Source organism: Peromyscus maniculatus, chromosome 23 (assembly GCF_049852395.1).
Source record: "Peromyscus maniculatus bairdii isolate BWxNUB_F1_BW_parent chromosome 23, HU_Pman_BW_mat_3.1, whole genome shotgun sequence".
Taxonomy (NCBI): domain Eukaryota; kingdom Metazoa; phylum Chordata; class Mammalia; order Rodentia; family Cricetidae; genus Peromyscus; species Peromyscus maniculatus.
This window is the reverse complement of record NC_134874.1, coordinates 41,265,550-41,387,445: the sequence shown is the minus strand read 5'-3', so window position 1 is coordinate 41,387,445 and position 121,896 is coordinate 41,265,550. Positions and strand designations below refer to the sequence as shown.

The window sequence follows — 121,896 nt, the reverse complement described above, 5'->3', positions numbered from 1 at the left end:
TTATTCTTGGCTGTGACCTAATGGATGTGCTTACATTTCTCTTCAATGTGAAGGGTACCTTTCATAATCTCATATAAATTATAGCTTAGTATGAATTCATATTTATGGAATGTTTTCTTTCTTTCTCTGTTATGACTAACAGAATGGCCAAAAGACATTTAAGGAATTGTTCAACATCATGAGTCATCAAGGAAATGCAAATCAAAACAACACTGAGACACCATCTTATGTCTGTCAGAATTGCTACCAGCCAAAACATGGATACCAGCTTTTGTTGGAGAGGATGTAGAGCAAGGGGAACACTCCTCCACTGTTGGTGGGAGTGCAAACTTATATAGCCACTTTGGAAATCAGTATGGCGGTTTCTCAGAAAACTGGGAGTCAGTTCACCTCAGCACCCAGCAATACCACTCTTAGGCATATGCCCTAGGAATGCTCAATCATATCACAAGGACACATGCCCAACTATATTCACAGCAGCATTGATTGTAATAGCCAGAACCTGGAAACCACCTAGATGAACGTCAGCCAAAGAATGGATAAAGAAAATATGGCCCATATACACAATGGGATAATACTCAGCAGGAAAAATAAACAATGACATCATGAGATTGCAGGAAAATGGATGGAACTAGAGGTAACCCAGACTCAGCAGGACAAACATGGTATGTACTCAATATCATAAGTAGATAATAGATGAAAGGCAAAAGAACCAGACTATAACCCAAGGCTCCAGCGAGGCTACCTAACAAGGAGAACCCCAAGAGTGACACATGGATCTCCCTTGGAAAAGATAATAGATGAGTAGACTGGAAGTGAGGGGGGCAATTGAGAGTAGGGGATGGGGGATGAGAACCTAAGGGAATGGGATGGTCAAGCTGAAATAAGAACGGAGTGAAAGAGTAATGAAAATGATACCATGATAGAGGGAGATATAATTGGTATAGGGAGAAACTGGGTGCTAGGGAAATTCCCAGGAATCCACAAGAATGACTCAAACTTAGACCACTAGCACTAATGGAGAGGGTGCCTGAACTAGCCTACCCTGGTAATCAGAGTAGTGAATAACCTAACTGTTATCATAGAGCCTTCATCTAGTAACTGATGGAAGCAAATCCAGAGATCCACAGCCAAGCACCAGGCTGAGCTCCAAGAGTCTAGTTGAAGAGAGAGAAGAGGGTTTCTATGAGCAAGGGGGCATCAAGATCATGATTTGGTTGTACAGCGACAACCAAATCAAATTACTGGGAACTCATGAACTGTGGACCAATAACTGTGGAGCCTCCATGGGACTGAACTAGGCCCCCTGCATAGGTAAGACAGTTGTGTAGCTTGATCTGCTTAAGGAGCCTGCTGGCAGTGTATTCAGGATCCATCCCAAGGGCATGAGCAGGCTTTTTGTAGCCCACTGCCTATGGTGGGACACCATACACAACCTTGGAACAGGAGGATGGGCTTGGACTTGCCTCAACTGAGTGTATCGGGCTCTGCTGACTCTCCATGGGAGGCCTTGCCATGGAGGAGGTGGGTATGGGAGGTGAGATTGAAAGATGGATGGGGGATGGAAAGAGGGAGGGGTGGGGATCTGCAATTGGTATGTAAAATAAATAGAAAATCTCTTAATAATAAAAATATAATAAATGGGACTGCAGGATCACTTTTCTCATCCATGTTGTGATGTTGCCATGTTTGAACTTATGTCACACTCCCCAAGAGCTCATCTGTGTAACTACACTATCATGTCTGTTTCTCTGCAGATGACTGCTCTCTCTGGCATTACAGTCTTTCTATCCCCTCTTCCTTGATGATCTTTGAGCCTTAGGGGTTTGTGGTAATATAAAAATGTAGAGAGTCCTAATGTACTACCCAAGCTCCAATATATGGTCTTGCACCCATGGGCACACAGTCAGGCCTATATGGAATCAGTGGATATTAAACAACAACAACAACAACAAAACACATGAAATGAGGAAGGAAGAGTTATGGAGGGTATAGAAGAAAAACTGGAGGTGAGGGAATGGGGTGGGGGTTTGATCAAAACACTTTATATAGTATTATGAACATACAAAAAAGAAGAAACAAAACACTTTATATAGTATGTATGAACATACAAAAAAGAAGAAAGTACAGGGGCTAGTCAGATGCTCATTGGTTAAGAGAGAGTTCTGCTCTTGTAAATGGTACAGTATTTGGTTCCGAATATACACATTAGGTGGCTTGGAACTACTTGTAACTCTAGTTTAAGGGAGATTCTTCACCTCTGGTTTCTGTGGGCACCTGCAAACATGTACATGCACATACACATGGACACATGAGCACAATTTTTAAAATAATAAAAACATCTTTTTATAAATTGAAAAGTGAAAAGAAAGACTTTCATAATTCACATCCATGGGATAAGTAGTGCTGGCATTATTTTTCATTATTACTTTAAAGATGTGAAAACAGACACATTGGAAGAAGCTTTTGCTAATGATGAAGCCATAAAACAAAGAAATGGGGAGAGTGCTTATAAATCTGAATTCTACTAGGGGAAAACTTGCTTAGTGTCAGGAGTCAGATGAGTAACTCTGAGGCATCAGAGTTTTCCAGGACATGTTTACTTGCACTCTGCCCAAGTAATCCCAAGGTCATTAAAAGTGACAGAATGTGTCCATAGCTCCAACAATTTCACCATGTAGCCTTTACAAGAATGTGGGTTAACTGAGCTCATGAACTCATGTAGCGAAAGTATTACAAATACCTCTGATGTGTTACAACAGAGCCATTTCATCACCAGGAAATCAGAAAAAAAACCCACAAGATAACAGGAGAAGCAAATATTACAAAAATTCCTCCCAAAATTATCATTCCCCAAAATGACCTCCAATCAGAATAGATTAGATGAAATACCAAAGTCCTCAAATGAATGATTATATGTATTGCCAACAAAATTAAAGAAAAAAGTTAACTCCCCCCAAAAAACTCATGATGACACAAAGAAACAGTTAAATGAAAAGGAGAAAGTGAATTAAACAAACGTGAAATAGGAATTCAGTGAAGAGCATACTAAAATGTTTGAAGGGAACACATTCAGTGTAATAAAGGGCTTTGTGGAAAGCCTTGCCAATAAAATGTATCAGGGCAGACTTTGAGCTTGAAGACAAAATGGCAAAATTAAAACATTCCAATGAGTAGAGTGATGCCCTGGGCTGATGTGGGTGCTGGGAACCAATCCAGGGTCCTCTGAAAAAGCAGCAAGTGCTCTTATGTTTTGAGCCATCCTTCCAGTGCCCCTGCCTTTCTCGAGACAAATGTCATTATATACCCCTCACTTGCCTGGAACTCACTATGTAGATAAATGTAGTCTTAAACTTACAGTGCTTGCTTCTGACTTCCAAGAACTGGGAATAAAGGTATGCACTAACACTCTGGAGAAGAGCAAAATTCTCACGGGAAATTTTTAATCCAGAAAAGTTTGGGATTATATACTCCAACTTTTGAAAGACACTAGGAAACTAGATTATTATACCAAACAATGATTTTCTGTCATAATAGAGAAAGAAAAGAAATCATTCCACAAAAATGAATTCATACCCACTAAGCTATAAATTACATAAGATTCTGGAAGGTGCTCTTCACATTGGAGAGACATGTATTCACATCCATTAGGTCACAGGCAAGAATAAATTACACATGAATGAAAGTTAAGAAAGAGAGGAGTAGGAAAACACTAATCAAAATCCACAAAAAATTATACTTATTTCAACAACACCTATTATTATTATTCTAAATTGCCCAATCTAGGACAGACCAGGGAAAACAAAGATTGCTCAGTAGTTAAGAGCACTGGCTCCTTTTCCAGTGAACCCAGGTTCTATTTCCAGGATGCACATGGTAGCTCGTAACAATCTGTAACTCCATTTTCAGGGGTCCATCATTCTTCCTGCACTCCATGGACATCAGAAGTGCAAGTGGTATACAGATGTATATGCAGGCATACCACCCATTCACATAAAATGAAAGCAAATAAAAAATTAAGCAACCATACTTTTAAAATGGATGAAAAGGCAGTAACAAGCCTAGGAAGATTGATCCATAAAGTACTTTCCAGGTGTTCAGATGTTGACAATCTCATCAACAATTCAACCACTTAAAAAGTGGAGACTGGGCATCTTCAGAGCAAATTAGCTAGTTAGATTTCACTGTACAAGCAAGCTCTCAGTTTAACTAATAGACTCCACCTCAATGGATAAAGTGAAGAATGACACAAGGAAATTCCTGATACAAACCTTGGGCATCCAAATGCATGCCGACATATATGTACATGCACCTCTCCACAAACACATATGAACAACATACACACATACACACACATACATACCTTGCAAATAATGGGTTCAGGAACAATCTTGCATCAGAGAAAAGTGTGTTGTCATAAAAGACAGGCACTCCCTTAGAATGAAAAGAATGAAAAACATTTTTTTTCTCTCTGAGGAAATGGAGCTAAAAAGAAGCAGGCATCACTGTTAAAATTCATGATAGTTTAGGACCTTGACTCATATAGGGAATGGAGACATGGCTTGGGGATTAAGAGCAAGCATGTGGTGTTTACTTATAGGGGACCTGTGTTGAGTTTTTAGAACATTAATGTTGATAAATCCTTTAAAAATAACACATATGCACAGGGGTTAAGAATACTAGTTGCTCTTGCAGAGAACCTGGATTCAATTACCAGCACACCACATGGAGGCTCACACTCATCTGTAACTCTAAGTTCTGTTGTCAGTGCATATGTGTGGTGCACAGACATAAATGCATATAAAACATCCACATACATGAAATAAAAATAAACAAGTAAATGTAAAAACTGGGAAAACTTGTGGTATGCTGTGAAAGCAGTCTTAGAAGGATATTTATACATCTAAGTTCCTACATTTAGAAGTCACAGATGCCTTGAATAAATAGCTTAATTATATAATCTCAGGCACTGGAAAAACCATACCAAACACCAAATCAGTAGGAAAAAAAGAGAGAGAGAATTAAGAGGAAGGCAAAAATTAAGGAAATATAATTAGGTTAAAAAAAAAAACCACAAAGAATGAATGAAGCAGTAAGTTCGTTGAATGGATAAACATCATCAATAGACAAAGCCACCAAAGGAAAGTAAAAAGGTCAAATTGATAAACTAGAGATGCCAATGACATCATGGATATCCAGGAACATAAAATCCAGAGAATTAGGAAGAAAATATGAAAACCATTATTTCACTAAATTCAAAATCTGAGAAAAGAAGTATGAATTTCTAGACACAGTTATATTCCATAATGAAAGCAATAATTAGAGCAGCTCTGAAACAAGAAGATATAAGATTAAAAGAGTTAATTTTTAAAATCTCCTTATTTAAAATTGAGGGTATAAATGAACTGGTGATTTTTACAAGATCCTCAAAAAAATAGACCATCTTGCATATTTACATTGATTCACAACAGTGGCAAAATTATAGTTATGAAGTAGCAAGGAAAATAATTTTATGGTTGGTGGCCCTCACAACATAAAGAACTGTATTGAAGGATGGCATTGTTAGGAAAGTTGAGAACCTCTCTCTTGTTTCAAGTAGTACTTCTTGAGTCTTCCTCCAGAAACAGATGTATCAACTCATAAGAAATTGTTACACAGCACACCTGTAGCTGCAGAGGTTCGCCAAAGGGTCTGGGACTCGGTGTTTCTTGAAATCAGGGGGACATAGTGAGGCTAGTGATTAGCTCTTTCTCCCTGGAAGATAGATTATCCCAGGAGAGGAGAGGCAGCTAGAAGAGGATCCTGGCAGTGCATTTTTGATGAAGCAGGAATTGAATAACAGTAGGGCAACTCCTGGATGTTTTTGATTTTGAGACCAAAAAACCTATGTCCTTCATGGAAATGCTAACAAATTGGGGAGACTCTGGATATACTCTGCAAGAGAGCATGGTTTAAAGCAGAAGATGAAACTAGAGCTCTCCAAATGTTGTCAACTTGACCTTGCACAACATATGGACACACTAGATCTGGTTGTTCTCCAGGTAATGGACATTCTGTGGTCCCTTCTCTTCCTTTGTTGGTGACAGCTGCATATGAGGTAGGATATAGAGTCAGGGAAAATATGGGACACGGGAAGAGACAGGAGCCCTTCCTCCAGGAGTCTGCTAGAATCCTCTCTCTATTTGAGACTCAATAATTCCAGTACAATTAACATTTGCTTAGGGCCTTTCTCCTTTCCCAGTTATAAATTACAGTTTTCTAAGAATATCACTAAAACCCCACTTACAATAAAAGACATGTTGTAAATGCCTTCTTGCTCATCCTTCTGCTTTATCAATCCATCCTTATAATCCCATCCAAGGCACTTCCAGAGCCACCCTACAGTCAAACTTATAGGCAAGATAAAGGAGGCTGAGGAGATTGCTCAGTGGCTAAGGCACTTGCTATGCTTGAAGCACAAAGGTAAAGATAGACAAAAAACCTTGGGGCTTATTGGCCATTTAGTCCTGAGGAAATGATGAACTCCAGGTTCACTAAGAGAACCTGTCTTAAAAAAAAACATAAGAGAAATGGTGGGAGATACTGGACACTAACAGTCTGTCTTCTACAAATGCATGAACAAGTAGGTATACCAAAATGTGTACCTGCTCACACATGCCCCATTCTCCATATGAGGTAGAGAGAATACCTACATCTCAATGGTGTTAATGAAAATTTATTGACATGGAAACCAAGTCAAGAGAAACACATGTCTGCAAGCTGACTTAAAATGACATTGATGTTAACAAAGGACCCAGAATGTTAATGAAGTGCTAAAAAGAGGCAAAGTAGCTGGACATTTTGTCACAGGTCAGTTGTAATCCCAGCATGTGGGAAACAAGACAGAGTCTTCATTAAATTAAAAAGACTGGTTAAAGTGAAGCAAATTTTAATAGGATTTTGGAGAAAAGGACACCAGAATAAAGAAAAAGCAAAAATGGCTGCCATAATGATGTGGCACAAGATTTATTTGTTTTTGCTTTTTTTTTTTTTTTTGAGACAGAGCTTCTCTATGTCCTGCTCCAGCTGTCCTGAAACCTGGCCTTGAACTGAAAGAGATCTGTCTGCCTCTGGTTCCTATGTGCTGGGATTAAAGTCATGAGCCACCATCACCTGGCAAGATAATGGATTTTAAAGTCCCTAATCATGAGAAGTTCCTGTCCTCTTTTTCCTATGGGCTGACAGAGTCACAATCTTTGTGTTTTTCTTGCATCATCCCATTACCAAATTCCCTATTTTATTGGTTCAGGATACCAATTTTATTTGATATACATATTTGGGGACTTGAGAATGCCTCATTTTTGCTTCTGGGTCCAGTAATATAGCAGACTGCCTGAACCTTGTCAACACCCAGAATTCTGAAACCACCGTGTGTTAAACTCCCAGGTATGAAAGAAAGAGACAAACTCTCACTTTGATCTTTGAATCTTTGCATTAAATGCACCTCTAACTGAAAACTCACCATAATGTTTATTGGTCTGTTGATCAAGACATAACTAATATCTGATGTGCAGGATGTCTAATATGTGACTCATGTAGCCGAAGACACACAGGTTAAGAACTGCAGGTTTAGATGGACAGATCATAAATACCCTTAGATTTATGTTTATCAGTTCAGTCCAAATCATCAAAGCAGATGAAAAAATATTTAGTTTTCTCTGCAGAAACCCATTGATTTCATGTTAGTTAAATGGAGACAGAGCATTTAGTATTAGCCTAAGAAAAGATATGAAGGTAATAATTTCCTGAGACTAAACCAGAGAAGATTCTTGCTTGAAGGACTTCAATTTGGAATCTAAATCATATATATTTAAGACCTGGATTAAAAAGCAACACACAAACAAACAGAAAGGAGGCTGATGGGACGGCTCAGCAGATGAAGGCACTTGCTGCCAAGTCTGACAACTTGAGTTTGGTCCTGGGATTCACATGGTGGTGGTGTTCCCAGAGTCTGGACCCCCAAAGACCAAGAGAACAGATCTAATACAAAAGCAAAGAGTCTTTTATTGCAAGTTAATTCGGTCCTCTCCTTCCTACTTTCACAGCAATGGAGCAGGGGAGACCTTGAGTAGCAATGGAGCAGGGTATTTATAGGGAGTAAAAGAAGGGGGATTTGGGGCTCTATGGGTCGCATAGGAACAAACTCTGGTGTACCTCCCAGCCAGACTTGCTGTCATTGGCTTACTTGGTCAGTTGCAGCTGCAGGAAAGTTATTATCTCTTATAGTGGTTGCTGTGGTTACTACATTTTATCTTTATTGTGAGCCTGCTAGTTGTAACCTTCAATTAGTTTCTTTTACCATGTGTGTATTTTTGGTGTGGTTTTCTTAGTAATTAGAGCTAGGCCCAAGGTCAGTGGCTCAAGGGCACATCTTGCTGAGCCAGGTGCCTACATCTTGCTGGGTCTTTTCCACAATCTGTCATGGCTGCAGCATGGCCAAAGCAGGGTCTGGGCAAGGACCTGGGGTCCTCATTTCCCCCTCTAGGTGTTAACTTAAGAGGACTCAATCATGGGTTCTCTCTGAGGGTCCTGAAGGGAAGGTACTGAGGCCTCAGCACCATCACCTGTACTGTATTTATCCATTCCTTAACAAAGGAAACTAATTTGTTCAGAATATAGGGACCAAAGGTTAGTAAGAGTAGATCAGTATGGGACCCAGCAAGGTGGAAATCAGAGTAGTCAACTATGGGCACGAGTTGAACAGTGCCTCAAACCAGCTCTGTGTTTGTTCTTGTTCATTTTGCATTTGCCAACCCTCTCTGAACTTTGCCAGTGATTCTTTTATCATCCCTGAATAGTTAACATAGAAATAACATTCTTCTCCAAGAGTTGCACATAGCCCCTCTTGCTGTAAGAATATGAGGTCCAACCCACATTTGTTTTGTAATACCACTTTAGCAACAGAAGACAGGAAGGCTTGTAGGTGGGCAATAAAGTTTTCAAGCATTCCTATGTCTATATTGATGGCAGCTCGTAGGTCATTGTAATATTTGTCTTGTACCTTTAAAGATGATATCCCAGACCCTGCAGCTGCCAGTTGAAGGCTTAGGAGGACACCTAACATGAAGGTTGTCATGGGCTGTCTTTTTAGTCAAACTCGGTTCCCCTCTAACCTTTGGTATAAATCTTTTTCTTGATGATAGATTGTTTTGGAACCAAACATATCAATATGCAAAAGTCTTTGGTCTGACTCAATAACTGCCCATGGACACCGAGAGCAATTCCAATGGAGCATGCCCACCAGCATGTCCTCTGGGAGAAGGAGGTATCTGTGGGAAGCATCTGAATTGTCTAATTATATAGTGGCTAGTTAGAGGCAGGCACAGTTCCTAGGTAGAGTCCCATTTCTGCAAGACACAGTAGAATGAATCTGCCCCCTCCTTTCTGTTGTCAACAGCACTGAGAAGGTTGGACAGATTCAGTATAATTTCTCATGGCATCTATTCCCTCATAGTAGGGGGTCTTAGTGTCAAAGCATAATAAACAGGAATGGGTGAGATTTGGTTTAGAAGCATTTAGGACTTGGTAGGGGCCTCTAACAGTTTTAAGAGAGAGTCTGGCTCTGGTATGGTCTGAGCAGACAGCATAGTGGGGAGGTGAGGTGCAGTGAGGGGTGTAACAATCGATAGGAGAGCTGGGATGGCATGGGACCAGTCAGTGTGTTCTCTCTGGGACAGGGGCCAGTTCAGGTGGGGCCAGCACTCAGTTGGGTCCTATCTTTTGGGGATCCTGACCTCCTGGGGTGTGGTAGGGATTAAGGCTATCAACCAAAGAGTGACTAGAGCCCCTGCATCATTTACAGACTCACATAGTCTAATGCCCCATATTTTACAGATATCCCAATCTTTTGCTTTTTACCTTGTATTATGAAGGTTATTTTTACATTCATCTCCCCACATAATCCTCCTATTCTAATCTACCCTCTGTCTCTCTATAACAATGTTATATTTCCCCTTCCTTGAGAGATCCTTTCTTTCACACTGCATAGTAGGTACCTAACCTCTGACTCTATTCAGAATATAACACTCATTTCAAAGACTTAACAGTCTTTGAATGTCTTTAACATCCTCATATAAGACAAAATATTTGTCTTTTGTGGTCTGTGTTTCTTCATTCAGGGTGATTTTTTTGGTTCCATCTATTTACATGTAAATTTTATTTTTCTTAACTGTCTTATGATATTTCACTGTGTAAAAGTAGCATATTTTTGTTTTCCACTCATCAGTTGATGAAAATCTAGGCTATTTCTAATTTCTGCTATTTTGAAAGGGTTAGCAATGAACATTGATAAGCAATTTTCTCTATAGTATGATATGGACTCCTTTTGTTATAAGCTCACTGGTGGTATAGCTGGATCTTAGAGTGTATCCATTAGCAGCTTCCTCAGGGAGTGATTTCCATAGTCATACAAATATGCACTCCAATTAGCACTAAAAAGTGTTTCTTTTTCCTCACATCTTCAATAGCATGAGGTCCTATTTGTTTTATTGATGTTTGCCATTGTGACTGGTGTAACGTGAAATGTCAAAATAGTTAAATTTGCATTTTCTCATGTTGAAAGATGCCATATATTTCATCAGATGTTTCTGGGCTTTTTATGGTTCATCTTTTGAGAACTTTCTGCTTACCTCTATACCCAATTTTAAAATTGCATTGTTCATTTTCTCAATTTTCATTTCTTTTAAGTTGTACATATATCCTAGATACTAACCTACTACCAGATATATGATTGATAAAGATATTTTACCAATATGTATATTGTCTCTCTGTATGGATACTTGTGTCCTTTGCCATACAGAATATTTTGAGCTTCATGAGGTCCCATTTTTTTAATTATTGATCTTATTTCTTGTGCCATTAATGTATTAATTAGAAAATACTCTCAGTGCCAATGAGTTCAAGTGTATTCCACATTTTCTCTTTTATCAGATTCACTGTGTCTGGCCTTATGTTGAGATCTTTGGTCCATTTTAATTGGACTTTTTTTCAGGGTATTTAACATGAATCTATTTAAATTCTTCTACATGCAGTAAAGCAGTTTTATCAGCACCACTAATGAAAATGCTATCTCTCCTCCAGTGTGAATTCTTTGCTTTTCTGTCAGAAATCATAGAAGTGTGGACTTAAGTGTAAGTCTTCAGTTCAGTACCATTGGTCAATGTGTCTGTTTTTATGACAATCATAATATTTTTATTACAACAGTCTGTAGTACAACTTGAAGTCCAGGAGGGTGATACTGCCAGTAGTTTTTTATTATTCATAGTTTTAGTTTTTGTGTGCATGTGTGTTATTTTAAATGCAGTTGACTCCCATGAGCTCATAGGGAGTGGCATTATAGGAGGTGTGGTTTGGTTGGAGGAAGTATGACACTGTGGTTTTGTCTTTGAGGTCCTTTATGCTTAAGCTATGTCCAGTGTCTCAGACAACTTCCTGTCACTGGCAGGTCAAGAAGTAGGATTCTCAGCTCTTTCTCTAGCATGTGTCTGCCTATATGCCACCCACCTTGAAGATAGTGGACTAAACCTCTGAAACTATAAACCATCTCAGTTAAATGGTTTCCTTAAGAAGAGTTGCCATGGTCATGGTGTCTTTTCAGCAGATCCTAACTAAGACACAGTGTATCTGTATATGTGTCTGTGTTTCCATATGAAGCTGAATATTTTACTTCTTGTGAAGTCTGTGTTGGATGTGTTTTGGTGGGTATTGAATCTGTACATGGCTTTTTGCAGCAGGGCAGTTTTTACTAGAATCATCCTACTGATCAGAGAGGATGGGAGAATGTTACATCTTCTGGTATTATTGTCAATGTCTTTCTTCAATGACTTAAAGTTGTTTTAGTTTTCAAAAATACAAATCATTCACTTGTCTGGTTAGAATTATCACAAGAAACTGTTTAAAGAATAAAAGTCTTATCTTGTTATTAGTCCTTATCTTGCAGTCATTTCAGAAGGAAAATTAAAAAAATATTCAAATCCTATTTACAATGCAAAGGAATTCAAAAGCATTAAGAATGACATTTCTTGATTCAGACAAGCCTTTGAAAATATCATACAGTTTTTGGTAAACCCAAAGCCCTATCCTCTTGCATCATTTTAATGTTTTGATATCTGTTCACTCCATCTTTCCAGAAGTAATTCATTTTTAATAAAGGAAATCCCGTCAGATCTCTTATTTTGACTTCTATAAGTCAGACTATTTTAGTTATTTTACTCAGAAAAAAAGCATTAGAGCTGAAAAGATATTTCAGTGGATAAAGGAACTTGACACTCAGCCTGACTAGCTGAGTTTGACTGGTGTGACCCATATGATGGCAGCAGAGAAATGACTCATGAAAGTTGTTCTCTTACCTCTGTCCCAGTGCAGTGACATGAGATGGAGCCTACATAAGTACACAAATTAAAATTTCTATATACAATAAATTTTTAAAAAGAAAGAGATGAGTTATATATACCATAACAAACAAGAAAAAACTGAAGAATCACTGGAAATAATAAAATATTTTTCAAGTTCATGAGGTTTTATGAATGTAGTCAACTTCAAGGAGCAGAGGAAAAGGGAGGACCACTAGTTTCAATCTTATACATCACCTCAGTTCACAAGATGCCTTTTTAAATCATCATTAAGGTCTTCTTTGATGAGTGCAAGGAAATAGAGAATTCACTATCCATACAACAAACAAATATCCATAATTTTTCAGTCATTTTTGTGGTAATATATTGTTTATCAAATAAAACTTGCCTGAGGATCAGAGGATAGAGCCATCAACTAGATCAAATATAGAGGCCAGGCAGTGCTGGCACACACTTTTAATCTTAGCACTCAGGAGGCAGAAATTCATCTGGATATCTGTGAGTTCAAGACCACACTAGACTACATGAAATTGATGCATTGTAGTAGAGAAACAGAAACAGGTAGTAGTAGCACACACCTTTAGTCCTAGTACTGGGGAGTCACAAGCCTTTAATTCCAGCACTTGAGATCTCATGCCTTTGGTACCAGTATTTGGGAAGCACATAGACCATCAATCCCATCACTAGTAAGGAAGTGAAATGGCTGGGTGGAGAAAGGCATATAAGGCATGAGGAGATGAACAAGAATCCCCTTTCAGTGAGGACTCAGAGGCATTCATTTTGAGGCTTCATGGAGACAGAACCTTTCCTGTCTTTGGGCCTGAGGATTTGGTAATGGAAAGAAGTTTCTCTAGTGGCTTGTTCCTTTGTCTCTCTGATCTTTCAGGATTTACCCCAATATCTGTCTCTGTGTTTTTATTATAAAACCATTCAGGATTTGTTCAATACATTGGTAAGGGCTATCTGTGGAGAAATGTCAGATTTTCCTTGAGTTCTTACCAACTCACTTTATACAATATCGTTTCTTTTTTAAAGAGATTTTCTATTCATTTTACATACCAACCACAGATTCCCCTGTCCCCCTCCTCCTGCCTCCCAGCCTTTCCCACCAACTTACCCCTCATTCCAACCTCCTCCAAGGCAAGGTCTCCCATGTGGAGTCAGCAGAGCCTGGTACATTCAGCTGAGGCAGAAGCAAGCCCCCCTCCCTGCTCCAAGCCTGGGCAAAGTGTCTCATCATAGGCACTAGTCTCCAAAAAAACCCTGCTCATTCACTAGGGACAGGTCCTGATCCCACTGCCTGTGGGGGCCCTATATAGTTCAAGCTAAACAACTGTCTCAATTATCCAGAGGGTCTAGTCCAGTCCCATGAGGGCTCCTCAGCTATTACATTTCCACTCGTTTAGCTAGTTGTCTCTGTATTTTTCCAGTCATGGTTTCCATATCCCTTTCTCATGGAATCCCTCCTCTCTCTCATTGATTGGACTCCTGGTTCTCCACCTAGGATGTAGCCATGGATCTCTGCATCTGCTTACATCAGTCACTAGATGAGGGGTCTATTATGACAATTAGGGTATGCAGCCATCTGATCACCAGAGAAGGCCAGCTCAGGTTCCCTCTTGACTATTGTCAGTAGTCTATGGTGGAGTCATCTTTGTGGATTACTAGGAACTTCCCTAGCCCTCTGCTTCTTCCTATTCACATAGTGTCTTCATTTATCATGGTATCTCTTTCCTTGTTCTCCCAATCTCTTCCCATTCCAGCTCGAACCTCCTGGTTCTCTAAGCTCTCATTCCCTGTCCCTTGCCCTACATTACCCCCTTTCACACACAGTTTGCTCATGTAGATCTCATCCATTTCTCCATTGCTGGGCAATCCAGGCGCCTTTCCTAGGGTCCTCCTTATTAGCCAGCCTCCCTGGAGCTGTGGGTTGTGGTTTGGTTATCCTTTGCTTTATATCTAGTATCCACTTATGAGTGAGTGTATACCATGTTTGTCCCTCTGAGTCAGGATTACCACACTCAGGATGATATTTGTTAGTTCCATTCATTTGCCTGCAAACCTCGTGATATCATTGTTTTTCTCTGCTGAGTAGTACTCCATTGTATATATATACCACATTTTCTTTATTCATTCCTCTATTGAGGAGCATGTAGGTTGTTCTAGGTTCTGGCTATTACAAATAATGCTGCTATGAACATTGTTGATCATGTGTTTTTGTGGTAAGATTGAGCACTCCTTGGGTATATGCCCAAGAGTAATATAGCTGGGTCTTGAGTTAGATTGATTCCCAAATTTCTGAGAAACTGCCATACTGATTTCCAAAGTGACTGTATAGGTTTGCATTCCCACCAACAGCAGAGGTGTGTTCCCCTTTCTCCACATCCTCTCCAACATAAGCTATCTTCAGTGTTTTTGATCATAGCCATTCTGATGGTGTAAAATGGTATCTTATAGTCATTTTGATTTGCATTTCCCTGATGACTAAGGATGTTGAGCAATTCCTTAAATGTCTTTCAGCCATTTGAAATTCTTCTGTTGAGAATTCTGTTTATCTCTATAGCCCATTTTAAAATTGGACTGTTAGGTGTTTTGATATCTAATTTCTTGAGTTCTTTACATATTCTGGATACCAGCCCTCTGTCAGATGTGGAGTTGGTGAAGACCTTTTCCCATTCTCTAGACTGTCGTTTTGCCTTATTGGCTGTGTTCTTTGCCCTACAAAAGCTTCTCAGTTTCAAGAGGTCCCATTTATTAATTGTTTCTCTCAGTGTCTGTGCTGCTGGTGTTATATTTAGGAAGTGCTCTCTTGCTGTGGGATGTTTTGTATGTTAAATGTGTTGCTCTGATTGGTTAATAAATAAAACATTGATTGGCCTGTAGTCAGGCAGGAAGTATACGTGGGACAAGGAGAGAGAAGAATGCTGGGAAGTGGAAGGCTGAGGCAGAGAAACACTGCCAGCCGCTGCCATGTAAAGAAAGATGTAAGGTACCGGTAAGCCACGAGCCACATGGCAACTTATAGATTAATAGATATGGGTTAATTTAAGATATAAGAAATTGATAACAAGAAGGCTGCTGTGGCCATACAGTTTGTAAGCAATATAGGTCTCTGTGTGTTTACTGAGTTGGGTCTAAGCAGATGCAGTACTGGTGGGTGAGAGAGATTTGTCCTGACCATAGGCCAGGCAGGACCAGGAAACCTCTAGCTACAATCTCTGGTGCCAATGTGTTCAATACTACTTCCTACTTTCTCTTCTATCAGGTTCAGAGTAACTGGATTTATGTTGAGGTCTTTGATCCACTTGTATTTAAGTTTTGTGCATGGTGACAGATATTGATCTATTTGCAATCTTCTATATGTTGACATCCAGTTATGCATGTACCATTTGTTGAAGATGCTTTCTTTTTTCCATTGTACAGTTTTGGCATCTTTGTCATAATATAGGTGTTCATACATGTGCAGATTAGTGTCAGGTTCTTCAATTCTATTCCATTGGTCCACATGTAGGTTTTTATGCCAGTACCAAGGTATTTTTATTACTATAGCTCTATAGTAGAGCTTGATGTCAGGGATGGTGATGCCTCCAGAGGTTACTTTAATGTACAGAATTGTTTTAGCTATCCTGGGTTTTTTGTTTTTCCAAATGAAGGTTAATGTTGTTCTTTCCAGGTTTGTGAAAAATTGTGTTGGGATTTTGATGGGGATTGCATTGAATCTGTAGATTGCTTTTGGTAATATTGCCATTTTTTTTACAATAGTATTCATTCTTATCCATGAGCATGGAAGATCTTTTCATTTTCTGATATCTTCTTCAATTTCTTCCTTCAAAGACATAAAGTTCTTGTCATACAGGTCCTTCACTTGCTTAGTTAGAGTTACCCCAAGGTAGTTTTATATTTATTTATCGGCCCTTTTATCATTTGTATATAGGAGGGCTCTTGATTTTAATGAGCTAATCTTGTATCCTTCCACATTACTAAAGGAATTTACCAGCTGTAGGAGTTCCCTGGTAGAATTATTGAGGTCACTTATATACACTATTATATCATCTGCAAATAGTAAAAGTTTGATTTCTTCATTTCTAATTTGTATCCTTTTGATCTCCTTTTGTTTCTTATTGCTCTAGCTAAAAATTAAAATACTATATTGCATAAATATGGGGAGAGTGGAAAGCCTTGTTTTGTTCCTGATTTCAGTGGAATCACTTTGAGTTTCTCCCCTTTTAATTTGATGTTGGCTGTTGGCTTGCTGTAAATTCCCTTTATTATGTTTAGGTATGTTCCCTGTCTACTTGACCTCTCTAGGACCTTTATCATGAAGGAGTGTTGGATTTTGTAAAAGGCTTTTTCAGCATCTAATGAGATGATCATGTAGTTTTTTTCTTTCAGTTTGTTTATATAATGTATTACATGGATAGATTTTTGTATGTTGAATCATCTTTGCATCCCTGGGCTGAAGCCTATTTGATCATGGTGGATAATTTTTTGATGTGTTCTTGGATTCAGTTTGCCAATATTTTATTGAGTATTTTTACATTGGTGTTCATGAAGGAGATTGGTCTGTATTTTTTTTTCTTTGTTACATCTTTGTGTGCTTTGGGTATCAGGGTAACTGTAGCCTCATAACAAAAAGTTTGGTAATGTTCCTTCTGTATCTATTAGATGGAACAATTTGAAGAGTATTGGAAACCACTTCTTTGTAATTTTGGTAGAATTCTGTGCTTAAACTATCTGGTACTGGACATTTTTTGGTTGGAAGACTTTTAATGACTGTTTGTATTTCTCTTAGGGATTATTGGCCTATTTAAATAGTTTATCTGGTCTTGACTTAACTTTGGTATGTGGTACCTATCTAGAAAATTGTTCATTTCTTTTAGATGTTCCAATTTTGTGGAGTACAGGTTTTTGAAATATGACCAGATGATTCTCTGGATTTCTTCATTGTCTCTTGTTATGACTCCCATTTTATTTCTGATTTTGTTGATTTGGATGCTCTCTCTGCCTTTTGCTTAATTTGGATAAGGGCTTGTCTATATTGTTGATTTTCTCAAAGAACCAACTCTTTGTTTTATTGATTCTTTGTATTGTTCTCTTTGTTTCTATTTTATTGATTTCAGCCCTCAATTTGATTATTTCCTGGCATATATTCCTCCTGGGTGAGATTGCTTCTTTTTGTTCTAGAACTTTCAGGTGTGCTGTTAAGTCACTAGTGTGAGATTTCTCTATCTTCTTTATGTGGTTATTTAGAGCTATGAATTTTTCTCTTAGTGCTGCTCTCATAGTGTCCCATAGGTTTGTGTATGTTGTACTTTTATTTCTATTGAATTCCAGGAAATTTTTAATTTCTTTCTTTATTCCTTCCTTGATCCATTGGTGATTCATTTTGTCATTGTTCAGTTCCCATGAGATTGTAGGCTTTTTATAATTTTGTTGTGGTTGAAATATAAGTTTAAGCCATGATAAAATATAGGAGGTTATTCAATTTTTTAAAATTTAATTTACTTTTATTTTACAATAAAATTCAGTTCTATGTATCAGCCATGGATTCCCTTGTTCTCCCCACTCCTGCCCCCCATTCCCACCTCCTCCAGGGCAAAGCCTCCCCTGGGGACTGAGATCAATGTGGTTGACTCAGTCCAGGCAGGTCCAGTCCCCTCCTCTCAGGCCGAGCCAAGAGACCCTGCATAAGCCCCAGCTTTCAAACAGCCAACTCATGCACTGAGCACAGGACCAGTCCCACTGCCTGGATGCCTCCCAAACTGACCAAGCCAATCTATTGTCTGACCCATTCAGAGGGTATGATCCAGTTGGGGGCCCCTCAGTCTTTGGTTCATAGTTCTTGTGTTTCTATTCGTTTGGCTATTTGTCCCTGTGCTTTATCCAAACTTGGTCTCAACAATTCTTGCTCATATAAACCCTCCTCTTTCTTGCTAATTGGACTCTCAGAGCTCCACCCAGGGCCTAGCCATGGATCTCTGCATCCAGTTCCCTCAGTCATTGGATGTGGTTTTTAGCACTACAATTAGGGTGTTTGGTCATCCCATCACCAGACTAGTTCAGTTCAGTGCTGTCTCTTGACCATTGCCAGCAGTCTATTGTGGGGGTATCTTTGTGGATTTCTGTGGGCCTCTCTAGCACTTTGCTTCTTCCTATTCTCATGTGGTCTTCATTAACTATGGTCTCCTATTCTTTGTTTTCCCTCTCTGTTCTTGATCCAGCTGGGATCTCTCGCTCCCCCAAACTCTCTTTTCCTTGACCATTGCCCTTCATTACTCCCACTCACATCCAGGCTGTCCATGTAGACCTCATCCACTTCTCCTTCATTGGGCTATTCCCTTATCTTTCTTGGGGACACAGACAAACCCCGTCTCAAAACTCCAAAACAAAACAAAATGAAAACTCGAGAAATTAGACATCAAAATGCCCAACAATCCAAATAAGAAATGGACTATAGAACCACACAGAGAATTCTCAACAGAGGAAACTCAAATGGCTGAAAGACATTTAAGGAATTGCTCAACATCCCTAATTATCAGGGAAATGCAAATCAAAACAACTCTGTGATACCACCTTAAGCCTGTCAGAATGGCTAAGATCAAAAACACTGAAGGCACCTTATGCTGGAGAGGATGTGGAGCTAGGGGAACTCTTCTCCACTGGTGGTTGGAATGTAAGCTTTTACAACCTCTTTGGAAATCAATACGGTGCTTTCTTAGAAAATTGGGAATCAATCTCTCCCAAGATCCAGCTATAACACTCGTGGGCATATACCCAAGGAATGCTCAATCATACCACAAGGGCACTTGCTCAGCTATGTTCATATCGGCATTGTTTGTAATAGCCAGAACCTGGAAACAACCTAGATCCCCTTCAACTGAAGAATGGATAAATAAAATGTGGTACATATACACTATGGAATACTACTCAGCAGAGAAAAACAATGACATCATGAGGTTTGCAGGCAAATGGATGGATCTAGAAAAAATCATCCTGAGTGAGGTAACCCAGACTCAGAAAGATAAATATGGTATGTACTCACTCATAGGAGGATACTAGATGTGGAACAAGGATGACTAGACTGCTATTCCAATTTTTTGCATGTGTTGAGATTTGCTTTGTAACTGAGTATGTGGTTGATTTTAGAGAAGGTTCCATGGGATACTGAGAAGAAGGCATATTCTTTTATGTTAGGGTGGAATGTTCTGTAGATATCTATTAAGTCCATCTGAGTCATAACTTCTGTTTGGTCCCTTATTTCTCTGTTAAGTTTCTGTTTGGCAGATCTACCCAGTGGTGAGAGTGGGGTGTTGAAATCTCCCACGAGTAGTGTATGGTGTTTGATGTGTAATTTAAGCTTTAGTAATGTTTCTTTTACAACTGTGGGTGTCCTTGTATTTGAGGAATAAATGTTTAGAATTGAGACTTAATCTTGGGGGATTTTCCCTGTGAGAAGTGTGTAATGTCCCTCTTGATCTCTTTCAATTGATTTTATTTTGAAGTATATTTTATTATATGTTAGAATAGCTACATCAGCTTGCTACTTAGGTCCATTTGATTGGAAAATCTTTTCAGAGTCTTTTAAATTGAGATAATGTCTGTCTTTAAAGTTGAGGTGTGTATCTTGTATGCAGCAGAAGGACGGATCTGTTTTCATATCCATTCTGTCAGCCTTTGTCTTTTTATAGGTGAATTGAGACCATTAGTATTAATGGATATTAATGACCAGTGATTGTTAATTCCTTTTTTTTGTAGTGTTTCTCTTCTTTTATATTTGTTGGTGTGTTATTATCTATTGCCTGTATTTTCATGTGTGTATCTAACTTCCTTAGGTTGGATTTTTCCATATAGTGCTTTCTGTAGGTATAGATTTGTGGATAGGTGTTGTTTAAATCTGTTTTTTTCCATAGAATATTTTGTTTACTCATTCTATAGTGATTCAGAATTGTGCTGGATATAATATTCTGGGTTGGCATTCATGGTCTTTTGGTATCTGCATAACATCTGTCCCGGACCTTTTGGCTTTCAGAGTCTTCATTGAGAAATCAGGTGTTATTCTGATCAGTCTACTATTATATGTTATTTGGCATTTATTTCATCTCTTAATATTTTTTCTTTATCCCTTATGTTTAGTGGTTTGATTATTATGTGGCAAGAAATCTTTTTTGGAGGGATGAGGGTCTAGTCTGTTTGGTGTTCTGTAAGTTTCTTGGACCTTCATATACTTTTCCTTCTTTAAGTTGGGAAAATTCTCTTCTATGATTTTGTTGAATATATTTTCTGTGCTTTGAGTTGGTATTCTTCTCCTTCTACTATCCCTATTATTCTTAGGTTTGGTCTTTTTATGGTGCCCCAAATTTCTTGGACATTTTCTGTTATCACTCTTTTGGCTTTAGTGTTTTCTTTGACTGATGAATCTATTTCCTCTATTGTATCTTCAATGCCAGAGATTCTCTCTTCTATCTCTTGCATTCTGTTGGTTAAGCTTGCACCTGTAGTTCCTGTTTGTTTACTCAGATTTTCCATTTCCAGTATTCCCTCAGTTTGTATCATCTTTATTGTCTCTATTTCAGTTTTCAAATCTTGGTCTTTTTAATTCACTGGTTTAAATGCTTTTTCTTGACTTTCTTTAAGGAATTTATTGATTTCTTCCAATTTTTGTTTGTCTTTTCACTGTGCTTGGTGCTATGATAGATTGAGGGAGGCAGAGCACAAGACCATTCTAAGGGAAACAAGACCAGGCACCCAAAGAGATTTATGATGCAAAATGTCTCTAGAGGCAGAACAAACTCAGTGAAGGCAGATCTATGTAGATCTAGAGTTGCATGGATTATGATTTGAATGAAAATGACTCCCAAATCCTCAAATGTTTGAATATTTGTTCTTCGTTTGGTTGAACTCTTCAAGATGGATATGAGGTACAGCCCTGTTGAAAAACTTGTGTCACTGGGAGTAGGCTTTGAGGTTTCAAAAGGTTTAGTCATTTTCAGTGTCCTCTCAGTCTCCTGCTTCTGGATACAGATATGAGCTCACAGCTGTTTTGTCTCCATGCATTTGTTTCACCACAACAAACTTTACCTCTCTGATAGTTTAAGCCCAATTAAATGATGTCTTTTAGGTATTATCTTGGTCGTGGTGCTTTGAATCAGTAATAAAAAAATAACTTAGAAGGAAGGTGCTACCAGGGAATGGGCTATTGCTCTGACAGGCCTGCCCATGTTGTTTTTAGAGGAATGTGAATGACTATGAGGTTTTATACTATAAGATGGGTTGAATGCTATAACCAGGATTTAATGGCCTATCCTTGTAGCAGCTAGGAAGACATTTCAGAGTCATGTGGAGGTTGGTGGCTGAAACAATGATATTGCTCTACCATTATGACACCAGCTCTCTGAAATCATAATTCCAGTTGAACACATCTTTTATAAATTGTCTTAAGCATCCTGTCTCCTGACAGCAGTAGGAAAGTAACTGATACACTTGGGCTGGGTGCAACATTCTTGTACTACCATGGAAACAAAGTATTTCTATAAAAGTAGGTAAATGGAAATTTATGGCTTTGAAAATTATACCACTTGAATCTCATTTTTGTTTTGTTTTGTTTTATGTTGCTAATAGTGTACCTGATGCAGTATCTGTAGCTAGAGTTTTCCTGCCTGGCCCACAGTCAGGTCAATCCTCTCTCACCCACCAGTCCCACAGCCGCTCAGACCCAACCAAGTAAACACAGAGACTTATATTGCTTACAAACTGTATGGCCATGGCAGGCTTCTTGCTAACTGTTCTTATATCTTAAATTAACCCATTTCTATAAATCTATACCTTGCCACATGGCTCGTGGCTTACTGGCATCTTCACATGCGGCTTGTCATGGTGGCGGCTGGCAGTGTCTCTGACTCAGCCTTCCAAGTATCACTCATAAAAACTAAATTATTGGTTTTTTTCCTTCCTTCCTCTTTCCCTTTTTCCTCCAATTTTTTCTTTATTTTCTTCTTCTTCCCTTCTTCTTTTCTTCCTTTCTTCTCCTTCTCTTCCTTCATTGCCAGGGAGTTGCCACAGTCAAATGCAAACAAAACATACTATGAGCACCTACTAGGTGATACCTCAGATGCTGTCCTCATCCTATATAGTCACACTCACTCTCTGGAATAAAATTTAGATGTTTCAATGCGGGTGACTATCAGAGGTACTTCCCATTTTACTCTATCCATACAAATCCTGCTCACCACTTCTGCTCTATTTGTCCCCATAGCCTGGTGGCCAATTTGCTATGAGATAAAGGGAGACCCTAGAGCTAGCAAATGCTGAACAGGAAATTCTCAAATGCATAGAGTTTGTAAGTACACCCTTCCCACCACAAGCAGAGCGTAGCAGTCACTTGCTTGACTATCCTGGTTCAAGGATCAGTCATCTTTTCCCTCTCTTTGCTTTACTATTGGTTTGTACCTTTGCAAGGCACTTGATACAGTTTGTTGGCAATTGAAGCAAATGCAGATGTAAAGCTATATTTTGATAATTTTACATGTACATATGAAAATAAGGCCTACAAAGAGGATTATGGTCCTTTCAGAGGCCAAAGATATCTAAATATATAGCCCATTACCAGATGTAGGATATCTACACCTGATTGTTCATCAGAGTAGTCCTGAAAAAACTAAAAGTACAGGAGACTGCCATTGCTCTTGGTTACTAAGCAGAATATGAGGGTAAGATCTATTGCAGAAGAGATAGATGTTAGTATAGGCCATGTCAACATTGTACTGACCAGGAAACTTTCTCCTTGATGACAATATTTTATTGTACTGGAAGATGGTTGGTAGGATTCTTTAGGGAGTAAGAAATCAACAGGTTTTTTTTTACCCAGCAGTGAATCTCATGAACTCCTATAATGACCATCATGGCAAGATAGAAGTATACATATGGAATAGTAGGATGAATAGTATAGGTTAGACAACACTTTCTGCTTGTATTTAACTCCATTCCAGTGGAGGAAACACATGGTTAGCACTGTATCTCTGACCAAGAAGCCATGTCTGTGAAGTTCACATGTACAAGAAGGAACATATTATTCTGATAAATGGTCTTAATATCCAACTGCCTTCTAAATTTGCATTATTTACCAATAGATTAATGTAGCCCTCTGATCTAATCAAAGAAATTTCTTTGTAAAGTGGGTAGTTGTTAACATAGAATCTTACATACTCATCAAAGTGCAAAGAATGATTGTCAGTGGAATGCCTACCACAAATAGGAAAGTAAAGATTCTATGTTGGAAACAATATTGACAAAATTGACGACAAATCTTTTATTGGCATTGAAATGAAACATATTGTTCTATCTCTGGGACAATGGGCAAATTTTGATATGAGAGAACATAAAGATTGTTAAATAATCATTTTCCTTCCATACACAATAATTGAGACCCTATCAAGACAATGAAAAATAATTGATGACTCTGTCATGATTAAATACATATTAATGTAGATTTTCTTCAGGAGTAAATTAAAATCCATGTACTTAGAATGCATACTTTGAAGAACATAACAGTACTTGAGATAAAATCAAACTTCATTTATGGCTCAATTTCTTGATATAATCTTCAGGACAATAGGCTTTTCTGGAGTATGAGTCATTTTCTTACCTAATTTCAAGGGAACCTGAAATATTTGAATAAAGAGACTAGTAAGTTAAATGAATCATCAATTTCACAAGAGGCTGGTAGAACCAATATATTAAGAACAATAGTAGTTTTTCATTTGTTGTCATATGGCTGTGACCATAGCATTCAGAAGTTAGAGGAGGAACATAACAAACAAACCCCAACTAAGACAAACACCAAATGTCTTGAATTGCTTCTATGGAATATGAAAACATAGAATGTTCAATCTATTCATGCTTCAACAAATATATTGAGCACCAAATATGTAAAAGGCTGAGAAAAAATTGTGATGGTTATCTCCCTTACTGTTCTAAAGTTTAACTGAAAATTGGGAGTTTGAACTTTGTAAAGCACATTTGTGGACACATAGCAAGCACATTTAAAAAAGGTATATTAAGTTAATTTTCATTTAGTATAACTGGAAAGGAAACCACATGTAAGTTTTGTACATTATAAATACTATTGTCATACATTGACTTTGGAACAATGCATTTACTTTTCAATCTGATACATGGTGGTTCATGATAGATGGAGTGACTTTGGTACCACTATAGCATTAATCCTATGTATCTCCGCTGAAATTCCAAGATAGTGCAAAAAGGGTATTTACACTCATTTTGACTGATATTCTTAAATGATATTCTTGTCAGTTTATTGAAAAGTGCCATACAATAGAGTAATAATCCTGTATGAGCTGATGATTGAGCAAACAAGTAGCCTTGTAGTTTGAGAAAGGCTGTCTGGTAGGTAGCTAGAGTGTGCCAAAGATTGCCAGATACCTGAAGATTGCCTATCATCAAAACAGTCACTCAAATGTATTCATGTGTGGAGTAGGAAGACAGCTGATCTAAAGTCATTGAGTGGAAAATGACCACATAATATTCTTCTCTCTTGAGGAAAACATACTCATATTTGAGTAATATTTAGTACAAAAGTCATGAAATTAAACTTGTTGGGCATTGCATCATTTAAGTTAATGACAACATATTCTTAAGTTCTTCAGGTAAGACCTTTCTAACATGTTTCTAAAAGTAACACCTTATATTAAAAGTGTACACAGAAGGATTAGTAAGACTACACATGGTCATTGACTTCAAGGATACAGTATTTTCCAGAAAGAACAGGGCAGATGCATATATACTAACAAAGATGTGAAAGTATGAACAAGACATATGACATGTGCAAACTCAAGCTAAATGCTCTCTCTCTCTCTCTCTCTCTCTCTCTCTCTCTCTGTGTGTGTGTGTGTGTGTGTGTGTGTGTGTGTGTGTGTGTGTGTGTGTGTGTGTGAATGCAATCATAGTCCCACCTGTGGCTGAGAAGCTTTGATATTTGACAGTTGCTGTGAAAAGTAGTCAGTTTTCTTTATTAAGGCTGTTATATGCATTAAATCAACCAGATTCCAGGCCAGGTCACACACATAAGAGCAGTCATCTAACAGAAAGTGGACTAGTTTGACTTAAAAATTTGAGAGAAAAATGGAGAGAGATCACATTGAGTGTGAGGTAAGGTGCAGATGGATCTGGGATAAATTGTGGTGATGAGGTGAATGTGATCAAAATGTATGGTATGAATTCACCAAGAATTAATGACAATGTATAAAAGTATACATAAAGAAATGCATCTATTAAAATTATTGTCTGTTTCAATATTTAGAATAGTTTAAAATGTTTAATGTATTTATTGAAAGATTTAATATACAAAGGTCCTCCAAGGCACCATTTTAATTTTTGGAAAGAATAAAATTAGGGGATGCTTTAATGAATAAAGCAAGAAAATAACAGCAGGAAGTACATGTAGTTCATGGATTTGATGGTTGGGGGCAGTGGCAGTCTGAAGATACCATATCTAGAAGACAGGAGTAAAGTGCACTGAGAACATCTAGTGAAGGTTCTTGGATTGGAGGGGAATTGATTGATATGAACTTGAAGGGTAAAATATAATGATGAATAAAGAAGGGAAGAAACTCATTGATTTGTAAGAATATAAGTGGATTCCTGCTGGTCTAGAGCTGAGTTCCTAAAGTGTGAGGACATGTATGGAAAATGACCAAGCAAAGGAGTCCTTCATATCCATGAATAATGATTTAATGCAATGATTTTTTGTCTGTGGCTATAAATGGAAACCACTGTGGAATGTTTAAAGACCCTATGGTGGGTGAAGGATTTTTGACATTGTGAGATGACACAGGGATGCTAAGATGACCATGACACCTCTTGGAGACAAAGCATGTACATATGCATAGTTAAACTGAAACACACTTTAAAAATCTGTTCCATGATCTTAGGAGCCAGAGGGGTTGAAGCTACCAACAAGTTCCACAGAATCAACTACACAGAGCACATAGGGGCACTGAGACTGAAGCAGCAATCATGGAGTCTGCATGGGTCTGTGCAGGGCCTATTACATACATGCTGTGGTTATTTAGCTTGGAGTAGGACTCCTAACAGTGGGAGTAGGTGTGGTGATAATCTAATTGTACTGAATTATTATTTTGATTGTATGTTAATAAATAAAGTTGTCTGGGAGTCAGAGCTATTAGAGCCATAGCAAGAGTGTGGCGGTGGTGGCACACGCCTTTAATCCCATAGATATCTGTGTGTTCAGGGTCAGAGCTATTAGAGCCATAGCAAGAGTGTGGCGGTGGTGGCACACGCCTTTAATCCCATAAGATCTCTGTGTGTTCAGGGATACAGCCAGCATTGGAGACATATGCCTTTAAGACCTAGGGGGCTGTACATTCAGACAGTGACGAGGCAGTCATGTGTTTGGGTTTACAACCAATGAGAAGGCAGAACAACATACTTTAAAAAAACGAACCGACAGGAAGTAGGTCTCTTTTCGTGAAGCTGGGACAGCAGGAGGAAGGGTGAGATTTTAGCTCTGAGCTCTGACTTCTCGGCTCTCTCTTTTACATTGTTTCTGTGTTTCTTATTTAATAAGACGGTTGGTTACATCTACAAGTAGGAGTGTCTCTGACTCTTTTACCTGATCATAGGACCCTTTTTCTCCTACTGAGTTGTCTCACCCAGCCTAGATATGAGCTTTTGTGCCTAAGTCCTATGTCATCTTGTTATGCCGTGTTTGGTTGATATCCCTGGGAGGTTTGCTCTTTTCTACTGGGAAGTGGAAGAGCAGTTGACATGGGAGGTCGGGGAGGTGGAAATGGGGCACTGGGAGGATGGGAGGAAGGAGAGAGGAGGCTGTGGTCAGGATGTATTTTAGGAGAGAATAACAAATCAAAAGCATATAATATTTTCCATATATGTTATATACAAGTATAAAATGTTTATAATAACTGTTATTTTAAAAATGCATATATTCTTGAACAAGAGATACTCAAATTCAATGATACTATACATAATCATAGAAAGAATATCATCTTTGACTCTATATGATCTTAACATTTGAACTTAGACACAGGCTAACTGTTCCAGGACTCAAGGGCCCTAGGGCTCAAGAATGACTTTATATAGATCTTTTGACAGAGAAAACATTTATTAAAAATCAATCAATATATTCCATATATGTGATATATATATGTGCATATATATATCCACAAGTTTATGAAAATGCCTATGAATAAAAAACAAAAACCTGTCAAACAGTATAAGTCCTGCCTCACCTCTGTTTCTTCACAAGGACTCAGGAAAAAGTTCTGCAAAATTTTGACAATTGCAAGCTTCATGTTGATGAAAGCAAACCTCATGCCAATGCAGTTTCTAGGACCATGTCCAAAAGGCAAGTATGTATAAGGATTGATTCTATCTTTATTCTCCTTGCTGAACCTGGTGTCACAATTGAACAAGAATACAAATAATGAAACATGAAGTGCACAAGAGTGACATGTTTACAGTTTTTACCTACAGTCCTCATCCAGAATCACACAGGGCACATCAGTGTGTTCACTATTGCAATCATGGTAAGTTAACTCATTATGAGGTTTGGAAGTTAAAGTTCTTTCTACAACTTTACATCAAAGAAACTCCCAAAGTTAATAAGATGATGTGTGGTTAATGTTCATTCAAATTAATGTGTTTTTAAAGTTTAAAATATTAAGAAAGTCATGTGCTCCCACTGTGTAAACATTACAAAGTAAAAGTAAAGAACAAGGAAGAAATTGCCCTGACACTTGAGTTATGCATTTGCTCATTGGGGAAGGATGAAATGTTTCTATTCCATTCTCTCTTCACCATCCTCTCCTTCCTTCCTATCCTTTTTTTCATTCTAATCAACTTAATATTTTTTCAGATACTTCCTGATCTTCCTCTCCAGCCTCCCATTTCCCTCAATTAAAGCCCTTTTCACAAAATCTTTGACTGTCTCTCCCTCCTCCAAGAGTTATCAACTGAAGTGGTTTGCAAGGACACATGCTGCTTCTCTACTCTGTTGTCACTGAATTTTGTCTCCATCTCCTCCATTATGGGAAAAACTACTGAAAGTACAGACCTATGTCCATGTAGAATATGATTTCTGAAATAATTATTTAAATAAAAATGCTGATTCTGAAAAATGTTTTAGAAGTCTAATAACCATCTATTCTCTTAGAGTTATTAACTATTAGGGAAGATTGAGATATAATTTTATGCTATTTATAGAACAGCATTGGAGTCCAGTGTAAATTATACTCACATGTGTGTAAGATGAACTTGATAGAATCCTGTCGAGGAAGATTTTGCACATGCAAATACATACATACATACACACACACACACACACACACACACACACATACGCACACACAGATGAGAAACATTAGCATTCTTCTGTAGAGATCTTATATACTGCATTTGATTAAACCTCAGCTTTTTTAACCTTTGCATTCCTCTTGCCTGCTATAGTCACTGATGCCCACTGAGTCTGTATTATATGATTGAAAGCTGTACCAACAATAGAAATGCACATTGGATAATGTGCCCCTTTTTGGTCACTAAGCTAACGGAGGTGGAATTGGTGGCTATGTAGAAGGACATAGAATTCACCTAACTAAAAAACAGATTTTAGGTGACTCCATTCCACTCCTCTAATAAGCACTATCCATAGACCATTTGCCAACACCAGGGACACATGGCAAAGAATACAAGGCCTTCTTGTACCAAGAACTTCATAAAAAAAAAAAACAACTATTTGTCTAAAATCTTGGCCTCCTGATTCAACTGCATCTATAATAAAAAATCATTTTTACATGAGTATCATGACAGGGAATGGACAAGTTATTTATAGGAATATACACGTATATCCACAGAGGGGTATGTGAGCACCTAAATAACACCTAAATAACAATCGGTGAAAAAAGAGGCATGCACTTGCAGAAGTGTGGGGAGGGACCTATAGGAGAATTTTGAGGGAGAAAAGTGAATGAAGAAATGTTATTCCAAATAATAATCTTGAAATTAAAAAAATAAGATAAAATATGATCCTGTATTTTTTATTAGTAAGGCCATGATGGCAACCTAGCAATTATTTCCATGTTGCATACAATTCCCACAGTGTGCTTATTACTTCCCACTCACAAAATATCCTGATTCAGATTCAAGAAGGATGAAAATATCAACTTTCTGATCAGTAGATGACTTGACTTTGGAGAGTCACCCACTGGACAAGTGCGAGGGAATTTCCTTCACAAAAGAGATAGAAACAACACTAACGGGACTTATATTAGCATTCATCCTCAGTGATGCACCTTAAACCATCTAAGAGGAGGCTTTCTGCACCTTCTATGTGCACCAGTGTCTTATACAATGGATTATTATATTTGAGAAATGATTCCTATATTTGAGGATTTATCCAGAGATTTCTTGTGACAATCTTGGATAGCATCAAAGAAATAGAAACATAAAACCCTAAGAAAGATATGTGATATCCTAATCATGGTAATTGTTGCTGCTCTCTTTGTCCACACACACACACACACACACACACACACACACACACACAAGCATGTGTCATAAAATACCATTTAGAGGTTATAGAATGTAATCAGCAATTATAAAGACAGAAGAAAACTGTTATTTTTCTAATTTCTTAATCCCTACACACACTTCAAAATATGCCCAAAGATATCATAATATTAATGGAATTTTTATTAAGGTTTTGTGGTAGTTTGAATGAAAATGGCCCCATAGGCTCAGAAGAACTGACACTGTTGGGAGGTCTGGCCTTTTGTGGTAAGTGGTCATTGCTGGTGGGCTTTGAGGTCTCAGGACCTCAAGGCAAGCCAAGTGTCTCAATTTTTTCTCCCTGCTACCTGCTGATCTGGATGTAGAACTCTCAGCTACTTCTCCAGCCACATGTCTGTCTGCATGCTGCCATGCTTCCCTCCATGATGATAATGGACTAAACCTCTGAGCTGTAAGCCATCCCAAAAGAAATGTTTTCCTTTATAAGAGTTGCCGTGGTGAAAGTATCTCTTCACAACATTAAAAACCCTGACTAAGACAGGTCTAAGACTAAAAAAAATTCAAAATATAGAACTGAAATTTTTTGGTAAATTGAAATATCTGTAGTTTTTACAATAATTATCAAATAGTACTACATATATTTTAAAATCAAATATACATGCAATAATATAAATTCACATTTATGCGATTATAGTAAAGACATCTTAACATAAATAAAGAAGTCTGGTTATGTGTATGCTTTCTTTTTCAGGGTCCTTGTACCTTTCAGGATGGAACTCCTCAGGATCTGGCCAGTATTTTGGATCTCGGTGAAGAACAAAGATAGGTATGACCACCACTGTCCCTTTGGGAATGAGAACCCCATTGATTTCAACATCTTTCTTACTGAGTCTGTTAACCCTGGTAGCAACTGGATATAATCTCATACTTTCATTCACAACCATGTCCAGGTATTCCATCTTTACCAGGGCTTCATAAGTGGCAGGTGCCTGGGAAAATTTAAAAAAGACTTTGCTGGTTTGAGATTTAAAACTTTCATGTCAATCTACACAGTATTATTAAGTTTTTATAAACTCCACATTCAACCCAGATTAATGATTGGATTTATCATTGATAAGTCCTATTCACTGCACTCATGTGTGTTGACATACTAAAGGTCCACTGAAATGCATGGTGAAGTGAATATGGAAGAACACTCACATAAGCTTACACTTAGGTCCCAAATCTTCAGTTTTCCTTTGTACTGTTTTCCTTTTCAGTAATAATGAATGGCATATTATGTCAATCTCATTTAACATAAATCAGCTGTCAAGGGTGTCAAAACTTAATATAAGGAGGTGACAAGTCCAGACTGAAAAAATATAATGTGGGGAACATTAAATTCCTTTTTAAAATTCCATATCAATCCTTTCAGAGGACAACTCACAGTTTAAATCCTATGTCTAAATTTAATAATACTACAGATGTTCAATTTGAAGATCAATGTCATATTCAACAGGAATAGTATATGAAATTACAGTGACTAACTTCAATAGGATCTTTTCCCTTTGGAACTCATTATGGTAAAATAGCCTAAAAAATGAGCCTAATTGAGCAAACAATTTCTATTCTAGTGAGAGGTCCATTCAGCTCCATGCTCAGTTTCTAAAAAAATCTTTCCTTTGTTACTTCATATGTTGTTCTTATAAATCTTTAACTTTCATCATCCCACATGCTAGAGTCACCTGGGAAAGAGGTCTAAATTGAAAGATTAGGGATTGCTAGGTTAGATTATTTTGTGAATATATCTAGGAGAGTTTTTGTCCTGACTACTCATTGATGGAGTAGGTTCCAGCAATTTGCACGTAGTATTCTTTCCTGACTGGATAACCTTGAGCTGCATGAGAACATCTAGATAATAATAGGTCAGTGAGGGGCCAGAGAGCAGCCAGCATCCTCCATAGCCCCTACTGTGCTTCTTTGACTATAAGTACCTTGGTCAGAAGAAGTGCTGTATAGAGTGACAGGCAGTCCTGCCTACAAGTTCCTGTCTTTAGTTCCTGCATTGAATGTTCTCTGTGACTGTCTGTCATGTGAAAATGGAGGATGAAGTAAATGCTTTTCTCCCCACACTTGTTTTGGATCATGACATTTGTCACAGTGACAGAATGAAATAAGAAGAGGGGTGTGTGTGAGGTCTGAAGATGCTTTGTATGTATATCATTGACAACACAGCCAGTCCCAGATTTCTGGTACCTCACACTGCATTGCATCCAGCTTTGGGCATACATGAGAAGGTAGGGTATGTGATGTGTGGCTGTCACATTGTGTGACCACTAAAGCTAGCATAATGTAGAGGTGAACAGCTTATGTTGGAAGCTGCCATGATGTGCTTTGCTTGAGTCTAATTATGTGTTTTGAGAGAGGAGTAACAAAAAGGATAACTGAATCAGCCTGCCTACCCAAGATATGCAAGGCCCCATTAATAGCAGTCATGCCAAAGCATTTTCAGTAATAATACAACTGTCAGGTCCATTGTTTAAGTTATAGTGGGATGCCTCAGTGGTTACGAGCACTGTTTGCTCTTGCAGAGGACCCAGGGTCAGTTCCCAGTACCCACATGGTGAGCACATTTCATGGAAGTCTAATTACAGGGAATCTGAGGCCCTCTTCTGGCTTCCTCATGTGTCAGATATGAACATGGTACACAGATATACATGCAGGCACAATACCCATTTAAGTTTAAAGAAGACACTTGACTGACACTTGCTTATCCTTAAAAATCTAAAGAAATTTTATGCATGTTTTTAGACTGTATCATTGTAGATAGAGATAGTGTTTATTACAGGGTGAGTACCGAATTACAGAGATTAGTTTTTCTCTATGCATAAATTTTTCTTTGTGTTAGATTTTCAGTGACTATTGCTCAAAGAATTAATTCTTACTGTATTTACTATAATTCTAAATGCAAGTGTGGAAGTAGTGTTTCTTGTTAAGGTTTGAAATTTTTCCTGTGGCTCCCAGCATCATCCACTCACCTTATTGGGCAGGACTGCATCAATCTCATGCTGGAGTTTCTTCTGAACATTGGGGTAAATTGCCAGTAAATATGTAATAAAGGAAAGAGTAGTGCTTGTTGTCTCATAGCCAGCAAGAATAAAAGTGATTGATTGGGCCAGGATCTCCAAATCGGAAAGAGCTAAAATGAAATTAGACATTTTATGTCAATTATAAAAGCTGGTGCCTACACAGAGCCTTCACCTGCTTTGTTGTACCATATTTGACACAGGAAGGCACACTGCACTTTTTCTACAATGGTGTACTGCAGCAGATATGCAAGGGCAATGGTGGCACAATACGTGTGGGAGTAACCAACCAATAACTGATTTGACTTATGACCTACTCTATGAAAAGCAACCAAGACTTGGTGCTGCTTAGATGATCTATAACCTAAGACTAGATATCACAGGGGCCAAGGGGAAACCAAATAATACTGGTATAAAAAAAGAAATGTAGAGATCAAATGACTCCTAATGGTATTCTGCTATACTCGTAGACAAGTGCCTTGCTTAGCCATCATCAGAGAAGCTTCTTCCTGCAGCATAAGGGAACAAATGTTCAGAACCACTAACAGATATTAGGCAAAGAGTGAGAGTCTTTTGAACATTCAATCCTAAATGGGTTGTCTCTACCAAATCCCTCTCTTCAGAGTCCAGGGAATCCAACAGAAGAGATGTCAAGATGAATGTAAAAGCCAGCGAACCTGAGAATACCCACAATACCAAGAATATAGGTCCCAGGAAATCAACATGATGAAATATCATATGAACTCTCAGAGACTGAGGAACATGCATAAAGCCTGCAAAGTTTTCTAGCAGGTCCTCTGTGTATATTATAGCTTCTAGTTCAGTGTATTTATGGGATCTCTGAGTGTGCAAATGAGTGGAGTCTCTAATTCTTGTATCTTCCCTTGGACTTTTTTCTTCTGCTAATTTGTCTTCCCTAATTTTGATTCACTAGTTTTTTTTTATGTTAATGTAGTTTACTTTGTTCATTAAAAATGAACAAATAAATAAAATCTTATCTGCTGGGAAAAAGGTTAACAACTGAACTGTCCTTTATATGTGTTGGGAGAGGAGCATCAGTTTTTTTCCAAGTGGTGTGGCACAGGGAATTATCATCGACTCCAGGACAGGCCTCATGTTCAAGAGCAGTTGCCCATCATATTAATGAACTCTACAGTTATTTTGTGTGTGTGTGTGTATGTGTGTGTGTGTGTGTGTGTGTGTGTGTGTGTATTTTTATTTGGTTTCAGTTTGATGTTTGCTTTTTTTTGGTTTTGATATTGTTTTATTTTGTTTCCTTGGTTTTGGGTAATTTTTCCTTTTGTATTACACTTTTTTCTTTTATATTGGGCTTTTGTTTGCTTTTGGAACTTAATATTCACTGGGTGGAGTATTCAGGAGGCCTTTGGGGAAGGTAAGAATATGATCAAAATATATTTAAATTTAAAAATTGTTTAATAAAATAACAAAAATTGGGCATTGACTTCAAATGTAGGATTAACAATGGAATTCATTAATTAACATTTTCAAAGCATGCATTGTATTACCAATGTATGGAAAGAAGCTTTACTCTGAAATTTTAAACCCAGTCACAGTGAGCAAACGAATGTAGAAGAAATATATTGCAAACACTGTGATTTTTCTTCTTTAATGTACTATGTTAATGTGAAAGGAAAAATAAGTTTCCACAGTCCATTAAGCTTGTGAACACACTTCCAGTGAATAAACCACAGTGAAAGTTGCTATTTGGACACTGTATTTCTTTATTGGGTGCTCTGGACACAGATTTGAAAGTAGAGGTTCTGATTGAGTGGCCCTGACTGAGGCTGAGAATCAGTATTTGATTGATGTAGGTAACCCACATATCACTGAAGAGTCTTGGAGTGTGAAATCAATGCTCATAACAGAACTTCAGATTTTAAAAAATTTGAATCAATATATAATTATTTCATTTCCATCTTTCTCTCCTCCTTTCTACCCCTCCCATGCCACCTCTCTACTCACTCTCAAATTTAGGACCTCTTCTTTAACCATTTTTATTATATATACTGATAAATAAGCATATATACAACCTGCCGAGTCTATTCACTTTTCTCTACTTGTACTTGTTTCTGGGTTGAGCATTTAGAATTGGTCAGGGACTCATCACTTGGGAAGACTAATTATCTCTCCCTCAGTTATTCTGAACTACCTGGAGCCCTTCATCTAAGGATGGGTTCTCATGAGATTTTCTCCATCTATGTTGGAAGGCCAGCTGTTGTTGTTGCAATTCAAGTCTTAGTTAGGCAGCCATGTTTATGATATTTTGTGGGTGTAACTTCCCTATCTTAGATGGAAATTTCAATAACCTTGACATTTTCTATATGCTTATACTCGATGATTTTAGAAAGTTCCTTAGGCTGCTTCATATAACATAGCCTGTCTATGTCTTTTTGTAATTTAGCAGAAAGCTTTCTCTGCTTGAATTACACCTTTATATTTCAAAAAGAAGCCCTTCCCCCTGTTCATTCCCTTTAGACCCTAAATTATCCTTAGTTACGTTTATAGGATTCCATGTCTTTGGAATTCTGGGAGTCCATCATCAGCTGAAGAAAATCCACTCGGTGCTGAAAGGAGACAGCAATTTCAAAAGCAGAAAGTGGTTTGATTGGTCAAAAATAAGTATAAATCTAAGACGTTAAACTCTCTTGTCAGGAAATGGTTTACATAAGAAGTCAGCTAATGTTGCCAGAATCACTAGTAACACAAAACATTGACCCATAGATTTTGGGGAACAAAATGTTTATAATGAACCCGGTGGTGATCACACACACCTTTAATCCCAGCACTTGGGAAGCAGGTGGATCTTTGAGTTTGAGTGTAGCCTGGTCTATAAAATGAGTTCCAGGACAGTCAGGGCTACTCAGAGAAAACATGTCATGAAAAATTTTTTAAAAAGTCTAACAACATGTCTCATGTCTTTCCCTCATTCTAAGCATGTGTAGCTGCTGAGGACAGACTCGTGGCTGGATAGTTGTGAGTTTCTTCTTCTTTCTTAGGCACTTGTTTAGAAATAAGTCCTGTGCATCAACATCAAATTTCCTTGACATATTGTTCATCAATATATCATATTCATCAACTGCTGTTTCTGCAAAACATTGCTAGGTTTTATGTGATTGTCATTAGGTCTTAGGGTTTCTATTGCTGTGAAGAGACACCGTGACTATTGCAACTCTTATAAAGGAAAACATTTATCACTGGTGGATTGCTTAAAGTTCAGAGATTTAGTTCATTATTGTCATGGAAAAGACAAAGTAGCATATAGGCAACATGGTGCTAGAGTGGTAGTTGAGAGGTCTTATTATATATTGACAGGAAACCAGAAGAGGTCTGAGATACTGGGCATGGCTTGAGCATATATGGAACTTCAATGCCTGCCTCCACAGTGACACACTTCCTCCAACAAGGCAATCCCTATTCCAACATAGCCACAACTCCTAATAGTGACACTCCCTTTGTTAGCCATTGTCTCTCAAACAACCACACCAACAAATGCTCTGAACCTCTGAATACTAAGAAATAAGCAGTAGCACCTCCTCAGACATGATACTGACTCCCTGACAGCCTTCTGTCAGGGATTTGATACCAACATCCTTATCCTTAGTCCAGCATATAAACTCTTCTGGAAAAACTGGGTTATATAAGTAAAAATTTCAAGCTCACAGATACTTCTGAAGTTCTAGGCACGATACAACTCAAACTGAAAAGACCAAATAAGATATTCATTAAATATCTTATGAGGGCTTTCTATAAGAAATGTTTATCTTTTGATATCACCAATTTAGAATTATAATAAATTGTGTCATATTTTACCTCTTGGGTATTTTCAAGCCGATCTTTTTTGGTCTTTTCTATAAATTTTTTAAAAAATGATGTAGCATCACTTGGAAAGATGCAGATGTTTACTTTGTTATATATTCTGGAAAGGAATGGAAACAGTGCTATAGAGAAAAGAAAAAAATTATGAAAATGCAAATTGAAGCTTCTGACAGTTATTTTATTCACCAATGACAAAATCTCAATAATTTAATGAAATATCAAAACAACAGCAATAACTGTGGTAGAAATGAGTATAATTATAAAATATAGAAAGTAGATCACACCAAAAAATAATTGAATTCTAAATAAAAACATAAAGTAAAGAGTTCATCTCCAGAAAGATTCAGTGTGGAATTTTATTATGATATATTTAACAGATAATTCTTACCAGTTTTACACAGGCATTACAAAACTTAGAAAACTAGGGGAAAGTGTAGAATTGAGTCTGGAAGCTTCTACTGCCCCATTATTAAAATCAAAATAAATCTTGGGAAGGAAACCTGTGTAGAAATGTGACTCAAAGGTACCAAAGGGATTTTATCAGCAAAATTCTTACCAACTGAAAGCAGAAACATGAAAAGAATTCTGTTGTATGCTACCCACTGAGGTACTACACAGAATAAAACCAAATCATAGAAGCAAGCAAAGATGAAGTATTTTGAGAAAATTCAGGAAAAAGACAACATTTTTTCCTACTTAATGTTCTCAGAAAATTGTGAACAGCAGCGATTTCCCTAATTTTATGAGAATTGTCAATGGAAACTAAGGGCTAACATAGAAATTGAGGGAGTAAGTCTTTTCCATCATGCTTGGAAAAAGGCAATGATAGGTTGATCATGCTATCATTACTTCTACCCAGTGACTAGAACCAAAAATCAGGTGTGTATATTTCTTTCATGGAACAACATTAATACACAAAACATACATGAAAATAAATATAAACGTGTGCTCTGGAGGCTGAGTCAGAGAACCACAAGTTTGAAAGCTGACTTGTTTAGCAGGCAAAATCTGTTTAAAAATTAAGAAAAATAGCAGTGTTTGTGATGAAAGGCACAGCCTTATATATGCTAGCCAGGCACCATCCCTAGCCTCTGGCTTAAGGAAGCATCTTGATTGAATGCCAGGTAGGGCAAGAATTAAAACCTTCTACCCTCTATTGCTATGCAGCAGGGATTAAAGATATTCCTCAACACTATTGACAAAGTCATGTCCCTTTTCTTGGTGTTCTCATATCTAATGCAACAAACAAGGCCAATGATTAGCAAGAAAACATTACAAAATTCTCAAGATATAAATAATCATGGTCCAACCACTGCCCACTGGTCCATCTGCCCCTATCACAATCATGGGGAATGGTCCAGGAAGAACTTGATGCTGAAACTCAACATGAAGTTGGGGATAACAATACAGAGGTTCTCCCAGTAATGAGATAACCCAATATTCTGAATATTTAGTTGTATTATCCAATACCTAAACTCCATTGTCATTTTTCCTTATTCCATATTCCTTATTTATAAAATATCCAAGGATAATGTAGGAAGGCATCCCTGTTTCTAAATTTTCAAATCTTTTGGAATTTCATATTTTTGGAAACATTTTCATACATTCTTTCTTTCATCTTAGTAACTTAGACTTTCTTGGGTAAAAGGACCTCTGTGGCTCAAGTTTCTTGAAAATGGGACTGCACTACATCATATGACTGCACAATCTATCCTCTCTTTTTTCTAGTTTATCTTTAACCCAAACTCCAAAATCTTCCTGCATCCCACATTTTTTTTACTCTACTATGATATTTTTGCTGCTCCACTCTGTCCCTCTTAGCAAAATTCTGTTAATCACTAGTCCTACCATAACTTATTTTTCTTTTTCCTCTTTATTCATACTTTTACCCACAATAGCTAACATGTCAGAGTAGAGAGAATGGAGTCTGGTTTTTTCCCCTGTTGGTACTTAAAGAATGTCTAATGACTGTTTTTAAATCAACTGCTACTCTGTTTTCATAGATAATTTTCTGACTGTTAATAACTATTGTTGCAAACACTAATCAAATACCAGAGAATCACTTGGAGAAGAGCTTAGAGCCCTGAACATAAGCCTAACAGAAGAAAACATCACCTCAAACCTAGTACAGCCCAGGCTTTCCTGAAAACTGAAAAAAATCCAATTGTAGGGAGAAAGATGACAAAAATTTTAAAAAAATAACAAAACATAACCATTGATGTAACCACAGATGGGCATTTCAGAGTTGTAAAGCATAAGTAACATGAAAAACTACATCAATTATCCTTCAATCACAGAGTAACCACCCATAAAGGAGTACTCAACACAGGATAAGAAATCAAAGTGACTCTAGGACCTAGGCACTGGCACACAACCAGTCCCCTGTAATCCCTACACATTGCTGCTCCAGTGCTAGACAGCAGGGAAGACTACTATGGGCAGAATCTCCCACCAAACCCCCATCTGACCCTGCAATCTATAAGACACATGTCCTACCTCAAACATATCCATCCCCCTGTGACCCCCATTGGCTTCCTGAGACACAGAATCTGCCAGCTCTCATTGGACCAAGAAATGAGTGACTCTTCTCCCACCCAGAGTCCTGCCTCCAGAACCTAGGACCCAGGACACAACCAGTCCCTGGGAACCCCCACACATTGCTGCCCAGATGCTTGCCAGCAGGGAAGACTCCTGGGAACAGGCTCCCCACTAAACTTCCCATTGAGCCCTGCAATCTACAAGTCTCATGCCCTACTCTAAACCTACCCACACCCCTGCAACCACAGTGGCTTCCTGAGACACAGAATCCACCAGCTTTCATTTGACCAAGAGGTGAGTGACTCTTCTCCCACAAAGAGTCCTACCTCTAGGACCTAGGTGTTGGGACACAACCAGTCCCTTGGAATCCCCACCCACTGATGCCCCAGTTGCCAGCCAGCAGGGAAGACTCTTGTGGGCAAGCTCCCAGACCTGGGTAGGAGATTGGGGAGGAGAATGTAAGGGAATGTGATGATCAAGCTGGAACACAGATGGAGTAGGAGAGCAATGAAACAGATACTGTAAGAGAGGGAGACATCAAGGGGATAGAGAGAAACTGGGTGTTGGGAAGTTCCCAGGAATCCCCAAGGAAGACCCCAGTTTAGATTACTACAATAGTGTAGAGGGTGCCTGAACTGGCTTACCCCAATAATCAGATTGGTGAATACTCTAACTGTCATCATAGAGCCTTTCTCCAGTAAATGATGAAAACGGATGCAAACATCTATAGCCAAATAACATGATGAGCTCCAGGAGTCCAGTCAAAGACAGAGAAGAGGGATTCTATGAGCAAGGGGCATCAAGATCATGATGGAGAAACCTACAGAGACAACCAAAGCAAACTAGTAGGAACTCATGAAATTTAGATAAACAGCTGTACAGCCTACATGGGACTGGAGTAGGCCATCTGCATAAGGAGACAGTTGTGTAGCATGATTTGCTTAAGGGATCCCATGTGAGTAGCATCAGAATCCATCCCTGGTTCATGAGCTGGCATTTTGGAGCCTGCTTCTATGATGGGAAACCTCACACAGTCTTGAGGGGAAGGAAGGGGCTTGGACCTGCCTCCACTAAATGTACCTCCCCAATCTGAGGCCATAACAACTTGTAAAATAGAATGGGGGTAGGTTGGGAGGAGGAGGCTGGAAGGGGCTTGGACCTGCCTCCACTAAATGTACCTCTCCATGGGAGACCTTACCTTCTTGTAAGAGGGAAAGGGGTTAGGTTTGGAGGAGGAGCCTGGAGGAGGAGGGAAGAGGGGGATTCTTGGTATGTAAATTGAACTAAAAATTATCTTTTAAAAAGGATAAAATAACTAGTTAGCACTTTGCCTGAGCCATAGACCAAACAGCCAAACAGTTTGTAATTAATATTAAGCCTCTGAGTGATTATTTTATAAAAATCGCCACTGCCCAGGCACGAGTATGAAGGACTAGGAAGCTTCAGTCTGCAATTGGTATCCAACATGGGGAAAGAATTTCCACATAAAACCTGAGATCTAAAAAAAAAATTTTAAAATGGAGCCAAGAACAGCTTCCTAGTTCAGGTCTCATTACTGGCCCTGATAGCAAGAGGCTTCTTCTCCCAGCTACTTCATACAGCTTCTCAGAATTGGGGAAGTAAGGATGACTGGTTGGTATCTGTGCCACTTCAAAAAGCAGAGCAGGGCAGAAACAGCATCCAGGGCCACTGTTTCAGTCATAGCTTAGCAGTTTAAAAACTCTCCTGGTCATAAAAGGATTAAAGATATATAATAAAGCAAATTCAGACGGACAAAATCTCTAAACTGGTTACAGTGTGTTTAAAGATACACATAGGCTTGAGAGAAAAGAAGAAAATGTGTAGAGAAAGTCTTTAAATAAGAAATAAAGTAATAAAAATAATATAAGCCACATAAAGATGGAAAATACATAGAGAGTCTGGATGAATACTGTATATTATTGTCTTGTCTTTGGTATTTTTTTTAACTGCTATGAGACATTTGATTGCAAAGGCTGATAAATTAAATCAATGCATATATATTTTAGAAATATCTTGATTCCAAGTTTTAAGTCAGAACCTTGTTACCTTGGAAAAGAGGTTTTGCTTTTGTCTCCATAGAAGATGAGAAACTGTGGATTCCTTCTAGGTTAATATGGTTCCATCAAGGAAGACCCCATAAGAGGTTTCCAATGGAAGCTATGGCCCAGATGATTCAAATCCAGAACAGCTTCAAGGCACCTGGCTGATATGATATAGTCTCACAATCTATTACAGCCAAGATTTAACCATAATTCTAAAGTTTCTCAGGTTCCCCTTAAGATTGCCAGTGCTCCCATTCAGCAGGAAGTAGTATGAAAAGCTATGCCCAAATTCCCAAAATATTGTTTATTTTATTTTTATTTGTTTGTTTTTATTTTAATTGTGTGGATTATAAATGGTTTATGATAGTCAATCTCTTTCTAAAAAAGGGGAGATATAATATAGAAATGTTGGGAAGAGAGTAGATTTTCTACTTTAATCCAAAAAAAAACCTGTCAATCATACATATTTTTTACCAGTATGGATTTTAGTTTATTGATGCAAATTTAAAGTTAATGTTGTTGTACTGTATATATATTTCTATTCTTGTTTAGGCTATTATGTTTATGCAGCTCATTTAAAAATGTAATGTATAGTTAAGAAACACAAATTAATAGTCATGTATAATAGTCAAATTTATAGTCATGTTAGTTAAGCTTTTGAGGTATACAAAGCTATATTTCAATTAGATAGCTAATCTTCACACATTTCAAAGACCTATAGCATATGGGATTTAAAATGTTTTAACAATTTAGACTTTTCTGAACAGTGAGACACATCTGCTCCTTGCAGCAACAATTACTTCAAAGAGGATGATGGGCATAGAAGAAACTCATTATGAAGTTTGCTTACAATGTGGAAAAGGCTAGCCATTTGGGTAAGAAACTGCTCTTGCCTGGACTGCTTGACAGTATGTTGTATAAACTTGACATGCAGGTCTCATTAGAAGGTGCCCACCGAAATTTGCTTAAATGAGGTGAGATGGTCCTTCAGGTTCCTGCTTCACAGGAGAATCTACCAGACATTCTGCATGACACAGAGATAAGTGACTGGTGAACTTTACCAATAGGCTAAACAATCCTTCAAATTTCCTGCTTCTCTAAAATGTCTGCCAGATGACTAGGCCTACAGGCTGAAGATGGATGCCCCATTGTTACAGAAGAACTTTGAGTGACTGTCTAGGCAGCCAGATGTCTCTGTCATTTCTAGAATTTTGAAGTTGCTTGTAATGCCCTTCCTGTTTAATTAGGTAATATTATATTGTTTGGGGTCTTTGATGGAGTTGAAGAATAGATAGTTATAATTATAGTTTTCCTTGGTTATGATAAAAAGTAAATTAAATATGAAACTTTATATTCACAAATAGAGGATAGAGTATTTTCTTTAATATTGCCAAATATAAATAGACTAGATATTATAACTGTAATTCTTGCTTGATAGCTGTTGTGTTATATATAATTTTACTATATTATAACAAAAACCTTCTGTTTTGATTAGACAGAAGAGAAGAAGTGTTGTAGGATGGTCTTTCTATATGCTGTGATTATATGTTGTTACCATCAGTTAATAAAGAAGCTGCTTTAGACTATGGCAAGACAAGTTAGAGTAGGTGAGAAATCCAAATGAAGTTACAGGGAGAAGAAAGACAGAGTCAGCAAAGATACTGCAGGCCACTGGGGCAGCAAGATTGTAATGGAACACAGGTAAAGCCATGAGACATGTGGCAATACATAGATTAATAGAAATGGATTGATTTAGAAGAAAGGGACTAGTTAACAGTAAGTCTGAGCCATAGACCAGTTTGTAATTTAAAAAAAAGTGATCAAAGTGATTGTAAATTATGTTCAAAGAATTCAGTGAATACATGCCTATCTCCAAGGAAACACCAAATGTTGAAAGAAATAAGGAAATTAAATAACAGCATTCAGATGGTATTTGGTAAAGAGATATACAGAAGAAAAACAAAATAAAATGATGACGGAAATGAAAATATCATCAAGTGTGGGGGCCTACTCTCATATTTTCTAGGATACTCTTAAGGAGAAAGGAATAAGACATATTAGGTAGAAAGAGAGGCCTAGCCAACTAGACGAAAGACAGAAACAAAGGATAGCTTTGGAAGGGCCCAGGTTACTAACCAATGGTCCCTTTGCGCTCTTCAGAAAGTCTTTTCATAACAATTCCAAGGTGTGGGCCCAAAAGCTTCCCCCTTGCTAAATCAAAGCATACTTCACAGCCAAGTGCAGACACTTCCAAACACCTAGTAACCACACACATGATCAGTCCATTACCTTTTGCTGCCTTGCTGAAAATAGAAAGCTCAGGTCTCACTAGGAAACTTCTGTGGGCCCCCACAATTAGGTCAAATACAAATTTCATGGGAAAGCCTCAGAGATAGAGTGGATCATATTGACAACAGTAATTGTAGGCATGAAGACAAGGCAGAGTAATAAGATTATTCAGTCAGGATTAGTGATCAAATTGTTAAACAGTTGAATGGAACCTGTTAGTTTTGGGGAGATAAGAAAAAGTCTATGACTTTCTTCATAGAACAATTACAAGAATTCCATGTCAAAGGCATAGAAAATATTCTCAATAAAATCACAGAACAGAAGTTCCCAGACTGAAGGAAAGAAATGTTCATCATGATCCAAAATGAAAAGAGTATAACACAGATATGAAGACCAGAGAAGAAACTTTTCAATTCACATTGAAGATAATGCAGTGAATACACAGAATAAAGAAGTCTACTGAAAGGTGGGAAAGGAAGGATGATGTCACATAAGGACAGGTCAATGAGAATATCTCCTGTAATTTCAATGGAAAACAAAAATGCCAGGATGTCTTGAAAAAAGATGTTTTTCACAATTACAAAACAAGAGCTGGTGAATATTATGTATATTGTGTGTGTGTGTGTGTGTGTGTGTGTGTGTGTGTGTGTGTGTGTGTGTGTGTGTGTGTGAAATAAACCAAAGGAGGAAAAAAGCTATCCCTGCTATGGCATGCTAAAGAATTTTTTACAATAAAGTCTGATTGCATTACATAATGTAAAGATCAGTTTGACCAAAGAAAAAAACAAACACAGCCAACAAGGTGGAGGAAAATATGATGCTGAAAAATCTGTTAAGAATAGAGGGTCAAAACAATGCCAGACAGTAGAAAATCAATGAGATGTCAGGAATCCATGCATGATTTTCAATAAGAAGTCTGAATATTAACAGTCTATGTTTCTTTATCTAAGGACACAGACTAAGGCTGAAGATAGTGATACATCTTTAATCTTAGCACTCAACAGCCAGAGGCAGACAGATCACTGTGAGATTCAGACAAGCCAGTTCTAGACCAGCTAGGAATACGTAGAACCTGAGATTTAATAAATTAATAAGTAAATAATACAGAGACTAGCACAGTTGTTTATCAATCATAATGCTTTTTCCTGATACAAGAAATGTAACCAACCACCAAATATCAACATAGGAAACAAGCATGCATCATTATTCCAAATTCAAACTAAAGCTAGTCACAAGGACATAGAAGATTATCTTATACACTTTAAAGAAACTATCCATTCATGAGTTTTTATGACACTAAATGTATATGCATTGATATGTGCACTCAATTTCAAAAATGCTAACAGATATGTCATAGAATAAATTCTGCAATATAATAGTGAGTGACTTCTACACCCACTCTTAAAATAAATATATTATCGATAATAAAATAAACAGAGAAACATTGGAAGTAGATAGCATTAATTTAATTTTGATTCAAGTTTCATTCAAGAGATGGAGGAATGATTCAATAATTGAATCATTTCTTCATTTACATATATGAGTCATTTCCCAACTCATATATGTAAATGTATAAATATAAATAATGACATTAATTCTCAAAGACAGAAATTACATAATAATCTTATACCTATCAAAAAGTACAAAAGTATTGAACAATCCTGGAAGGCATATCTGGTCTTTGTCCCCTATTCCATCCTGCAGGGTATGATGCAATACTTTTATTGGAGCAATAGTAGATCTGGCTAAGGATCATAACTCCAATCTATTTCCATACATAAATATTATCCACTCTTTCTTCTAAGATAAATAGTATTTTATTAATATATTGACACAGGAACTTGAGTACTCAAATCAACACTAAATTGACAGAAGGAATCAGTCAAATTTTAATATGTAGGGTTTAATTATTTGCTGTGCATTTTGGCACACACCTTTAATCCCAGTATTCAGGAGGCAGAGGCAGGTAGATCTCTGTGAGTTTGAGACCAGCCTGGAAATCAGACAGTAGGGTTTGGGAGGGCATAATCATATATTGCTGTAGAATTAAACTACACTATAATACAGTTTAATTTTCAGAACATGACTCTTAGGAGGGCATCATGATTATTGTTTGTATTTCAAAGATGAACAGTTTAACATCAAGGTCAGCAATATATTCATTGTGTCATCTTATTTACTTTTTAAAAAGAAATACATATTCAATAAATATGTTGTTCCTGTGGGGGAAAAAAGTACAAAAGTATGTGGCAATGATGGATAACAACATGTGATATGAAACTTCAAAGGGGGGTAAAATAATCAGATCATAGAGGAGTGAAAACAAGATGGGGGAAATAATAATTGTGTATGGATATGCTATGAGGAAACTTTATATTTTATGGTAATTAAAATAAGTCTAAGATCTTAATATAGTTGAAAAATAGACTATATACCTGTAGAGAAAGCCAATGGATTAAAATAGTCAAATATAAAAAGCTTTCTGGTGTTTTTCACAAAGGGATCCTGGGGGTTGTTGAGGGAATCCACCTTCACTCCAAATAAAGTACCAGTGATCACATCCATGATGTAGGCCCCAAAGAAGCTGAGGAAAGAAGCAGGTGCATTGATGTGTTACTCACAAAACCTATGAGTTATATGACCATTGGTCTGCAGTATAATCAATACAGCCTGAGTTTACTATTGTAGTGTCTTCAGAAATCAACATGATTTTACTAACCACATCATTCCCAGATCCTTCTCCCTCTTCTGTTGAATGAAAAAGGTAGAAGAAATTTGTTTCTTGCTGATATTTTTCTAAGACACTCAGCAAAAACTTGAGGATTTAGATAGCTGAAAGTTACAACTATAATATGCTTGTCAAACCAATGACCTCTTATGTGGCACATATATCTTCCTCACACATTTCTTTAATTCCCCCATCTGCACCATTTCTAAATTTTCTTCTTTCAATCTAAACTATTCTAGAATATACAAGATGATAACTGGTAACCTAATTTTGTCTCAGGTACATAAGGAAGAGACTCTCATAAGGTATTTTTGGGAGCTGTTCCTTATTGAGTGATTTGCAGCAGGGTAACTTCATGCCTTTCCCTTACTCTTGCCTCAGAATAACTTATCTACTTATCAGGCAGAAGGAGGTCTCTAGATGAGGCACAGAGTCCCTAGACAATGTAGGCATCACTACTCACTCTTTCATGGTAACATTCTTGCCCTTCTCTACTTCCCGACTCATGTTTTTCACCAGCGCATCTCCATATTCTTGGATGATGTGGAACATCTAAACACAAAACACAACACAGTCTTAGGGTAAATTGCAACATCTGAGTTCCCAAAATAACAAGTCTTTTGAAATTATATAAAGATCATCATATTTTTAAAACGACTACATAAGACAAAATAACAACAAAACAAAACAAAAAAAACAACACAACAGCGAAACAAAACAAAGACCATTCTTAGCAATGTAATGCTCAAAGGAACATCTCTTTAAAGAGTGTGATATTATTTCTACCACTCCTCTGATAAAATCTACTCCATTTACAATAAAAAGTTCTTCATAAGCTTACCTCCTTTAGTTTTCCACTGCTAAAGACTGGTGTCAGCAATGATCGGATTCTTTTCCATTCTTCATTCTCAGAAGTTGTTATACCTTTTTTCATAAATCCAAGTGGACCAAAAAGCTACAATACCAAGAAAAATTTTGCCCTGAATTAGATTGGTTATCTTAACAGTTACAAAACCTGCATAAAATAGACAACACTCTTTAACAGTTACCAACCCTCTTCTAGGTGGCAGGTTTCATACTAGTCCCTCAACAGCAGTTCCTCAAACTAGGGCTGAGGCAATGGCTCCGTGGTTTACACCACTTGATCCTCTTGCAAGGACTCTGGTTCAATTCTCAGCAGCTACATTAGGTTGTTCACAACTGTCAGTAACTCCAGTTCTGTGTGTCTGATCCCCTCTTCTGCTCTCTGTGAGTACTTGCCCACATGCGGTACACATACATACATTCAGGCAAACATATGTGATAAATAATATATATAAAATGCTTCAAAGTTAAAGTATAGATACATACACCACCAGTGTGGGATAAAGTTGTTATATTACAATCTTCATTTCAATGTGAATCCTTCTGTAGAAAAACAATGTCTTTTTATGTGAAAAGACAGGTAGGAAACCAAAAGTATTCTCCAAGTCAGTACAGAAAAAGTTGGTTTCTTAGTTAGGTTTCTATTGCTGTGATAAACACCATGGAAAAAAAGCAACTCCTTATGGAGAGAGTTTAGTAATCTTACAACTCTCAGGCTATAATCTGTCACTGAGAAAAGTCAAGGCAGAAACTCAAGGCAGGAATCTGAAGGCAGGAACTGAAGTAGAAGCTTTGGAGGAATGCTTCTTCTGGCTTGCTCACCATGGTTTGCTCAGCCTGTTTCAAATACAACCCAGGACTCACTGCCCAGGGGTGGCACCAACTACAGTGAGTTGAGCACAGTCACTAACGAAGAAAATGCCCCACAGCCTTTCTACAAGTAAGCTGATGGAGGCATTTCTCAACTGAGGTTTCTCTTCCTAACTATGTCTAGGTTTGTTTCATGTTGCCAAAGTGCAACCAGAATAATAGGGTACATATAGGAGGGTTATAGTGGCAAATTTTCCTTAGACCAATTTTGCACTTACAAATATATTCAGCTTGAGTTATTTTAAAAAGAAGTGACATGAAACAGTAATCATTAAATTAACATAAATACCAATAAATGGGTATTATTGGCTCAAGCATTAATTGAATATTATATAAATATCTCTCCTTGATTTTTTTTATCCTGAAATATAAGCAAAGGAGCACTATAATTCTCTTTTCCCCTTGAAAAGATTCTTCTGCCACCCCTATCTTTGATTCTAACTTGAAATATTTCAATAGTTTTCGATGATATAAATACATGTCAATGATGAGAGGGAAACCTCATACATATAAAAAAAAACTGTATCAAACAAAACCTTCATCCAGCACCTAACTTTGTTAAGAAAAACTGATTTTTTCCATTAAGAAATGATTTTAAAAGACCAGTTCTCACCTTTTACTACATCCTAACCTGGTGTCTAGCTATTGCAATGAGAGGCAAAAGATAAACTAAAAGGCACACAGATTTCATTGGAAGTGGAAATATTTCCATATAGTTATGTTATTAACTACATGGAACAAATAAAGATTATACACAAAAAATTAAGGAAACTGAAAGTGACAGAACCCCTATAGCCACTCACACCCAAGGCTCAGGGAACATAGTGGAAGACATGGTGAAAAGACTGCTAGAGCCGGAGGAGTTCCATGAAGGTCTTGACTCTGGGTGTGGCATGGGTATGACTCACATGGACTCACAGTTGCTAGACCTCTAGAAGATCAATCCAATTTTACAAATCCAGCACAGACAGAAAAGAGGCTCGTGATGTCACCCACCATATCTGTGGAGCTAATAATAGTTACAAGATCATTTTTCCATGTATATCTTGAACACATCTATACTAAAAATGTGCAGTGTCTGCAGAGCCCAGTAGAGGGCATCAGATCCAATGAGACTGGACTTAGTGTTGAGTTTCAGGTACCACCTGGCTACTGGGAATTGACCCTTGTCTTCTGTAATAGCAGTCAGTTTTCTTGATGCCTGCGCCATCTCTCGACATACAGTATTGTAAAACTGAAAAAAAGCATGTCATGGGCCCTAGTACAGAAACAACTGTTGTTGCTACAAAATGGAATATGATGGTAATCTAATTGCCCTCCAGATTCTTATGCTTATATCCTCAGATTGGTTTTGTCAGTGTTTGCCTTAGAAGATTCATTTTACCAAGGCCAAAGATTCATATAGCAATTTATAACTAGACAATGTAAAAAAAAGTTGACTTCAGAATGATCACTCCTAAATGTGACATCTGAATCACTCACTCAAAGGCTCAGAGGAGATTGAAAAAGGGAGAGGAGCAGAAGAAATATAAGGTCTGGCCTGCAGAAGAGGCTCACTAGCTAAGAACATATACTGCTCTTGACAAGGACCTGAGTTCAGTTTCCAGAAACCCTGTCAGGTAGGGCAATTGCCTGTGCATCTAGAAGCAGGGAATCCAACACCCTGTTATGGTTTCATGGGTACTTTATTCATATTCACAAACATATACACATATTTAAATAAACACAAATAAAGCTTCTTATGCATTTAAGAACCACAGGAATGATAGAGACATATAGAAAGTTCACTTCTGGACATGAAATGTCATTGCAGTTCCAGAATTTTGATTAGTGGCCCAAGTCCATTCACAAGGTAACACCCATCAACATTCCACCATGCAGAAGGGAAGGGTTTATGAGTTTCTGTCTCTCCCTTACAATTTATGTAATGTAGTGGCAACCAGAGAAGGAAGAACCATTTACTTTATCAGCGTAGAGAGTGATAGGGTCTCTATGTTCCTGCAAATAATTTTCCAATATATATTGTCTTGTAATCAACACTTAACAGATTCATTAAAGTCACCCAATTTTTTAAAGACATTATAGGAGAAGGAAAAATAATTTAGAAGAGGAAGAGGAATAGTAAGAATGGGAGAGACAAGATTAGGTAATAGGAGGTGAATATTAGCGACATATATATGTATATAGATATATATGTATATAGATGTGTGTGTATTATATGTCCATATGCTATCATGTATTGTATTTGTTGCAATAATATCATAATGAAAGTTATAATACACACATATATGAAATAATGAAGACATAAAATAAGAATTACTATCATTATTCATGGGAACATACCCACATACTGATGCACATGCACACACATAATTTTAAAATTAAAATTAATTAGTATAAAAATAAATAAAATAAATAAATAAATGGTTAAAAATGTTCAGCATAGTGATGCTGTGTGTTTAAGCTCAGCACACAGGATGGAGAGGCAGGTAGATATCTGGGAGGTCAACATCATCCTGGACTACATATTGAGTTCCAACATTGTCAGAGGAGATACTTTTGAGAAAATGTTTGAAAACAAATCAGCATGCCTTCATTATACAAGATCTAGAGAGAGTAGGAATGAAAGAAACATACATCAAATAAAATATATAATAAACATCAAAATAATAAATGCTCTATATTACAAACCCACAGCCAACATTATCCTCAATGGAGAAATATTCAAGCAATACCGTTAAAATAAATTAAAATCAAGAGCAAGACAGGGCTGTGCATTATCCCCACTCTTTTTCAATATAATCCTTAAAGCACTAGCTAGAGCAAAACAACAACAGAAGGAAATTATACCAAAAGAAAAAGTCAAATTATTCTTATTTGCAGAACATATATACACAAATATTTATACATATATAAATGAACATTCTACTAGAAAACATGTTGAAATGAAGAACAAGTTCAATAAAGAGGCAGGATACAAAATCAACTTACAAAAATCACTAGCCTATATGTACACTAACAGATTGAGAACGAGATCATGGACGCATTTCCATTTACAATACCTTCAAAGAATGTAATAGATCTTGCAATGTACATATTCAAGGAGGAGAAAGAACTCTACAGTTAGAGATTTAAATCTCAGAAGAAAGAGATTGAGACACTACAAGACAGAAAGACATCCTTTGATTCTGTACTAGTAGAAATGACATTGTGAAAATGATGATTCTACTAAGGGCAATTTATAGACTCAAAGCAACACCAAGAAAATCACAACATTCTTCACAGCAAAGGAAAAAATTCCTAAAATCCACATGGAATCAAAGAAGATCCTGAATAGCCAGAGTAATCTTTAATAATAAGAACAATGCAGAAATAATTATCATTCCAGATTTCAAAATGTGTTCTACAGAAGTATTAATAAACAATGTATTTACTGGTGCAAAAAGATATAGATCAATGGAGGAGACAAAAGACTCAAACATGAGTACACATGTCTATAGTCACCTGATACTTGACAAAGATCCAAAAATACAGACTGGAGAATAGACAGCAAATGTTGTCTTCAACAAATGTTGTGTGAAAACAGGATATCCACATGTAAAAGAATGAATTAGACCCATATCAATCATCTTAATGAAAACTAACTACAAATAGATCAAAGACATCAGTGTAAAATCTGAAATGCTAGATCATCCAGAAGAAAACTGAAGCAGGTCCCTAAAGAATATGAGTGTAGGAAAGGATTCTATGAACAGTACTCCATTTGTCTGGAAATTAAGGTCATCAATTGACAAATATTGCCTCACAAAATTAAAAAGCTTTGTAAAGCAGAGGAGGCAGTCAATTGAGTTAAGGCAAACTCTACAAAGTGAGAATCTTTGCCAGCTACACATCTGATAATGGTTTAATATCAGAATCTATAAGTTACCCCCCCCCAAAAAAACCCCAAAGACTTAAAAACACAAATGACCCAATTTAAAAATGAGACATGAGAAATGAGCATAGTGTCTCACACCTTTAATAAGAGTACTCCAGAGGAAAAGGGAGGTGGATCTCTATGATTTGAAGAACAGCCTGGTCTACATTGTGAGTTTTAGGAAAACCAGGCCTATGCAGAGAGACTCTATCTCAAGGAAGGTAGGTAATAGAGTTGAAAAAAATTCTCAAAAGATGACATAAAAAGTCTAAAAAAAATTCTACTGATTGTTCATTACCCACAGATATTAGGTAAACAAAAATTAAAACAAGTTTGAGGTTTCATTTTAACAATCTCAGAATAGATAAAATCAAGACAACCAACAACAACAAATGCTAGGGAGCAATTATGAAAATAGAATCATAATCTACTGTGTGATTGCAAACTGGTGCAATCTGAAAATCATTGTGGATAGTTCTCTAATAAACTAAAAATAAATTTACCATATAACCCAGCTTTTACCACTTCTTGGCAATTCTTCAAAAAAGACAACATCCTACTCTACAGATGCTTGCGCAGATATGTTCATTGATGCTCTGTTCACAGTTACTAGGAAATGAAAACAACCTAAATATCCTTCAACTAATAGTGAATAGATATTGAAAATGTGGTATACACACACACACACACACACACACACACACACACACACACACACACACTGGAATACCATTTAATTGTAAAGAAAATTGAAACCATGCAGTAAATGAGTGGAACTAGAAAATATTATATTGAATGACAAAACCCAGATCCACAAAGACAAATACCCCATGTTCTTTTATACCTTTGGTTCCTAGCCTTCAATCTACAGATGTGTGTATACAATAGAGCAATCACAGAAAGGAGGAAACTGCAATGGGGCTATGACAAGGGGGACCCCTAAGAGATAAATAGGAGGAAACAGGTAATAAGAAGGAGAAATGGGGAAAACATGAGGGACTTTTAACTGGAAAGAAAGAAGGGGGAAAATAAAGAAGGAGAGAAAAAGGGAATGATGAATAACACTGTATGGTTGAATGACCATATTTTATATAAATATTTTATATTATCTAAAGGGAGCTGGGTTGGGAACAGGGGGTATGAGCAGGAGTAAGCAAATAAAATATTTATATTTTAACTAAAAAAATTTAGAAGTACCATTCTAAGCTGTTTATACAAGGAGGTATATAAGTGTGGATAAATTATCTTAGCTCTGTCATCAGACCAAACTGAGTTTGAATGCAAGCACTCATGCTTACTAATAAAGCTTAAACACACTGTCAAATAAAATAAATAATTAAATTGCATAGGAAAAACTGAAGGAGAAAGGAAAACACCAACTTTAACCTTAATTATGATTACCAAGCTTCCTTAGGGACTATGGGATGACAAGAGCATAAGGAGACAGGAACAACAAGTCTCTGCCCTGAGACAGCAGAGGGGCTAAAATGAACTACTGACTTCTGCTTTGTGAGCCTGCTTGTCCATTCCCTGCTGACCTGGGTCACATCTGCTCATCCCCTTGAGAAGTAACCACCATGAATACCCACTTAGACAGCAAGTTGGGACCTCTTAAATAATGGCTGTGAACCAATGAAAGAAGTTTTCTGTTTATCTCTGATTGTTGAGAATTTCTCTTTGGGAAAGGAATATGTTCCCCACCTGAACAAAACAGCATGAAGACACATAGCATGACTTGTACACTGTTAGCAAATTACAGTGAATCCCTAACAATTTCATAACAAAATGTTTGTTTATTTTGTGGTGCCAGAGATTGAACTCTGGGTCAGGTTAAGTTACCACTAAGCAACATCTTCAGCCTCTCATAAAAAGTTCTTTTTTTGTTTATTTTTGCTTTTCAAGAAGGCTTCTCCTGCATAGCCATGCATCTCCTGGAACTTGATTTGTAGACCAGGCTGGGTTCAAACTCATGCAGATCCACCTGCCTCTGCTTCCTGAATGATAGGATTAAAGGTGTACTGCACCAAAGTCCAGCTGATTTTTTTGAAAGATACAGGTATTCCTATACTGGGAGTGGAAGTTAGCCCTCCTGAGCAAAAACCTGTAATCCTAACTGCTAGACTAAGTGGGATCATACAAAATTTAAATGAATAATCACATTTTGAGATTTTAGTTTTGAGATTATAATGTAATTACAACATCTATCCCTTCCAAACACTTCCTCTTACCCTTTTCTTCTCTTTTTTATATTCATGCCTGGTTGCTTCAATAATTGTTATTGAATACATGTATGTATATTTATATACATAAATATTCCTATATATAACTTGTTTGGTATATATAATCTTCACGTTAAAAAAAAAGAATACCTACATGTCGATTTGTGAAGATAGAATAAAATTCTTTCACTAGCACATTCTTGATCATGTCTGGTTCTGTGATAACCAGCACAGGGAGCAGCCCATTAAACAACCTGCATTGGGAAAACAGAGATAATTACATTATGATCCTGATATTACCTCTGGTTCTATAATTCATGCTTCTGTGAACTGAACCTTGGTCTTTTGTAAGAATACCAAGTGATTATTTACTGCTACTTTACTGTCCCTAAGGACAAATTATTAACAATTGATAAGCACTAATGTTTTTAGGAACCTTTAATTGGAGCCATTAGAAATGCAGCACACCAAGCCCATGGCCTGGGGTCTCATGTCCATGGGAGGAAAACAGACCTTGAGATTAATGCTTTGCTCTCAGATGTTGGATGAGAAGAAGAGGCAGAACCTCCTCCACCTTGCTTGTGACATACAGCCAAGTGATGTCACTATGTGCCAGGCTCTAGACAAATCCCTACTTTGTGGCCTCAACCATCACACAAAATAATTAATGAAACAAGCCCAGATGTTAAGAGCATAATGTAATACATCCAACACCTTTTCTTCAAAGTGAGTAGTAGGTGTTGAGTGGAAATAACCATACACATTCATATTAAATAATCAATGCCTTCTATAAAATATAATAAAAATTGAAAAGTAAAAGAAAATTCAACCAAGTATGAAAGTGCAGAACTCTAAGACCAGTAATCAGGAGGCAGATAAGGAAGACAGAGACTTCTAGGCCAATATGGACTCATAGTCACTTCCAGACCATCGTTGGATATATTGAGACCTGGTCTCAGAAAATAACCCATGGGGAAAGGCCTGGGAAGCCTCACATCTATAGAAAGAAGTACAGTCAGGTAAGGATTACTGAGAATGAGAGAAATGGTTTCCCCATGGAAGAGCACACAAACTGGTTACCCAAATTCACATGATCAGCCCTGACAAACTACATACAAAAAACATTATGCAGACTAAATAGGTCATACTTATGAATATAAATTCACTTACATATACATGTAGTCATGTAACAACAATTAATGTAAACCAGAGGATATTTGAAGGAGGAAATGGAAAGGAGAAAGTATGCAATTATATTTTAACCTCAAATAAAAAATGAAGTAGTAAAAATAAAAAATACTTTATACAAAAATTAAATCAAACAAAAATAATAACTACAAATATGCTTATTTTCCCCTTAGTGTATCTTTGAAAAGGCCATATTTATTGGAAATATTTTTATAAAATCATTTTTGCTTTTACCTAAGTGTAAATCAGAATGTGCAGGAGATACTCTCCTGAATTTATGAGCACATATTTGATGAATCTGAATTAATGCATTTCTTACAATTTTTAAAAGTCTTTAGGAAGAATAAATAGAGGCAGGAACCCTTATAAGACATTGGGTTTAAGTAAGGCTAGGTGTCTCTGGAACATCAAAGGATGCAGACAAATCATTACCTGCAAAGTCTACATCTTAATTCAGACTGTGGGCAACAACATACTTATGGAATCCTTGGCAGGACAGGATTTCAGACACTTTAAAATGGGCAAATGTGTCCCAATTTACTCTGGAATGACAAAGTTCTCATGCAGTTTGGTATCATATCATAAGAAATCTACATATTGGACATTTGCAGAATACTCACCCCCACATATCTCCATACTGTTTTTGGCATTCTATATCATATATCGATATGCCCTGAGCAAAGAAAGGAAAAATAACAGTCATTATTTTTCTACCTGTATAGGTCACAAAAATGGGAAACAAACAATTCAAATCCCGGGACTTCAGGCTCATTATTTAATTTTCCTACCAAGTCATTAATGGAAATTCTTCCAAGTTCTCTGAGAGAAAAAAAAAGAAAATGCAGGAGACATTTGACATGGGGGATTTAAAGATATTCATGATTTCTTTTCTGAATATTGTCCAGTCCAAAACTGTTTCTTCTTTATTAAAAGTAGTAACTGTCTTTATTTCTGGTAGTTTTATGGTTTTTGTCTTGAGGGTACCAAGAGTCATGGACATTGCCATAAATGTACAAAATATATCTGTGGCCAGGCATGGTGGTGCACACCTTTAAACCCAGCACTCTGGAGGCAGTGGCATGGGGATGTCTGTGAGTTCAAGGCCAGCCTGGTCTACAGAGTGAGTTCCAGGATAGGCTCCAAAGCTACACAGAGAAACCCTGTCTCGAAAAGGCAAAACAAAAAAACAAAATGCACAAAACATATTTGCTTCCCACTACTTACTGCCTTTTTTTTACTCACTTTAAGACTTTTCTAAGCCGGGTGGTGGTGGTGCATGCCTTTAATTCCAGCACTAGGGAGGCAGAGGCAGGTGGATCTTTGTGAGTTCAAGGTCAGCCTGGTCTACAGAGCGAGATCCAGGAAAGGCGCAAAGCTACACAGAGAAACCCTGTCCCGAAACCTCCCTCCACCCAAAAAAATTCAGTATAGTCAAGAAATTTAAAATAACAGAGATGTATGTAGCATATTAGATTTACATAACTGCTACTCATAATATTAAATGAAAAGGAACAAGGAAGTAGAAGCAAATGAATTTGCCACCTAGTGTCCCTGTTCAACATGGAAAGATGAGGATATGCTGCCTCACATAAAGAAAACATAAAATTGAATGCTTGGTTTTAACTTTCACCTCTGAAACCTGCAAAAAAATCCAGGTAATCATTAAGTGGCAATTTAATTTGTAGAGATAGAATCCCAAGTAACTCAGCCTGGACTAAAATTATCTGTGTATCTAAGAGTGACCTTGAAATTCTGATACTCCAGAATGTAGGGATTATAGGTACATGCCACCATGTCCAGTTTATATGGTGTTGGATAAACCCTAGGGCTTTGTACATTCAAAGTAAGCATTTTACAAAAGGGAATTCCACATTTGGTCACTGTGAATTTCAACTGTATGAAACTATGTCTCTAGGCAGGCGATAGAACCCAGTCTGTATAGTGCATGCCTAGTGTTTAGAGCCAGATTGAACCAAGGCATTCTTTAAGACTCTAATGAAATGACATAGAGAACATTACTTCTGTTTCCTTGTCCAGGAACTGAACTTGTGGCAAGGTTCAGTCTAGAGATAGAGCCAGTGCCTCAAAACAGTGAAAGTTGTAGTTTCCTGAGGATTTGAATTTTGGGGCTGTGGTTCAGTCCTAACACATCTGTGTCTGAGGTATCCTGTGTTCTCTTTGCCAGCATTGTCTGATTTAGCTGTATGTTAACATTGGCCATTTCCCCTCTACAAATAGCATGTAAGAAGCTATGCTGCTTAATAAACTCCTGGTATAATTCATCATTTTATGCAAGACCTCCTGGGGACAGCTACATATCTTCTTTATTTGTCATACATGGTCCTTTGCCAAATAATCTCACCACCTTGCCTGTTGTGATCCTCATTCTTTCTGATTCACTTAATGTGGTGATCAGTGTGGGGCTTGAGATTACTAGAAATCATCAAAACTGAGTGTTACTGTGCTAAATATACAAAATGAGTCAGACTTGAAGACCCATAAGAAAAAAAGAGTGGAGGAATAGCTGAGAGTAAACCATGAGACTACAAGGTTCTAAGGAACAATCCCTTTTCTTTCATATGACTCATCTGCTTCTACTTTGGCATGTATCACCATGGTACTTAGATAAATTCTTTAATTTCACTGAGAAATATGTTCTTTGTTCCCAGAATAAGGTTCTGTAAATTTAAAGACATGGTAACATGTAGGTGAAAGCTTAAAGACAGAATAACACCTATGAGGGGCACAAGAGTTTCCTGTTTTGGGTTTGTACTGTAGAATTTAACACTGTCACATATAATTCATTTATAATTCAACATCCCTGTATACCTAGCCAGTATACTCCAAAACATACTTGTGGACTAAGATAAAAATAAGATGTCAAAAAATAGAGATAAAAGTCCCTGAGGATGAGGGCTTAGGTTAATTTCTTGAATTATTTTCACTTCATGATACCTCAGATGATGATGAGGAACATATTTTTGCTAGTGCAGTTATAAAATCACCTGAATTAGCTCCTAACTGACCAAACCCCATCCTCCTCAGGACTTTCCTCATTTTGCTTTTAGCCTTCCTTCCTCTAGTTTTCAGAAACTCATGAAGAAAGATCAATAGAAGATGCTACTACATGGTATGGCCAAGAGCCCCAACATGTGTTAACAATTTATTACACAAGCCTTACTCCCAGTAAGAAAAAGTACCCTTCTCTCATGATTATTTATTATCTAATTGATTCATTACCTACATGATTTCAGTACCTACTGAAAATTTAATTACTCAATTATTTCTCACAGTCCAGCATCATTTACAACAGACTCAGCTGGAAATTTCCTCAGAAAAATCACAGGTTACAGCTCCCTTTTCTTATTTAGATCATATTACAGAAGACAGTACCATTTATCCACAAAGATCCACACGTAACTGCTAAGATGCCAGGAGATATTGATGGGTACAGACCTTCCCTGTAACATACTAGAAAAGATTTGACTCTTCATTTTTCCTTTTTAAATGGAGATAATGAACCCACTTCTAGACAATGTACTAAAAGTGTCAAAAGACCTTACAATTAGTACATCAAATCACTGCACATGTGCAATTGACCAGTATTGGCATGAAGCTTCTTCTATCTCCTTTACCTACTCCCACATACCCTTCTGGCATACTCTTGCAACCTAGGGAACCTATAGAATGGATTATTCTGCCCATTGATGCTGGCTGTCCCTTGACTTCTTATTATGAAATTCTTGCTAGACTTGTTAAGAAAACAGGTATTCTCAAGTCCATGAATTTATTACATGATAAAATGACATAAGGACATCCTGCCCCGGACTTCCCTTCTGGACCAGAGGGGAGTGTCCTGGCTCAGCCTAGACCCCATCACTGGGCACCAGCCACTCTGGGGAAGACCTGCCCAACTTGGCCCTAAGTTCTGGCCACCAGACAGGTTACCTTCTAGCCCTACGGGGAAGGCTCCCCTTCTCCAAGACCCTTGGCAGACCCTGCAATCTCCATACTCTGCCCCAATGCCCATCATTGCCTGAGACTCCCGCCACTTCCTGAGACTTAGAGACAGGCCCCCAGCTCCCATCCTGCCCCCAAACTCCCATTCTGGACAAGAGAGAACCCAGCCACTTCCCAAGACTTAGAGACCAGGCACAGCTCCCATCCTGTCCCGGACTTCCCTCCTGGAAAAAAGCTCCCACCCTCCCCCTGGACTTCCCTTGTGGACAAGAGTGCCCATCCTGCCCCGATGTTCCCATTTGGACAAGAGAGCTCCCATCTGGAAAAGAGAGAGACTTCCTGAATCTGTCAGCTCTGTCTGAACCAAGTGCACTGATGAGACCAAGAACGAACCACAAGAAGATGAGCAGACGTCAAGGCAGAAGTACATACAACAAAATGAAGAGCAAGACAGTATCACCAGAACCTAGCCAGCCTCCAACATCTAGACCTGAACATCAAAAATTGGAAGAAGCAGAAGAAAACAGCCTTATGAATAACATCATGAAGAAGGTAGAGGCATATATAGAGGAAAAGACAAAAAAAATGGGAAGAACACTATAAAAAAAAAAAACTAGACAAAGGACAAATAAAGTAGAAGAAAACAATAAAGCCCTGGAAGAAAACAATAAAGCACTGAAAGAAAATCATGAAAAAAGCAATGAAACAAATGAAGGAAACAGTCCAAGACCTGAAAAGGGAAATAGAAAAAAATGAAGAACACACAAACAGGGAATGCTGGAAATAGAAAATCTGAGTAAATGATCGGGAACTTCAGATGCAAGTATAACCAGCACAATGCAAGAGATGGAAGAGAGGATCTCTGGCATTGAAGATACGGTAGAAGAAATAGATTCATCAGTCAAAGAAAACACTAAAGCCAACAAAGTCATGACCCAAAATGTCCAATAATTTGGGACAACGTGAAAAGACCAAACCTATGAATAATAGAGAGAGAAGAATACCAACTCAAAGGCACAGAAAATATATTCAACAAGATCATAGAAGAAAACTTTCACGACTTAAAGAAGGAAATGCCTATGAAGATACAAAAAGCCTATAGAACACCCAAAAGACTAGAGCCCCAAAAAAGCCCCCTGCCACATAATAATTAAACAACTAAACATACAGAATAAAGAAAGAATATTAAGAGCAGCTAAGGAAAAAGGCCAAGTGAATTATAAAGGCAAACCCATCAGAATAACACCCGATTTCTCAATGGAGACTTTGAAAGCCAGAAGGACCTGAACAGATGTAATGCATACACATAGCGACCATGGATGCTAGCCTAGACTAATATACCCAGCAAAACTTTCAATCATCATAGACAGAGTGAACAAGACATTCCAAGACAAAGCCAGATTTAAACAATACTTATCCACAAACCCAGCCCTACAGAAAGCACTAGAAGGAAAATGCCAAACTAAGGAAGTCAGATACACCCTCAAAAACACAGGCAATAGATAAAAAAAAAACAGCAGTAAAACACAAAGAAGAGAAGTACACACACACTACCAACAAGACAATAACAGAAATGAACAATCACTGGTCATTAATATCCCTTAATATCAATGGACTTAATTCACCTATAAAAAGACATAGGCTTACAGAATGGATATGAAAGCAGGATCCATCTTTCTGCTGCATACAAGAAACATATTCTCAAATTCAAAGACAGACAGTACCTAAGAATAAAAGGCTGGGAAAAGACTTTTCAATCAAATGGTCTTAAGAAACAAGCGGGTGTAGCCACCCTGATATCCAGCAAAATAGACATCAAACTAAAATCAATCAAAAAAGATCAAGAAGGGCATTACATCTTCATCACAGGAAAGATCCACCAAGATGAAGTTTCAATTCGGAATATTTATGCCCTAAACACAAGGGTACCCACATATGTAAAAGAAACATTACTAAAGCTTAAACCACATATAAAACCCCACACATTAATAGTGGGAGATCTCAACACCCCACTTTCACCACTGGACAGATCTCCCAAATTGAAACTTAACAGAGAAATAAAGGACTTAACTGATGTTATGACTCAAATGGACTTAATTGATGTCTACAAAACATTCCATCCTAACAAAAAAGAATATACCTTCTTCTCAGCACCCCATGGAACCTTCTCTAAAATTGACCACATACTTTGCCACAAAGCAAATCTCAACTGATACAAAACAATTGGAATAACCTGCTGTGTTCTATCAGACCACCATGGTTTAAAGCTAGATTTCAACAACAACAAAAACTATAGAAAACCTACAATCTCATGGAAACTGAATAATGCTCAACTGAATCACCAATGGGTTAAGGAAGAAATAAAGAAAGAAATTAAAGACTTCCTAGAGATCAATGAAAATGAAGACACCACATAAACAAACTTATGGGACATTATGAAAGCAGTGCTAAGAGGGAAATTCATAGCACTAAATGCCCACATAAAGAAGTTGGAGAAATCTCACACTAGTGACTTAACAGCACACCTGAAAGCGCTAGAACAAGAAGAAGCAAGGTCTTCCAGGAAGAATAGACGCCAGGGAATTATCAAAGTGAGAGCTGAAATCAATAAAATAGAAACAAAGAGAACAATACAAAAATAATGAAACGAAGAGTTAGTTCTTTGAGAAAATCAACAAAATAGACAAGCCCTTATCCAAACTAACCAAATGAGAGAGAGAGAGAGAGAGAAGAGAGAGAGAGAGAGAGAGAGAGAGAGAGAGAGAGAGAGAGAGAGAGAGAGAGAATCCAAATCAACAAAATCAGAAATGAAAAGTAGGACATAACAACAGACATTGATGAAATCCAGAGAATCATCAGGTCATACTTCAAAAACCTCTACTCCACAAAACTGGAAAACCTAAAAGAAATGGATAATTTTCTGGATGGGTACCACATACCTAAATTAAATCAAGACCAGATGAACTTTTTAAATAGTCCAATAACTCCTAAGGAAATAGAAACAGTCATTAAAAGTCTCCCAACCAAAAAAAGCCCAGGACCAGATCATTTCAGTGCAGACTTCTACCAGATCTTCAAAGAAGAGTTAATACCAATATTCTCTAAATTGTTCCACACAATAGAAACAGAAGGAACATTACCAAACTCCTTCTATGAGGCTACAATTACCCTGATTCCTAAACCAAACAAGGATACAACAAAGAAAGAAAACTACAGACTGATCTCCCTCATGAACATTGATGCAAAAATACTCAAAATACGGACAAACAGACTCCAAGAACACATCAGAACAATTATCCACCATGGTCAAGTAGGCTTCATCCCAGGGATGCAATGGTGGTTCAACATACAAAAGTCCATCAATGTAATACACCATATAAACAAACTCAAAGAAAAAAACCACATGATCATCTCACTAGATGCAGAAAAGGCATTTGACAAAACCCAACACCTCTTCATGATAAAGGTCTTGGAGTGATCAGGGATACAAGGAACATACCTAAACATAATAAATGCAATTTATAGCAAGCCAACAGCCAACATCAAATTAAATGTAGAGAAACCCAAAGCAATTCCACTAATATCAAGAACGAGGCAAGGCTGTCCACTCTCCCCATACTTATTCAATATAGTGCTTGAAGTTCTAGCCAGAGCAATAGGACAACATAAGGAGATTAAGGTGATTCAAATTGGAAAGGAAGAAGTCAAGTTTCCCTATTTGCAGATGACATGATAGTAAACTTGAGTGGCCCCAAAGATTCAACCAAAAACTGATAAGGCTTATAAACACCTTCAGCAACATAGCAGGATGCAAGATCAACTCAAAAAAATCAGTAGCCCTCCTATATACAATGGACAAAGAAGCTGAGAAGGAAATCAGAGGTATATCACCCTTTACAATAGCCACAAATGACATAAAATACCTTGGAGTAACACTAACCAAGCAAGTGAAGAACCTATATGACAAGAACTTTAAGTCCCTGAAAAGAGAAATTGAGGAAGATGTCAGAAAATAGAAAGATCTCCCATGCTCATGGATAGGCAGGGTTAACATAGTAAAAATGGCAGTTTTACCAAAAACAATCTACAGATTCAATGCAATCCCCATCAAAATACCAACACAATTCTTCATAGACCTGGAAAGAATAATACTCAACTTCATATGGAAAAACAAAAAAACCTAGGATAGCCAAAAGAATCCTGTGCAATAAAACAAGCTCTGGAGGCATCACGATCCTTGACTTCAAGCTCTACTATAGAGCTACAGTAATAAAAACAGCTTGGTACTGGCATAAAAACTGATATGTGAACCAATGGATTTGAATTGAAGACCCTGACATTAATCCACACACCTATGAACATATACTTTTTGACAAAGAAGCCAAAAGTGTACAATGGAAAAAAAGAAAGCATCATCAACAAATGGTGCTGGCATAACTGGATATCAACATGTAGAAGGCTACAAATAGATCCATATCTATCACCATGCACAAAACTTAAGTCCAAGTGGATCAAGGACCTCAACATAAATCCAGCTACTCTGAACCTGCTAGAAGAGAAAGTAGGAATAGTCTTGAACACATTGGCATAGCAGAACACTTCCTAAATATAACACCAGTAGCACAGACACTGAGAGAAACAATCAATCAATGGGACCTCTTGAAACTGAGAAGCTTTTGTAGAGCAAAGGATACAGTCAACAAGGCAAAGCAACAGCCTACAGAATGGAAAAAGGTCTTCACCAACCCCACATCTGACAGAGGACTGATATCCAGAATATATAAGGAACTCAAGAAATTAGACATCAAAATGCCCAATAGTCCAATTAAGAAATGGGCTTTAGAACTAAACATAGAATTCTCAACAGAGGAAACTCAAATGGCTGAAAGACATTTAAGGAATTGCTCAACATCCCTAATCATCAGGGAAATGCAAATCAAAACAACTCTGAGATTCCACCTCAAGCCTGTCAGAATGGCTAAGATCTAAAACACTGAAAACACCTTATGCTAGACAGGATGTGGAGCTAGGGGAACTCTCCTCCACTGGTGGTGGGAATGCAAGCTTGTACAACCACTTTGTAAATTAATATGGGGCTTTCTTAGAAAATTGGTAATCAATCTCCCCCAAGAATTAGCTATATCACTCTTGGGCATATACCCAAGGAATGCTCAATCATACCACAAGAGCACTTGCTCAGCTATATTCATATCAGCATTGTTTGTAATAGCCAAAACCTGGTAACAACCTAGATGCCCTTCAAGTGAAGAATGGATAAATAAAATGTGGTACATATACACAATGGAATACTACTCAGCAGAGAAAAACAATGACATCATGAGGGTTGCAGGCAAATGAATGGATCTAGAAAAAATCATCCCGAGTGAGGTAACCCAGACTCAGAAAGACAAACATGGTTTGTACTCACTCATAGGAGGATAATAGATGTGGAACAAGAATGACTACACTGTTACTCCCATCTCCAGGGAGGCTACCTGGAAAACAGGACCCTAAGAAAGACACGGGTATCACCCAATGATGGAGAAATGGATGAGATCTACATGAACAGCCTGGACCTGAGTGGGGGTAATGAAGGGCGAGGGTTGAGGGAAAGAGAGCTTGGAGGAGCAGGAGATCCCAGCAGGATGAAGAACAGAGAGGGAGAACAAGGAATAGGAGACCATGGTAAATGAAGACCACACGAGAATAGGAAGAAGCAAAGTGCTAGAGAGGCCCACAGAAATCCACAAAGATACCCCCATAATAGACTGCTGGCAATGATTGAGAGACAGCCTGAACTGACCTACTCTGGTGATGGGATGGCCAAATACCCTAACTGTCATGCTAGAAACCCCATCCAATGACTGAGGGAACTGGATGCAGAGATTCATGGCTAGGCCCCAAGTGGAGCTCTGGGAGTCTAATTAGAGATAAAGAAGAGGGTTTAATTGAGCAAGAATTGTTGAGTCCAAGGTGTGGTGGTATTGTGTTCACCAAAATATTGTGTACTCTAATAAATTTATCTGGGGTCAGAGAACAGACAGCCACTAGATACAACGGCTAGAAAATGGTGGCACTCACACCTTTAATCCTAGCATTCCAGAGATAGAAATCCCTCTGGATCTCTGTGAGTTCAAGGCCACATTGGAAATAGCCAAGCATGGTGACACATGCCTTTAATCCCAGAAAGCCAGCCTTTAATCCCAGGGAGTGGTGGTAGAAAGCAGGAAGATATATAAGGCGTGAGGGCAAGAAACTAGAAGCATTTGGCTGGTTAAGCATTTGGCTGGTTAAGCATGTGGCTGGTTAAGCTTCAGGCTTTCGAGCAGCACAATTCAGCTGAGACCCATTCCGGATGAGGACTCAGAGGCCTCCAGTCTGAGGAGACAAGACCAGCTGAGGATCCGGTGAGGTGAGATAGCTGTGGCTTGTTCTGTCTCTCTGATCTACCAGCATGGACCCCAATAACTCGCCTCGGGTTTGATTTTATTAATAAGAACTTTTAAGATTCATGCTACACCAAGGTTGGATAAAGCACAGGGACAAACAGCCAAACGAATGAAAACACAAGAACTATGAACCAATGGCTGAGGGGCCCCCAACTGGATCAGGTCCTCTGAATGGGTGAGACAGTTGATTAGCTTGATCTGTTTGGGAGGCATCCAGGTAGTGGGACCAGGTCCTCTACTCAGTGCATGAGTTGGCTGTTTGAAAGCTGGGGCTTATGCAGTGTCTCTTGGCTCGGCCTGGGAGGAGGGGACTGGACCTGCCTGGACTGAGTCTACCAGGTTGATCTCAGTCCTTGGGGGAGGCTTTGCCCTGGAGGAAGTAGGAATGGGGGGTGGGCTGGGGGAAAGGGGAGGGGGTAGAACAAGGGAATCCATGGCTGATATATAGAACTGAATTGTATTGTAAAATAAAATAAAATTAAAAAAAATCACATTAGAGTTCATCCCTTTACCTCTTTACAACTTGATTCACTTTGGGCCTTCCCTTACTCTTGATAGTTAGTTCTCTTGACCTCATGGGCCAGGTTCTTACTGCATACCCTGGAGATTCTTTAATTCAAATTTTCCAATACTGTTCTCTAGTTTATTTCAATACATTGAGAACAGAACAATAAGGATTAACTGCCTGGGGAGCATTTATGAGTAGACATGCTCCAGAAGGAGAGGTTTTGTGGAAAGATCCTGTTATAGGGTAAATGGGTTGGTCATGACCTTGTGCTCATATACAGGAGAGGATGTTGTATTTTCCCACAGGAAGCTGATAGACCACATTGATTCCCAAAGCACCTTGTCCTACATTCCCAGGATATGAAGACATTTGCTTGGGTACAGGTCCCAGAAATTGAGGATGCAGATGATGACGAGTTTGAAGGCAGCATGCCGTCTGCTACATCCCTTTGCAGTCCCCCATGGACAGCCCACTCCCAACTTGGGAACAGATTGAACCTCTACTGCAGAAGAATTTCAGTGGTCAAGGAGACAAGGAAGTATGTTAATCACATTCAATTTATTTTTCACATTTCTGACATTATTCTCTACCACACATGTGGAAAGTGTGAGAGTCTATTGGGCCTGTGTCACTGACACCCTCTTTGGCCCATAGGAAGTTGTGGGAACCCGTTCTCAGGTTCCTCGTGGCTTTACCCAGCAGGTCCGAATAGAGGATGATCAGGACCACGGGCCTGAGTGTAGGTGTCTGAGATGGTCTGCACTTGGCTGTGCTGGGGGAGGAGGTCTTTTGCTCCACCTCTTGGCGTCTCTATAAAAACCCTGGGCCAGAGACAGTCGGGGCCCGTTGGAATAGGTTCCAGGCCCTCTGGAGGCTATCCTTTATTTTCTATCTGTTTATCTCCAAGATATTCTCTGCTATAAATCCTTCTATCTAATATTTCCTGCTGATCGCACTCAAGAAAACTCTGGGAAGCTGTGGGGGTGGTGGGTATTCGCCCCACAGAATGGCGCCATGAACAGGGACTAAAGAAAAAAGAAAAAAAAAGGGACTGAAGAAAAAAAGGGGGGACAAAAAAAGGGGGACTAAAGACAAATGAACAGGGACTAAAGGCAAAGTAATAGGGACTAAAGATAAAGGAAAATAATAGTTTTATTACAGAGTTTTTGGTGAAAGTGCTGAGTCAGCCCTGCCAGTGGAAAGGCATGCCGGTGTTATGGGAAAAAAATATTTTTTTATATGTATTTTTGGAAGGCAGGGGTTTTATCCTCGAGAGAAAAGGAAAGCGGACTGGAAGGATGTCCGATGCTGCAGCAAAATTCTCTTCTGTCAAAATTTTCTATCTTCTATCCCTTTCTCAATTTCTATCTGTGATAAGTATAAGGTATAGGGTAGTAATATAGTTTAGGAAAAACTTAGAAGTGTAAGATTGTGTAGGAAAAAATAAGTAAGGCAACTAGACAGAAAAACTCTTCAATTTTCTAACTTTGGGGGCTTTGAAAGCAAACTGGGGGGAAAAAGTCTTTGGGATTTATGGGAAGTAAAAAAGCTCTTCTTTGAGCTTATGGGGAAGAAAAAGTTTCCTATGGAAGCTTTTGACCTGGGGACAGCTGAAATGCTAAGTCCAAGTGGAAGGAGAAAGTGTTTTCTCCCTGAGACAAAAATGGGGGTGTAAGAAGTCAAAGTTTGAAGTTGGGAAGTTTTGGGGAAAGTTGGTCTTTCTCCTGGGGGGAAAAATCTTTCTCTTAAACTATAAAGCTTTTCTTGGAAAATTTGGGGGGAAAAACTCTCTAAAAAGCCTTAATCTTAAAAGCTCTCTTAAACCTAAAAACTAAATTTGTTTTTCTGAGAGAGGACAAAAATTAGAATCACCTGAAGATATTAGTATGGGGACCACCTGTGATTAGCTCTAAGGGAAAACAACAAACTTAAGACAGCAAAACCTCTAAGTTCTCTTTCAAGCTTTAACAATCCTCCCTGCAATGCAGGAGGCTGGAGCAAGTTTCTAAAAAACTCTTCTAAGCTCTGTCTCTTCAAGCTAGTAAAAGACAGTGGGTCAGAGTACCCTGAGGGAAACGCTTGGGAGAGTGTGGGGAAAGAGCTACAGAGAGCCCAAAGAGGCAGGAAACTTTGCCTGAGAAAAGCAAAAAAGCCAAACTTTTCAGTTACAGCTGAGCTGAGGCAGCAAAGGTTCTGAGTGAGCGTTTCAGAATGAAAAGGTGCTCCTAATTGCCCTAATGCAAAGATCCCCTGAAGCAATGCAAACTCTGTTAGCATTGTATCCTCACTTGTGACCAAAAACCCAGAGGCGACTGGCCAGCGTCTCTGAGTTGGAGTGCATTTTGGGGATACTAGGGTTCCTGCAGTTGCAAACTTCCTGGAGCACAGAGTTGAGGCAGGAAGGTGCAGGACCCAGGGGAAAACTGCTAATAAACAAAGCTAAAGCTGCTGGGAATGGCACAGTTGCACACTTTCCTACAGGTCCACAGCTGCAAAAAGAAATCTGAGAAAAAGCTTTCCTATCAGAGAAAGGACCATTCTGGGAAAACAGAAAAGCTGAACTGTGTCTGAAGCAGTTGTGCTGCTGTGTCAGAACACTGTCTGGGGAAAGAGCCCAGCCAGGGTAGAACAGAACTATCCAGGAGTAAAGCTCTCTTTTCTGTCAGAGAAAGCACCTCTTTGAAAAAGCTTTGTTTCAACTGACTCCCGAGAGATGAGGGAGTGTAGCCCTAAGGGGTGATTGCCTCTGACATAAGTTCTGTCCTTGAGCACCCAGACAAGCAAACACAACCCACTGGGGGACTGGGCCAGGTGAAGGCCTGATGATGCAAAGCACCTGTCCTAATGGAAGTTTAGACATGGCAAAAACCTCCCTTGTTAGATTTTCAGTCTGTACACAAACCACAGAGACCCCGAAAACAAACGGACAAAAAGCTCCGACCTTCAGTAGCAGGGAAAGCCGCCACTGTAGTGTCGGAAACTGTTTCTGGGGTAGAGGGGATAAACTGAGACCAAACTGGGAACTGTCTGGGAGAAAGACTCTGAAGAAACAGAGGGGACAGATTCCTCCCCAGAAAATGCATGACCTAACAAAGCTGCTAGAATTTGAGGCAGATTCAGGAGGAGAAAAAAAAAGCCCCTACCTCCAATGGCAGCTAGCAGAGGTACAGAGCCGCAGACAGATACCTGAAGCTCTGCATCTGGGGGGAAGGAACAAGCAAAATGAGAATAAGATCAGTGGGAGGAAATCTCTGAAGGAGCTATGGAAAACCTCTGTTGCAAATGATCTTGTTTTTCACTGACTGGCTAAGGCAAGCACAAGCCCCGAGCAAAGTTGCTATCAGAAATGCCAGCCCCAAGGCCAGCTAACGAGGCAGGTGCAGTTCTGATTGGGGGCCAGTGTCAAATGAAGGAGAAACACCTGTTAAAGCCAGTTGAGAAAATAGACATCTCCCAATGTGTGCCATAATTGAAAATGTAAGCTGCTTGTTCAAATCTCCGCTTGCAAAAGCCAAAAAACTTTGTTCAAATCTCCCGGGCAAGAATTTGTAAGCAAGTCTGGTAAAAGAGAACCAGTTGACTCTCAGACCTGAAAAGAACTATGGCAAATCAATGATATAAGGAAAATGATATAAGGGACTGATATGGGACTGATATTATTATGGACTGATATAAGGGAAATGCATTCCAGGAAAGGTAGTTTTTCCACTAAAGATGGCGACATTGCCCTGAAACACTTTTGTCAGCTCTAAACTTAAAATACAGCTTTTAAAAATAAGGAGGAAAATCGTCTAAGGGTTTAAGTGTCAGTTCCGATGAAAAATTGAAAGGATAAGGAACTAGGAGATTCACCGTTTGGGGCTCCATTGGTAAAATGCCTTATTTACCCTAATAGCTGTGCAAATTTTTACAGTAGTTGGATGACAAAAAGCTACCTTTAAGAGCAAACAAGCCACTTTAAAATCCTTAAAACAAGAGGTGAGTATCCGGCTCCAACCCGGACCCCATCCCTGGGCACCAGCCACTCCAGGAAGACCTGCCCAACTTGGCCACAGGCTCTGGCCACCGGGAGGGTCCCCTTCTAGCCCCACCGGGAGGGATCCCCTTTTCCAAGCCTGCTGGCAGCCCCTGCAATCTCCGCGCCCTGCCCCCACGCCCATCTGCCCGAGACCCCAGCCACTTCCTGAGACTTAGAGACCGGCCCCCAGCTCCCATCCTGCCCCCGACTTCCCTTCTGGACCAGAGAGAGAGTTGGACAAGAAAACTCCCTTTTGGACAAGAGAGAGAGAGACTTCCTGAATCTGTCAGCTCTTTCTGAAACAAGTACACTGATAAGACCAAAAAGGAACCACAAGGAGATGGGCAGACGTCAAGACAGAAGAACATACAACAAAATGAAGAGCAATACAGCATCACCAGTACCTAGCCCCGCTCCAACATCTAGACCTGAAAACCAAAAATTGGAAGAAGCAGAAGAAAGTAGCCTTATGAGTAACTTCATGAAGAAGGTAGAGGCATGTGTAGAGGAAAAGACAAGAAAATTGGAAGAACGCTGTAAACAACTAGAGGAAAGGGCAAACAAATTAGAAGAAAACAATAAAGCCCTCCAAGAAAACAATAAAGTCCTGGAAGAAAACAATAAAGTCCTGCAAGAAAACAATAAAGCACTGAAAGAAAATCATGAAAAAGTAACAAAACAAACAAAGGAAACAGTCCAAGAACTGAAAAGGGAAATTGAAAAAATAAAGAAGACACAAACAGAGGGAATGCTGGAAATAGAAAAACTGAGTAAAAGATCAGGAACTTCAGATGCAAGTATAACCAACAGAATGCAAGAGATGGAAGAGAGGATTTCTGGCATTGAAGACACAGTAGAAGAAATAGTTTCATCAGTTGAAGGAAACACTAAAGCCAACAAAGTCATGAACCAAAATGTCCAATAATTTGGGACACCATGAAAAGACCAAACCTAAGAATTATAGGGATAGAAGAAGGTGAAGAATACCAACTCAAAGGCACAGAAAATATATTCAACAAAATTATAGAAGAAAACTTTCCCAACTTAAAGAAGGAAATGCCTATGAAGATACAAGAAGCCTATAGAACACCAAACAGACTAGACCCCCAAAAAAAGTCCCCTTAACACATAATAATTAAACAACTAAATGTACAAAATAAATTAAGAATATTAAGAGCAGCCAAGGAAAAAGGCCAAGTGACCTATAAAGTAAACCCATCAGAATAACACCCGACTTCTCAATGGAGACTTTGAAAGCCAGAAGGACCTGGACAGATGTAATGCAGACACTAAGAGACCATGGATGTCAGCCCAGACTAATATACCCAGCAAAACTTTCAATCATCATAGACAGAAGGAACAAGACATTCGAAGACAAAGCCAGATTTAAACAATACCTATCCACAAACCCAGCCCTACAGAAAGCACTAGAAGGAAAATTCCAACCGAGGGAAGTCAGATACACACTCAAAAACGCAGACAATGGATAAAGCCACAACAGTAAACCCCAAAGAAGAGAAGTACACACACACTACCACCAAAATTAACAGGGATGAAGAATCACTGGTCATTAATATCCCTTAATATCAACGGACTTAATTCACCTATAAAAAGACATAGACTTACAGAATGGATACGAAAGCAGGACCCATCTTTCTGCTGCATACAAGGAACACATCTCAAATTCAAAGACAGACAGTACCTAAGAATAAAAGGCTTGGAAAAGACTTTTCAATCAAATGGTCTTAAGAAACAAGCAGGGGTAGCCATCCTGATATCCAACAAAATAGACTTCAAACTAATTTCAATCAAAAGAGATCAAGAAGGACATTACATCCTTGTCACAGGAAAGATCGACCAAGATGAAGTTTCAATTCTGAACATATATGCCCCAAACACAAGGGCACCCACATATGTAAAAGAAACATTACTAAAGCTTAAACCACATAAAAAACCCCACACATTAATAGTGGGAGACCTCAACACCCCACTTTCACCACTGGACAGAACTCCCAAATCGAAACTTAACAGAGAAATAAAGGACTTAACTGAGGTCATGACCCAATTGGACCTAATAGATATCTACAGAACATTCCATCCTAACAAGAAAGAATATACCTTCTTCTCAGCACCCCATGGAACTTTCTCTAAAATCGACCACATACTTGGCCACAAAGCAAATCTCAACAGATACAAAACAATCAGAATAACCTCCTGTGTTCTATCAGACCACCATGGTTTAAAGCTAGATTTCAACAACAACAAAAACTACAGAAAACCTACAATCTCATGGAAATTGAATAATGCTCAACTGAATCACCAATGGGTTAAGGAAGAAATAAAGAAAGAAATTAAAGACTTCCTAGAGATCAATGAAAATGAAGACACCACACACACAAACTTATGGGACACTATGAAAGCAGTGTTAAGAGGGAAATTCATAGCACTAAATGCCCACATAAAGAAGTTGGAGAAATCCCACACTAGTGAATTAACAGCACATCTGAAAGCTCTAGAACAAGAAGAAGCAAAGTCTCCCAGGAAGAATAGACGTCAGGAAATTATCAAAGTGAGAGGTGAAATTAATAAATTAGAAACTAAGAGAATAATACAAAAAATTAATGAAACAAAGAGTTGGTTCTTTGAGAAAATCAACAAGATAGACAAGCCCTTATCCAAACTAACCAAAAGACAGAGAGAGAGAATCCAAATCAACAAAATCAGAAATGAAAAGGGGGACATAACAACAGACATTGAGGAAATCCAGAGAATTATAAGGTCATATTTCAAAAACCTCTACTCCACAAAACTGGAAAACCTAAAAGAAATGGACATTTTTCTGGATAGATACCACATACCTAAGTTAAATCAAGACCAGATAAACTATTTAAATAGTCCAATAACCCCTAAGGAAATAGAAACAGTCATTAAAGGTCTACCAACCAAAAAAAGCCCAGGACCAGATGGTTTCAGCGCAGAATTCTACCAGCTCTTCAAAGAAGAGTTAATACCAATACTCTCTAAATTGTTCCACATAATAGAAACAGAAGGAACATTACCAAACTCCTTCTATGAGGCCACAATTACCCTGATTCCTAAACCAAACAAGGATGCAACAAAGAAAGAGAACTACAGACCGATCTCCCTCATGAACATTGATGCAAAAATACTCAATAAAATACTGGCAAACAGACTCCAAGAACACATCAGAACAATTATCCACCATGATCAAGTAGGCTTCATCCCAGGGATGCAAGGGTGGTTCAACATATGAAAGTCCATCAATGTAATACACCATATAAACAAACTCAAAGAAAAAAACCACATGATCATCTCACTAGATGCAGAAAAGGCATTTGACAAAATCCAACACCCCTTCATGATAAAAGTCTTGGAGTGATCAGGAATACAGGGAACATACCTAAACATAATAAAGGCAATATATAGCAAACCAACAGCCAACATCAAATTAAATGGAGAGAAACTGAAAGCAATTCCACTAAAATTAGGAACGAGACAAGGCTGTCCACTCTCCCCATATTTATTCAATATAGTACTTGAAGTTCTAGCCAGAGCAGTAAGACAACATAAGGAGATTAAGGTGATTCAAATTGGAAAGGAAGAAGTCAAGTTTCCCTATTTGCAGATGACATGATAGTATACTTGAGTGACCCCAAAGATTCCACCCAGGAATTGATAAAGCTTATAAACACCTTCAGCAACGTAGCAGGATACAAGATCAACTCAAAAAATCAGTAGCCCTCCTATATACAATGGACAAAGAAGCTGAGAAAGCAATTAGAGATACATCACCCTTTACAATAGCCAAAAATGACATAAAATACCTTGGAGTAACACTAACCAAGCAAGTGAAGAACCTATATGACAAGAACTTTAAGTCCCTGAAAAAAGAAATTGAAGAAGATGTCAGAAAATGGAAACATCTCCCATGCTCATGGATAGGCAGGGTTAACATAGTAAAAATGGCAATCTTACCAAAAGCATTTTACAGATTCAATGCAATCCCCATCAAAATACCAACACAATTCTTCATAGACCTGGAAAGAATAATACTCAACTTCATATGGAAAAACAAAAAAACCAGGATAGCTAAAAGAAACCTGTACAATAAAACAACTTCTGGAGGCATCACAATCCCTGACTTCAAGCTCTACTATAGAGCTACAGTAATAAAAACAGCTTGGTATTTTCATAAAAACCGACTTGTGGACCAGTGGAATAGAATTGAAGACCCTGACATTAACCCACACACTTATGGACATATAATTTTTGACAAAGAAGCCAAAAGTGTACAATGGAAATAAGAAAGCATCTTCAACAAATGGTGCTGGCATAACTGGATATCAATGTGTAGAAGGCTGCAAATAGATCCATATCTGTCACCGTGGACAAAACTTAAGTCCAAGGGGATCAAAGACCTCAACATAAATCCAGCTACTCTGAACCTGCTAGAAGAGAAAGTAGGAAATAGTCTTGAACACATTGGCATAGAAGATCACTTCCTAAATATAACACCAGTAGTGCAGACACTGAGACAAACAATCAATCAATGGGACCTCTTGAAACTGAGAAGCTTTTGTAGAGCAAAGGATACCGTCAACAATGCAAAGCGACAGCCTACTGAATGGGAAAAGATCTTCACCAACCCCACATGTTACAGAGGACTGATATCCAGAATATATAAGGAACTCAAGAAATTAGACATCAAAAGGACCAACAGTCCAATTGAGAAATGGGCTTTAGAATTAAACAGAGAATTCTCAACAGAGGAAACCCAAATGGCTGAAAGACATTTAAGGAATTGCTCAACATCCCTAATCATCAGGGAAATTCAAATCAAAACAACTCTGAGATACCACCTTACGCCTGTCAGAGTGGCTAAGATCAAAAACACTGAAGACACTTTATGCTGGAGAGGATGTGGAACTAGGGGAACTCTCCTCCACTGCTGGTGTGAGTGCAAGCTTGTACAACACTTTGGAAATCAATATGGCGCTTTCTTAGAAAATGGGAATCAATCTCCCTCAAGATCCCGCTATACCACTCCTGGGCATATACCCAAGAAATGCTCAATCATACCACAAGAGCACTTGCTCATCAATGTTCATATCAGCATTGTTTGTAATAGCCAAAACCTGGAAACAACCTAGATGCCGTTCAACTGAAGAATGGATAAATAAATTGTGGCACATATACACAATGGAATACTACTCAGCAGAGAAAAACAATGACATCATACGGTTTGCAGGCAAATGGATGGATCTAGAAAAAATCATCCCGAGTGAGGTAACCCAGACTCAGAAAGACAAATATGGTATGTACTCACTCATAGGAAGATGCTAGATGTGGAACAAGGATGACTGGACTGCTACTCACATCACCAGTGAGGCTACCTGGAAAACGGGACCCCCAAAAAAGACACGGAGAAATGGACGAGTCTACATGAAAAGCCTGGTCATGAGTTGGAACAATGAAGGGCGACGGTCGAGGGAAAGAGAGTGGGAGATCCTAGCTGGATCAAGAAAAGAGAGGGAGAACAAGAAATAGGAAACCATGGTAAATGAAGACCACATGAGAAGGTGAGAAGGGGAGGAAGCAGAGAGCTAGGGAGGCCCAAGGAGATCCACAAAGATACCCCTGCAAAAGACTGCTGGCAATGGTCGCAAGACGGCAGGAACTGACCTACTCTGGTGATGGGATGGCCAGACACCCTGATAGTTGTGCCATAAACCTCATCCAAGGACTGAGGAATCTGAATGCAGACATCCACGGCTGGGCCCCTGGTGGAGCACTGGGAGTCTAATTAGTGAGAAAGAAGAGGGTTTATATGAGCGAGAATTGTTGAAGCCAAGGTTGGATAAAGCACTGAGACAAATAACCAAATGAATGGAAGCACAGGATCTATGAACCAAAGGCTGAGGGGTCCCCAACTGGATCAGGCCCCCTGAATGCGTGAGACAGTCATTTGGCTTGATCTGTTTGGGAGGCAGCTGTGCATTGGTGCCGGGTCCTGGGCTCGTTGCATGAGTTGGCTGTTTGAATCCTGGGACTTATGCAGGGACACTTGGCTCGGCCTAGGAGAGGGGGAATGGACCTGCCTGGACTGAGTCTACCAGGTTGACCCCGGTCCTCGGGGGAGACCTTGATCTGTAGGAGGTGGGAATGGGAGGTGGGCTGGGGGGAGGGGAGGCGAGAGGGAGCAAACAGGGGAATCTGTGGCTATTATGTTGAACTGAATAGTGTTATAAAATAAAAAAAAATCCTTAAAACAAGGGAAAAGCAGTTTATACACTGAACGTTGTCTTAGATATGTAGAAACTTATGTTGAAATTAAAGTTCTTTGCATTTTGAACAAACTGCCTGCAATGAGTAATTCCTTTGCAAATCTAATAAGGAGACAAGGAGACAGGCATTCAAAAAAGAAATGACTGCTTTCTAGATGGGAAACAAACTTCAGAAAATCTAGCTGTCTTACAAAAGAGTTGCTTTACCTGAAAGTTCCTTATAAGAAATCAATGCTAAATATCACCGCTGCTAATAACATCAGGAGTTAAAGCTAATGAAGTGAAAATACTAAATCCTGAAACTCAAGTGAAATGGAAAGATCCCTGCTCGGGATTATGGAAGGATCCTGATCCTGTTTTAATATGGGGTCGAGGACATGTTTGTGTTTTTTCGCAAGAGGAGAATGAAGCTCGGTGGTTACCAGAGCGTTTGGTAAGGAGTGTGGAACTAAGAAAAGTCAGCTTCAATGACGTTCTTATAAAGGAACCAGAATGAAAGTGGCTCGATTAGTGCTTCTGAGGTTTTGTCACTGGTTTAATGCAAACAGTGAGGAAATAAGAGTTCAGAGCTGTGCCACTTTTGGCTTTACTAGCGCCTTTAGAAAAATACCTTATATCACCTAATAGCTGTGCAGTATTGGCGAAGAGCTTTACAGCAGCTAAATATGATAATTTCACCCTCAGCGTAAAGTTTTTCAGTAGAACAAACCAAAAGTACTGCTGAAATAGAAACGTTTGTTTGAATTGAAGTTCTTAGGGGAGCTATTATGAATTTGGGTGAAGGGACAGCCTCTAGTTAAAAACCGTTTACCACTGACAGTGCATCTCTGTCAGTTCGAAAAGGCCGACTCACAACTTTGGGGTGTGGCTTCGTCCTGAGAATGTTACAATCCCCTAGCAACAAGTATCACAACTCTATAATGACAACACTCACTAAATCCCAGTGCTTTATAACAAAGCTAACTATAAACTGTAAACTTTAGAAATGATGTACATACTTCCTGTCTAGTTAAGAGAATCTTTCTGATAGAGATGGTGATAATAATTAAGAGTAAGAAGTAGAAAGACGAATATAAGATATGTGAGTTTGTAAAAATTCTGTCTTGTTAGATCTGTGTTCAGAAATCTTTAGGTGTTTGCTAAGTTAGATATATGCTAATGGTAGCCTATATAAGTTTGTAAAATAGATCTATAGAGTTCCTTTAAGAATATAAGCTTGCAAGAAGTAGCTAAGGTAGTCTTAAGACATGTAGTAATAAGCTTGTAAGATGCTAGTTGTAAATGTAAGTTTAAAATAAGAAATAAGATGGAATGAATATAAGTATATAAGAATTAATAAGAAATATATTTGCTAAAGTAGTTCTATAGTTTCCTTAAAGTATAAATAAGTAGATGTTAATATGTTATATGTGAGTTTGTAAAAATGTGTAAATGTTGAGTGAGTTTATGCTTAAGCACATGTTATGTGGGTTTGTAAAGTATAAATGTTAAGTGTGAGTCTATTAATGTATATGGTGAAAACACCTGAGACACAGGAGATAGTGTCCTAGTAGACTGCAAGGTAGGCAGTCTGAATGGTTTCAAAAGCTCCAGAAGCCACTAAGAAGCTAAGAATGGTGGAGGCCAGAACCAGCACAAGGCATCCGCGGCTGAGATCCATGGAATATCAACGCAGCACAGAAAAACCTGAGCTAACAGCAAAAACGGTTCGGTTTAAAATATTACTATAACTAAAAAGGTCTGTTTGTGAGAACAAAGTTGCAGCTTGTTTAACTGCAAAAAGGTTTGGTTGAAAAACGTCTCTTTAGATTTGGAAGTGAAAGCCTGATACCAGAATTTATTTCTTGTTTGAACTTTTTGAACTTAAAATGAGATAAAATTACAAAAAGATTTTGGTTATGGATTTCTTCAAATTTGGAAGGCTAGTACCAATATTTATCATTTGAATTTTGGTACTTAAATGAAATGAACAATAGAGATTTCATTGCAATGGGACAATGTTGAGCTTACTTATAGTAATGACCTAGGAACGGTTTTCTGGAATTGGGTTAAAAATGGAACTGTTTAAATGAAGAAATGTATTTCTACTTAGAATCAAGATGCAATTTTGTGTATGCATATATGCTTTATTAACTGGTGATTTATGAATTGTTTTGTGGAACTGTTTATGTAAAAATGGAATTACTTATGGAACTGGTTCTGTGTTACAAATGAAACTGTTTAAACAGAAAAGTTTGGGTTTTCTAACTAGGCTTGAGATTTTGCTTAAAATTATAAAGAAAAGGGAGAGTTAATATTCCTTAGTCTATTTAATTTAAATTGTTGTTTGAGTGGATTAATGTCATGTTTTGTTAGTAAGAAATGCAAATGGGGTATACTGAGACTACTTTTAAAGTGTGTAAAGAGTTTTATTAAGAAACTGCTTTTGGATGTTTTGCTAAAAAGTTTTCAAAGTGTTAATGGTTAGATTAAAAATATTACTTTTTCAATATGGGTTTGTAGGAATTGTATAAGTTTGGGTTCCTCTAACTAGGTTTGAGTTTTTGTTTAAAAATTATAAAGAAAAGGAGAAGCTATGAGATTGAATTATGTTCGCAGAAACCTATTGATATTAATGCACCCTGGTTTTGTGGAGTTGAGGAAATGTTTAAGTTTGATGCGAATACATCGAAGTTTTTCCTATGTTCTGTTAACAAGAAAATTCAAATGAAAGTTGTAAGACGGAGAAAATTGTTAACTATATATAGCACCATATATGCTAATTCAAATGGTTCTGTTAAGAGTTTGTTTTGAGTTGTAAGATTGAGAGAATTGTGACTCTGTATAGCGATATTTATGTTAACCTGTTAAAGGTAATGATGAAGCTAAGGGATTCAGGAGGCAGAGGCAGGCAGATCTTTGTGAGTTTGAGGCCAGCCTGGGATACAGAGTGAGTTCCAGGAAAGGCGCAAAGCTACACAGAGAAACATTGTCTCAAAAAAGAGAAAAAAAGAAAAAAGAAAAAGAAAAAGTCAAAATGCATGATGCTGTGAACGAACTATCAACTACTGTAAACTGAAGAGGTCACTCATATTCTTCATACCCAGGATAGATACAGTAGGTCTTTCTACTGGCAGTAGTGACTGCTCCACCCCCTATCCTAGAACATAAATACTGCAAATTGGATTCATGAATTCACACCTGGACTCAGGAGAACTGAATTCCTCACCAATAATGAAAAGTCAGAGAGCTGATTTCTTGAAGGAAAAGAGCAATGGACCTGATTCAAAAATTTTCCATGGAAACAGGGGCACTGCTGACAACCTTCCTAGGACTCCTCTACCTGTGATTAATTGGCTGATGCCTCTCCATGTGGCTTTAGAATTGTGATGATTCTCGGGCTCATTTTCCCTGTCAGAAAACCAAAAGGACATTCATACTCCCATAGTTGAACACATTTCTTCTGTGAACTAAACCACACAATTCACTGTGCTTTTCAGTCAAATGTCCTCAACTCTTGATAAGGCACCAATGCTGTGGACACTCAGGAGAAGGCTTAAAACAATTATAGTCAGCTGTTTCTCTTGGTTTGTTTTCTGTCATTGTCTTATCATTTGCCTGTCACTTTGCAATAGGAAGGTTTGAGGGCCCTAGAACTCTCAATGAGGGATACTACACTTGAGATATACTTACAATCAGGCCTGCCCTTCCAGAGTGTATTATCATAGAGTTTGTTGGATTACCTACATAATTAATAATTCAATGCCTTGTGACAGAGCATCTTAGTATAGAAAGCTGCCACTTTGCCTTCTAGGGTTTAGGAAGAAAGAGTACATAGAAATGATGCTTTCTGTGGTTCATCCCCTTGTGAGTTAATTTGGGTAGCAGATAGTGCTATTAGACTTTTCTGGGAAAGATGGGAGCAAATATCTCAGTAGGACACAGTTGAGAGATCAATGCAGCCATTCCTCCAAAGTCCATCTTGAAGAGACATGAGGTTATGAATTTATCACAGGAATTTGTTTGAAAGATTACTTGTGGGAGCATGAATGACCCAAAGGCAGCTGCAGCATCAAATCCTCACATCTGAACAGATGATGACTCACAAAAACTCTATCTTTAAAATATACACTTATTTTTTCATTTGGTGTGTATGACTATTTTGTATGCATGTCTATCCCATGCATGATGCCCATTTAAATTAACAGAAGGCATTGGATTCCCAGGGACTGTAATTGTAAACAATTGTGAGAAGTTATTCGGGTGCTGAGAACAGAATCTGGGTCTTCTGCAAGAGAAGCACATGCTCTTAACTGCTGAGTCATCTCTCCAGCCCAAAAGCTGCTCCTAGTAAGCTGTGCACAGTTTTAGGTTTATGGACAAGACAAGTTAGAGAATCTTTTCTGGAGGCTCTGCTGGTGGACTATCCTCCTCCTCTGAGAAATGTCACTCCACCTCTTTACAACAAGAGGGATCATGTGGATCTTGCATAACAGGTTACCCACATTGATGATGTTTGCTTATTTGTTAACTCTGGTGAGCTCCTTAGTAACATTCAAACTCAAAGTTAGAGAGTTTTATTACATATTAACCCTAGGATTGGCACCATTAGGTGTTACAAGAGGTTTATAATAATATGGTAGATGGAGGGAATAATGCTCTGTATTTTATATTATATTCTGCTCACCAGTTACCTAACTTGATAAATTCTTGTAGCTGTCAATATTTGTACCCAAGAATGTATATACACATATATTTATTGACATATAGTATACATGAATACTTGAGTGAGTGAGTGTGTGTGTGTGTGTGTGTGTGTGTGTGTGTGTGCATCTGTGTCTTAGTTAAGGTTTCAATTTCTATGAAGAGACACCAAGACCATGGTGACCATTTGGATAACACATGTTGCAATTTGAGTTTTCTGGGAAAGATTGGAGCAAATATGCTTTGACCTCAATAGGAAACAATTGACAGATCATGGTAGCCATTGATCCAAAGTCTACCATGGAGAGACATGAGTTTATGAGGATATTACAGGAATTTGTTTAAAATATTCCTTGCAGGAGCATGAATGGTTCAAAGGCAGTTGCAGCATTATAAACACACACCTGACCAGATGATGACTCACAACAACTGTATCTTTAAAATATATTTATTTTTCATTTTGTGCATATGAATGTCTGGTATGCATGTATGCATGTGTATCCCATGCATGACTAATGTGGATCTAAGTTAAGAACAGTCATTGGATTCCCAGGGACTGTAATTGTACACCATTGTGAGCAGTTATTTCATGCCTGAGAACAGAACCTGGGTTCTCTGCAAGAGCAGCAGATGCTATTAGCTGCTGAACCTTCTATCCAGCCCAAAAGCTGCATCTGGGACGCTGTGTACAATTTTCAGTCTGATGGACAGAAAAGGTCAGAAAGTCTTGTCAGGGGGCTGTGCTACTAGGCTATCACCCCACTCTGAGCAACTTCACTGTTCACTGTTTATAGCTCAAGAGGCATCATGTGGACTTTGCCTTACAGGTTACCCACATTGCTGATGATTGCTTATTTGCTAACCCTGGTGAGTTACTCAGTAACATTCAGACTCAAGGTTAGAAAGTTGTATTACATATTAATTCTAGGAATAGGACCATCAAGTGTTAACCTTAAAATTTAAAATAAAATGGCAAGTGGAGGGAATTAATGCTCTGAATTTTTATGTTATGTTCTGCCCACCAGTTATCTCTCTGGATAATTTCTTGTAGTTGTCAATATTTGTATCCAAGAATGTATATGTAATATATATATATATATATATATATATATATATATATATATAATGTGTGTATGTATGTATATGTATATGTGTGTGTATTTATATCCTCATAATATACATGAACCCTTGAGTGAGTATATATGTGAATATGTGGAGAATATTATTTTAAGGTATGTTTTTTTGTTTATGTTGCATTTGTTTAACTCTGTGAAGCTGTGATACTTCAACTGCCTAAAACACCTGATTGTCTAATAAAGAGCTGAACAGCCAATATCAAGGCAAGATAAAGGATAGTCAGGGCTGGCAGGCAGAAAGAATTAATAGAAGGAGAGAGGGAGAAGGGACAAGCCAGAGAAGGAGAAGGACTCCTGGGGCCAGCCACCCACATAAGCAGAAAGCCACAGGGTAAGAATAAGAGTTACAGAAGTAAGTGAATGGAGAAGAGCTCACAGGCAAAAGATAGAGGGGATAATTTAAAGTTAAGGAAAGCTGGGAAGCAACTAGCCGAGCTAAGGCTGGATGTTTATAATTAATAATAAGCCTCTGTGTGTGATTTATTAGGGAGGTTAGTGGCAGGCCTCCCAAAAGACAATAACAAACAACAAATATATTTAAATATGTTTGTGCATGAGTGTCTTAGTTAAGGTTTCTATTGTTGTGCAGAAACACAAGACCATAGTGACCACCTAAAAGTTTATAATAAAATAGATTCTTGCAGTTGTCAATAATTCCAAGAATATATATACAATTATATATAAAAATAAAATAATTCCAAGAATATAACACACACACACACACACACACACACACACACACACACACACACAGACACATATATATATATGGATAAAAATTAGTATACATGACTCAAAATTTAAATATTGGCATTACCTTGGAAGTTCAGAAGTCATATAGGGGACAACTACCTTAATACTTCCCCAGGTCCTCTCTCCATCATGAACCACCATGTTTCAGATTGGAATGTAAATACATTGTTTAGATGTCTGAAGCTGATAATTTTGTTTACCATGTATGAAATCTACTCCTGGTTGTGTTCCAGTTTTACTAAATGAAAATCAACTTTATATCACATTTTAAAATGTGTTTGCTCTGTCCACAACTGTGCTTTACAAAGCTGATACTTTTACTTTATATTTAAATTATAGATCAATTAGGAACACATACTATCTCAGTTCTCTCTCAGGCCTTTTACAGAAAAGGAGCTCAATACATCGGTTGAAGTATGAATGGATTGAAGCAAGTTTTCTTATTCCATATAAGCTAGTCAAGATGTATGGTGTTAAAATCATATTTATTCCCTTATAATAGTTTATTTATTTATTTCTAGGAAGCAGTTCATGTTGTTCAGGATGATACAGGACACACTGTGTATTTCAACAAGCCTTAACAATGTATTCTTCATCCCTCTTGCTTCTGAGTGCTGAATGCTAGGGTCACAGCCATGTGAAAACACAGGAAGCAGCCACAGTTGTTCTTAATATATTGAGTCTATCAGCCTTCTGTAAAATTTGATGATCCATTTAACTTACCAATGTATTATTCAACTGTTGACAGGTTTCCTTGATATTAGGTAAGAAACTATTCTTTCTCCTGAAAAACCTGCTGTCCTGAAGGTTGTATCAGGACATGAGACCATATGTGAAGGATGATTTTATCTCAAGTCTTGAGAGGTTCTTCAAAGAATGAATTCTAGACACATGGGATTTTAACTTACTTCTGAATAAAACCTAGATGACTATCAATTTATTCTACAGTGTTCCTGAATTGAATATTCAGAACCTTCAATTACCATTCTTTGTCTTGATAAAGATTCAAATGTTGTGTGTGGAAGGAAGGTATTTATTTAACAATTCATATGTTGTTTTGAATCAAAGTATGTATATTATGTTTTATTTCAATACTGATAATTTTATCATTAATATTGTAAATATTGTTTCAATTATACAAGTCTTTAATTTTTCATTAATGACTGATCACTAATTTGACTCTTAACTTATGCTTTGCTCTTTGACCAGTTGTGAGTTTCTGTGCTAACCACTGTCTATTTCACATAAAACTTTTTTTGATGAGGTCAGAGTGTTGCATTAATATATAGATAAAAGATCCAAACTTAGATAATAGTTTAATATTAAGACAATTTATCAGAATAATAGTAGGTTCACTCCTGGGCCTGTGAGTTCCCTACCTTGGGTTCCCGTTCAGAGATATAGTACCATGCATTTCTTTCCTCACATGGAATGGACTTAAATCCAAGCAAAAAGTTTTAGGCTACCCACATAATCAGCCAAATATTCCATTTGTGCACTCATAATTTGCCATTTTTTCATTATAATAGTTCCCAGAATTCACAGCTGGGCAAGACAGTTGATGATATTTGCCCAAAATAATCCTATATAGCACCTTGCAGTACTATAAAACCTTGACATCATTGAGAAAGGTTCCTGGTCAATACCATGTTGACTTAGCCTGTGACCAATACATTTAAATGTCTTCAGCAAAAGAATCATAGCCCCATGTTCTGATGAGCAACCAAAGAGCAATGGCACTATTCTGTATTGCCTTGGCTCTTTCTGAGACACCTCTGAACAACAACCGAGGGTAGATATCCTATAGCTCATAATATGATTTTTATTAGACAACTTTGGCTTCTAAAAGGATCATAATCTCCAGTGTTGTAGTGAAAGAAAAAATTTATATAGAAAAGGGGGCTTTATCCTCAAGAGAAAAGGAAAAAAATGGACTGGAAGGATGATGCTGCACTGCAAAATCTCCTCTATCAAGATTTCTGTTTTTCTCTCTCTCTCTCTCTCTCTCTCTCTCTCTCTCTCTCTCTCAGTTTGTATCTATGAAAAATAAGGAAGATAGAATGTAGCAATAAAGTGCAGGAAAAGTTTAGAAGTATAAGTTAGTGTACAAAAATTTACTTAAGTTATGTTAGGCAACTGTGGGAGCCTGTTCTGGGGTTCCTCATGGCTTTACCCAGCAGGTTCGAATAGAGGATGATCAGGACCATGGGCCTGAGTGCAGGTGTCTGAGATGCTCTGCACTTGGCTGTGCTGGGGAAGGGGGTCTTTTGCTCCACCTCTTGGCGTCTCTATAAAAACCCTGGGCCAGAGACAGTCGGGGCCCATTGGAATAGGTTCCAGGCCCTCTCGAGGCTATCCTTTATTTTCTATCTGTTCATCTCCGCGATATTCTCCACTATAAATCCTTCTATCTAATATTTCCTGCTGATCGCACTCAAGAAAACTCTGGGAAGCTGTGGGGGTGGTGGGTAAACGCCCCACAGGAAGTCACATAACAAGACCTGCCTTCTAGAGTATTTATTAATGATATGCTTTTTTACTTCACAATTCTGATGTTTCACATGTGGTAGCTAGCAGTGCTCACTTTAACTATATTGGTATATCATAAATTATTCCTAGTTGTCATTAATGGGACAGTATGACTGTGTTCTTCTGATGTGAGAGACTGGGAAGGCCTATAGTTTAAGAGGGTATGTGGGATCAAAAACCAAGCATCATCAACTCATTCATCATTCTGATAACCCATAAGTTACCAGTTTGTATGGACATTTCCTAGAATGCAGCTATTATCCTGTGCCCTGGTTCAGAATGGAATCCCCGTGGAGGGCTTGCTCCATGATTCTAAAGTACTCCATGCCTTTGAATAGATGATCTGTAGTGCTGGTTGAATTGTCTTTGGGTTGCCCATCTAGTCTGGATGAAGATAATATCCTAGAATCCTCTCATTGGCCATGTTCTGTTTAGACTATCTTGAGAGGAAAAGGTTCAAAGGGACCTTAGGTTGGGAGCCACAATCCTGTATAATAGGGTGACCTATGGGATTTTAGAGAAGATGACCAACCATGGCATGCATATCATTTTGTATTTGGCCTCACTGCTTGTGTTACCTGTCCATATATGTAACTGACTGAGAGTCCTTCTGTTAAAGGAATGGGGAACACTTCAATATTACCTCACTAATTGTATAGATGCCATTGCTCATGGGAGCCTTCTTTTATTTTAACAGTCTTCCTTTGATATGGTTCTGTACAAACTAATAATACTTTAAGTATTGTGACTTTGTACAACAAGTTTTCTTTGAACTACATTAGGCTTTTACTAAAAAAAAGATTTCTAGATAGTATTTTAACTATAATTTTCGTAGTACTTGCAGCTCTCAAGTCAGAGGCTGTTTCCACAGTGGCCCTTGCCAAACAAGTGCATAGTGCTCATTTTGAAAATCAGATTCATTACAACATTTCTGTAGCTCTGGTATCACAAGAACATAAATAAAAATAAAAATAACAACTAGAAGTTAAGTTAAATGCTTTAAAAATTTTTGTATTTAACATAGGAGATACAATACAAGCAATGCAATGTTAATCATCTTTACAGTGTTATGCTGGCTTTAGATACATCTCCACTGCTCCTTTAAATTATGATGAATAGGAATGGAAATGGAAAGAATTTAAAATCATTTTCAGGGAACATGAAACATGAGAATGTTAGGTTGTATTTCTTAACCCTCAAGTAAATGTAACTGACATGGGCCTTGCTCATCATACATTCAATTGAACTTTTCAGCCAGCCAAGGATTTATTACACAAACTGCAATTATGTAATTTCTTAAACATTGCTAAATATTTGTTGAGTATACTCCACAGATTACTTGTGTTGGTAATTCATCTGACAATATTAGAAGGCATTTCCTGGTTTAAGGGGTATCCGGAGCGCTTAAATATTTAGACTCAAATAATCCATTTGGCCATGTAAATTAAAAAGTGGGGGTGATCCTGTTTGATTCAGATTAATCCAAAGTTCTTTCAGACAACATTGCAAAAGAATAAAGACATGTCAGTTCTGAGGCATTCCAGAAACAGATTTGACCAACTCCTCTCTGAGTCTGGAACAGGGGCCTCTAAGAAGATAAGGTTTCAGTTTCTGGGGATCCTACTCTTTTCACTGGGTTGTGGTTATCAGTCCTAAGGCAGCTGTGTTTGAGGTATCTTGGGGTCTCTTTGCTGAACATTGATTTAGCTCTTAACTGACCTTGATGATTTTCCCCTATAAATAGCATGAAACAAGGTATGCTGATTATCAAACTTGCTTGGCATAATTCATCAGCTTATGTATGTTCTCCAAGACCCAGATATCTGTCTTCTTTATTTCTCTCACTTGGTCCTTTCTCTCAAAACCCCACCTTTGGGTCTCTTATTCCTGCATTTTTAAGTAATCTGTGGTCATCATCTGAACAGCAAGTTTGAGATAGTCTTGTCTATAGGAACCACAACTTGAAACAAACAGACAAACAAACAAACAAACAAACAAACAAAAACCCAAGAATTATATTTCAAAGAATACCTAAAAAATAGGTCATCCAAAAATAATAAAGAAATTATTGCTTTTTCAAATGGGGGCAGAAACCAGGGAAATCTTAGGAACTTAAGCAAGGGAGTCCTTGGTTTTGAAGAATTACGATTTAATAAGCAAACCTTGAACATTCAGAAAAGAAAATCTGCCAAGAGTGCAGTCTGCACCTAGCCACTGCCCCTGAGCATAAGCTTAGGAATGACAGGCCAGGAGTCCAGCCTTTAGGAACCATCCAGAAAAAACTCTGTGTAAAGTCACACTTTGTATTATAGAGGTATGTGTATAGGGATATATGTATGTACTTATAGATATTATATTTCACACACTACATATATTTTTTTCACAGAATTGTCAGGTCATACTTCCACTAGTGATTTTATATAAATGATTCTGCTTCTGTTTCAAGAAACAAATTTCACAATCTGGTTAAATATTTTCGGTTCATGGGCAACATCATCTCATCTCCCACATTCCTGCTGTTTAGAGTCACACATAGGGTTCTACCTTGAAGTGAAAATGAGTAAAAGGCAAATCTTCTTTTAGGTGGCAAAGGCTTGGCTAGAGCATTGGAAATAATAATGGGATTAAACAGTTCAATTGATAACTCAAGTATGTGCATGTTCTGCCAAAGTAACTATATGCCTCCTGATAGGCATGCTCCAGAGATACTCAGCAAGGTGGGTAAATATTATTACTGAACTCAGATGTTAATAAATCACTCAGGTTGAAGAAGTGTTACTCAGTGGCCTTCATGTATTTCCTTAAATACAGATTTAAAATATCTTTACTTTTCTGGAAGCTGTACTGAAAAACAAATGAAGTCTTTGAGGTTCCCAAAGTCTACACATCAGCATTTTAGGCTAAGGTCTTAGTGTGCTAACAGCCAGGGTCCTCATCAGACATGACACAAACCTGAAGTCACAAACACATGTTAGTAATAACCAAAGGTGACCTAGGAATAATTTCGGCATAACACAAACAATTCTGCCAACTGAAAGTCTTACCATTAATCCCATTGGTCATTTGCATAGATGAACTGACACAGGTTTAAAGATATTTTAGTAAGTGACACAATCACAGAAGCGAAGTAGAAAAGCCAACAGCACTCACCCTCCTGTAGTTAAGCATTGTCCCAAAAAAAGGCAGAGGTTTGGGTCCAGGAATCCCCAGCTTCTTAAACAGTCCATGAGAAGAGGTCCCATAACTAAAACATGAAAGAGAAAATCATAGTATGGGCTTGTTCATTATACCCATAGTTATTCATATTCATATACATACATAAATATATTCACACATGCACACATATACACATAACGGTATATATATACACATATATACACTAATTCATATATATTATTGACTTAATATATATTATGAGTAGATATGCATGTATATGTGAATACATACACACACACACACACACACACACACACACACACACACACACACACACACACATACTTGGATGCATTGAGAATTACCAGAATTTATCCAGTGAGGTAAACAGGTGGGCAAAACATAACATAAAAATTCAGAGCAATAATCCCCTTCACATACCTACTTATTGTAAACTTTTAGGTAAATATTGATGGTTTCAGTCTTAGAGTTAATATGTAATAAAACTTTATAAACTTGACTTTGAATGTTGCAGAAAGACTCACCACTTAAAACAGATATCATCAGTGTGGGTAACCTGCAATGCAAAGTCTATGTGATCCTGTCTCAACTTTATTTAAGCAGTGAAAAATGAGGTTGCTTAGAAGGGGAAGATAGCCCACCAGCAGAACCTCCTGACAAGAATCTTTGACCTTGCCTTTCCATCAGACTGAAAACTGTGAAGAGCTTTCCAGGTGCAGCTTTTGGGCTGGGGAGATGGTTCAGCAGTTAAGAGCATTTTCTGCTCTTGCAGATGATCCAGGTTGGATTCCTAGTCCCCAAATGACAAGTAACAACAGTTTATAATTCCAGTATCCGAGAATCCAGTGCCTTGCTTTAACCTATATGAGCATCAGGCACGCACGTGATACACATAATACATTCATGCAAATCATTCATAGGGACAATATAAAAATAAATAATTATTTTTAAGATAGTGATGTTGCAAGTCATCAGTTCAGGTGTGGGGTTTTGATGTACAGTTGCCTTTGAGTCATTCATGCTCGTGAAAGTAACCTTTCAAACAGATTCCTGTGATAAATTCATAAACTCATGTCTCTCCAGGTGGACTTTGTAAGATTGGCTATATTGATCTGTCAATTGTGTCCTACTGAGGACAAGGGTATTTGCTCTCGTCTTTCCTAGAAAGTTGAAAAGCACCATGTAGTACCCAAATAAACTTATGTGTAAATAACCTACATAAAGCATCTTTTCTCTATCCTGGTTCTCCCTACACCCTAGACTGCAAAATGGCGGCTTTCTATACTTAAATGATCAGGCACAAGTTAGTTAGTTATTATGTCAATAATCAAAGAATCTTGTGACAATACTCTTTGGAATGGCAGGCCTGAGTCTAAGTAATCATTAAAATCTCTTGTGTAGTTTCTCTCATTGGGAGTTCTAGGTCTCTCAAACCTTCCTACTACAAAATGACAAACAAATGATAAGACAAAGGAGAGAAAAAAAACCAAGAGAAACAGCTGACTATAATCATTTTAAGCCTTCTCCTGGTTGTGCACAGCATTCTGACAAGGAAAAAGGGCCAGAAAATCATCTCAACTGTAAGACCACAAAGGAGAGGCATCCAGGCATTTACTCACAGGTACAAGAGCATCAGGATGGTAGCCAGCAGTGCCAATGTTTCTATGGCAAAGTTTGGAATCAGGTCCATTGCCCTTTTTCTTCAAGAAATTTCTCTCTGACTTTTCCTAGTAGGTGAGAACATGAGTTCCCTTTCTGAGTCCAGGGGTGAATCCATGAAAACAATCTGCAGTATTTATACTGTAGGAAAGGGGGTGGAGCAGTCACTACTGCAAATAAAATGACCAACAGACTATCTATCACGGGTATAGATAATGAGTGTCCTCTTCAGTTGACAGTAGTTGATAGTTCACAGTAATATGTATTTAAACTTTTCAAAGTTATTTTTATGTAAGAAGTTAATAAATAACTAAACCAATATTCTTGGTAAGATCAGAGGTCATGGATGTTTACCAGAAATGGAATAGAATGGGTGACATTTTATTTCCTTTAATATTTCTGCAGCTGTCATAACTGCAAAACACGTTAAGCATTTGCATACAAATTCCATCTATAAATCCCTACAAATGTGTATTCTTATCACTAACATCTTTTTGTAGTGTAGAATATTAACTATATTTTATAGCCATTTTGGCAAAAAATTCACTTCATCCCTTCATAAACTAAAATTTTCCATGCATTTCATTCTTTTTTCTTTGTTTTTTTTTGGCTTAAAAAAATCACTTCATCCCTTAATAAATTAAAAACTTCCAAGTATTTCTTCTTTTTTCCTTTTTTTGTCTTCTAGGACAAAGTTCCTCTCTTTGTACCTCTGGGTTCCATGGAAATCACACTGTAGACTAGGCTAGCCTCAAACTCACAAAGTTCCATCTGCTTGTGCCTCCACAGTGCTGGGATTAAAGCTTTATGCCACCACTGTCAGGCTACATACCTTTCTTTTTTTGTCTTTTTTTCCACCATTAATGGTTTCTATACATATTCTCTTTACACAATGATATTATTAAAAGAAATAATATAAGAATTTTTGACCATTATATTCCCAGTCCCTATGTCAGGTAACTGAATTAAACATATGTCAAGAGTCAATAAATTGTATTAGTGTTACCTCAACACTTCCTTTTGGAGTAGTTTTAACAAAAGAAAGGCCAAGCTTGATCTCTCTCCACTCCTCCCAACCCATGCACCTCTCTGTGTTCACTATGTGATGGTCTATCTGTAATCTGTGCATGTAAATCTGACTGTGTCTTCTGCTTATGTATGTGACCCAACAAAGCACTTAGCTCTGTATTTATCTGACATTGCAGAAAACATGGCATGGCAAAGGGATAATGACATATTCCTTAGAGAAAACTTTAACAAAGTTTACAGAGTTGGAATTAATTTACTGACCCCAACAAACCCTGAAATATCCAGAAAACAAAAAAGCACTGCAAAAAAACCCATACACTAGCAAGCTATATTTATGTGTTGATTACATCATTTATGGTGAATATAGGGTTGCTTCCTACCTGTTAGCTATTTTCAACAAATATTTACCACAACACACATACTGCCATGCATTATTCTGAGCCAGGATCATGTGGGATGCATAATTTAAGATAAAAGCTGTACATTTGCTTAGGTTGTAAAATCTCATTGTATGGGAATCCAAGGTAAATAAAGTTGGCTGTAATGTTATTCTCTTAAAGAGGCAGGTTAAACAGACAGGGTGAGTGCATGGTAGAGTATCAGGATATGTATTTATAAGTCTAATCCTATGTAGTTGGAAGTTTTCCTGTGTCTTGGCCTGCTGGTGGTCTGAGACAAATCTCTCCCACTTGTGTCCCCCAATTAAACACACAGAGGCTTATATTAATTATAACTGCTCAGCCATTAGCTCAGGCTTATTTCTGACTACCTCTTACACTTAATTTAACCCGTAAATCTTATCTATAGTTAGCCACGTGGCTTGGTATCATTTCTCAGTTCTGCCTTGTCATCGTGCTTCCTCTTTGTCTGGCTAGCAGCTCCTGACTCAGCCTTCCTCTTCCCAGAATTCTCCTTGTCTGCTTATCCTGCCTATACTTCCTGCTTGACTACTGGCCAAACAGCATTTTATTTATCAACCAATCAGAGCAACACACATCTACAGCATACAGGCATACATTCCACAGCAATCTTGGCACCCTGTTGTGGTAACTTCTCTAAGAAAGGGAGTTCCTGACATCTCATTCTTTTATTATCTTTTCACTCCATACTTTGCTCAAAATATGTCTTTTTGTAGGGTAGAGGTATATGCCCCATAATTGTCTGAGTGTACAGTGGGAAGAGGCTTATATTGTGAACTGTGGACACCTTTTCCAGCCCATGAAATCATGTTGACCTTTTAAAGTTTACTTTGTTTTGATTATCTTGTTACTGAGATAACAAGATAATCAAAACAAAGAGACTTCTAGCTTCTTTATGTGTACCAACCATAAGGAAGACCTACGAGTAGATAAGGATATCTCCCTAAAAGCAGGAGAATAGTATATTCAGGACTGTCCTGGGGAAGCTTAGAAGCAGCATTCCTGGGACTAGGCATAAATTAGTCAAAAGCAATTTCCATCAACCCAATATCCACAAATTGTACAACTATTAAAATTCCCTCAAGTATGCAAAAGGTGGAGGTGAAAACCAAAGGTGGCATGGCAGCCATCATGCAGCTCAGCTTTGCTGGATCTTTGTCAAACAGCTGTGCTGGCTTTATGATTTCTGCCATTCCATTCAGATATGGCTGCACCAAACCTCCACAGGGAACTTAGTAAGAATCACACCGGAGGGTCTGGGAACAAACTTCACGGTTAAAAGCTCTTGGCACTCTTGTAGAGAAACTATCATAACTTGATATAAAATCATCCTTATTTATTGTCTCATCTCATGATACAACCTTCAGGACAACAGATTTTTTTTTTTGGAGAAAGAATAGTTTCTTACCTAATATCAAGGAAACCTGTAAACAGTTGAATAATACATTGATAAGTTAAATGAACCATCACATTTCACAGAAGGCTGGAAGACCTGATATATTAATAACAATTGTGGCTGCTTCCTGTGTTTTCATAGGGCTGTGACCCTAGCATTCAGCACTCAAAAGTAAGAGGGAGGAGGAATACAAGGTTAAGGCTTGTTGAGCTACACAGTGTGTTCTGTATCATCCTGAACAACATGGACTGCTTCCTAGAAATAAATAGGTCAGTCATTATACGAAATACATATGATTTTTAACGTGATGTATCTTGACTATCTTATACAAAAAATTAAACCTTGCTTCAATCTATTCATACTACAACAGATATATTGAGCTCCTGTTTTGTAAAAGGCCTGAGAAAGAACTTAGATAGTATGTTTTTCTAATTTATCTAAAATTTAAATATAAAATTAAAGTATCTGCTTTGTAAAGCAAGTTGAGGATAAAGCAAACACATTTTAAAATTATAGAAAGTTAATTTTCATTTAGTAAAAGTGGAAGTCAATCATAACTAGGTTTTACACACAGTAAATGCAATTATCAGCTTCAGACATCTAAACAATGTATTTATATTCCAATCTGAAACATGGTGGTTCATGATGGAGAGAGGACCTAGGGAACTATTAGGGTAGTTGTCCCCTATATGACTTCTGAACTTACAAGGTAGTGCCAATATTTAAATTTTAAGTTATGTCAACTAACTTTAACCATATATGTTTAAACATAATATATACAAACATGTACATAAACATTTTTGGATACAATTATTGACAATTACCAGAAATTAATTTCTAGAGGGAAGAATATAACATAAAAATTCAGAGCATTGATTCCCTCACTTGCCATTTTATTTTAAACTTTTAGATTAACCCTTGATGGTCCTATTTCTAGAATTAATATACAATACAACTTTCTACCTTGAGTTTGAATGTTACTGAGCAACTCACCAGGTTTTGCAAATAACAATCATCAGCAACATGGGTAATGGGCAAATTCAAGGTCCACATGATCTTTCTTGAACTATAAACAGTGAACAGTGGGGTCGCTCAGAGGGGGAGGATAGCCTACTATCACAGCCCCCTGACAAGACTCTCTGACCTTTCCTGTCCCACAGACTGAAAATTGTACACAGCTTCCCAGGTGTAGCTTTTGGCCTGGAAAGATGGCTCAGCAGCTAAGAGCATTTGCTGCTTTTGCAGAGGACCCAGGTTCTGTTCCCAGGCAGGAAATCACTGCTCACATTGGTCTACAGTTACAGTCCCTGGGAATCCAATGATGTTTCTTTACTTAGATCCACATCAGGCATGCACAGAATACACATGCATACATGCATGCCAAACATTCATATGCACAAAATGAAAAATAAATACGTTTTAAAAATAGAGCTTTTGTGAGTCATCTGTTCAGGTATGTGGTTTTAATGCTGCAATTGCTTTTGAACCACCCATGCTCCTGCAAGAAATCTTTTAAACAAATTCCTGTTAACAAATAACCTCATAAACTCATGTCTCTCCAAAGTGGACTTTGTAGCAATGGCCACAGTGATCTGTCAATTGTGTCCTACTGAGGTCAAAGGGTATTTGCTGCAGTCTTTCCCAGAAACCTCAAATTGTGACATGTGTTACCTAAATAGTCACTGAGGTGTTGGTGTCTCTTCACAGAAATTGAAACCTTAACTAAGACACAGATGCATATATATATATGCATATATATATGTATATATTTACCTATGTATTTACTCAAGTATTCATGTACACTATTAAGTCAACATGCCTATAAAACATTCCTATACTAATAATGATAGATAAGTATATACTTTAAAGATACAAATTTTGTGAGTCATCTTCTGTTAAGATGTTTGGTTTTGTTGTTGCAGCTGCTTTCTGCAAGTAATCTATCAAATAAATTCCTGTGATAAATTCATAACCTCATGTCTCTTCAAGAGGGACTTTAGAGGAATGGCTACACTGATCTTTCAACTGTGTCCTACTGAGATATTTGCCCCCATCTTTCCCAGAAAAGTCTAATAGCACTATCTGTTACCCACATGAACTCACAAGGGGATGAACCACAGAAAGCATCATTTCTATGTACTCTTTCTTCCTAGACCCTAGAAGGCAAAGTGGCAGCTTTCTATATTAAGATGCTCTGTCACAAGGCATTTAATTATTAATTATGTAGGTAATCCAGCAAACTCTAGGATAATAGTCTCTAGAAAGGCAGTCCTGAGTGTAAGTATATCTCATGTGTAGTGTTCCACATTCAGAGTTCTAGGTCCCTCAAACCTTCCTATTGCAAAGTGACAAAAAATGATAAGGCAAGTGACAGAAAACAAACCAAGAGAAACAGCTGACTATAATCATTTTAAGCCTTCTCCTGAGTGTCCACAGCACTGACTCCTTATCAAGAGTTGAGGACATTTGGCTAAAAAGCACAGAGATTTACAAACTGCAGAAATATGTTCAGCTGTGGGCGTATGAGTATCCTTTTGGTTTTCTGACAAGGAAAAAGAGCCTGAGAATAATCCCAACTCTGAAGCCAGAAAGAGAGGCATCCAACCTATTAATCACAGGTAGAGGAGGACCAGGAAGGTTGCCAGCAGTGTCCATGTTTCCATGGAAATGTTTGGAATCAGGTCCATTGCTCTTTGCCTTCAAGAAATCTGCTCTCTGACTTTTGATTATCAGTGAGGAATTCAGATCTCCTGAATCGAGGTGTGAATTCATGAATCCAATTTGCAGTATTTGTGTTCTAGAAAAGGGGATGGAACAGTCACTACTGCCAGGAGAAAGACCAATTGTGTATCTATCATGGGTATGGAGAATATGAGTGACCTCTTCAGTTTACAGTATTACACAATATCATGCATTTTGAATTTTTCTTTTTTTCCTTTCTTTCTCTATTTTCTCTCTCTCTCTCTTTTTTTTTTTTGCTTTTTTTGAAACAGGGTTTCTCTGTATAGCTTTGTGCCTTTCTGGGAGTTCATTCTGTTGCCAAAGCAGGCCTTGAACTCACCGAGATGTTCCTGTCTCTGCCTTCCAAATGCTGGGATTAAAGGCATGTGCCACCACCACCCAGCTTACACTTTCATTTTTTCACAGTTAATTTTATGTAGGAAATTAAATAACTAAACCAATATTATTGGTAAGACGAGGTCATGGATTTTAACTGGAAATGACAAGAATGGGTGGCATTAAACTTTCTTTAAATTTTTTGTGACTGTCTTCATTGAAAACACAGTAAGTCTTTGCACAGAAGCTCCATGTATGAATCTTTACATACGTGTATTCCTATCTATGGGATCCTTTTGAACCATAGAAGATGAACTATGTATTTAAATCTTTTTGACCAAAAAAAATCCACTAAATTCTTCATAAAATAAGAATTTCTATGAATTCTTTTTTTCTATCTTTTTATTTGTTTTTTGGGGGCAGAGATTCTCTGTGTGTAGCTCTGGAATTTCTGGAACTTAATTGTAAAATAGGCTAGCGTTAAACTCATAGAGATCCACCTGCCTCTGCCTGCCAAGAGCTTGAGTAAAGGCATTGAACCACCAATGCCTGGCTACATATATTTTTTCCCATTATTGATGGTTTCTGTTCATATTCTCCTTATACAATATTGCTATGAAGGAAATAGTCTGGGCATTGCTGACTAATATGTTCCCAGTCCCTGTGTCAGTTAAATGAACACCAAGATGCAACAAATTGTGTTAGTGTCACCTCAGCACTCTCCTTTGGAGTAGTTTGACAAAGAGAAGCTCAAGCTCCATCTCTCCACTCTTCCCACCCCATGCTCCTCTGTGTGCAGTATGTGATGATGTATCTGTAATGTGTGCATGTGAATCTGACTGTACCTATGGCTTATGAATGTGTTCCAAAAAACACTTAGCTCTTTATTTATCTGACATTGCAGAAAACATGGCATGGCAAAGGGATAATGGCAGATTCCTCAGAGAAAACTTTAGCAGAGTTTATAGAGTAGGAATTAATTTACTGACCCCAACAAACACTGAAACACTCAGAAAACAAAAACAGACTGCAAAAGCAGATATACAGTGGCAAATTGTATCTACGTGTTGATTACATCTTTTATGGTGAATATTTGTTTATCAGACTGTTTCCTACCTGTTGGCTGCTTTCAGCAAATGATTACCACAACCCACACATAAAGACATGCCTTATTCTGAGTCAGGATCATGGGGGATACATAATGTAAGATAAAAGCTGTGCATTAGCTTAGGTTTTAAAAGCTCTTTGTATAGGAATCCAAGGTAAGTAAAGTAGCTGTAATGTTGTTCTCTTATAGTCAAGTTAAGAAAACAGGCTGAGTGCCGGTAAAGTATCAGGCCAAATCTTACATGATCCCAACAATTACTATGGCTCTAAGGTCCATCAAGAGTTGAGTCTTTTATAAGTTTCTAAGATAACTATAATTGTATCAAAACACAATCCCAATCAAATTGAACATCCAATTAGGGTAGTCAAGTTGGTTGGATGTGTTTTTAAGTCACAAATGAGTTTATGATGGTCCACTGAAGGGTATGCTCTATATAGATGTCATAACTATTCAGGGTTCATTCACTGATGATGAATTCACAGGCTGAAAAAAAAATCACCTTAGCAATATCACTCTATGGTGATTGTTACTGTTACTTATGAACTCACATCACAATCATAATGGGAAGACCTCTACAAGTAATATTTTAAGAATCACACAGTAGGGGCTGGGAGACAGCTTCATGGTTCAGAACTCTTGGTGATCTTGCAGAGGACCCAGTTGGGTTCCCAGCTTACAACCCTCTATAACACTAGTTGCAGTGAAGCTGACATTCTCTTCAGAGTTCTATACGCACAAACTACATCAGCATGCCTATAATAAGAGCTGGAGCTCCCATCAGGACCTCACCTTGATCTATGGGCATAACAATATATCATTAGAGGCTGTGGCCATTTTAATGTAGTTATTCTCCATAAGCTCATGGGGTATGGCACTATTGGGAGATGTGGCATTCTTGGAGTAGGTATGGCCTTGGTGGAGAAAGTGTGTCATTGTGGAGGCAGGCTTTAAAGTCTTATAAATGCTCAAGCAATATCTTGTATTTTGGTTCACTTCCTACTTCCTGTGGAAGAGATGCATAAATTTGCTACCTCTCTAGTACCAAATATGCCTACATGCCACCATGTTGCACTATGATGATATTGGATTAAACCTTTGAAAACGTGAACTACTCCAATTAAATGTTTCCCTTTATAACAGTTGCCATGGCAATGGTGGGTCTTCATAGCAATAGAAACATCATATCTATATGATGACATCATACATAGCTATATAATTGATAATATTGTAATTTTATTGCTATGTTTCATTAGTACAACAATAGTATTAGAATACCTTTTTCTTAGAGCATGACCTATCTAGTCTCAGGTTACTTTTCATTTTAGCAGTGTCAGGAATGGGTTCCATCTCACTGAGTAAGCTTTACATCCCATCAGACTAGTTATTTCCTCCCATAATATTTGTGTCACTATTGCACCAGTATATGTTGCAGGAATATCAATGTTGGAGATTGTGAGGTTTGTAACTGGGATATATTGATGATTACTTTTCTTTTCTGATAGCCTTCTGAATACATTCAACTACTATCAAGGTAACAACTCGACTTTGCTTTGTTTGATGACAAATATAGGTCTTGTATTCTGCAATAGTTTATTTTCATCAGGTTGTGGAGGGTAACCAATACCTTTTTGCATTACATTGTAATCTTTAGGGGTTTCAATGGGTCCTTTTTGGCCAATACTCAACAAGGTGTAATGTAGCTGCAGTTGTTTTGTGTCCTGTTCAGTCCTGCAGCTGCTCAGACCCAAGTAAACACACAGATGCTTATATTACTTATAAACTGTATGGCCATTAGCTCAGACTTATTACTGACTAGCTCTTACACTTAATTTAACCCATAATTCTTCTCTATAGTTAGTCACGTGGCTTGATACCTTTTCTCAGTACTGCCTTATCATCTTGCCTCCTCTATGCCTGGCTGGTGATTCCTGACTCAGCCTTCCAATTCCCAGAGTTCTCCTTGTCTGCTTATCCTGCCTATACTTCCAGCCTGGCTACTGGCCAATCAGCTTTTTATTTATCAATCAATCAGAGCAACACATATTCACAGCATACAGAACATCCCACAAAACATCCCCTTTTCTGTCTAATCAAAAAGAAGTGTCTAACTTTAACAGCAATATTACATATAATAAAATAGTTATCAAGCAAGAATTACAGTTATAATATCTAATCTATTTATATTTGCAAAATTAAAGATGATATCCTACTTATCATATATTTGTGAGTCTAAGGTTTCATATCTACCTTATCTCTTATCATAACCAAGGAAAACCATAATTATAACTATCTAGTCTTCAACTATATCAAAGTCTTCAGAAGGATACAATATTATCTAAGTAAACAGGAAGAGCAGTGTAAGCAAATTTCAAAAATCTAGAATGACAGAGATAGCTGTCTGCCTAGAAAGACACTCAAAGGTTCTCTGCAACTGTGAGGCATTCATCTTCAGCCCACGGGCCTCAAGTTTCTCAGTCAATTCTTTCTGTGTTCTATAGAATGTCTGGCAGTTTCTTCTGTGAAGCAGGAAACCTAAGGACCATCTCACCTTGCAAATTTCAGTAGTCATCTTCCTATGGGCCCTATATGTCCAGTTGATACAACATATTAACAAGCAGATGAAGCAAGGGCACTTTTTTGCCCAGTGGCTAAATTTTGCCACAAAGAAGGCAAAGTCCAAATGAGTTTCTTCAATGCCCACTATCTTCTCTAAAGTAAATTGGTGTTGCCAGGAGCAGACATATCTTAATGTTCCTAAAAATCTAAGTTTTTAAAACATTTTAAATGCCACATTCTGTAGGTCTTTGAAGTGTTTCAAGATTTACCTACCTAATTGAAATATATCTATGTATACCTAGAAAACTTAACATGAGTATACATTTGACTATTTTAGAAGACTAATTATTAATCTGTATTTCTTGGTTATCCCTTACAATTGAAATGAGCTACACAAACACAATACTTTAAACAAGAGTAGAAGTATACATACAGTACAACAAAATTAACTTTAAATTTATATCAATAAACTAAAATCTATACCAAGGTAAAACATTTTAAACAAGTTTCTCTCTAAAAGTAGTTTCAACACTCTATCCTTTTATCCTATCATATCTACATACTGATCCTCCATATTATATCCCCCTTTCTTCTTTTAGAAAGATATTAACTATGACCAATAACAATTTGTAACCAACAACCTGAACAAACACAAATATCCATAATCCATATTTTGGGAATGCAGGCATACTTTTCTAAGCTACTTACTGCTGAAAAGGGGGACTATGTTCTTATGGGGATACAAAGAAAGTTTTAGGATTATGGTCAAGTCCTGACTGGAGCAGTCTGTGAGCCAGTAGTCTCTGAGCCAGTTGCCTGGAGGTTGATTTTGGATGTGGGAAGTTCTGGGCCATGGTGTCATTGAAGATCTTTCAGGGGGTCATGTCTGGTCAAATCATATTAGTCTAGACTTTTCTTCAAAAGCAGAACCTCTTTTCCAAAGCAACCTATCCTTAGACAAAGATTTTGAAGTCAAACTGTCTTTAACTAATATTTAATATTTAACTAAGCAGCTTTTACAATCAAATATCTCTCTGCAGTTTAAGCAGATTTTACAATCAAATATCTCTCTGCAGTTAAAAATCACAAAGACAACATAATCCAGATTCTCTGTGTAATATCCGACTTTATGTGGCTTATTTTTTTTATATTACATTTACTGTCTCTTTAAAGACTTTGTTTTAAAGCTATTTCTTTATATAACTGTCTATATTCCTTTTCCTCTCTTTTTCAAGCATACATACATTGTAAACCATTTAAAGTCTTATTTTATCTCAACCTGTCTTATTGTGAATCTTTGCTTTAAACTTCAGCATTACTAGGGCGAAAATAGCAGCTTTGGCTGCTGACTCTGCCCACCTCAACTTCCCAACATGGTGAAACTGTATATACAGCCAGCTCTGGGAACCATGCTCACTGGTCACTCTGGGAAGCAGAGGGTGTATGCTTCATGCAGCCCAGAAACCTCTTCTTTTCCTAGCTCCATTCCTTCTATCATGCATTTCCTTTATCTTAGTTATTGAATACTCTGCAATTGTGTAAATACAGCATGTTTTCATTATGTGTTCATCAGTGATGAATATCTATGGTGTGTTCAATTTCTGATTATTTTGAATAGAATAACAATTAACATGGATGAGCAAGTGTCCTTGTAGTGGTAAATAGATTCCTTTGGGCATATGCTCACTAGTATAGCAGGATCTTGAGGTATGTCAATTGGTAGCTTCCTTGGGAATCTTCCTATGGTTTCCACAGTGGCTATACATGTTTGCACTCCAATTTGCAGTGAATATGTTGTCCCAATTCCATGCATTCTCAACAGTTTATGCTGTTATTTGTTTTATTGTTTTAATGATCCTTGGCATTCTGATTGGTGTAACATAAAATCTCAAAGTTGTTTTGATTAGCATTTCCCCTATGACTATGGATGTTGACCATTTCCTTATGTGTTTCTCAGCTATTTGCATTTTCATCTTTCAAGAACTCTATGCTAACTCAGTAATAGTGGCACATTATTTAATCTCAGCCATTGATTTGAGGACAGACTAGTCTACAAAGTGAGTTCCAAGACAGCCAGGGCTAGATAGAGAAATATTGTCTTGAAAAAACAAAACAAAACAAAAAAATCCCTCCATGCTTATTTCTGTACACCACTTTACATTGGATTACTTATTTTACAGAGCTAAACAGAGAATTCTCAACAGAAGAATCTCAAATGGCTGAAAGACGTTTAAGAAATTGCTTAACATCCTTAGTCATCAGGGAAATGCAAATCAAAATGACTTCACTTTCAAGTTTTTAAGCTGTATATATTCTAGATAGTAATGGTTTGTTTTCTATATAATTGATTAAAAACTTTTCTATTCTGGAGAGTGCATTTTTGTTTGGATGTTGATGTCCTTTGTAATACGGAATCTTTTTATCTTCATTTTTTTTTAATATTTGCCCTTAGAATTCTGTGTTATTGCTGAAGTATTCAGTAATAATTTTGAAGTCAATGAATTTAAATCTATTTTCCATTTTTTTCTTTTTTCATATTCAGTTTATCTGGCCTCATGTTGCAGTCCTTGTTTCATTTTGAGTGTAGTTGTATTCAGAGAATTAAATATGGATCTAATTTCATTGTTCTTCATGCAGTCATCCAGTTTGATCAGTGCCATTGCTGAAGATTATCTATTCCATCCAGTGTGTCTTTTTTTTTTTTTCAAAATCAGATGTTCATAGGTGTGTGGACTAGATTTTAGTTCAATCCATTGATCAATGTTTGTTTTTATGCTAATACTATGCAGTTTTTATTACTATAGCTCTGTAGTAATACTTGAAAACTGGGATGGTGATATCTCCATTAGTACTTTTATTATTCAGAATTGCTTTACTTATTCTGCCTTTTTCTTATTTATGTGTGTGTGTGTGTTCCCTATGAAGTTGAACATTGCTATTTTAAATTTTTGTGAAGAATTGTATCAGAATTTTTATGGGTGTTGCTTTAAATGGGTAGCTGGCCTTTTAGAGCATGGTTATTTTCACAATATTTATCTCACTGGTTTTTAAGCACGGGAGAACTTTCCATTTTCTGGTGTTTTTTTCAATGTCTTTAAATTATTTCTATGTATATTGTGGTGATATTTCACTTGTATGTTAATAAATAAAGTTTGCCTGGAGATCAGTGGACATAGATAGCTGGCCATAAACAAAAGTCAGGTGGTAGTAACACACACTCTTAATCTGATCACATGGCAGGCAGAGTCTCTGTGTGTTCAAGGGCACAGCCAAGAGTGGTGAGCCACACCTTTAATCCCAGTACCAACCACAGAGACCTGGAGGTCTGTACAGAACGGCAGTGATGAGGAAGTGAGGTAGCTGTACTAAGAGCCAATGAGAAGGCAGAACAGCAAGGCAAAAAAGTGCAGGTTAGACAGGGAGAAGCTCGTTTGCTTGGGAAGCTACAGCAGCTTGGTGAGCAAAGGTTAGCTTGTTACTCTTACAATTTCTCTGATTTCTACAGCTTTCAACCCTGTATTTGGTGCCGTATTTTTTATTTAATAACACTGTTTAGAAATTCATCTACAATAAATATTTTTCTGTATATTAGTATAAAATATATATGCTTATATATTAGTATCATTCACTTGCTTGGTTAGATGATATGGATTAAATAGGAAAGCTTTTATATATGAAGTCATTTCAGAAGGCACGTTAATAAAATATATTTAACTCACAATTACAATTCAAAGGTTCCAGTGGCCATGTCAGAGGAGCCGAGGATGGCAACTGACTTCAGAATGTCAGCTCACCAGAAGGCAAATCACTGATGGGTGACTCTCACATAAGCAGGTCTTCCAGATAACACACTGCAGAATGTCTTTTTTTTTTTTTTTTTTTTTTTTTTTTGGTTTTTCAAGACAGGGTTTCTCTGTGTTGCTTTGCGCCTTTCCTGGAACTCACTTGGTAGCCCAGGCTGGCCTCAAACTCACAGAGATCCGCCTGGCTCTGCCTCCCGAGTGCTGGGATTAAAGGCGTGCGCCAGCGCCGGCGCCGCCGCCGCCGCCACCCCCGGCTCAGAATGTCTTTTGCTTCTGCTGTACCTATACATGTTTGTTGTTGCCATCTTTCTCTGGTGTCTGGCATGGTATGAATTGGTGTGGGGATATCACCACTGCTTGTTATGTAGTGTATTTATCTCATGGTAATATCCCATTCTACTGGTATTTTACTGTGGATTATTATGAAGATTATTTCCTCCCAAGTTTTACTGTTTAAATGAAGCAGTAATTTTATCCAATAATAGTATTAGTTTAAATAGGATTGTGATGATGAGGTTGTTTAATAAATATACTAAGGAATTATGATAGAGGTTAGTTTAGTAGAAAATTAACATAGGTAAAGGTAGGGCAAAATGTTGTCCTTGCCCCTAATAAAGCAGAGGCTGCAGAGGATACAAAATAAAACAAGGAAGTGTCACATAGTTAGAACACATGGGTCCTATAGACTCTGGCTTAGGTTAATGATTAAAAAACAAATGAGTTCCAGGAGCTAGGTTGGCTGGAATTCTTTTAACCCTAATGTTGGAAGATGTATTCTCGGGTTTTGGTGTGCATCATAGATGAAACAAAGCTTTAGAATGTCTTCGGGTAGATTAAAATATTGTGATAACACCTTGGAGGTTTAGGATAAAAAACAAAGCAGCCCAGTTATTATTAGCTGATGTACTTTTCTTGGAAGGATTGGTTGGTGGTCACAGGTGATGATTAATTCCTTCTACCCATTTTTGCTCACACTCTGCTGATATAGAAAGCTATGGATGAGTGGATATGTACCTTAAAAATTTAAAGTAGGGCTGATCGATTATTTTTTCATGTGTAAAAATTTAGGTATTTTCATCCCGTTAAAATTCCTTATAACATTGCCTTTCAAGATAAATAATAAAATGATTGGTTCTTTCTTTGCAACTGTAAATGTAGCTTGCCAGTAAAAAAAAAAAAAAAAAAAAAAAAAAAAAAAAAAAAAAAAAAAAAAAAAAAACCTAGCTGAGAAAAATACCTTGCTTGCTTATACTCTTAATCTATAACAAATTGCTTGGGTATGAATTTATCTGGGTTCATGGGGATAATTTTTTTCACCTGTGTTATGTAAAATGTTTACTCATATTAGGGATATGGATACCATGCTCTTTTGACTTTTATTCATTGCAATCATTCACTTGAAAAATAAATGTAACTGTGTTGTAATTTTGATATTTCCTGAAAGATTAATGTTGGGGTATATAAGGTGTGGAAGAAAAATAAAAAGACAGAATACAGAATCAGAATAAAAAAGAAGAATAAAAAGGTCTGAAGGAAACCTTCAAGAGAATATGAAAGTATTCCCTTACCACCTCAGATAAAGTAAGTCATAGTATGCCAACTCTTTTGTTTCCCTTTGAGCCCTGTGCTACTAGAAGCCAGTGTCAAAGGCGGCAATACTTGTTTTAAGAGTTTTGTTTTGTTTTTTAGATTTAACATTTTCTTTGACTCATGAATATACTTCTTTTATCATATCTTCAGTGCCTGAGGTTCTTTCTTCCATCTCTTCTGTTTTATTGGTAATGCTTGTGTCTGTAGTAGCTGCTCACTTACCCAGATTTTCCATTTCCTGAATTCCCTCAGTTTGTGTTTTCATTGCTTCTATTTTAATTTTCATGTCACCTCTTTGTTTGTTTGTTTTATTTTTGCTTTCTTGACATTCTTTATGGGATTTGTAGATTTCCTCTAATGTGATTATCTTTTCCTTGACTTCTGAATGGAGTTTTCCATTTCCTTTTAACAGATATCTATCATCTTCATGAAATTGTTTTTAAGGAGGTTTTCTTGTGCTTCTGCTGTGTTGGAATGTATAGGTCTTTTTGTCAATAGATAGCTGGTCTCTGGTATTACCATATTGCCCTGTCTGTTGTTGATTGTATCATAATACTGACATTTCTTCATCTGGGTTTGGGTTGATTAGTTCTAGTCCCTGGTTTCTGAGTTTGTCTTTGTTAGGTGAGGATTTTGTTCCTTGGTCTCTGTCTACCTTGGTTTTCTGGACTTGAGACCTGGATTTCTGGTCTAGCTGGGAGGCTCTGTCCAAATATCAGTCTTTTGTGGTTAGCTTGTCATTTGTTGCAGCAGGTGTTCTGATTGGTGTGGTGTTGACCTGTTCTTCTGACTGGAGTGGCCTGCACCCAAGTACCTGAATTCTGTTCAAGCTGGTGTGGCTTCTTGTAGGGCCCTGGCCCCCTGTTTTGGGTAGCTGTTGCCTTGCTTGCTCACCTTGACCAGATGTCCTCCCTATGCTGATTTCCTGCTGGTTTCCTTCCTCCTGAATATTCACTTGAGGTTCCTTCTTTGTGTATCCTGCATATTGGGCATTAACAACTTAGATTCAAGAATGTAGAACATCAGTAGCAAACTTCTGTCCTCCCAGGTTCTCCCATTGTGCTGTAACCCTGTATTTAAGGCCTCCTACCCGCTTCAATAAACAGCATTTGGTATTCTGCTAAGGCGAATGACCTGCTTGTCTTTTTTTCTCTGTTTTTTGATCCACAGCCCCTTCCTCAGACATGGTGAATGGGTGGTGGTAGCATGGGAGTTACTACTACAGCTTGTGCCTGTTCTGAATGGTGTGGATTATGCCAGAGTGGAGAAAGTCCAGTGGAGTTGGGAGCAGGGTCCAGTATGCAAGCAGTGAGGAGCTAGGATGTCACAGGCTGTGGGAAGCGTTGTGGAATAGAGAATCTAGGGAGTGGTGCAGTTCCACTCACAGGTGGATTATGTTGTGCCCAGATTGCAACCTCCAAAGAGACCACTGAAGACAAGCATGCCAGAGTGCAAAAGCAAGGTTTAATTTTAGATATCCAAAAGCAATACAAGCCTAGGCAAGGACTTTGTCCAACAGATACAATGTAGTGGAGGCAGGAGGAAGTGCCTGCCTCTCTGAAAGCTCAGGTTTTACATGCAAAAACCACAAGGTTACATCATTTAGGGGTGCTAGTATGGATATAATTCTAATTTGCTCGCTTCTAGGGACTTGCTAGAAATAATGGCTTAATCTTAGTTCTAAGGGGGTAATTGCGGGCCACCGTTTGTCATTGGCTGCCCTCAGGTGGAGCATTTCCATGATCAGTTACCCTGGAAATCAGGGTTGGAACGTTCTTTGGTCAAAAAGTTACCTAGGGAACCAGGGAGGTATTCCATAGTCCTGCAGTCATTACCTCATGACTATCTTGTGACTCTGTACTTTTATACTTCCTGGTTTCTAGAATCTAGATTGACTGGTTTCAGTAACTCATGGCCTGTTCCAGTAACTTATGGCCTGTACCTAAAAGGAGAAATCTTAAGCCTTAGTTTTAGGGTGAAAGCATTTTGGTTTTATTTTGCTCCACAGGTCACTCATTGGTTCTGAATGGCGTATCTTTTTTTTATTATTATTATTATTTTACAACACCATTCAGTTCAACATAATAGCCACAGATTCCCCTGTTCTCACCCTCTCGCCCCCCCTCCCCCCAGCCCACCCCCCATTCCCACCTCCTCCAGATCAAGGTCTCCCCCAAGGACCAGGGTCGACCTGGTCGAGTCAGTCCAGGCAGGTCCATTCCCCCCATCCCAGACCGAGCCAAGTGTCCCTGCATAAGTCCCAGGATTCAAACAGCCAACTCATGCAATGAGCCCAGGACCCGGCACCAGTGCACAGCTGCCTCCCAAACAGATCAAGCCAAATGACTGTCTCACGCATTCAGGGGGCATGATCCAGTTGGGGGCCCCTCAGCCTTTGGTTCATAGATCCTGTGCTTCCATTCATTTGGTTATTTGTCCCGGTGCTTTATCCAACCTTGGCTTCAACAATTCTCGCTCATATAAACCCTCTTCTTTCTCACTAATCAGACTCCCAGTGCTCCACCAGAGGCCCAGCCGTGGATGTCTGCATTCAGATTCCTTAGTCCTTGGATGGGGCTTATGGCACAACTATCAGGGTGTCTGGCCATCCCATCACCAGAGTAGGTCAGTTCCTGCCATCTCTCAACCATTGCCAGCAGTCTTTTGCGGGGGTATCTTTGTGGACCTCCGTGGGCCTCCCTAGCTCTCTTCTTCCTCCCCTTCTCACTTTCTCATGTGGTCTTCATTTACCCTGGTCTCTTATTCCTTGTTCTCCCTCTCTTTTCTTGATCAAGCTAGGATCTCCCAATCTCTTTCCCTCAACCGTCGCCCTTCATTGTTCACACTCATGACCAGGCTGTTCATGTAGATCTTGTCCACTTCTCCGTGTCATTTTTTGGGGTCCTGTTTTCCAGGTAGCCTCACTGGTGATGTGAGTAGCAGTCCAGTCATCCTTGTTCCACATCTAGCATCTTCCTATGAGTGAGTACATACCATATTTGTCTTTCTGAGTCTGGGTTACCTCACTCAGGATGATTTTTTCTAGATCCATCCATTTGCCTGCAAACGGTATGATGTCATTGTTTTTCTCTGTTGAGTAGTATTCCATTGTGTATATGTGCCACAATTTATTTATCCATTGTTCAGTTGAAGGGCATCTAGGTTGTTTCCAGGTTTTGGCTATTACAAACAATGCTGATATGAACATAGCTGAGCAAGTACTCTTGTGGTATGATTGAGCATTTATTGGGTATGTGCCCAGGAGTGGTATAGCTGGATCTTGGGGGAGATTGATTCCCAATTTTCTAAGAAAGCACCATATTGATTTCCAAAGTGGTTGTACAAGCTTGCATTCCCACCAGCAGTGGAGGAGAGTTCCCCTAGTTCCACATCCTCTCCAGCATAAAGTGTCTTCAGTGTTTTTGATTTTAGCCACTCTGACAGGCGTAAGGTGGTATCTCAGAATTGTTTTGATTTGCATTTCCCTGATGATTAGGGATGTTGAGCAATTCCTTAAATGTCTTTCAGCCATTTGGGTTTCCTCTGTTGTGAATTCTCTGTTTAATTCTAAAGCCCATTTCTCAATTGGACTGTTGGTCATTTTGATGTCTAATTTCTTGAGTTCCTTATATATTCTGGATATCAGTCCTCTGTAACATGTGGGGTTGGTGAAGATCTTTTCCCATTCAGTAGGCTGTCGCTTTGCCTTGTTGACCGTATCCTTTGCTCTACAAAAGCTTCTCAGTTTCAAGAGGTCCCATTGATTGATTGTTTGTCTCTGTGTCTGTGATACTGGTGTTATATTTAGGAAGTGATCTCCTATGCCAATGCATTCAAGACTATTTCCTACTTTCTCTTCTGGCAGGTTCAGAGTAGCTGGATTTATGTTGAGGTCTTTGATCCACTTGGACTTAAGTTTTGTGAAGGGTGACAGATATGGATATATTTGCAGCCTTCTACATGTTGATATCCAGTTATGCCAGCACCATTCATTGAAGATGCTTTCTTTTTTCCATTGTACACTTTTGGCGTCTTTGTCAAAAATTATATGTCCATAGGTGTGTGGGTTAATGTCAGGGTCTTCAATTCAATTCCATTGGTCCACATGTCGGTTTTTATGCCAATACCAAGCTGTTTTTATTACTGTAGCTCTATAGTAGAGCTTGAAGTCAGGGATTGTGATGCCTCCAGAGGTTGTTTTATTGTACAGGATTCTTTTGGCTATCCTGGGTTTTTTGTTTTTCCATATGAAGTTGAGTATTATTCTTTCCAGGTCTGTGAAGAATTGTGTTGGTATTTTGATGGGGATTGCATTGAATCTGTAAATTGCTTTTGGTAAGATTGCCATTTTTACTATGTTAACCCTGCCTATCCATGAGCATGGGAGATCTTTCCATTTTCTGACATCTTCTTCAATTTCTTTTTCCAGCGACGTAAAGCTCTTGTCATATAGGTCCTTCACTTGCTTGGTTAGTGTTACCCCAAGGTATTTTATGTCATTTTTAGCTATTGTAAAGGGTGATGTATCTCTAATTGCCTTCTCAGCTTCTTTGTCCATTGTATATAGGAGGGCTACTGATTTTTTTGAGTTGATCTTGTATCCTGCTACGTTGCTGAAGGTGTTTATAAGCTTTATCAATTCCTGGGTGGAATCTTTGGGGTCACTCAAGTATACTATCATGTCATCTACAAATAGGGAAAGCTTGACTTCTTCCTTTCCAATTTGAATCCCCTTAATCTCCTTATGTTGTCTTATTGCTCTGGCTAGAACTTCAAGTACTATATGAATAAGTATGGGGAGAGTGGACAGCCTTGTCTCGTTCCTGATTTTAGTGGAATTGCTTTGAGTTTCTCTCCATTTAATTTGATGTTGGCTGTTGGATTGCTATATATTGCCTTTATTATGTTTACGTATGTCCCTGTATTCCTGATTGCTCCAAGACTTTTATCATGAAGGGCTGTTGGATTTTGTCAAATGCCTTTTCTGCATCTAGTGAGATGATCATGTGGTTTTTTTCTTTGAGTTTGTTTATATGGTGTATTACATTGATGGACTTTCATATGTTGAACCACCCTTGCATCCCTGGGATGAAGCCTACTTGATCATGGTGGCCAAGTTGGGCAGGTCTTCCCGGAGTGGCTGATGCCCAGGGATGGGGTCCGGGTTGGCCTGAATGGCGTATCTTGCCTCTGAGTGTTGGACGTCCATTGGGATTTTGGGGCAGGGCCCAGAAGCAGGGCCAGGAACAAGGTAGATGGTAGCCTGGCCATAAGCAAGGAACCTAGTATGCATAATCTAAGGAGGGGTGCAGCTCCTCTGGCAGGTGAGTCACCCACCAGTTCTGCCTGTTGTGGCCTGCTCTAGTTCTGGCTGGTGTGGAGTGATCTTGAGTGGCAGAAGTTCCAGTATTATCTATTGTTAATAACTCATAGAGTCTAATATCTGATGCCCATAAAATTCTGCATGTGGGTCCATATACTGGAAAGCAGTTAGTTTACCACTTAGTGGTTATCATTAAAGACAACTGATTCTCCTTAACTAGAAGGCCATCAACTGCCCATAGTTCTATTAGGGGTCAGGGTTTGTGGATTCCTTTTCCATCTATAGTAGAATGTTTGCTGTTTTGAACTTGATTAGATCTTGTGCAGGAAACCATGTTTTCTAGAAGTTCAGCAGTCTAGACATCCTATCATATACAGAAGACACTATTTCACACTAGTGACATGTCAAATATATTTTTAAATGTGCCACCTTATGTAAAAAGTACACATAATAGAGGCTAAAGAATTTGTAAGGTAAGACATGATTGTTGATTTTAAGGAAACAATGTTCTCCACACACAACAAGGCAGATGCTCATAGACATCCACAAACTTAAGGAAGAATAAAGTGTGTGTGGATAGAAACTGTGTCTCCACTGTTTGTGGAGCAGATAGCTCTTAGAAAGGCAGTCTATTTTCTTTAGTGGTATGACCTTTCCTAAGTTAACCAGACTCCAGGCCAGGCTCCACACCTAAGAGTAGTTGTATAACAGAAACTAAATTTGACTTATTTAAAAATGAGAGACATTGAGAGAAACAGAGGAAGAATACAAAATTGAGTGGGTAAGGATGTGTACATAGATCTGGGATGAATTGTGGTGAGGGGGTGAGGTGAAGAGGACAGGAGAGGTGGTGAAAGTGACAAAAATGGATTCTCAAAGATTTAATAAAAATATTTAAAAGTTAATTTTAAATATTTAGAATAGCTTAAAAGTTTAATCCCTAGATCGGCAGAACAGCTACAGATCACCCTTTATATTTTTATTGATGGTTTTAAATATAAAAAGTTCCTTTTTGGCACCATTTTAGCTATTACAAAGAATAAAATTAGGTGATAAATGAAGTAGGGGATGCTTTTATATATACAGAGAAAAACAGCAAGAAGTGTATGTGGTAGTTAATAGGTTACTAGTGGTGATGGCGGTCTGAAGATACCATCACTAGAATACAGGAGTAAACTGCACAGAGAAAAGCTAGGAAGGCTTCTTGGCTTGGAAGAGAGTTGATTGATTTGAACTTGCAGGATGAAAGGTGAGAGGTGGCTCAGCAGCTTAAGAGCACTGACTGCTGTTCCAAAGGACCCAGGTTCAATTCCCAGGCTTTCTGTTGTACAATTACATCAGGATAAAAAAAGATTAAGAAAAAGAAGAATGAACTTTCAGGATGAGAAATAATGATGAATGAGGAAGGGAAGAAAATACATGGACTTATAATAAAAATGTAAATGGATAACTTTTTAATCTACACCAGTGTTACTAAACTGTAAGGACAGTTGAGAAAAATGGCGAAACAAAGGAGTCCTTCATATCCATAAATAATGACTTAAGTCAGAGACTTGGGCTGCACCTATATTTTGAAACCACTGTGGAGCTTTTAAAGCCACATGACTGCTAAAAGATATTGCATTATCTGAGAGGACACCAGCATTGTAAGGTGTTCACTATACCTCCTGGACATAAGGCATGTCCACATACATAGTTAATATGAAAAACTACTTAAAATATGATCTCTGTATAGCATACACACACACACACACACACACACACACACACACACATATATATATATATATATATATATATATATATATATATATATAAAACATAGAGGCAAATAGAGGGATGAAAACCTTAGAGATCAGGAAAAGAGGGAAAGTCACCAGCTAACCTTACCTCACCAACTGTGCAGCTTCCAAATATGCGTGGCTTCCTATATACCCAGGCTTTATATGCCTTACTTTTCTACCCTCTTATTTGCTCTCTTAACCCAGCTACCTCACTCGCTCTTTCTACACAGCTCTGTCACTTTCTGTCTGTACAGACGTCTAGGTCTATGGTTGGCACTGGGATTAAAGGCGTGTGTCATCACACTTGGCTCTGTTCCGTAGTGTGGCCTTGAACACACAGAGATCCTGCCTGCTAAGTGATAGGATTTTCAGCATGTGCTACCACTGCCTGACTTCTTTGTTTTCCAAAAATGGTTTGCTGTTTCCTATGATCTCTAGGCAAACTTTATTAAAGCACAAATAAAGTATCACCATATGGACCATTTACAATAGGCAGGGATATGTAAAGATTGATTCTACCTATATTCTCCTTGCAGAACCTGGTGTCACAATTGATTAAGAACATAAATAATGAAACATGAAGTGCACAAGAGAGACATATTTGCAGTTTTCACTTAAACTTCCAGCCAAAATCATACAAGGGTACTTTTGAGTTTACTTTTCCAATTATAGTATGGTTAATTCATTAGGAGATTTGGAGATTAAGCTTCTTTCTACACCTTTACATCAAAGGAACTCCCACTGTTAATAAGATGAGGTGGTGAATGTACATTGAAAACAAATGTGCCTTTAAATTTTAAATATTAAAGATGTTGTGTGTTCTCAGTTGAAAACATCACAGAAATTAGCATGAAAGATGAAAAAGAAGTTAGTCTTCATATTTAAGTTAAGTGTTTGTTCCTTGGGGAAGAAGAAGATGTGTGTTACTAATGAAACATTTATACTCCATTCCCATCTCTCTTCTCCTTTATTTCTATCCTTCTCATTTCAATCTGGTCTTCCTCATCTTATTTCTCTTCTTCATATTCTTTCTTCTCAGCCTCCTTTTTGTCCATATTTAGCTCCTTCCACAAAATCTTTTACTTTCTATATCTCTTCCAAAGAGTAATCAAGTGAAACTTGTCTTCAACAGTTTCTCTCACTGACTCTCTTCTCAATCTTCTCCATTAGGTCAAAACATACTGAAATTAGAGAATTATGTCTAATTAAAATTTTATTTCTCATTATATAAATATTATTATATAAAAATTTTGATTCTGGGAATGTTACTGAGAAATCATAGCTATATGTTCTATCTGAGACATATTATGGATCAGGAAAGATTCTGAAATATTTATTAAGTGTTATTCTGTAGAACAGATGTTGAGTCAGGAGAAGATTGTTGTGGTGAGTGGTTGGAAGTTTTCCTTTGTGGTGTCTATCCAAATTGCAAAGAAGATACATGAGAGAAACATTATAACTCTTCTGTAGACTGCTAATATAGATTGTGTTTGATTATATCCTCAACATTTTTTTGACTTTTGCATTTCTTGCATCCTGCTTTAGTGACTGATGCCCACTGAGCCTACACTTTCTAAGCATAATGAACATTTTCTGAGTTTATAGTTATGAAGCAATAGGAGGTTGAAGTGGTGGATATATAGAGGGGAAACAGAAGTCACCTAGCCAGAGAACAGGAATTGGTCAATTCTATTCAACTCCTCTAATAAGCACTGTATGTAGACTCTCAATCAACAGCAGAGACAAATGGCTAAGAACACAATGTCTCTGGCATCAAGAACCATATCTAAAGGAACTGCTGGATGTCCAAATTATTTTTTTAAAGAATTTTTTCATTCATTATACATGCCAATCAAAGATTTCCTTCTTTCCCTCCTGATTCAGCTGTCACTATATTAAATTAACATTTAAATATAAGTAGCATTCTATGGACCAAATAGGTTATTTTTAGGAACAACTATATATATATATATATATATATATATATATATATATATATATATATATATATATATATATATATGCAAGCAATAATGATTGGTGGAAAGAATGGCTATGAATGTGAAGAAGACTAGAGAGGTATTTGGGAATGTTAGTTGGGAGGAAAACAAAGGGAAAAAAATTAAATTCAATTATAAATTCAAGCATATAAAAATAAAGACAAACATCATTTTTTTTTTGGTTTTTCAAGACAGGGTTTCTCTGTGTAGCTTTGCGCCTTTCCTGGAACTCACTTGGTAGCCCAGGCTGGCCTCGAACTCACAGAGATCCGCCTGGCTCTGCCTCCCGAGTGCTGGGATTAAAGGCGTGCGCCACCACCGCCCGGCTCAAATATCATTTTGTATTTTTACTACTAGTACAATAATGGCAAACTATTAACCCTTCTCATGCAACAAACAGTGCCCACAGGCAAATTATGGCTCTCCATTAACACAAGAACCTGATCTAGATTCAAGAAGAATGAAAATCTCATCTTTCTAGGGAGTACATAGGCAAATCCAGTACTCACCCAATGGATGAGGGTGAAGGTGTTGGCCTCATATCACAGGCAGGACTGAGAACTTTTATTCTTACTTATTCTCAGGGTGTTTGAACCACCAAAGAGGAGCCCTTTTATGCCTTCCACATGCACCAATGAGTATGGAAATGACTCTTAAATTTTATGATGTGTTCAGAGAGTTCTTGTGACAGACAATATGACAACCTCAAAGGAATATATACCTAACCACATAAATATGGTATTGATTTAATAATCATGGTCATTGTGCTTTCTCTCTCTCTCTGACACACATTTGCACACACACACATACACACACAGTCATACATTTTATCATAAAATAGTGTTTATATGTTACTAAAATCAATCAGCATTTTCAAAAACAGGAGAACACTGATATTAAAAATTTAAATACTTATGCACATACAGATGTGTCCACTGATATTACCATATTAATTGTATGTGTACTAAGGTTTTAAGACTTTAAAGTAAAATTAAAAATTGTAGTAAAGTCATATTTTTCTGGGTTAAAATACCTGAAGTTTGTGCAATAAGTATTGCCTTGTAATACAATTTTATAATCAAACATCCATGCAACATAACATAAATTCATACCTATGTGGTTACCAGTGAGAGACATCTTACCATACTTAGAGATGCCTGGTTCTGAATAGGTTGCACTTTTCAGTGTCCTCATACCTTTCAGGACAGAAATCCTCAGGCTCTAGCCATTACTTTGGATCTTAGTGAAGATTGAACATAGGTATGGTCACCATCATTCCTTTGGGAATGAACACACTATTTATTTCGGCATATTTCTTACTTATTCTGTTAACCCTGTTATCAAATGGATATAAATTCACCACCATGTCCAGATATTCCATCTCTATCAGGATTTCATAAGTGGCAGGTGTCTGGGAAGAGAAAAAGAGTTTTTGATGAGTTAAGATTTGAAATTAACTTTTATGACCATATATACACCACTATTAAGTCATTAGAAAATCCACATTTCACCAAGATTAATGAGTGGATTTATCATCATAAGTCATGTTCACAACAGTCCTGTGTTTTGACTTGCTAAAATAGCACTGAAACTTATGGTGAAGAGGATATGGGAGACTATCTGTACAAGCCCATATCAAGACACAAATACTCAGTTTTCATTTGCACTGTTTTCCTTTTCAGATTATAAAAATGGACTTTATGCCAATCACACTGAACATAAATCAGTTGTCAAGAAGGTAAAAATTTATAGAGAGATGATAAGCCCAGAGAAAATAAATACAGTGTGGAATATTACATTTTATCTATTTTTAAATCCCAGATCAAGACTTTCAATCTACAATTAATGTTAGGTAAAACTTTTGACTCAATTATATTACTGTAGGTAAGCTGTTTGAATATCAATGTTGTATTAAACACAAAGAGTATATGAAATTGATAGTGAATAACAAATAAGAACTATTCCCTTTAAAAACTCACGGTTGTACAATAAGGTAATAATGGATACTACCTGAGCAAAACTATTCCATTCTACTGAGAGGTTCCCTCAGGTCCATGCTCAGCTGTGGCAAGAGTCTTCCTGTTGTCTTAGATCCTGTCATCCTTAACTTTATCTATTTCATACAGCCTAGGGTCATCTGACAAGGAGATATCAACTGAAGGATTAGGGATTACTAGATCAGATTGGTTTGTGAACATTTGGGAATGGCTCATCCAGGTTGTTATTTGATTAGCGGAGTCTAGCCCACAGTAAGTAGATCTATTTCTGGGCAGGTTATCTCTAAGCTGCATGAGACCAGCTTTATAGCACTGTTCAGGGAGTGATCCGTTTAGAAACCAGCATCCTCAATTGTCCCTCTTGTTCTTCTGTGACTCTGAGTCAGTGCTGTGGTCAGAAGCAGTGCTGTCGAGTGGCAAACAGACCGTCTACAAGTTCCTCTCTTGAGATCCTAGTGAGATAGACAGTCATCAGATAATGTCAGATGAAGTAAATCCTTTACTCTCCATAGTTGCTTTTAAACATTGTATTGGTCACAGTAACAGAATGAAATAAGAATGTGGGGGTGAGTATGAGGTCTGAAGTGTATATCTCACTGACAATACATGACAGTCACATAATCCCAGTACCTCAAAACCCACAAAACCAAATTTTGGTCACAGATATGAAGGGAGCTTATATAATATATGGTTGTGACTTCATGGGCACTATAGAGACCACAATGTAGATATGAACAGTTAAGGTTGGAAGCTTCATTGGCTTGCCTTATTTAAAGACTACTTATATGATTAGAGAGAGGAGTTATGGGGACAATAGCTGAATCAGCCTCTCCTGGCAAGACAAGGCAATGCTCCACTGATAGCCGTCATGCCAAAGCATTTCCAGGAATGCTATCAGTCACTTGTTTGAAGTTTTAGAGGCATGACACAGGGGTTAAGAGCACGGTTTGCTCTTGCAGATAACACTGGGTCAATTCCCAGTAACCACATGGTGAGCACATTTCTTTGAATTCTAGTTTCAGGGAATTTGAGGTCCGGTTCTGAGTTTCTCATGTTTCAGATATGCACATGGTACACAGATATACATGCAGCTAACCACCCATTTAAGCTTAAAGACGATGCTTGAATGACACTTGCTTATACTTAAAAATCTGCAGAGATTTTATACATGCTTTGGACTGTGTAACTGTAGTTAGAGATAGTGGATATTACAGGGTCAGTACAGAATTACAGAGATTAGTTTTTCTTTAAACATAATTTTTACATGCTAAGATTTTCAATGACTATTGCTGAAAGAATAATTTCTTAATGTATTTAGTACAATTCTAAATGCAACTATGGAAATAATGTTTCCTGTTGAAGTTTAATATTTTCCCAGTGTCTCCAGGCACCATCCACTCACTTTATTAGGCAGGGATGCATTGATCTTATGCTTGAGTTTCTTCTGAATGTTGGGGGTGAAGAGCCAGTAAATACATAATAAAGGACAGAGCAGTGCTTGTGGTATCATAGTCAGCAAAATAAAAGTAATGGTTTAGACCATGATATCCAGACCAGGAAGAGCTAAAATGAAGGATTTTATCTCAATGATCAAGGCTGGTGCCTGCACAGAGCCTTCACCTGCTTTGTTCTACCATCTTTGACACAAGAAGGTCCACTGCACTTTATCTACAATGGTGTACTGCCTGTAAGATATGCACGGGCAATGGTGGCACAACACTTGTGGGAATAACCAACCAATAACTAATTTGACACAGGACCTACTCCATGAGATGGAACCAAGCCTTGGCACTGCTTAGGTGAACTAGAACTATAAACTAAATAACCCATGAACAAAGGGCAAAAATGAATAATAGTGGTTTAAAAAAGGAAAACTAAATATAGAGATAAAATGACTCCTAGTGATATTCCACATACTTGTAGATAGTTGCCTTGCTCAGCTGTCATCAGATGAGCTTCCTCCTGTAGCAGATAGGAACAAATATAGAAAACCACAATCAGCTATTAGTCAGACAGTGGGAGTCTTTGCAAAACTCAACCCTAAATCAATGTTTCCCTTTCTCAGAGCTCAGGGAATCCTATGAATGAGGAGTCAGTAAGACTGTAACAACCAGACGCGATAAGAATGCCAAGAATAATAAGAATACAGACCCTCCAAATCAAATAATCAAAGATTTTATGAACTCACAGAGACTGAGGCAGCATGCATAGAGCTTTCACAGGGCTCTAGCAGGTTCTCTGTGTATGTATTATTACTCACCATTCAGTGTTTTTATGGGATTCCTGAGTGTGCAAATGAGTGGGTCTCTGATTCTTGTATCTTACTTGGATTACTTTTCTTCTGTTATTCTTCCCCAACTTTGATATGTTAATGTTTTGTTTTATCTCATATTTTGTTAAATTATAAAAATAATGAATGAAATACTACCCTCTGGGGAAAAAGTTAACAACTGAATTGTCCTTTAATGCCTGTTGGGAGAAGGAGAATCAGTTTTCAGCAATCGATTGACACTGGACATATCAAGCACTCTAGGTAGGCTTCATGTTCATAAATAGTTGCCCAAAATATAACGGACTCCACATTCTGTTTATGTGTCTTTTATTTGCTTACAGTTTGGTTTTGGGTTTTTTGTTTGTTTATTTATTTGTTTGTTTTTTGTTTGGGGGAATTTTGCTGTTGTATTAGGTTTTGGTTTGCTTTTGAGAATTACCTTAAAGTTAGGTGGGTGGGGATGTGGAAGGCCTTGTGGGAGGGGAAGAATGTTATCAAAATATATTTAAATGTAAAAAATAGTTTTTAATAATAGAGAATAATTGGTATTGACTTAAAATGTGGGATTAACAATAGAATTAAATAATTAACATTTCCAAAACACACATTGTAGTACTAATGTATAGAAAGAAGCATTATCTGAAATACTAAATACAGTCATAGTGAGTAAAAGAACAAAGAGGAAATATATTATAAATGCTGTGTTTTATCTTTTTTAATGTACTATATTGTTGTGAAAGGAAAAATAATTTTCCACAGTAACTTGACCTAGTGAACACATTTCCAATGCAGCAACCACAATAAAAGTTGGTATTTGGACAGTTTATTTTCCTGGTTGAATGCTATGGCAGATTTGGAGGTAGAAATTCTGATTCAGTGGCCCTGTATGAGGCAGAGAGTCAGCATTTGACTGATGTAGGTGACCCAAACATCACTGAAGACCCTTGCAGAATGAAAGTCATGTTACTAACAGACCTTCAGATTTTTAAGAGATTAGTTAAAATATAATTATTTCATTTCCCCCTTTCTCTTCTCCCTCCTATCCTTCTCAAGCTACACCTCCATTCAATCTCAAATTTCTTTAACCACTTTTATTACATGTAAACACAATCATATAAATACAACTGGATGAGTCTGCCCAGTGTTGACTATTTGTGCCTGTTTCTGGGTTGGCCATTTAGTAGTGGATAAAAAATTGGGGACTCATCCTTGGGGAAGATTAATTTTTTTCTGTCTCAGAGATTCTGAACTACCTGGAGCTCTTCATTTAAGGATGGGTTCTCATGAGATTTTCCCCATCTATGTTGGAAAGTCAGCTGTTATTGGGGCAATTTGGGTCTTGGTTAGGCAGCCATGTTGAAGATATCGCATGGTTGTAGTTTCCCTGTCATGGAGGTTAAAACAACCTCGATATTTTCTGTATGTGTATACTCCATGATTTTAGAAAGTGTCTCAGGCTGCTTCATATAACACAGTATGTCTGTGTCTTTTTGTAGTTTAGGAGGATGCCTTCTCTGCTTGAATGACACCTTTACATTTCAAGAACAAGCCCCTCACTATCTCCCTTTTAAACCCCAAGGTCTTCTTATTTACCATTATGGGACTCCCTGTCTTTGATATTCTGGGAGTTCATCATCAGCTGAAGAAAATTCATTTGGGGCTGAAAGTAGACAGAAATTTTAAAGGCAGAAGTTGTGTTGTGAGGTAAAAAATGAGTATGGTGTGAAAACTTTTTATTTGTATGAAGATATGACATTTTTAAGACTAAGTCAGTCTTAAAATCATTAGTGACACAAACCACTCATCGACCGATTTTGGAGAACAGGAAATCTATCATGGTCTAGTACAATATCCAACAACTTTTCTTGTGTATTTTCGTCATTCTGAACATCTGTTGGATTGGATGATTGTTATTTTCTTTTCCTGCCAAAGTCATTTGTTTATAAAGAAGTCCTGCATATAAATCTGTTGTTGTCTTGACATATTTTTAACCAACACACCATACTCAACAACTTCTATATTTGGAGCTCATTACAGGATTTCATGTGATTACAGATAAGTATTCCAAAAACCTAGAATGTGAAATGGCTTTTCAGGTTAGATCCCTCTGACACTGTCTTTCTGCCACCTCCTGGTCACATTATGGCAAACAGTGTTATTCAATGCTCAAAGAAATTGCCTATGTTGAATGCAAGCTACAACTCATATCAAACAGATCAAATTCATCAAATATCTCAATAGGACCTTCTATATGGAATGTGTGACATATGACAGAATTGCTTTTGAATGGAAATACATTTTTCCTCCTGGTTATTCTCAAGCCAATCCATTTATTTATTTATTCATTTATTCATTTATTTATTTATTTATTTATATTTGTTTGTTTGTTTTACAAAACTTGTAAAAATGTAACATCACTTGTAAGAATGCAGATATTCAGCTTGTTTAAGGAATGGAAAGAGTTCTAGACAGATAAAATATGCCATGATGAAAATGCAAGCTTTACCTATTAGCAATTGCTTTATTCACCAATGATGAAACCTGTATAATTAGAAATAAAACAAAACAAATGACAGAAACAAAATTGTCAGAAATGGGATCAAAAGTAATTATTAAATATATAAAGTGTGTCACATCTAAAGATGTTATATATTTTAAAGAAGTTTATTATTTATTTATTTTTATTGTACATCAGGGCTGCAGTTTCCTCATCTCCCATGCTTCCCAGTTCCTTACTCCACCCCATCTGTCTGTGCCCCCAAACTACCCCTCCTTGTTTCTGTATAGGAAAGGGCAAGTCTCCAGTGAATATCAATAAAACATGGCATATCATATTGCAGTAAGACTAAGCACCTCCCTG

General features: G+C 37.8%; 1 protein-coding gene across 8 annotated transcripts; it reads right to left on the bottom strand.

Moving 5' to 3' along the window:
* Positions 1–23,670: 23,670 nt before the first annotated feature.
* LOC102905059 (cytochrome P450 3A13-like) lies at positions 23,671–90,940 on the bottom strand. Of its 8 annotated transcripts, none has more exons than XM_076560643.1 (13): positions 90,663–90,940; positions 89,017–89,110; positions 56,146–56,198; positions 54,492–54,591; positions 47,310–47,423; positions 46,932–47,020; positions 46,176–46,324; positions 36,845–36,972; positions 35,532–35,598; positions 32,966–33,126; positions 30,711–30,937; positions 27,674–27,836; positions 23,671–24,046 (listed from the first exon to the last, which is right to left on the bottom strand). In XM_076560643.1, exons 1-13 carry the CDS (start codon positions 90,731–90,733, stop codon positions 23,969–23,971), a joined length of 1,494 nt encoding a protein of 497 aa, XP_076416758.1. In that variant the 5' UTR covers positions 90,734–90,940; the 3' UTR covers positions 23,671–23,968. The 8 variants fall into 8 exon arrangements, with proteins under 8 accessions (XP_076416758.1, XP_076416757.1, XP_076416764.1 ...); XM_076560642.1 differs by lacking the exon at positions 90,663–90,940 and adding an exon at positions 89,715–89,815; XM_076560649.1 differs by lacking the exon at positions 27,674–27,836 and having other exon boundaries at positions 90,663–90,937.
* Between the last annotated feature and the right edge of the window lie 30,956 nt (positions 90,941–121,896).

Bases quoted from the DNA above. Each gene is read 5' to 3' on its own strand.
- LOC102905059 (XM_076560642.1), bottom strand. From the start codon at position 89,800: ATGCTCTTAACTGCTGAACCATCTCCCCAGCCCAAAAGCTGCACCTGG. The intron at 89,111-89,714 runs GTCAAAGATTCT...TTCATGTTTTAG, and splicing joins CAGTCTGATGGAAAGGCAAG to TTATGGGACCTCTTCTCATG. The intron at 33,127-35,531 runs GTAACTAAGGAT...ATTTCATTTTAG, and splicing joins AGACATGGAATCCTATAAAC to CTCTTTCCGATTTGGAGATC.